This window comes from Sorex fumeus, unplaced genomic scaffold (genome assembly GCF_029834395.1).
Source record: "Sorex fumeus unplaced genomic scaffold, SorFum_2.1 ptg000098l, whole genome shotgun sequence".
In the NCBI taxonomy this organism is placed as follows: domain Eukaryota; kingdom Metazoa; phylum Chordata; class Mammalia; order Eulipotyphla; family Soricidae; genus Sorex; species Sorex fumeus.
The window spans coordinates 40,343,927-40,445,195 of record NW_026606155.1 but is presented as its reverse complement, the minus strand read 5'-3'; the positions used below and the strand labels follow the sequence as shown (position 1 = coordinate 40,445,195).

The 101,269-nt window shown below is 44.5% G+C and overlaps 2 protein-coding genes across 2 annotated transcripts; both read right to left on the bottom strand.

Moving 5' to 3' along the window:
* Positions 1–6,881: 6,881 nt before the first annotated feature.
* On the bottom strand, positions 6,882–48,912 carry ATG14 (autophagy related 14). The gene is made up of 10 exons (XM_056134228.1): positions 48,690–48,912; positions 32,806–32,868; positions 31,699–31,741; positions 27,791–27,872; positions 22,329–22,566; positions 18,205–18,434; positions 16,883–17,000; positions 15,294–15,384; positions 15,132–15,217; positions 6,882–9,832 (listed from the first exon to the last, which is right to left on the bottom strand). Exons 1-10 carry the CDS (start codon positions 48,908–48,910, stop codon positions 9,526–9,528), a joined length of 1,479 nt encoding a protein of 492 aa, XP_055990203.1. The 5' UTR covers positions 48,911–48,912; the 3' UTR covers positions 6,882–9,525.
* Positions 48,913–52,418: 3,506 nt separating this feature from the next.
* On the bottom strand, positions 52,419–78,466 carry TBPL2 (TATA-box binding protein like 2). The gene is made up of 7 exons (XM_056134355.1): positions 78,410–78,466; positions 74,230–74,684; positions 72,683–72,770; positions 69,881–69,972; positions 65,084–65,251; positions 57,852–57,946; positions 52,419–52,495 (listed from the first exon to the last, which is right to left on the bottom strand). The coding sequence occupies exons 1-7, from the start codon at positions 78,464–78,466 to the stop codon at positions 52,419–52,421; spliced, it is 1,032 nt and encodes a 343-aa protein (XP_055990330.1).
* Positions 78,467–101,269: the final 22,803 nt, after the last annotated feature.

Sequence of the window (101,269 nt, the reverse complement as noted above, 5' to 3'; positions counted from 1 at the left end):
TTTTTCCCTTTTTGGGTCACACTCGGCGATGCACAGGGGTTAGTCCTGGCTCTGCATTACCCCTGGCAGTGCTCGGGGATCATGGGATGCTGGGAATTGAACCCACGTCAGCCGCGTGCAAGGCAAACGCCCTACCCGCTGTGCTATTGCTCCAGCCCCCAACTGAGGTATTTAAAAGAGCTTTTTCAGCACTGAGTCCCTGGCTTAAGGGTGCATGCCCATTATTTGTGCCTTCCACTAGGCCACAACTCTCAATATATGTACCTTCCTGAATAGGTGTTCTTAGGATTCCTAATTAAGGCTTAAAGGAGAGAGGTAGCATCAAGGACTTTGTCCTTGGCATGTGGTAAATGCCTAGTACGTGGTAGCTAGCATTGTTTTCTGGCTCTGCGTCTACAGTGGCTCAGGATAAGCAGCTCCCCCTCCTAGTAGGTGTTCCCCATGCAGTCTGTTCAGATGTGGTTTTCAGGTGGGACCAGCTCTGAGGAAAAACATCCTAGTCCACTCTGCTCTTGGCATGCAGTTCATGGGGTCTTAGAAATCGCTGATGACTACTTTTGCATTCTGTGGTAGGATGCAGTTCCCAGAGCTGTCTGGGTGATGGGAGAGGATTTCAGCAGGTGGAACCCAAGGGCATTCTCCCTGATCTTCCTTGGTGTTAACCAAAACTTTTCCTTAGGAGAAAAGAGACTGTGCTTCAGAGCCCCCTAGTGACAAGCTGGGGAAACCAGCCTCCCATTCATTCCTGCAGTTAAGCAGCTCCTCCTGTTTTTCTGCTCTCCTGACAGGGGGACCAGGGTCCTAGGAGCTCTGGCACTCTTATCCACAGAAAGGAACCTCCTCCCCCACCTTAGCTTTTTCTCAGTGGCTGCTTACCTGACCCACTGTCAGCCATCTGTGAGCCACCTGTGCCTCACCTTACAGGAAAGAAAAGATGGGAGCAGAGGAATCTGAAGGTCAAAGAGTGCCCCTGTGTCTGACGCAGTTTGGCCTTGTTCCCTGCCCAGGGTCTGAGACAAAAAAACATGGACAGGACAGGATGAGGTAAAATGGACCGGTTCAGATTTCCTTTTCAGGCCATCATTGTGTCCGACTAAGTCGACTGTGTGGAAGGATAGTTCAACATTGGTCACATCCTACGGCCTAGAAGATACTGAAGCGTGATGCTCTGCTCTGGGAACATTCATAGTACTGTACGCCAATGGCAAATTAATGGTTTGTCAGAACAAAAAGGAACAGAAAAATGACCCCAGTCTGTGGGCACATTGATCACTGCTTGAAAGGCATCAGCTTTGGAACACCTATCCTGTGTGGATGTCTTTATCCCCCTGATGGGAGACAGGTTCTGACAGCCCTGGGCACTATCAAAATTTTCCATTAAAGCATGAGAAACCCGAAAGGGAGGTGGGGGGAGGATGTCTGACAATCTTTTCCTCTTGTCACAGCTGGTCCCGAGGGAGCGGTCTTGGTTAGGGACGCCCCCATAGCAGCTACAGGATTTGGCTGGCAGCTGTCTCAGCTGTGCATTTGGTATCATCAGGACTCAGTTGCTGCTTTGGGCTCACTGACAGCAGGCTTGTGGGTTGTGACTGGCCAAGATCTGGGAAGGCCGTGGCGAAAATACCAGTAGTTTTGGCCTGACCTTGAACATTTTTTTAAAATTACGTGGCTATTCCCAGGCGTACTCTATGGCTTTAACTGCCATCATTCCTCCCCCACTCGGCAGATTGGCTGTTCATCCTCCATCCCACAGCCTGCTTTCAGAAACAGAATACATCCAGCCTCCGCCAAAGCCCGTGCTGTAGCCTGCAGACTGCACCAGGGATGAGGTAACCTTCCTGCCTGAAATAGTCAATGCTGGCACTCAGGAAAGCTGATGGTCTCTGTGCCTGTTGTTTCCTTTGGGTTCAGAAAAGCCAGTGAGCAGGGACAGGTATATTCTCCCTGGTCGTTCTCCCTGGTCACTTTCCCTAACCTCAGGTGGCCATCATGGGTCTGCACCCACCTCATGGGAAGAATAGGCATTACTCTGGTGACAGGCAGTGACGTTGGACCTGACCTGCCAGAGCAAAGCCGTTGCCAGGCCACACCCCAGTCTGGTGGCCCGGCTCACTTGACCTTGATGTCCCCGAGGATTTAGTGGCTACCTTGGCTGCAGCTGCCCCTTGGGTGGTGGTGCTCCCAGCTGTTTAAAAAGCCTCCCCCTCTGCTCTGAATTTGGAGACAACAGGCCTCAGAACACATTTGTTTCAGACCTCATCTCAAATTCCTTTTGAATAAAGGTGAGTTATTAGGAAAAAAGTTCAAAAGGAAGTTCCTAGTGCAGTAGGGAGGACAGTTGCTCTGCACCCAGTTCAGTCCCCAGCACCACATACAGTCCCTTGAGCACAAAGTCTGGAGTAAGCCCCTAGCACAACCAGTTGTGTGGCCCAAAAGCAGGGGGTGGGGAGCTGCTCCTGCTGAAAGTTACCCAGTTTGGGGTGATCAAAGGAGATTGGGCTCTCTGAGCGGAGGAGCACACAGCTGAACTTGCTCTTGGAAATCACCCCCAAGCACGGTGGGAAATGCCAGTGCAGGACCTTAGACCTGGGGGCTGGTTAGATCCATCTCCCAGTCCACCGGGGCAGAACCACCTGTGCTGTATCTTATTTCCTTACATCTGGTATTGAAACCTCAATGATTATTATGTACTACACAGAGGCTGATGCAGTTCTGCAGTTACCAAATTCAAAATCAATCACTTTGCAAACAGTCAAACGTAAGCAGAGAGGCTGTGTTCAGTTGGGTGGACTCCTGAGGTCAGGGGCTCCCAAGCGGAACTGTGGGAGGGCGGAGGTGGAGCCAGGTCCGCCCCCAGCCCTCCATGTCCTGGCACAGCTCTAGGACTTGAATCTGACCTGCCTCAGCCACTGAGCCAACTCTGTGAACAGGCAGTTACGTGGAGCTGGGTGGCAAGGAGAGTTCCCGCTGAGAGACAGCTCCCACGCCTCCTAGGGCTCCCCCACCAGCCCTGCAGGACTTAGTACGCCAAATGGCAGCTCGGCTGCCCCAGCCTGCAGGAGGGGCCTCTCTCATGACTTTTTCCTTCTTCACCGCCGTTGTCTGGGCTGCAGGCTTCTCAGCCTGCACACGCCCTCCCATCCCCACCCTTGGGTACTCAGTAGAGGCTGTTTGCACGGGGTCTTAATTGGAAACTCCTGGCACACCCTAAATGAACACAGTCAAAGAGAGTTTATTAGTTTATTATAGGGCATTTATTAGTGTATTATAAAGCTGCTCCATTATTACTATGGTCCAAAGCCTGAATGCAAACAGGACCCTTTGGGAACCCCTCCCTCCTGCCTTGTCTCCCTCTTGCCTGTTTTCTTCCTCCCTCCCAGTTCCCTGTTTCGATACTGATGTAATGTGGAAGCAATGAAGTAAAACTTGGGCCAGGGATGCAACTCAATGGTGGAGCAAATGCTTCCCATGGATGAGACATTGGGTTTCTGGCTCCAAAAATAAGTACAAGTTAACCTATTTTCACCACTTTTTTTTTCTTTTTGTGGGAGGCCACTCTTGGCAACACAGCTTTGTGGGCCAGAGGGTTGGCTCAGTGCTGCATGGGTCCCAGTGGTGCTTGGAGGTTCCTAGGGCTATACCATGGGTGCTGGGCTGGGGACCTAACTCAGGGTCTGTACAAATCAGACATTTGTTCTTTTTTGAGTTCTCCAGCCCTTATTTAATATTTTGGCGGTTCTACGGGGCCCATACCCAGCTGTGCTCAGGGCTTACTCCTCGTGTTCAGGGGACCCTGTGTGGTGCCAGGGATCGAACCCATGTCTGCCATGTGCTAGGCTGCTGTACTATCTCTCTGGTCCTTTTACTTTTTAAATGTCATTGATGGAAAACCTTAAACTACACCTGCGGTGTTACTTTCTTTGTTCAGCACTGTTGTAGATCAAAGCTTTTTAAATATTAAAATGTACATATAGGTTGTCAGAATGAGGGTGGTGGTTCAGGGTGTGTGATAGAACCCAAAGTCCTGCTTTTCCTAACAAACACCCAGGTGATGCTGCTGTACCAGATCCAATGGATCAGACCACACATAGCTTTTGAAAGGTCTTCCTGGGAAAGTCTTTTAAATAAAGGAAACTGCAGAGAGCAGACAGACTCATCAAAACCCAGGCGTCTTCCACAGTCACAAAGTTGATGCTTAAAGGTCACACCCAAATAGGGCGGTAACAAGTAATTTAGATGAATAATTGGATACCATCCCGAGGCATTCATGCCTCCCCACTTACCTCTAATCACTCTGGCCTCTTTGCACTCAGCCAGCTCCCAGCCTGCTCTTTAGTACCTCCCTGGTGGTATCATTTGCCAGTTTATTCCCTGCTGGTGCTGCTGTTGAGATGATGATGCCAAACACAGCTGAAGGGGGGCTCTAGAGCACACTCTGCCGGCACTGAGGGTCCCCACAGCAGGGCTGGCGGGGCTGTGCTCAGGCAAGTAACACTAAGGATCAGTCTCCTGACCTCAAGCAAGACCCTGAGCCAATTTTTCTTTTTTCTTTAAAAGGACTCATTCAACTTGCCTATTCCACGCCCCTATTACCTCACTCCTTCCTATTAAAAAAATAAAGTACATCACTGATGGGTTCTTACCCTTCTGTTCTCTCTTTCCTTCTAGAAGATCATCCCATGGATGGTTTCTGCAACTTTATCAGTGAAATATTTAGGTTATAAATCCTACATGAGGCTAAATTCTCATCAGATCTTGGGATGGAGTGCTGGTGGTGGCTTTCACTCATTGAGGACACAGCTTATCCAAAGGACCAGTTTCAAAATTTCTGGTCCTTTATTATTATTGTTATTTTTGGTTTGTTTTCAGGCCACACTCAGCTGTGCTCAGGGATCATTCCTGGTGCTTGGGGGAGCATATGGGGTGCCAGACATCAAACCTGGATCAGCTGTGTGCAAGGCAAATGCTCTACCTGCTCTACACGGGCTGAGTGCATGCTGTGCTTGCAGGAGGCCTGGGTTTGAACCCTGGCCCTGCATACTCTCCGAAACTGCCAGGAACAATCCCAGCACCAAGAGCTGGGAGTAGCCCCTGAACACCATAAAGTATGCCCCCGGCCCCCCAACAAAACCTGAAACAGCAGCAACAACAAAAAACGGCGATGGAGGGATTCTTCAAAACCACTCAAATCTCTCAGACTCCCCTTGCCTCCGACATTCTGCAGCCTGAATCTGGGTACGTTTCACATGACTCCCCAACATGGATCTCTAAGGATTCCTGCAGAGCTACAAACCCCAGGTCACTAGAGGGCAGATGTCAGGTGTGTGTACTGGGAGCCCTGTCCTCCCCACCACCCTCTGTGCTTGTAGTAAGTGCTAGAGGAACTTCTTCCCTGCCAAACAGACGGGGCCCCAAATCAGCCCAGAATCTGTGTCATATACTCCATGGTTTGATCTTACTCTTGCCAATCTCAACACACCAGTATTAAATGATCTGTGCTTGAAAAAGACAGCCATCAATCTGTACCTGTGAGGCTAGTGCATCAGCAGCCTGATGACACCTTCAGACTTCCAGATACCCCAAAATTGCTGCTGTGCCTTTGGCCAGACCCCGAAAACTTGGGGCAAAGTTTACCAAGAAAGTAAATGGCCAAAAGTTAGGTATGTGGGAAACACACCCACAAGCCACCTCCGGCTCAGCTACATAATTGGAGGCATGGCCTCTCTGGTTCCTGATAGAACTGCTTAAAGGCCATGATCCCAGAGACTCAGAAACAAATCTCGAAACCCAGCGGGTTTTGGCTGAACTGCGTCCGGTCCCTGCAGTAGGTTACTGGTGCTGGGCCAACCCAGGTGGGAAGAGGTTTCATGCTTTGGCCTGTTCCCCCTGGCGGCCCGGTGGCCATCATCCTCCAGAGGCCACTGGACAGTCAGGCTTGGGTCTGCAGTGACGGAACTTGTTGGGCCTCACGGGATGGGGGTGGAGCCAGTCCTGTCCTCCCCGTCCCAATGAGACCCCAAGTCATCGCCCACGAACAGCCTCTCTGGCTCCTGATCAAGCTGCTTAATGGCCATGATCCCAGACTCAGAACCAAATCTCGAAACCCAGTGGCTTTTGGCATAAATGTGTCTGGACCCCGTAGTAGGTTACTGTCGCCGGGCCACCCCAGGGGGGAAAGGGTACTGTCCCTCCGCCTGCTTCCCCTTGGTGGCTCGGTGGCCACCATCCTCCAGAGGACATTGGACAGTCAAGCTTAGACCCACAGTGATGAGACATGTTGGGCCTCATGGGATGGGGGTGGAGCTGGTCCTTTCCTCCCCACCCCAATGAGACCCCAAGTCATCACTCACAAACGGCCTCTCTGGCTCCTGATCAAGCTGCTTAACAGCCATGATCCCAGAGACTCAGAAGCAAATCTGGGAACCCAGCAGGTTTTGGCAGAAATCCCTCCAGATTTAAGTGTTAAAATTTCGGAATTTCAAAATCGCACGGCCACTACTGCAGCCACATCCACGCAACATCATATGTTATTCATAACCAGCAATAGAAAACAAATTGTCTACTGTTGCCTTTCCAGCAGATTTGAGTGTTGGGGTAAAATCTCAAATACATAATGATGGGTCTGGTGTCAAAATACTGAATGCGATCAAAGTAGAGAGAGTAATGTAGAAATCATCTGCCCCAAAGGTAGGGGGAGGGTGTGGGATGGAGGTATACTGGGGTTGTTGGGGGTGGAGAATGGGTACTGGTGAAGGTACGGGTGTTTCATTGTATGACCGAGACTTGGACCTGAAGGCTTTGTAACTGCTCTCACGGTGATTGAATAAATAAAATTATAAAAAACGGGGGGAAAAAAAAAGATAGCCAAGTTCTCAAAGTATTGTTAAAAGATTTATTGCAATAGTACAATAAAAGTTTAGAAAACATTTGACTCAAACTGGCTTGGAAGTCACAGAGCAAGGGAAGTTCCTGCACGCGCCAGTGCCCCAGCTCCCGGACACCCGCAGTTCTCCGACCGCCCACGCACCCGCTTTCCCAGCTTCTTACAGGAGTCCTCGTGGCTATGCGCTGCCACTCCTGACAGTGGCACCAACTTCCCCCTTAACTCTTAGATGTGCAAAACGTTATTTTATCACAACCCCCACAACCACCCCCTACCTGCAGAAAAAAGAAAAAAAAAGTAAGTCTTTCAAAGACCGTTTCAAGCAGCCGATTTGGTGCCTGTGGGTTTTTTTTAAATTAGTATTACACCTTGTTTCAAATTATTTTGATATGGAAAACGACCAAATATTATGGCTTTTTTTTTGGAAAAAAAAAATACCAGCTTCAGTTTTAAAAAGCTGTTTACATATGGTTCTGGCACCTACATGAAAGATTTTAATGAGCAGCAAAAAGAGTAGAAAAAACAGTGGTTTGAAATGTATATTTAAGTATATTTACACAGTATCCAGTGCAAAATAATGAAAACCAAAATATCTCAGCAGTATAAGCCAGTATGTTGGTGTTCAAAACCTCTTAAGGGTTTCATCATTTAACCCTAAGTAAAGTGCCTATAGTTGATATCAACAACAACCTTATACTGATCCCTATACAAGTATACCAACCCCTATGTATCTCTAAATTTCCCATGTCCTTGGACATTTCTTAAACTAGCTTAGATAGGAGCCTGTAGTCTCTGAATTCTATTCATGAGCTTCATCGCACACTTGTGGTAACATAAAAGGCTTGAGGAAAACGGTGAAAACTGTGCAGTTTAGCTACGGTCCGTCTTCACCAAGCCTCCGACCCCAGCATCCCAACTGAAGTTGCCTGAAGTTGTCTGAAGTGCCTGGACAATGAATATCATGGGACGCTAGGGTTCACAGGTTCCTCCTGTTCAAGTCTTCCAAACTTGCTCTCCATCACCTGAATTCACAGATGGAACCATGAACCAAGCCCAGCACTCAGGAAGGCGAGCACTTAGAATAGGCTGCTGCACTGAGGCCCCCCTGGAAGCTCTGACAGGTTGTTTTGTTTTCTGGGGTTTTTCTGTTTTGTTTTTTTGATTTTTTTTTGTGGAAAATGGAGACAGTCAGGGCACCTGCAACTCTTGGACAGGAACACAATATCCTTCTGTGAGGCTACCCCAAAAGTCTACCAAGCACTAAATATACACAATGGCCAAAGCTATATAGCACCTCGGGTCTGGAGGCAAATATCAACTATGATCATTACAGTGAGGAACGCAGCAGAGTGGGGCAGGGTGGGCCTCCTGAGGATGTATTTGAGGTACTATCATGCTCATCACTCTAAACAAGATATGGGGAGAATTCCTGTCGGGAATTTTTCATAGGTTTGAGTTTTTGGAGTCATTACATAGGATTTGTGTGTGTGTGTGCAAGTATTAAAAATTAAAAAAAAAACTACTTACATATTTGTACATAATGCCTCTCTACAATTTTCCTGTAAGATTGTCACTAAGAGAATAACCAGGGCTCTGAGCTGAAAAGGAGCTTTTGGTGGGAAAAAAAACTTCCAGCTGCACTTTCCTAAGGGGGAGACAAGCTCTGCCTGTCTGAGCACAGGGTCCACAGGCCATACCAGCTCTGAGGAACAGGCAGGCAGACTGGCTTTGCTGGAGGAACCTGCCACTACTGTGTGCCAGGGAGAACTCAGATGTGAGAAATTAGCAGAGGCCCTGTGGTGAAGGGGTCCTTTAGCCAGCGTCCTGGCAGGCGCTGCATCTGCCTAAGGGAATCACCATAACGACTCATTTGCCACTTAGGAAAAGCAATTCAGTTCGAAAAACCATGTAGTGTGGAAGGCAGGATTCCAACAAGCTAGGTAAAAATACACGGAATTCACCTCAGAATAAAGATAATTTTAAAATCTCTAGGACATTATTGCAGCTAGGATCTTTCTGTTCATGGATGGGGGGGGGGGGGGGCGGGAACCTTAGTTTCTTTGGTGCATGGGGAAAAAGAAAAAAAAGGAATGTCTTGCAAGCTATGACAGCAGCACAAACGGAACAGTTTTTCAATGACTCCTAACCCCTCAAAACAACAACAAAAGACTACCCCTTCCAAGCCAAACCAAAATCCGTGGCCTAAAAAAACGAACCTGACCAAATCATAAAGAAATCAAGTATTGCAAACTGCTTGCTGGTTCTCTGTACCAAGAAGGGGGGGGGAGGGGTGAGGAATAGTGTAAAAGGAAACATTAGATGGTTTTCTAATCTTTCAAGTCCTCCTCCAGTAAGAACCACGCCTTGTGATTCAGCCTTTAAAGGCAACATGTTGACTCGGTGTCCGGTGTCCGAGGCCAGGCTGGGTCCCCGGGTCCTGCGGCCCGAGGGGGAGACTGCACGCATTTCTGCCTCCACAGGACCCGCCGGGCTGCCGCTCCATCGCAGGCGCCCTGCAGGGCGGTGGCGAGGCCCCGGGTGCCGCCTGACAGAAAGGGGCTGTCTCCCTCTCCGTTTCCTTTCGTTTCCAGGCACTGTTTCCACTGCGACCCCCGGGGCTCCCTCGGCCGCGCCCACCGGCGCTAGCGGTGCCCCGTGTACGCCTTGAACCACGATGTCACAGAGGCGGCGGCCGAGGAGATCATGCCGCCCGCGCTGCTGCTGGCGATGGGCGGGGACGCCTGCGGGCTCTGGCTCTGCGACACCTCCACGGGCTGCGACGGGATGTCGCAGAAGCGCGGGCTGGGCAGGTTCTCCCAGTCTGTGCCCAGGTCCGTCTCCTCGTCGCTCACGCGCTCGTCGCCGCTCTCGTCGGACTCTCCGGCCGCGCCGGGGTCCAGGAACTCCATGGACTCCTCCAGGTCGGCGCGCACTTCAAAGGGTCCCGACCTGCGTGCCGACAGTGGGTGGGGGGGCTCTCGTGAGACGCGACGCGATGCGACCGTCGCTCCCGGTCACGGTCCCGGAGAGCGGGGGCTGGCGGGCACCAGTGACCCCGGCATCGGCCCCGCACCTGCCCGTCACTGCACTGCCGTTTCGTACACAAGCGACTGCTCCTCAGGGAATGAGGGGCAAGGCCACCACACACACCACCACAGCACCCAGCACACAGCACACCAAACACACCACACCGCGTCCTCCTCTGTCCTGCCTGCCTCCGAAAGACCCCTGAGCTGCGGAAGCCCTGTGCCCAGGCTGATCTGTCCCAAGCCTCTGACCGGCCTCTGCTTTCCACCCGGACAACCTTGACACGCCCAACTCATGCCTGCAAACAGCGGCCCTTAAGGAAAACAACAGAGAGGGTCTCTCCCGTGGAAACCACCGGTGAGTCAGCTCTTTAAGCACACTGAAGGGTATGGCTGGATACAGATCGGCAAAGCTTCCTCAGACTGGGGCCCACGGCGGCCTACATTTAATGATTATTATTGTTTTGGTTTTGTCTGGGGGCCACACCCGGCTGTGCTCCCAGCCGTGCTCAGGAGTGATTCCTGACAGTGCTTGGGGACCGTATGTGATGCCAGAAATTCAAACTCTCGAACCCAATGACCACCGCAGCCTGTATCTTAGCTCTGAGGATGTTTCTTGAAGGTTCTCTCTGTACAGTTCATTTCTCTTCTCCCTTCTCTTCTGCTTTCCATACGCTAGCACCATCTTTTCAGACATGGCTGCCTCTGTTCCTCCCACCCCCAACATGGGAGCATTTTCCTCTCCAAGGGCCATGTCCCCTTCTGTCGCCAAACTAGCCGCTCCATTCTCAACACTGCCCAAGCGGGGTCCTCACCCCTCCCCAACGAGCTACCTGTCTGCGTGCCCCTCCGCCTCTTCCCTCCCCACCAGAGCATTTGCTGCTGAAATGTTCATGAGCAAGACAAGTCCCCACTCTCCTAGACTCCACCTCAGCTTCCTTCACTCAGTACTGCTGCCCTTCCCACCAGGCCACCTCCTTCTCCCTCTGGGAACCCCCAGGGCAGCTTCAATAGCACAGATCAGGTCACATGTAGGAACATCGGGTTGGAGAGAGCACCAGGAGCTGTGTGCAGGCCTTGCATGAGGGAGCTGGGTCTGATCCTTGGAATATATGCATGGTCCCCTGAGCACCTCTAAGAGTGACTTCTTCAAGCACAGAGCTAGGACTAGGCCCTGGGACCACCAAGTGTGGGCCCACAATCAAAATTATTGTCACTGTCACTGTCCTCCTTTGTTCATCAATTTGCTTGAGCGGGAACCAGTAACGTCTCCACTGTGAGACTTGTTGTTACTGTTTTTGGCATATTGATTATGTCACAGTAGCTTGCCAGGCTTTGTCGTGCAGCAAGATACTCTCGGTAGCTTGCCAGGCTCTCTGAGGGGGCGGAGGAATCGAATCTGAGTCGGCTGCATGCAAGGCAAACGCCCTACCTGTGCTACTGCTCTAGTCCACAATCAAAACAAATGAAACAAATTAAAAACATTTCAAATACAAGCCAGTAGTAGATGGCTCGCAGTGCAGCCAGTTGGAACAATCCTAGCTTCAGTGGGTGGCTTGTTTCTGAGAGCCACCAGGGACCCAAGAAGACACCACACACACAGATACACAGACACAGACACAGACACACACACAGCCCCATCAACAGGACTTCATCAACACTTCTGCCCTTACTCCCAGCTTTGGGAAAGAGTACCTGCTCACACTTCACAGAAACCGAGAATCTAATGAGTAAAATAATATTTTCAGCTCAACTTTTTTGGGGAGTAGAGATCATACAATCACTCTTCTAATATAGCTAGTGTCTGAAACCTTTTCATTCAAAACCCTGAAACCAGAATTTTTGAGATTGCAAGGCTTTTCTTAAAGACCCTTTTGCAAAACATCTTGTTTGGGAAATATTATCTAACAGCACAGAATCCAGAATGTCCCGGATGGAATCGCATGCTCAAGTAGGTACAATGGCAGTAAAGTTTGATCAGGGAAGAATCACAGATGCTCATTCTGGGGAAGTTCGGCTAAGAAGGAAAATTAACTGCACAGTTTGATTGCATCTCTAAGGCTATTCATTAGCTGCAAGAATGAGAAAGAGGAATGACATGGCAGAGCCAGAGAAAGAAGAACCTTGGTGATCAGCATCACCTTGCCAGCAAAGGATGAAGGTCCAGTTTAGCATGTGCCGATTGGATCTAATTTTAAGAAAATACCATATAAACTCAAATGGACACAGCAAAGAAGCAGTTGACGCTGCCCAAGACAAAGCAGGCTGCGGAAATGCTCTGACTTTAAAGGAGAGAGTAAAGACAGACAGGAATCTGATGCCTCACAGCACACAGATCTCAGACGGAGTAGGAAAGGCACAGAGCAGGTGGGAAAAGGTTACAGACTGCCACCAGGAAGGAAACTGACTCCTGCACTAAGAAAATGTGCCTGGCATGGGTAGTACATGACATAAAAAATACTGTGCCAATGTTAAATTTGCTTGTATGAGGACGTTATGGGTAAGAGGATTACATTCCCCCACCCCCACACTTTATTTTGGCTTTAGGCCACACCTAGCAGTGCTCAGGAGTTACTCCTGGCTCTGCACTCAGGAATCGCCCAGGTGGAACAGGGGATCATATGAGATGCTGTGGATCGAATGAACTTGTGTTGGCTGCGTGGAAGACAAGTGCCCTATCCATCATCTCTCTAGCCCTTATTTTTAGAAAGTAATTTTTACTAAGCATGTAAGAGTCAAGAGACACGATGCATCATAGATTTGGGGCTGGGGGTACTTTGTGATATTTATGGAGAAAGGAAAAGACGGCACAAATGACAGAGCAAACGGGGTAAAATATTAACAAAGGTGGTTGGGTAAAGAGTACTTTAAAAAGAGTATTTTTTTAAAAAAAAGTCTTTGTACTACTTAAATCTTTTCTGCAATATTCTTGTACATCTGAATTTACTCAAGAGAGAAACAGAGTTTTCTGTGCAAGGATGAGATTAGTAGAAAAGTACTTGCCTTACATGTGTGATGTGAGTGAGCTCCAAGCAGGAAAAAAAGAAAAGAATGGAAAAAAGAGAAAGTTCCTTTTGGATCTGGGAAGAAATTCTTAAAACAGTTGGTCTCCAAGGAATTAGGAAGTCCCACCCAGGTTTCAGGAACCAGCTCTGGGCCTGATTCTGCAAAGGGCACCACTGCAGTTCTGTTTCCTGCTTCCTGGTTCACAGCCTGATGGTGCCCAGGGACCTTGTGGGATGGACCCGTAGGATGGAGAGCTGACTCTGGCACAAGCCCAGAGAAACCAGAGGCAGAGGCTGTTTCCCTGTGTGCCGGCTCACACGGAAACCAGAAAGGCTTTCCATCTTACCAAATCGATGGCTGAAAATTAGAAACTAGTTCTGAATTCTGTTTTTTTTTTTTTCTGATGGACAGCGAAGGCTTTTTTTCCCCACTCTTGAACACTGACTAGAGTTTCTTTTTTTTTTTTTTTTGCTTTTTGGGTCACACCTGGTGATGCACAGGGGTTACTTCTGCACTCAGGAATTACTCCTGGCGGTGCTCAGGGGACCATATGGGATGCTGGGAATCGAACCCGGGTCAGCCATGTGCAAGGCAAACGCCCTACTCGCTGTGCTATTGCTCCAGCCCCATGACTAGAGTTTCTTTCATGTGAAATACCAGACTGAATCCGTTGTCTATTTTTTTTTTTATTAAGCCCTTGTATTTCTTTGATCTCAGATTTTCGTTGAGGCTTCTGTCTACTCTAAGGTCACAAAACATGCCCACGGCTTATGTTTTAACTTTCTTAATGGTAAAATGGGTAACTCCCTTATGGTGTTTATGTGGCCATTTCCCTCCCTAACCTTTAGTTATAAAACATTATATTTTATTCTAGATGTTTTATAATTTACATTTATATATTTATTTATTTATTGGAGGGGCATACCCAGCGATGCTCAGGGCTTACTCCTGGCTCTGGTCACCGATCACTCCCAGTGGTGCTCAGGGGACCATATGGTCAAACCCAGATTGGCCACTGCAAGGCAAGCACTTACCTTTCATACTACTGTTCTGGCCTTTAATCTTTAAAATTATTCTGCTGCAGTAGTCGGGATGGAGCTTAGGGGATGTCGTGTGCACTGGCAGACACCAGTGAGGGACACCTGCAGCTTCATGAGTCCATCTGTCCCAGCCACCAACACTGAGCTGCAGTGAGGATCTGATTCAACATGCTGCCCCTCTTACGTTTTATTCCTACTCCTAATATTAGATTTCTGGGGCTGTGAACCACTCGGTGGGATTGTAATTTCTATAAAACAGCACACAGTTTGGGGTATACCTGCAGTTTCCTGAGGAGAGGCCATGGTTGTGTTCAAGGTTTTCTGTCCCAGAAAAAAATACTCCTGGGAGGGCAGGAGGGCAGATGAAGCAGCAGAGGACAGGCAAGAGCAGGTGAGAACAGAAAATGCCCTGCCAGTGGGGGACCCCAGGCACTCAAGTCTGTGCAGGGGACTCCCCGCAGGCCCTTGAAGTCAGAGCAAATAGTAGTACACCACTGGGATTGGCCCCAACTGAAATACATGACCCAAATTACCTCTTCAGCAGAAGCATATGGAGAATTGGCTCAGAGCAAGCCTCGCAGCCAGAGAAGAGGTGCACGCATGGCTGGAGGATGCACCTCAGTCTGTCATGCCTCAGTGAGCTAGGGAGAGGTCCCCCAGGCCAGTACCGGCTGCTCTGATCTGTCACCAATGTATGCCTTAAGCGAACGGCCCTCACACCCTCAATGCCATCAATCCCCAACCCTGCTATCTCCAAAAAGTGGTGGCCAGACTTCTCATTAACAAGAAGAAAATTGTGATGAACAGTTCCAATGGGAAGGAAGAAATAGGCATGGGAGAGAATGCACAAGAAAAGAGGAGCCCCTCAGTAAGGCTAAATAAGGAACCAGCTCGAGAGAGCACACAGTCCCATTCCCCACTGCCCCCCCGCCCCCAACAGGTAGACTTGCCCACCCCATCTGAAGGATTTAAAAAAGTATCTGGTATTATGTAGTATTAATCTTCTCTGAGAAATTTCTACATAAAGATTGTATCAGTAATGTAAATGATGAGTCACTATTTCCTCTTTTATCCTGGATGAGTTAGTTCTGTACTTTTTGGAGCATCCACATACAAGTTTTATTTTAAGTCAGCAGAGCAAGGCCACATAGAGAAAAGCAACAAACACCCCCTTACCTGCCTAGGTGCTCAGAGTTTGGACTGACCAGGTACATTAGATTCCTGAGGGTATGTAGTGGTTGTAATTGATCTAAATTTACATGCTAGAAGAAACAAAGAATTCATTAATATTTCAGCCGTGTAAGAAATGAAAACTTAGTTCACAGCACATTTTCCTACCTGAGAAAAGCAAAGGTAAAGAATATTGGCATTCAGTTTCTTCACTGCTCGAGTAAATTTCTGTCTGCTGAGATTTTCCCCACAGAATTCACTGCAAAACAAACATACCATTTGTAATTTGTACGTTCCTTCAGAAAAAAAAATCCTCCAAAAAAAAAAATGTTCATTTTGAAAACTTAGCCAATGTCCCCTTTGTCCCCACCCCAGGAACCATGCCCGGCCGGTGACTGGCAACTGAGAGACCCAAGAAGCCCACTGCCTGACAATGTTTCAGCGGGAAATATACCCACATCCTTTGCCTCTGAACAGACTGCACGGAACAGACACTTCCTTTGAAAATCCACCATGCTGGTGCTACATCTGCCGAACTAACCAATACACACACACACTGACCAGGCCACATGACACTTAGTCCACAGAGATGCTGGAAGACCAGTCCTCATGCCTCTAGATCACTCCTTTGAGTACAGTGGAAAGGGTGCTCCGACTGGGAACATACACAGAGGAACCTTGGTCACTGTCTACCCAGTGCAGACACAAGAGGAAGGTCCCCAGAGACCCCCCATCCTGAAATCTCAGACCTCAGGGCCCTTGCACCACTGCCACTGTCCCTCTCCAAAGGCTGAAACTGCCTATCTGCCTGCAGGCCCTTGCCCCGCAGATCCACGCTGCAGTGTTCTGCTCCGCTGGGCACCTGCAAGATCTATCCAGTCCCCTCCAGCACAGCTAGCCTTTTCGTGCCTCCACACCCCTTCTCTCACCAGTCCCCTCGGTCCCCACACACTACCGCCCCCTGCTGGACTGCTGACTCATTGGTCATTTGTCCTGCCAAGAAAAGGCAAGCATGGAGAGGGCAGGGATTATGTTTTCACCTCTAAGCCTCCTCCTCCCTGGAACAGTGCCCAGCACACCACAGGCGCTCAACACAAATTATTACATAAAAACTGAAAACACATTGGTATAGAAGGATACTATCTGCAGAATGGGGTAGAAGGCACTCACATTTATATTTGTTTGAAATGTTGTAACCAGAGGGTGGGTAAGAAAATCTTGCAAAACTGAGTAGACTGTAAACTGCTGCAACTTCTTTATTTTTTTGGCTTTGGGGCCACACCTAGTAATGCTCAGGGGTTACTCCTGGCGGTGCTCATATGGGATGTAGGAATCAAACCCAGGCCGGCCACGTGCAAGGCAAATATCCTACGTGCTGTACTATCTCTCCAGCTCTAAACCACTGCAATTTAACAAAAAATTTATACCATATATATTCCAAAGAAAAAGCAGAATTTAAATGTTCTGAACATGCCTTCTGAATATCCTGTTTTCCTCCTACTGTTATATTTTTTCCTCAAGTGGAAGAAAATTTTCTGTGGGCTCCTCAAAGACTTCATGTACAATTGTAAGATAAGGAGACAAATTAGCATACAGGACTTTTGAAATGAATATCAACAAAGATTTTGAATGATCTCAGAATTTCACAATTAGACCTTTTCTGTCAGAGCAACATTTAAATTCGGGGTTTGGGTGTAATCAGAACAGGCAGGAACACAAGCTCTGAGCTTGGGGGCTTCACCACCATCGATACTTGCCTGTTACACAGCTTCTTGGGGAGATTTACATCGAGTATGTGAGACAAGATGTTGACGAGCTGAGTCGCGTAGCACAAAGCAGCGCTGATAGTGTAGGCGGGGTTACTGTGCTCCATGTCTAAGGCAGGAAAACAACAACTGAACAGAGAACCTTTATCCCAACAGAAGTACCAAGGAGCCTAAATCTATGATCACTACTTCTGTCACTTCTGATTTTACTGTTTACTTGTTAAATATCTGTGGCCAGTCAATAAAGCTGTATCTTTTTCTGTGGAATGGAATGTAACCAAGCAAATGGGTCAAAAATAAGGATGAACAACAGAGGGCAAATAAAATTGAAAGTCTCAACTGGTGGCGCCCCATAATCATCTATGAGGATGATTAAGTCCCAGTTTATTTCACAGTCACATCCTCCCAGAGGCTGCCCCGATTACTTTCTGGTAGGGCAGTTCTGTCCTGTCTCCCCACCCTGCAGATGCCCGGCAGGTCCCTGACACTGCACACGTGGTACCTGAGTGCCTGGGTTCATTTACTTGCTTCCTCCCTTCTCTGCAAAGAAAGGAAAAGGGCCAGACTACTCCTGGTGGTGCCACCATTGATGGGCAGCAGCGCCCGGGACTGTGTGTGACACAGAATGCTCAGGAAGTGTTTACTCAATGACTCAATCACTAATCCTCCTCCACCAAAGACAAACTACGAAGGTTTTTTAAAAATGATTTTGCTACTGGGACATTTCAACACCCCATTTTGGAATGCTAAAACAAGCTCTTTACAGAGTCATAAACTAGAAGTGGGATCCCTCAGCTCTTGTTCTGTGAACTGTGAGGTCTTGCATATAAATAAATGTCATCCCAAGGTGAACTATCTTAAAAATACACGTGTTTTAATCACAAGATGAGTGGGAAACTAACCATGAATGATTCAGGCAATGGACTACTATTTAGTCATAAAAAGGAATGAAACTTGGATACATAACAAAATGTAGGGGAAAACATTATGCTAAGTGAGAAAAGCCAGACATGAAAGTCACATGTTACATGATCCCATTTATAGGAAATATCCAGAACAGGCAAGTCTAGAGACTGAAAACAGATCTGTGGTTGCCAGGGCAGGGAGGAGGGGGAGGAACAGGGAGTATTGCTTCACGCACTAAAGTTTCCCATGGTGATGAAAATATTTTGGAACTAGATAGAGGTGATGGTTGCATAATGCTCTGAATGCACTAAATGATACCAAGCTCTTCACTCGGTTGCATAAATTTCACCTCAATTACAAAGCCCATGCAAGGGATAAATGTCTGCAAGGGCAGTTTTGCTCCTCACCAGGGCCCTGGGTGGTTTTCTTCTCCTCCATCCAGTTGTAATAGGCAGAGTAGTCTCCGTTGTTGGGCAGGCTGATCCACGGCCCCGTGATGCTGATACTGGTGTCCCCATTGTGATCGTCACAGACCCATCTCCCTGAGAGGTACGTGGTCCGGCGGGCTTCGGCGAGCTTGCTCACTGTGCTTGAGGTCATGGCACTGTCACTCTCCGAAGACACATCTGCAGGATCTCTGCAGAGTCAGAAGACACGGTTGATTTTTAAGAGAAGGGTATATTTTTTGTGGTTGCTGGTTCTTTTGTTTGGGGGGGGGGCACACCCACTGGGATTTGGCTCATGCTCCCTATGGTGTTCAGGGAACCATGTGGTTCCAGAGATTGAGTGAAGTCAGGAGCCTGCAAGGCAAACAGCACCCTGTACAACCTCTCGGGCACCAGAAATGGGAACATCATCGGTAGGCAGTACACAGCCAGCAAGACATAAGGCCCTTGACAGAGTACCCAGGAGATCAGGAACTTAATTGGAATAAAGACCGAGATCAAATTCAAACCAGCTGTAGTATAAAAGCCCACCCCATGTGAAAAAGATGACACTGGGGTTTGGCTTGGTCCCCAAGAAGTAGATTCTCAAACTAAAGAAGATTCTCTTAACTATTTGGCCTCAATCCCCCTTGGCATGCTAATTTTTTCTTCTTTTTTTTGAGAAGTTCAAAGAGCTTTTGTGTTGATGTGGTATAGCTAGTGATATTTATTGCACCTCCACTTAGCCATTTGCTTTGAAATTAAACTGAGAAAATTGGTAATTTGAAACAAAACAGTCCTTTCTTTACACGTCAGCATTATACTATTTTTATGGGAAGAAAAATATCTCCCCCCAACGTCCCCAAAAAGAGTATTGCTGAGTGGCGTTGTTTAACAGGTTCCAATCTTTCAGCTGTTCCTTCAGGAAAAAGTAGTGACCCATGAGAAAAGTAGCAAGTTCTACTTATAACGCAAGTGTTTTTCTTGAGACAATCATGATATTTTGGTATGCAGCAAGCATTTTATGCATTCTCCCCATTCCACTTATAGTTTGGAACAAAGAGAACTTAAAGGATGACTTCATAAAGCGTTTGCCTTGCACACAGTCGACCTGGGTTCGATTCCTCCGTCCCTCTCAGAGAGCCCTGCAAGCTACCGAGAGTACCCCACCGGCATGGCAGAGCCTGGCAAGCTCCCAGTGGCGTATTCAATATGCAGTAACAAGTCTCATTATGGAGACATTACTGGTGCCCGCTTGAGCAATGAACAATGGGAGGATGGTGCTATAGTGCTACAGTTTTGGGGCAACACCTGGTGATGCTCAGGGATTACTCCTGGTTTTGTACCTAGGAATCACTTTTTAAAGTGGACCATACAGTATGCTGGGGATCGAATTCAGGTCAACCACTTGAAAGGCAAGCACACTACCTGCTGTATTTGTCCAGCCTGTCATCAAGCACATTTTTAAAAAATGACTTATAATGTACTATTTTTACCTTAAGAGTGGCCACAGCCAGCAGTGCCTGAAGATCATGCAGTGCTGAGAATCAAACTCAGGTCCTCACACATGCTGGGCACATGCTCCAGCACTTGAGATTTTTCCTGGCTCCTCAAAAACACTTTGTGTGTGTGGGGGGGGGGGGGGGGCGGGGGGGGGGGAAGGGGGGATGGAGATTAGTGACTCACTCATGCCAGGCATCAATGAGTCGAGCATATTCTTGATTGAGACTGGCTTTTTTTGGTTTAAACTGCAAGCACAAAGAGAAATACACTGAGTATTCCTGGTGCTGATGGACCATGGCTTTTGAGCTACCCAGACAAGCTCAGCACAGTGAAAAGAGGAACCAAAGCATCAGTATTGTTCTGAGAATGGTTTGATTCCAGGAACCCCTGATAGGGCCTCAGGGACCCCAGAAGCCTACGAAGCAGACTCTGAGATCTGCTGCCAGAGGAGCAGAGCACTACAGAAAGCAGGTAGCACTACAGAAAGAACTGAATCTACTCAGTATGCTGCAAGGCTGCCCAAGGGGTACTGCCAGGACTGGGGCTGGGAGTGGGGGCAAGGTGGCAGGTGCGGAGGGCTGTTGTGCCCGACCTCTTTAGAGTTGGTTCTCTCAGCCAGTGACCCTCAATCTTTTTTTTTTTTCTTTTTGGGTCATGCTGGCAATGCTTGGGGGTTACTCCTGGCTCTGCACCAAGGTATGCTCCTGGTGGCGCTTGGGGAGACGATATAGGATGCTAAGGATTGAACCAGGTCAGATAAGTGCAAAGCAAATGCCCAAGCCACTGCACTATTGCTCTAGCCCTGCTCAATTCATTTCCTTCTGTGATATGTGCCTGCAGGTAACCCCCACTTACTGGCTGTGAGGGATGAGGCTGAACGTGAGGCTGCAACAGCCTGATGTAAGGCTACACCTTGACTTCCTTCTCTAGCTCAAGAAGGTTTAAGAGGGGCTGGAACAATAGCAAAGCGGTTAGGGCATTTTCCTTACACGGTAGCTGACCCAAGTTCAATCCCCGGTATTCCATATGGTCCCCTGAGCACTGCCAGGAGCAGTACCTGGGTGTAGTCAGTAATAACTCCTGAGCATACCAGGTATGGCCCAAAAACCAAAATGAGACTAAGAGTAAGGAAAAAGGAACAAACAAGGAATCTTATTACAGGGATGATGAAAACAGCTCTGGAGGCTGGGTAGATGGCTCAAAGGGCTTGGCCCTGGCAGTAAACAGTCTCTAAGCAATCCCAGGAGTGACCCCTGAGCACTCAGCCAGGAAGAGCAGCCCCTGGCACTACTGGGTGTGGTCCAGAAGCAAAACACGACCACAAAAGAAAAGATAAAACATAGAAAAGATAACACAACTGATATTTATGTAAAAGATTTAAACAGCACAGATACAAAAGGACTCTTTCTTCCTGTACAACTTTTACTAGATATGTTTTCTTTTTGAAATAAATTCAGCCCTTCAGAAAGTTGTAAGAATTTTTAAAGTATAGAGACTTTACCCACTTCTTAAGTTCTCTATGCAGGAAAATACAATTATTGTTTGCCAATTAGTACAAATGAGAAACAACCTGGTAAGAGTCAGAGGGCAGGCTTGCTTTCTTCTGTTTCTAGCATGCCAGAGACTGAACCCAGGGCCGCCAACACCTGCAAGGCAAGTGTTCTGCCACTGAGCCACAGCCCGGGGTTTTCAAGCTAGAAGCAACTTTTAGGCTTCTGGGGCATTAACTGTGACAACAGATGAAAGGACAGCTTGGAAAAGAAGCAGCTGAAGACACTGACACCACCAGCAACAGTGAGCTGATTGTCAAGCCTGAGGAAAGGTGCTGGCAAGTGAGGCAACCAGCAGGAAACAGGCATATCAGAAGAGAACACCTGGTGTCAGGGCAGAAAGGCAGTGAGACTTGCTTTCAGGGTGATTCCCAGCCCTGCCTGGCTTCAGCCTTGTCAAGGATGTTTATAACAGGCACAAGAGCCAGACTGGAAGCTAAGCAGGGGAGGTGGGAGGTTTTCTCCAGAATTGCCACTTTTTAGGAGCTCTCAGGAGTGTCTGAGCACCAGCCCCATGGGGAACTGCTGTCCTCACACCTCACTGTCACCCTAGGGTGCACTGTCCTCACACCCCACCGACTTCCTAGAGTGCATGGAGCTGGAAGGTCTCACTCCCAAGGCCCCGTTCCCAGGAACAGACAAGGCAAGTATGTGGACTCCTGTCTGAGTCACCCTAGGCACTTGGGACCTGCCTCCATTTCCAAGAAGACTCTCTCTAACTGAGGGGCGTTTCTCATCTCAACTAGCAGATAAGGAGAGGAGGATCAGAGTTCCAGAACCTGCCACACGGATACGCCCAGACCAGGACTGCAGCCAACGTTGGGCATCAGGTGGCTCAGAGGAGTGAGTCAGCCCAGCAGCTCCTGGGGCCTGGGTCCAGGGAAGGCCCCGCCCAGAGCTCTGGCTGCAGCAGATAAGACCTGGGGATTCATCTCCCAGGAAACTCGCAACCTGAGGGTGAGGCCCAGCAAATGATGTGTGGACACAGGTAAAAACTATTTGATTTTGGGAGAACCAGAGGATGCTGAGAGCCAAATACCTCGATTACCGTACCTCACAGCGGTCTTAACTTCCTCGATTGGAAAAATGACAGAGGTGAGCTCCAATATATGAGAGCGCCGGAGGCTGGCCAGACGCTCGTAATGACTCTGCAAGTCCAAGGTTTTCTTTTCTACCAGTTCCCCAAGCTTGCGAATGTGCCGCTGGATCTTCTCCTTTTTCTCCTGGTGCCGCTGTGCTCGGGTATAAAGCTTCTGATTCTTCTCCTTGGTTTTGAGGAGGCCTTCGGAATCTAAAATAGATCACAATCAACCGTTACCTCTCCAGCATTTCTGTGGGTGCTGCAAAACTGCACCCCACAAGCACAATCTTCCTGCAGGCCAAATGGACAAAACACCCCTCAGTAAAATGAACCCGGGAAGGTTCCATAACGGGCCCGAGAGTCTAGTTCAAGTGGCTGTCAGAGAGCAGGGATGCATCAGGACATGCAGTGATGTGTTCTTTTGCTTTACCAGTTGATTTCATCAGCCAAGATTCCAGTCTAAGCCCCTTGTTGCAATCAGAGCAACAAGCTCTCCATGAGAGGATCTTCCTAGCATAACAGCACCAACTTCCTATAGCTCTCTTCCTGAAGCAGAATTCCTTGTCTGTAGAGAGTGTATGTAGGGTCCCCTGACCCTGAGAGGTTAATAACTTCCCTTTGTCACCACTGGCTTATACTGTGACCTTGAAATCCTCCAGAAGAGCATCCTACTGATTTTTTCCCCATGTTCAATTTTTATCAGAGAGCAGGGAGGCCACGGCACAGCAAGCCTGCTCTTCCTCTGTTATCCCTCCAACTGCTCCATCCAGGGGCGTACCTGAGGTTTCTCAGAGTAAGCACCGAAGATGTGCAATGCTGGGCCAGGAAGACTTCTAGCTTGCCCTGAAAAAGTACCAGCTGTCTGATTTTCCTTAAAAGTCTCTCAGGTGAGGGGCTGGAGTGATAGTACAACGGGCAGGGCATTTGCCTTGCATGCGGCCCACCCAGGTTCGATTCCCAGCATCCCATATGGTCCCCTGAGCACCACCGGGAGCAATTCCTGAGTGCAGAGCCAGGAGTAACCCCTGTGCATTGCTAGGTGTGACCCAAAAAGCAAAAAAAAAAAAAAAAAAAGCCTCTCAGGTGAGCCCTAGGCCCTGCACATCTCAGGACTGGTGTTTACACAGCAGTGACCAGCGTGGTGGGGAAACTGTATGCTGTGCCCACGAGGAAGGAGACTGAGTGTCAGCCTGTTCAACAGACAGCCTTTGTGTGGCATCCCTTGGGTTTTTGTGTTCCAAGAATCCCAAAGAGACTGAGGGACAACTGAGGTGGCTCAAACAAATTAAAACTGAGAAAATGTCTCAAGGAAAATCAATCAATCTCTCTCTCTCTCTCCCCCCCCCCCCCTCCTCCTCCTCCTCTTGCCCCCCCCCCCGGCCTTTTTTTGCAGGGGTTGGGTGGGGATATTTGAGCCACAACTGGCAGTGCTCAGAGCTTATTCCTGGCTTGTGCTCAGGGATCACTCCCCCTCCTAGAGGGGCTCGGGACCATATGGGGTGCTGGGAATCAAACCCAGGTGAGTCACACGAGAGGCCTGCTGTACTATCTCCCCGACCCTGAAAACCTAAGCTTTCTTCCGTTCTGACCTGAAATCTCTGAGCTGCCCTACACATCTTCAACTGCATGGCTCGGGTCTTCATTCCAATCCTCATACTCGTAGTTAATGCCCGTAAGATTCCACCCACACTTCCTGGCCTGGCTGCACTGCACACTCTGGCTTCATCACCCAGTACAGCCACGGCCCTGGGGTGCTCTACTGCCCTGCAAACTCCTAACCCTCCCCAGCTGAACCATCCCACAGCTCCCTGCTGCCCACTCCCTCCCCCCTCCCAGAGCCTGACTCCATGGTTCTATCACGCAAATCTGTCCCACAAAGCCAAACAGGCCTCTTGGTCATTCAAGAAAGCATTTCCTTAGGAAAGATATTAGCTCCAGCACCCAAGTACCCACATTATTCTCATTCTTCAACAAGTGCCCCCACCTCAATCCCTGCTCCATCATCAGAACTCTCAGGGGAAGCTGTGTACCTCACCTATGGCACAGAGCTTAGTCCCTCAGGACAACCAAAGCCCAGCTGAGTTGTGACTAGAAAAAGAATCTATAAATGTCTAACAGGAGGTCCTCTCTGACTGAGGACCACACATAAGATTGCTTAGTTGTCCTTCCTTCCTTCCTTCCTTCCTTCCTTCCTTCCTCCCTCCCTCCCTCCCTCCCTCCCTCCCTCCCTCCCTCCCTCCCTCCCTCCCTCCCTCCCTCCCTCCCTCCCTCCCTCCCTCCCTTCTTTCTTTCTTTCTTTCTTTCTTTCTTTCTTTCTTGTGAGGGAGGCAGGGTGGCATGTCCAGTGTGGCTCTGGGGAGTATTCCTGTGGCAGTGCAAGGGGCCACTGTTGGTGGTGCTCAGGTCCCCGTACACACCATCCAGCAAGCCCAATCACCTTCACAGAGCTCTATAAGAATGTTCAAGTGAACCTGTCCAGCTGTGGTCCAATGTCCCGTGCTCTGCTCCCTCCTAATGTGGCAGGAAAGCCTCCCTCCCTTTGTCCGCATTTGTCTTAAACCAAATCACTCCATGTGCAGTCTGGCCTTCTCTCCCTGCCATCTCCCCTAAAAGCCAAGGGCTCTGTTGCTGTTTGGATAACCAGCTCCTGCTGACTTGGGTACCTGACTCCTTACAGCACAGATGGACTCAGTCCTGAATCTGCATAGAATCCAATGCTCTACGCCATATGCCAGTGTCATCATGACACCCGACATCAAAAGACTATGCAACAATATTAACCAGTTTCTACAGCAAACCATGTATGCCCTTTCTCAATGTACATGAAGGGTAAACAATAAGGTTACTTTAAAAACAAAAAACAGAGGCTAAGGGGCTGGAGCCATAGTACAGCAGGTTAAGGCACTTACTTGCCTTGCACATGGCCAGGCGAGGGGTTTGATGGCTAAATGCCATTTGGCCAGCCTCCCACGCCCTGCCACCAAGACTGATTCCTGAGTGCAGAGCCAGGAGACAGCCCTGAACACCACTGGATGTGGCCCCAAAACAAACAAACAGAAAGAAATAGGCTATTTATTGGGTTCCAAGCTCTTAATCCATGCTGACTGGCTTCTGGAATCATTAGCTTCTTTAAAATGGTCTGCAAGATACTGAATCTGGTTTTAGAGAGGAACAACTGAAGTGTCTCCATGTTTTAAAGAGCAGAAGTTCCAGCAGTCGCAGGTCACTGGAGCCCCAAAAAAGCTGATCTCTTTCTGTTCTCCCTACCCAAAATACAGCAAGGGGATCTGGGCCCACTGGCACCCTTTCACTACCTGGGCAACAGTGATTCTGGAGTCTTCTGCTCCTTGACAACGCAGGGTAACAGCTACAAGGTCTCAGCGTGCAGCTTTTTCTCATTACAGATTTTATTTTATAGAAGTATTCATTTGGCTTAAGACGAACAAGAGGGGCATAAAGTACAGTGAACAGAGCATCTGCCATGTACTAGTTTGATCCCTGACACCCCTGTGCCCCACCAGGAGTGATTCCTGAGCACAGTCAGGAGTAAGTTCTGAGCACCACTGGGTATGGCAGAAAATAGTAATACAGATGGGGAATAAAAGAGGGGGAAGACAAAACCATTTATGGAGCTCCCATGTATGGGATTTTATTTTCCAAAGTTCAGGAGAGTCTGAGGAGTCTTTCTCTGGGTTTTACAAAGGTCCCCAGATAACCGATGATTCACTAGAGATGGAAACCACTGTTATGGTGCCTAGTACTTTTGATCTTATTTCTGCGGTTGTCACTTTCAACTTGGGGAGTGGGGCAGTTTAAATGTTAAAGAAAGTGATCAAAGGGTGCCAGAGAGATAAGACAATGGATAGGAAACTTGCCTTATGTGCTGCTGACCTGGGTTCAATCCCAGAAACCCCATATTATGGTCCCCAGAGCTTGCCAGGGGTAATTCCTGAGCACAGAGCCAGGAGTAACCCCTGAACACCACTGACTATAGACCAAAAGATCAAAAGAAGAAAAAGAGAAAGTGACCAAAGAAACTGGGAAGGGGTTTGGACCACACCCAGTGGTGCTGGGAGACCACATGTTGTGGCAGGGATGGAACTAGGGTCAGCAGCATGCAAGGCAAGTGACTCATCTCCAACCCAAAATTTAAAACTTGCTCATCAGAGAACTATAAAAGCCCAGTACACTCAGCAGAGACAGTAGGTTCAAGACGTGTGACGTGAACATCATGGCTGGAACAGGAGGAGGATGGTCCTTACTCTGCTGGAGAAACTGGGCCTTTGTAGAAGGCATGCAGAACAAGGAGTAATCAGATGACTGGAGTACTGAGTGCTGAGTGCCTTCTTCCCTTGCTAATTGCCTTCTCTAGCTTCTGAGTGGTGAGACATGAGATGAGGACGCTACATTAGGACAGTTTCAAGGAGAGCGAGCAGGACATGACAGATACTATAAAACACTTGTTTCTGAAAGTGATGAGCAGACAAGTCAGAGATGCACAAGGTGCAGTGCTGACTCGCTCTGACCTTCGAAAATGAATGAAGTAAGTCCGTGGCTACGGGGTTTCGAAACGGACCCTAAAAAAATCTGACAACTACAAGAGAGCAGGAACCATACAAATATAATGTACAATTACTACAGATTAAAATATATATGAAAAAATTAAAAATTAGATTTACTGTAGGAGATATAAGAAATATTCTCTGGCTCTTCGTGAACTAATGCATAATAGCACTGCACTGTAGCACTGTCTCCCTGTTGTTCATCAATTTGCTCGAGCGGCCACCAGTAACATCTCCATTGTGAGACTTGTTATGGTTTTTGGCATATCTAATACGTGTCACAGGTAGCTTGCCGGGCTCTCTGAGAGGGGCGGAGAAATCGAACTCTGGTCGACCGCATGCAAGGCAGATGCCCTACCCGATATGCTATCGCTCTGGCCCAATGCAAAATATTACTAATAATTAATATGATCTTCCTGATAGCTACAGTAGCTGGGAACTTTCCTTAACTTCTTTTGGATCTCTCAGGAGGTGCTCAGTAGCCCAAGGCCCACTCCCAGCAATTCTTGATCAATGCAAAGGTCTGAAGGATTATTCAGGCCACCCCAGCGGGTTGGGGATCCATAAGGCTGCACTCTGCAACGCTCAGGGGCCTCCAAGGGATGCTCAAGGGACCCTGTGGTGCTGGGGATCAGACAGGGTCGTGCACATGCTTTCCTGTGCCTTAACCCCTGTACTAGCTCTCGGGTCTGAGAAAGGAGCAGATAATTCAAAGGTTTTGTGTGTATGTTTCTATATTTTTTCAGGTTGTTGTTTCCCCAAATCCTGCCCCTGTCCCACATCCTCTTCTCTCTTTCTCTGTCTTTCCAGTTGATTAACCTCACAAAATCCCACATGAGCCACTGCTAGAGTTGGAAGGGGAAACAACTTACTTTTCTTCATTTCTTCATTTCCTTTACATATTGTTTGCTTCAGTTGTTCAATCCTCATCTTGCAGGACATTATTTTCCATCTCTTAAAAAAAGCAATAAACTTATAATTAATGTTATCATCTACTTGGAGTCACTGCTAAGTTCAGTCTATCGAGGAAACATATGTAAGACCAATGTATTTATTAGAACTTTCAACCATGGTGGATTACAAAAGAGAAAAGTTATCCTGGTTGACTGCAGAAGCAGCTAGGAAAGGTTATGAGAGAAAGAAATTCGCACAGTTCTTTTGTATGTGTCAGTGAGCGCAGAAAGAAATGCTGAAAGGGGTCACAGACACAGTACAGGGTGAAAGATATTCTCAACATTCTCTGCCAAATTGATAGCTACCAATCACATTTGGTTATTTAAAAATCAAAACTGGGGCTAGAGAGAGAGTCTGGTGAGTAGGATGCTTGCCTTGCATATGGCCAACCGGTTTTGATCCCAGGCATCCCATATGGTTCCCCAAGCACCATCAGGAGTAACTCCCGAGCACAGAGCCAGGAAGAACACCTGAGCATCAGTGGGTGTGTCCCAAAAACCAAAAAATAAAGCCAAAACAAAAAGTCACTTAAAATGACGTGACATTTAAAGATTTAGTCACTTATCTGTAATACATCTCACATATAAAATATCGTGTGTGACTAAATTTGCGTTATCATAGAAATTCTTCTGATGTTCTAAACCAAAGATTCCCTCCTTTCAAAAAAAATATCTCTCAGTTCTCTTCTCAAAATCTACTTCATATTATTTTTTGGTTTTGGGGTCAAACTTGGCATCCCTTAGGGGCTAGCAGCAGCTCTATGTTCGGAGGACACGTGATAGCGGAACTCAATTTGCATCTCTTGAATGCAAATTACGTGCTCAGTCCAAGGAGCTCTCTCTCCAGCTCCAGAAATCTAGCTCATTTAAGTGATCAACAGTAAGCACCCCTTTCCCCCTACTATCTAAGAGGCCTCCTGCCCCTGAGGTCATATGGCTCATTTTGTGCAAGTCTGCTCTGAATTCTGCATTTGGTACTATATCACTGTATCATTTCCCTGACACAACAAAATTTCTTGTAAGATGATTAAAAAAAAGGCACAAAACGTATATAAAAATTTCCCAAAAGACAGAAAAATTATGACACAAAAAATTATCTCTGTACACTGATAACTTCCTCCAAAGTGAAAAGGGGATAAGTTAAAAATTCGACCTAGTAGTTAGGTTTAAAGTGCTATTATCTATTCTATAACGCCTCCATAAATGTGGATAATTAAAAGCTTAAAACAATGTTCAGATGTTTATAGTGTTTCACACCTGTCTGAGGAGTCTGATGGTACGAGATACAGGGCAGATTATAGGGATGTTCCAGTGGGCAAAACTCCAACCTCTCTGAGGAAGCCAGAGATATTTGAAAACAGATTCATGGAGATGGATGGATTTAAAACTGAACTGGCAGTGGGAGAACATCTTTCTATTCTCTCTCTCTCTCTCTCTCTCTTTCTTTCTCTCTCTCTTTCTCTCTTTTCTTTTTCTTTTCTTTTTTTGTGGGGAGAGTGGGTCACACCTGACGATGCTCGGGGTTAACTCTAGACTTTTGTGCTCAGTGGTCACTCCTGGTGGTGCTTGGGGAATCATAAGCAGTGCCAGGAATCAAACCAAAGATGATACTATGTCCTGGGCTTCCTGAGGTCTTCACTTTTGAGGGAACTTTAAGGGACTGAGAGACAGTACAGTGTGAGGTAAGGAGCTTACCATGCACGTGCTAGACCTTGGCACTCCACATGGTTGCCAGAGCATCACCAGGAGTGATCCCCGAGCACAAAGTCAGGAGTAAGCCTGAGAATAGCTGGGTGTGCCCACCCCACCCCTACCTCCAAAAAAAGGACTTTTTGAAAGTCTTTAAAACTCAGTACTGATTTTTTTTTATTGCAAATCTAGGAAATAGTACAGTGAATTTAGAAAAATGGGAATGGGGGCCAGAGGGACAGTATAGGATATAGGCATTTGCCTTGTACACAACCAAACTAGGTTCAATCCCAGCACCCCTATGGTTTCCTGAGCACTGCCAAGAGTTATCCCTGAGCACAGAGCTGGGAGTAATCCCTGAGCACCTCCAGGTGTGGTCCAAAAACAACACACACACAAAACAAGCAAACAAAAGTGGGCCAGAGAGATAGTACAGTAGGTAAGGTGCTCAGGTGCAGATCTGGGCTCGATCCCTGGCACCCCATATGGCACCCCAAGCACTGCCAGAAAGTGATTCCAGAGTACAGAGTCAGGAGTGACCCCTCATCTCCAAATATGGCCCCAAGACAGAGGTGAGGGGAAACGAAGGAGATGGGTCATCTCTGATTTTTTTCTTTGTAGTCATGTTTGGTCTTTTTCCCGTACAACATATTTTGTTATTATAGAGAGCACAAGCAAAATTCATTTATATCACAAATATTCTTTAATAAAATACATATGAACACCCAAATAAGGCAGAGCCCAGGAAAACTGGACCCTACACAATTAAAATAAGACCATAACTTACTGTTGGTCAGCTAATATGTGCTATGTGGCTTACATTCAGAAATTCAACAACTCTGTTGCTGGCAAAATCCTTGAATGGGGACATTTGCAGATGGGGTAGGGGGAGGCAGAAATCAGGTCCCCCTGCCCTTCCAAACAGCAAAAACCCAAATTGTCACCAGAAAACATGTCTCAATATACTCTCCCTTGCATCCCCCCACCCCCACCCCACAACATATCATCAAATTCCTTGTTTTCACACACTGTATACATTTCCCTCTTTATGTTTATTTGCTCAGAGTACCTTGTCTTTTCACAGTTAGAGTCTGTCAGAATGTCTCTCTCCAACTTGTAAGGGGTCTTTTCTGTCTCAAGTGACAGAGAGATTCATGCCTAAGTTCTTTTAACACTTTCCCATGCAATCAGCTCATCCATTTGCAGTATGTGTGCACACCTGGTAAGTTTACTATGTGCACATTTCCCTAAAAGTGAGCTGGCCCCAAATCCTTGCATTTCTTTTTTTTCTGGCTCCCTTACCCTTCCCTGGCTGTGGCTGTGCTGGAGCCCACATGGATCTGGATGTGGACCATGGACCCTGATGGCTGTGTCCACAGGACTCCATTCAGAAACATAGGCTAGAGCCAGGGAGTCTCCTTTGTGACTGATCAAATAAATTGCCAATGCCTGGTTTTTGATATTCAGATGAAACATGAGAAGACTGCACACAGTCAAGTGGAGGACTACCAAAAATGATTACAAATAAATTTAAACTCAAAGTGATTTTTAAAGGGCTACTGACTTAAAAAACATAATGGGAGTCATGCTCACGACCCAAGGCTGCCACCCAGTTAAAAATTCAACTCCAGCTGTGTCACCCCGTTAAAAATTTTGGTCTTCCTGGAATGACAACTCAAACTCTACAACACTGACAAACCAGGAATAGCACACCAGATTGGATGGGATGTAATGTAGAAGACAACCAATCTCGATTAACAAAATATAAACACAGAAGGCTTAACCTATAATGATATTTTAGTAATCTCTTATACAAGAACTTAATGGCTCCATGGTGAGATACAACCATCTTCATTAACTTTCTTCTAAGAAACATTTTTTAAATCATTCAGTTAGAAAATTATTGATAACAAGCAATATAAAATAAATTACTTAGGGCCTGCTATGAGGGCAGGCTTAAGGGGTTGCTGGGAAAATTGGCAACAAGAGAAGAGGGAAGGGGTAATGGTTGTAGGATTGGTGTTGGAATACTGAATACCTGTAACAAGTCATCATGAACAACTATGTAAACCACAAGTGTTTGTATAAAGTATAAACATAAAACAAGACAAAACAAGATGTAATTACTTTTAGCTTACCAACTGATCTGTTATCCACTTCCCTTCCATAGCTTTTAACACTCTGTATAGAGAAAAAGATACCAAAAAAAACCCAGTAAGTTCTGAACTAATAAAAATGTGTGAAACTCACAAATGTAAAACCAACAACTTTTAAAACAAAGTTCTTAGAAATGGCTAGAAACGCTGAAGTGAAAATGTGCTTTCAAAAGGGTATTCTAAATACTGTGTTCTCTGCCAATTATCTCACCTCCTTCCTTTGGTGCATCTAATAATGCTGAGCTTTTATATAAATGTTCACAATAAACTGCTCCAACAGTCTTTGTGTCCTATTCGATAATTTCCAATAGTTATAGTTAACAGTTACCACTACAAGGGAGTTCATGATATAAGATTCTCTGGTCAATTTCCAAAGATCAGTGAAAGCAGTATATAGGATGAAGTACTTGAATGAGGGAAAAAAAAAATTAAATTTCTGTGATTAAGTTTGAGAAATGACGGAGTTAAACAAATCCGAGCAGGTTTTTCTAATGCAGGTTTTCTCCCAAGATAAGTCTGTTCATGCACGTGTTTATCAGAATTGGGGTGTGTCAGGGAAACAGGCACTGGGTAAACTTGGGACAAAAGGTCCTATTAGACAATTCTTAAATCTAGAGGGCCAGCGACCATCAGGGCCTAGACTTCGGGGTCTCCCCCAAACTTCATGAATCAGAATACCTAAGGGCAGGATTTCAAGAACCTGTATTTTTAACCATTTGAATGCAAATGATGTGCAAACCACACTTGAGAAACAAATTCAGAAAACAAAGATAAACAACATGGTCATGGCCAGTAGAGCCAATTCATTCAAACTGAGCAAGACCACTTTCCTGGCCCTCCTGTTAATAATCCAAGTCAGGGATGGAGTTGCATCCATCTGATAGAGGAGTGCATACTGTCTTGGATCCTGGCGTTTTCTTGTGACTTGCTGACTCTGCTATTCTGCTTTGCCGAGAACCAATGATCTTCCACACTCTGAGGCTGGATCCTAACGGTAGATTAGCAGTCGATACATCTGCACAAAACGGCATAAAATCCAACCCTGTGTCGACTAGATAACTTTTACAAATAAGCAAAATGAAAACTCACTCTTTCTGAAATTCTTCTTGTTTGCTCTTAAGTTGACTTAGCCTTTCCTTCTTGTCTATAAACCTGTTTAAAAAAAAAAGGCTTATATGTAAATGTTCATTTTTACTCAGTTCAAAGAAATTTTGTGAATTTCCTGAGCTAATCATTTCCTCTGAAAATGTCATGGTTCTGAAAGTTAGTAAACACCACACCTCCTTGCAAAGGCATGTACACAGCTGCTGGACATTTGGTTAAGTGTTTCCCAAAGTGGGAGATAACACCCCCTCCAACCACTGCTAGGGGGTGGTGGTGCTGGTAGCCTTTGCTGCAATTGTGGGGGGTGCTTTCTGTTTGTTCACTTAAACAAGACCAAAAAAAGTAGATTTCCAGCACGGTGCTCACTAATGTGTGAAAAGGATGCACCAAGCAAAATAAATGTGGGAACCTCTGTCTTGAAACCAACTTCAAATTTTCAGGGGCAAAATTCTTTCAGAAAATGTACCCATAGGCTTCCTTCCCTGGGCTGGAGCGATAGCACAGCGGGTAGGGAGTTTGTCTTGCAAGGGGCCAACATGGCCGACCCGAGTTCGATTCCTCCACCCCTCTCGGAGAGCCCGGCAAGCTACCGAGAGTATCTCGCCCGCATGGCAGAGCCTGGCAAGCTCCCTGCAAGGTATTCGATATGCCAAACACAGTAACAATTGTCACAATGGAGACGTTACTGGGCCCACTCAAGCAAATCGATGAACAACGGGAGGACAGTGACAGGCTTCCTTCCCCATCACCAAACTGCTTCCCCTGCCCCAGTTCAATTATTTTCCAAAGCATGCACATCAGTTCATTAAAGAAAATTTGAATTCAAGGAAATGGAGGCTTCCATTCTAAAAATTTTTTGTTAAACTTACCACCGATCTTACCTATAAATTAGGCTTCATAGTGTATGGTTGTGTGGCTGTGTGTACTAAACCTAGGGCTCCACAGACACAAGGTAAGTGCTCTACTGTTAAGCAATCTTATATTTTTGAATTACATTTTTCTCACTGGTTTTATTACTAATCATTATCAACTAGCAAACTAGTTCTCAAAAGAAAGATCAACCACACAGTTCATTTTCTCTGTCAGTCTTTCACCCTATGCTTATCTAGTTTTGTTCCTGCTACTTTATTTGGAGTGAAGTCTGCTTTTTCTCTTTTCTTTTTTAACAGTTTAAGGTGGAGACTTGGGCTGGAGTGATAGCACAGCGGCAGGGCATTTGCCTTGCACGCAGCCAACATGGCCGACCCAAGTTCAATTCCTCTGCCCCTCTCGGGAGAGCCTGGCAAGCCACCAAGGGTATCTTGCCTGCATGGCAGAGCCTGGCAAGCCACCCGTGACGTATTCGATATGCCAAACACAGTAACAACAAAGTCTCCAGTGGAGACGTTACTGGGCCCGCTCGAGCAAGTTGATGAACAACGGGAGGACAGTGACAGTGACAGTGAAGGTGGAGACTTAGATCACAATTTTAGATATATCTTCTTTGAAAATAAAAATGTTAAAGTTATATTCCTCCCTAAATATTGCTTTACCTAATCCCTGAAATATTTGATAAAGTCTGTTTTCCTTATCCTTTTGTTTGGAATTTGTAACCCATAAGATTCCTTCTTTGAGCCAAAAAAGATTTACAAGAATTTTGTTCAGTTGAGGAGGGTAACAGTGGCCATCAACCACCTGAGTACCTGAAATGTGGTTTGTTGCTTAAAAAGAATTCAGGTTAATTACATAACCAGTATCATGAAACCAGTTTGAATTGGGGCTTACTAATATGTGTTTTCATGAAGTAACAGTAACACCACAGGCTAAATAACATGATTAGCACTCATCTAGGCCCATACAGCGTAAGGTTCCTCAGGATAGTCTAAGGGGGCCACAGGAAAAAAAATCGCATAAATGGGTGGGGGTGTCGGGGGAGGGGGTGGACATGGCATAAGACTAAGAAGCCAACCAGAAGCACAGGGAACTAGAGGAAGGAAACAAAGGCGGGAGGGGACCACAGTCAGAAAAAGGTTGAGAAACAACTAGAGTCAAACAGACTTTCTGTCTTCCCTTAAATTCCTAACCTAAGTGAAAACAATTAGAACCCAAAACAGCTCAAAAAATCTTTTCCTTAAAATAATCCAAACATAAGTTCTGTCCAAAAACCTATTTCTATAACCTCCAGTTTTAAATATAACCAGAGAGATGTACTTCTAAACGGAAGAGAGAAAATGGTCTACTTATGACCCTACCATTGAACAGCTGAGTCACTGAAAATACACAATATATAAAAGGCTAATCAGGCCATACTCACATGATGGAATTACATACTTGTGTTACTATACTGAAATGAAATAAAGAATTAAGTTCCTTGCCCTGGTGATGGGTGTGATATTGGAATGATGCAAAGTATAATCAACAGTAATATAAATCCCAGTACCTCAAAAAAAAAAACCCTAAAGTTCTACAGTTGTATTAGACACATTTCAACAGATACAGGGACAGAGGCTGCCTTACTGGGTAGTGCAGGCACAGAACACCACTGCAGACAGTTCTGCTGCTGCAAACACCACGAAATAGGACAAGAAACCCCCAAATCCATGTAGGATGCAGACAACCCCTGGATTTACCCATTAATCATCTAGATTTTTACTACATACTTGTAATTTACAACAAAGCATCTTTCAGAATATTGAGAAATCTATCGTATATTACTCTGCTGCTGACTTTGTATTCCTGGATGTATTAATTTGTAAAAATGAGAAGCTAATGTGTTATTTCCTTCTACCTCGCTGAGGCCATGTGGTAATTCTTGCTCGGTGAGAAGATGACCAACTCACCAGACCAATCATGAAAACAAAACACTGACACAGAGGAGAGTCTGGCTTCCCAAGGCTATAAAAGGTCTCCTTTTAGATCTGTTGTGAAAATGTCACTTTGCACTAATGCAGATTGGGATGACAATCTTGCCCAGCTTTCTACTGAACTGACCAATCCTTCTGCAATTCATTAGCAACCACCCTGACTAACGCCAACCCTAAATATATAGTCAAGAGAGGCAAGAATAAACAACAAAAGATAACAATCCCTACTGTGTCCAATCCGTCATGAGTAATGTTATCCTTTGTGAAGGAAATAAAAAGCCGGGGGGTGCTCACAAAGCTGATCAGCAGACGATACCACGGAATGCGACGGGTCAGCATTTCAACTGCTCATCTGTACACTCATCCACGCTGTCTCTGCAGTCTCCATCCCACACACAAAGGCACAGAGAAACACTGTGCCCACAATTCTGTTTTTTCTCATTTTGGGTTTCAAGAGGTGAAAAGATTAGTAGTCACCATATTCAAGCCACAGCTAATAATAGGGATGATATGCTCAAAAATGGGAGAAAAAGAATTCTATTTTTTGTAATGTCTCTCAATTTCAGATTATCCCTAATAATGCAAAACTCTACCTTTTTTCTATGTAAAAACATAAAGACTTGTATCTTCAGTAAATACACAAAGTTTTGTTGAAATTGTTTATGTACTCTGCACTTGTTTGTTCATTACAGCACTCTTTACAATAGCCAGAATCTGGAAAAAAAAACCTGAGTGCCCGAGAACAGATGACTGGTAAAGAAACTTTGGTACATCTACACAATGGAGTACTATGTAGCTGTTAGAAAAGACGAAGTCATGAAATTTACATACAAGTGGTCCTACATGGAAAGTATCATGCTAAGTGAAATGAGTCAGAAAGGGAAGGATAGACATAGAAAGATTGCATTCATCTGGGGAACATAAAGTAACAAAATAGGAGACTAACACCCAAGAATAGCCGAGATAAGTACCAGGAGGTTTACTCCATGGCTTGGAGGCCAGCCACACATGCTAAGGAAAAAGGCAGCTCAGATAGAGAAGGGAGAACCAAATAGAGGGTGTTGGGAGGATCCTCCCAGGATGGGAGAAGCAGGCTGAAAGTAGAATCTAGACCGAACATGACTGCCACTCAATGCCTCTTTTGCAAACCACAGCACCCAAAAGGAGAGAGAGAGAACAAAAGGGACTATCCTGCCACAGAGGCAGGGTAGGATCGGGGGGATGAGGGGTGGGAGGGATACTGGGACCCATGGTGGTGGAAAATGGGCACTGGAGGAGGGATGAGTACTTAATCACTGTATAATTGAAACCCAAGCACAAAAATTTGTAAATCTACAACTGTACCTCATGGTTTGTCACTAATAAAAATTAAATTAAAAAAAGAAAAGAAATTGTTTATGTATACTCGTATTCACTGCTATGGGGTCCAAATTTTCCCTATCACCAGTGATGTTCTAGAACAATCTCCGGGCTGACAAATCTTTACAAAGTTTTAAGTTTCTCCATGAGAAATTCCTATAAATAAAATAGAACAAATATTTACATAAAATATTCTGGTACTGACCTTTGAAACTTCCTCTGAATCATTTCCTATAATTTACAACCCCAGCAACGGTGAGTGAAAGAACCTGCTTTCTCATTCTCCCCAAATGTTATCTATACATTTTGTACAGACCTGATTGGTCTCCAACTCTCCTTTCTCCCAAAGAAAATTCATACTTTATTTCTCTGCCTTGCAGGATTTCACAGTTTGAAATGATGAACTCCGGGGGGGGGGGGGGGGGGGTAGAAGAGAGAGTATAGAGATTACGGCACCTACCTTGCTACCTTGCATGCTACCCACCTTGGTTTGATCCCCAACCCCACATATCCTTCCAGAGCAAACCCAGACCCAGTCCCTCACCAGGAAAGGGGGAGGGTTCAACTGCAGGTTGGAAAATCAACTCACAGGTTGGAGGACCCAGACTTGTATGCTGAAGGCCCAGATGTGACACCCAGTCCCTGAGCACTGCCAAGGAGTGACCCTAGAACTGGGATCAGCCTCTAAGTACCACTGGATGTATCCCAGAAAATGAAACTTTAAAGAACAAAGTGCTAGCTCTTCAAGCCCATATTCTCTCCTGAACATGGAACTCACTTGTCTTCTTTGCCTACTTCCACTCTACAGAAAACTATGCTTTCTCTCTCTCTCTCTCTCTCCCCCCTTTCTCTCCCCGCCCTCACCCTCTCACATCTCCTATATAATTTTCAACAAAAATTTTCTTGCTTAAAAAAAATCTTGTGGGGGTTTTGGGGGCCACACCCAGCAGTGCTGGGAGTGGGCAGGTGGGGGATGTGGGGGATGTGGGTCAGGTGGTCCATTTCAGATTGGACCCAAGAAATGTTGAATTCCTTTTCCTGTCTTACTGGCTACTTTCCTGTTGTTCCCATCAAAGCCCTTTGTCCATTTTCTATAATTATTTTCTTTTTCTTAGAATTTATTATTAGGGAAATGAGCCATTTTCCCTTTTTCATCTATCTTGAAATTATTTCTCTATCTACTTTCTGATTACTTAATGTTTCTGTTCTACCGGATTTCCCATGCCGTTATGCAAATATTCCAGCTGTGTTTTCTGAAAGTAATCAGTCAGCAACCTGCTTGCAGGCCCTGGGCCTGTGCACAACACTTTCATATCTGCTACCCACTTAATTCCTTCTGGGGGCTGGAGGTCCAGAATCTCCTAGCATCAAGCTAGGTGTAGCCTCCAAACACCACCGAGTCAGTCCCCAAATGAAAAGCAGATCTGAAATTTAAAAACAAAAAACAAAAAAAAGCCCATTTCTTTTATTTACCACATTCTTCTCTACTCTCTATATGTAGGGGCCAGACTGGCAGGGCCCTGGTGCAGCAGAGCAGTGGGGGTGCTGAGCTTGGGGACCTCTCAAAACACAGGTCCAAGCTTGCCACTGAGCTGCCTCATAACCCCACACAGCTCCATTTTAAAAAATGGAGAGGGGCCGGAGAGACAGTACAGCAGGTAGGACATTTGCCTTGCATCAGACAGTATCGAGTTTGATCCCCAGCACCCTATATGGTCCCTCAGCCCCACCAGAAGTGATCCCTGAGCGCAGTCAGAAATAAGTCCCAAATAACACTGGGTATGGCCCCAAACAAAACAAAACATCTACATACCTTCACACACCACCTTTATTCTTGTATTTAACTCCCTACAACAGGCTGGGGACATCGCTCAAAGCAATAAAGTACGAACTTATGTGTACAAAGCCCTGAGTTTGATCCTGCCCACATGGGTACCACATGCCACTCAAACATCACTTGGCTGGCTCCCTATTCTAATACAAAAGAAAAACACTCCCTTAAAGTGGCTTTCAACAGTCCTCCTCTGACAGCCAGGTGAGAACCAGGAGAGGCTCATTCCACTGTACCCAGGTGGGATGAGAGGTGGCTCACACCCAGTTTAGGCTTCTGGGGCACCTGGTGGACACAGCCTGGAGGATGAGCAGGAACCGGCCCTGAGAAAGGCAAGAAGGCACTGGAGGCAGAGAAAATTCTGCTTTTCCACAGGCCAGAAAGTGAATTTGCCTCACACCAAAGCATTTCAACACACTAAGGTGATTATCAGCATTCCTAATAAGATAACAATTAAGGGAGTGAGCCCTCACTATTCCACACCAGCTCAGGGTCACAGACAATTGAATGCATCCATCCACAGGTTGGACCAGTCACATAAACTCATTCCCAATCACCAGAAAAACAGCACCAAAGCAGGTGCTCTCTCCCATCATATTAATTTTAAGTGATAACCAGCATTATCATGCAGACAACTTATTCCACCCCGAGAATAGCTCCTTCGTGGACTAAAGCTGTCCCCTGCCCACTCAGTCTCTGCCTTATCTCAGAGGTGATTGTTCACTCTATGCCTGGGACTATAGCAACAGAGAAGTTTGAGAAACACTACTCATGTGTTTTAAAACAAAAAACAAAACAAAACAAAACAAAACAAAACCAAAAACCCTTTCAAATATGCACACAGGCGTCAAAAAAAAAAAAAAATACCCAGATCCTTTGAATCAACTGTTGAAGTTCAAGGAAATAAATCAGAGAACAAAAGGAAATTTTTTGTCTGATGACACCAATTATGAAATACTGGAAATTTTAATGAAATATTGGGTTAAAGAAAAAGCAGGGATGAGGAGTAGAAAAAGCTAGACAGTGGTAGAACACATACCTAGCATACTGGAGGCCCCAGGTTTGACCCCCACCACCATATGCACCAAGTACTGCAGAGTATGGCCACCATAACCCTCCCACTGTTACTACCAGGGCTGAGAATTGTCAGAAGTGTCTCCTTGCCCCTTCTCTGCTGGGTGTGGCCTCTATTTAAAAAGAGAAGCTGGGGTGGAGATATTACAGGTGTCCAGGCACCTGCCTTGCACACAGTCAACCTTCCCAGTTCAACCCCTAGCACCACATGTGTTCCCCTAAGAACTGCCAATGGTCAGCTCTGGGACAGCTGCCAAGCATCTCTGGGGTGTGACCTAAAAACCCACCCCCAACACCACTCCCCAAAAGTAGAATTATATTACATGGTATAATACCAAATAAAACCATAAGTTTACAAGAACACACATGTGCACAGGAACTAGGCTGGAAGGAAATAAAAAACACAGTTGTGGGGAAAAAAAGGGTATAATCTGTTTCTATCTTGGGCAGGGGTGATAATTCAAAATGCTGGGGTGCATGCTTCACACACAGGATGCTCGGGTTCAATACCAGGCACTACAGCCCCTCAGCACCTCTGTTTTTTTTTTTTAAACTTAAAACAAAACTTTTTTTCTTTTTAAACAAACCAAAAAAGTTGGATTTTCTTTAAGGTGTTACTGCACTTCACAAGTTTTCAGCAACAACCACATATCATTCTATAGTCTGACAACTGAACCGCCAGTTTGTTTGGCAAGTATTGTCACCAAAGACCCCCAGGCCTCCTGCACACGGCCTGGGATAACTCTCCCCCAAAACACATATACATTCATAATATTCTAAAAGTATCCAAGGTTACTTCATGCCTTCAGACAAATATTATTTGGGTTCAGGAAGCCGGTGGGAGTGAGAGGAACAGTTTAGGTTAATGACAGAGAATGTCTCCCCTCTGATTTGGGCCCACAAGTGGTGGTGGGGGGGGGAATTTCAGACATTCCTGGCTCAAGAAGGAAGGTAATGAGGCTCTGCAGGGAAGTGTGTGGAAGCGCAGACAGACTGGGAGAGACATTAACCTCTCTTACCATCGGAGAGATGGTTAAAATCTAAGTCATTCCTGAATCCAGATGCTAACACAGTTAAATTTTTTTTTTTTTATTAATGAAACACCATGCGTAGACTTACAAATTTTTGTGCTTGGGTTTCCACTGTACAATGATCGAGTACCCATCCCTCCACCAGTGCCCATTCTCCCCCTCCACTAATCCCAGTATCCCTCCCACCCCAACACAGTTAAATTTTTCAGATAATACTCCCTTTAGCTTTTTAAGCATTCAGAGTATGATGCGCATAAATAAATATAATATAAAAAAAATCATATGATTCTTACCAGGCTGGTTCTTTTATTTTAGACTATTTATGGTTTGAGACATGGCATATTCCATGTCAGGAATGAAGGTTAAGTCAAGAGCAGAAATTCAAAGCATAGTGCTGTTTAGTTTCCTCACTTATAAAATGGGGACTCAGGTGTATGGTACTTGACTACATGGACTACATTAAAAAAAAAAAAGCCAAAGCATTTGGGACATGTATTCAGTACATAATATACCTCAGTATATTTCCTATTTAATCTTAGCAATGTAAGAAACTGAACTATGTTTACAAGATATATAGATATATTTGGACGTGAATTTAAGAACTGCATAGCCCAGGAGTAAATAACTAAGTAAACACAACTAATGTGAATTTCATTTAATAATAGTTAAATAACTCATGGGTTTGTGCTAGGGAATGAATGAGATAATGTGAAATTCTTTTATAAATTATAAAATGTGTAAGGTCAAGCCAGTGGGTGCAGACTGAAAACAACTTATATTTTCTTAGCAGATCCACATTTTATGCTGTATATATAATAGGCTGCAAAAAAAAAAAAAAAAGGCCTAAGTACACTAAAAAACCCAAAGAGCAGTAAGGCTGATTCGACTCTTTGTCTCAAGTAAGGAGTCCAGCAACCTGTAGCTCTTTTGTTCTGGGAAATGGAGTTCAAAAAACAATGTGAATTCATAAGAGATTCTCAAGACAATAAATCTTTAAGGTCATAATGGATGACAATAAAAAAAAAAAAACAGAGGAGAGAGCGCATAAATGTCGGTTGTGTCTTTCCCTTTCTCTCATTAATGTTTAAATTAGTAAAGTGTACCCACATAATTTTTAAAAATTCAGTGAAAGCAAAGCTGCACCACTGTCTTAAATGTACTATAAAAACATTATCTATAAAAGTTCGTGTGTTTTTCTTTTAATCCACACTTTAAAATAACTGCTTCAGGCCGGAGTGATAGGACTGTTTGTCCTATCAAACGGTAGGGTGTTTGTCCTTTTGTTGTTGTTGCTGGAGAGTGTCTTTATTTTTTTCCTTGTTTATACATACTTTTTTTTTTTTTTTAGTTTTTATTAGTGAGACACCATGAGGTACAGTTGTAGACTTACAAATTTTGTGCTTGGGTTTCAATGATACAATGATCAAATACCCATCCCTCTACCAGTGCCCATTTCCCACCACCAAGGATCCCAGTATCCCTCCCACCCCCCATCCCCCCCATCCCCCCCCCCCCCCCCCCCCCCCCCCCGCCTCTGTGGCAGGGCATTCCCCTCTGTTCTCTCTCTCCTTTTGGGTGTTGTGGTTTGCAAAAGAGGCATTGAGTGGCAATCATGTTTGGTCTAAAGTCTACTTTCAGCATGCTTCTCCCATCCTGGGAGGATCCTCCCAACACCCTTTATTTGGTGCTCCCTTCTCTATCTGAGCAGCCTTTTCCCCTAGCATGTGTGGCTGGCCTCCAAGTCATGGAGCAAAATTCCTGGTACTAATCTCGGCCATTCTTGGGTGTTAGTCTCCTATTTTGTTACTTTTTGTTTCCCAGATGAATGCAATCTTTCTATGTCTATCCCTCTCTTTGTGACTCATTTCGCTTAACATGATACTTTCCATGTAGTACCACTTGTATGTAAATTTTACTTGACTGACATATGCACTTGTTTGTTTACTGCAGCACTCTTTACAATCGCCAGAATCTGGAGGGTGTTTGTCTTTCAGGCTGCTGGCCTGGGTTTGATCCCCAGCACCCGTAAGGACTCCCAAGTCTGCCAGGAGTCTCCCTAAACACACAGCCAGGAGCAAGCACTGAGCAAAGCTGGGTGTGGTCCCCAAAACAAAATAATTAACAAATAACTGGTTCCTTAAATAGAAGACAGACTTTACCAGGCGATACTGAATCTGGGGATCCAATTTACTTCAAGTTTTGAGTGAAGAGTGATTTCAATTTATTAACTATCTCTTGGGTAGCTGCTCTTTTTGATATTAGATAAATGTATAATCCAAAATATCACGTTCCTATTTAAAGATAAGTATTTTTCAATGTTTGCCTGTATGATCCATAGAAGTTTGTGTCAACAGCACTACTTATTATTCTTTCTCGTCTTCTCAAAGAGGTACACAAAGCTAAAAGGCAAACGAAAAGCAGAGGAAAGAGCACTATTATAGGATGAGAGCCAGGACAAAAGATGAGGAAAGAATAGCACCGATAAGGATACCAACGTTACAAGGAAGTCTTCCTACTAAACAATTAAAAAGGTAATAAACTTAGATATTTTTCAACCAAGCTAGCTGCCAAATTCATATAGTCCACAAAATAATATATGGAGGCATGTTCCCTTTTTAGGAATCAAGGAAGTGATTATTTTGAGACGGTTAAGATTTATTCATTAATATCAGATTTTTCTTGAACCACTAAGCAATTAGAACCTATCTATTCAGTTACACTGTTCATGAAATGTGAAACAGTACATTTACATTTATGAGAACTGGTACGCATGATCAGATACTAGAAACATATGGGCAAAGAGAATTCGGTTAGATTATTTGAAAAGAATCGGAGGTCAAGCAGAGTTCTTTTAAAAACTGCTATATAAAGCTCCATGTTTTATTTCCAAGCAATTTCCCATAATAAGCGACATCTCATGTTGTTCATAGTGAGGGGGTTTTCATTCTGAAATCAAAGGACAGAATACTGAAAACAGTACTTTAATAAAACTTTTATAAATACTGATGATAGATATTCCATAATCAACCTTTGACACGTACAATATAAGGCTCATAATGAGTCAGTAAATCCCCAAGAACAGAGCTGCCCTCTGCAACTTGCCAGACTCTTTTATGCAGTTGTTTTTGTTTTGGGGCCATACCTAGTGGTGCTTAGGGATTATTCTTGGTAGGTTTAGGGGACCACATGGGGCACCAGGGATCAAACCCAAGGCTGGTCATATGCAAGACAAAGAGTATTATCTTTGATAATACCAGCTGAATTATCTCTCTGGCTGGAGCGATAGCACAGCGGGTAGAGCGTTTGCCTTGCACAGGGTTGACCTGGGTTCGATTCCTCCATTCCTCTCAGAGAGCCCAGCAAGCTACCGAGAGTATCCTGCCCTCAAGGGCAGAGCTTGGCAAGCTCCCGTGGGGTATTCCATATGCCAAAAACAGTAATAAGTCTCACAATGAAGACATTACTGGTGCCTGCTGGCGCAAATCAATGAACAATGGGAGGACAGTGCTACAGTGTTGCCTTACCCTCACCTATTATGCACCCAATAGAAGTTCACTAAAAATGATTTGCCTTTTAGGAAAGTGGTCTAGTGTCTCAAGAGATTTCATCCTTGAGAGATTCACAAGTAACTCACTACAGAGATTCTTCCAGACCCTAATTATTTAAAATTTAGAATACCAGGAGCACACAGCTACTTTCAAGGCCGCGCAACATCTCATGCTGTTCATAATAAGCAATACCAAACCAACCAAACAGGACTGTCACGGTCACTGTCACTATCCTCTCATTGTTCATCAATTTACTCAGGCGAGCCCAGTAAAGTCTCCATTGTGACACTTGTTACTGTGTTTGGCATATCGAATACGTCACGGGTAGCTTGCGAGGCTTTGCCGTTCGGGTGACCTTTAAAGGATATTCTCAAATGAGGAAAAACAAACTACTCTTCTTAAGGAACACGTCGTTCAGAAACCCACTATAACACATTGCTCTTGTTTAAATCCACTTTAGCTAAGCATTAGTGAAGAATTTTTATCTTGATTGGAGAGATAGTACAGCAAGTAAGGATCTTGCATTGTACAGGGTTAACTTACCCAGCTTCGACCCTCTGCATTACATATGATCCCCAGGAGTGATCCCTGAGCCCACCAGGGATGATCCCTAAGCACAGAACAAGGAGTAAGCCCTGAGTACCGCTGGATGTGGCCACAAAATAAACCAAAAAGAAAACAGAAACTTCAGATTAGAAGTTGTACTGCTTTTGCTGATCATTCATCAGTATTCCTATTCTGTGCTACCCAAAATCACTGCAGTAAGCCCTAGTGTGCTGAGGAATAAATCCTGAAAGTTTATCTTCACAGAAGGCGGATGCTATACTCAAATAAATAAGGTGTCATTTCAGTGCACTGAGCCACCAAATAGTACACAAAAAGAGACATGCTCGTGGGAACCTCCCTTCTGGAAGGTCAGAGAAGACATCATCTAGGACATGACAGTACAAGATACCAATCAGGAGGAAACGGGTTCTGAAAAGAGGGAACAAGGCAAAAAAGACAAGTGGTGACAAAGTGAAAATCTGAGATAAGGTTGTAGGACGGTGGAAATGAGAGTGCGGGGAATGAGCTTTATTTTTAATAAACGGTAAGCAACATACTAATACAAAACACCTATTAAGTTTGATATTCCTGCCGTTTTAAAATGAAATAAGCACAAGAGATTAAGAAAGCTGTTTAAAATCAGGTAGCAATGGGGTGGAGCTTCTATTCAATTCAATGCAGCATGAATTCAAACTTTGCATTTATAATATGCTAATAGTTAAAAGTTAGAACAAAGTGGTAGCCAAACCACAAGGAGCTTCTTATGCCAAGAAATGGAGCTTGACTTTTATTTTAAATATAATGAATAGCTATTTAAGCAAAACCGTTAGACAGTATCAGATTTACCTTTCTGCTGTGGCAGAGGGGGAGTGTTGCTATATGGATAAAAGACCACTTAGTACCAGAAAAGAAATGACGGTGGACTGGAATAGAAATAGAAAAACTCAAGATAACACTCTGGAAATCAGGTTAGCCTTGTCAATGATTTAGATAAACAGAGAAAGAAAAAAAGAAAAGTGAAACCTCTCCCAAAGTTTCTGGTTGCAGTAACAAATAGACCATGATAGTAGGGAAATGGTTTGGGATACTAATGAAATGGAACTTGGGGAGGATGGGCATTTACTCATGCAATACATCTTTACTGAAAAATGTGAGGACACACTAGAACCGATAAAGTCTGGCCTTCATAGAGTTTACATCTATGGCAATTACAATTTGTTATTACAACTTAATACATAAATCTTAATATGCTGTAAGAGCTATGAAAAACAATGCAAAGGTTACGTTAAGAGGGTCTATGTTTTAATTGAATGCTCAGGATGAGTCCTCCCAGTGTGTGAGCAGAGGTCAAAAGAAATAAAGAAGACAGCCTTTGAAGACTTCTAGGAGAGAAGAATTCTGGGTGTCTAAATAAAACTGCAAAGTTCGGAAGCAGGATTGTTCTTGGTATGTTTAAAGGGCAAAGAGGCTAAGCTAATACAGCTGGGATTCCACTCTGGGAAAACAGGAAACCACTGGAAATTTCAAACAATGGAATTAAAGATAGTGGTTTTATTTTGGCTAGGTACAAACAATGCTTAACAAGCAATAATCCAGGGCCTGAGTAATAGTAAGGTTGCCTTGGCTTGCCTTGCACAAGGCCAACCTCAGTGCAATCCCAGCACCACATGTGGTTCTCAGAGCCCTGTTAGGAGTGATCCCTGAGCATGGCCGGGTGTGACCCCAAAACAAAATTTTTAAAAAAAAGCAGCAATAATCCTCTGGTGGATCTGGCCAGATGGTGGTGAAAGGTTATATTTAGAAGGTTTTGAAGAGCAAATACAATTCGTTTACAGGATTGTCTTAGACATGGTGGAATCAAAAGAAAAGAACTGGAAAGTGTTTAGGGCATGTACTAAGAGAACAATGAGGTCACCTTTTGCTGGGCAGGGATAAAATAGGAAAAACAGGTTTATGCCAGAAAACTGAGTTTAGCTTACCATTTAAGACGGACAGACTTAGAAATGTACTGATTTATTTGGAGGGGGGCACACCCGACAGTGTTCAGGGATTACTCCTGGCTCTATGCTCAGATATCACTCCTGGAAGACTTGGGGGAACCATATAAGGTGCCAGGGCTTGAGCATATCAAAGGGTCTGCCATATCAAAGGCAAGCGCCTTATCTGCTTACTACATCTCCAGGCCACTACTTATTAGAAAATTAATCAAAGATGTAAGTATAGACAGCTGTCTTATCCACTTCAGAGAGGTTTGGGTTGGGGAGAGGAGTATGACAGTCCTCCAACATGTTTAAGTCAGAGGAATGCAACTAGAAAAATACAGAGGGCCTAGAACGGAGCTCATAATAAACTCCATTAAAATAAACATTTCCATCTTTCTCTGTTTTTGTTTTCAGGTCACACCCAGCCATGCTCAGGGGATCATATGGTATGCTGAGGATGGAACCCAGTTTGCCCCCACACAGGGCAAGGCCCAACCCGCTGCACTATTGCTCTGGCCCTGACATTTCCATCTCTTACCTAGTGTTCTTACAAGAAAACTGGTTTGATTTTTAAAACTACATTTATTGCATAAGTAGATGATAAAGTCAGGGAGGATATCAATGCGACACAAGACAACGAATTACTATTATATCACACAAATTTCAAAAGGAAAGAAAGGAACTCTATTATCAGAATAATACCAGGATCTCAAAATATTTCCAAATGCAGAGTCTAGTGCAAGACAAATGAGCTCTGGCAGGATTTTCATTCGGTCCATATACTGATCTGTGTGCCCTAGGGCAAGGCAGTTCCCTCAGCAAGCAGGAAGTTGAAAACCCTAATAACTTTTTGAGTTGCTGTAAGTTACTACCTGAACTATTGAGCTCAAAAAGCTTCCTTACATTTCCTGACACTAAACTGTTGAAACAAAAGTTGGAAGAAATCCTCCAGCTAATCACACTAATTTTCGATTTCACCAGGGTTTGTAGTGTTTAGATTTCAAAACCAGACCACAACAAGCTCCTAAATCCAAATTTAACTAAAAGCTGGCAGCTCCCAGTCTGGGTTTAGAACAAAGCCAAAACACCTCCCCTAACTCTTTAGTTTCCAAAACAATCTTCAGAGGCAGAGCGGAAAGTAGGGAGCAAGTAGCTTGTTTTAGTTCACACACTGGAGTCAGCGTGTCTGGTAACAAGTTTCACACCTGTGACACAGCTCCCGGACCTGAATGCCGCAACCAGTTAGGATATTTTAACCTCCTCCGGTGTCTCCTCTAGAGAATCAGTGTGCTTTCGAAGATAAAGGTGAAACCAATCTTTTGAATTGGGAGAGCTACAAAGAGTCGAAAATCCAAGTCCGCGGCAACAAAAGAGGAAGAATTTTCCTGAGCGTCACTATCTATCCCGGTCCCTCTAATACCCAGGAGCACTACAGGGTCCTACTCCTTTGGGAGGACAGGGAACCAGAGATGTTCCCGCATCTTCCCCTCACCCACCACCTACTCCCCCAGGGGCCGAGCGCCGGCGCAAAACAGACACCGTCCCAGGTCTCCCTCCCCTCGCGCTGAACCCGGATCCCAGGCACCAGCCGGCACCCGGGCAGCGGCAGCAGACACCTAGGGAAGAAAACAATAGGGCCGTGGCGGCCGCCGTACCTCTCACGGTCGCGACCGTCGAAGTAAACGAAATCGCCGTTCTGGACGCACTTGGCGCAGGTCAGCCGGCGGCGGGTCGTGTTACAGAGCGGACACCGCTCGACCGCCACATACAGCCCCTCCGCATCGTCTACAGAGTCCACCAGTTCCCGGACGAGCGGCCGGGGCCCGAGGCCAGGAGCCTCCAGCGCCCGGGCTCCCTTCCCACAGGGAGACGCCATGATGGCCTGAGAGCACTGCCAGTCACGTGGGATTTTGTTTTCAACCTGGTGCATCCTGGGCGAGGAGGCGGGGCTGAGGGCGGGTCGGGGGCGGGGTCATCGGTGGTGGGCGTGGACATCGGGCCGGGGCGTGGCCTGCGAGGGGCGGGCCGGGCGTGCTGGGTCCCGCGAGCTCCCCCGCCCAGTCTCCCCGCACGCTCTGTCCGCGCTGTCGCGGTTCTCTCCACTCAGGGGTCGGCGGGGCCCGCAGCAGCTGCTTAGGTTACAGGACTGAGGGCTCGTGGCGACGTCTGGGTGGCGCCGAAGCTGCGAGTGAATGCCCCAGACTTGCTAGAAACGGTGTTAACGCCCCAAACTTGTGCTAGGAGTGAAGAAAAACGAATTAGGACTCTCCCTCCCCCCACACCACCACCACCACCAAAAAAGGGGCAATTTCTTGAATTCGTTTCTGAATGCATTTAAATTCGGCTAAAATTTAGAAGCAGAGCTCGAGGAAGAGACTGGGCCTTGGGAGAGGTTGAGTTCTTTCCCTCCTGTTCCTAAAATTGCTGTGATTTGGGGCACATTCCTCACCTCTCTGTGACTGTTTTCTCCTGTATTCAGCGTTAAATGGAGATAATTACAGTATTTAATGTCGTGAGGATTAAGAAGACAGTAATCTATGAAAACTTTAACCGTTACCAGAAAAGGGGTGGAAACAAACCTTGATTGGACTTGTAAATTGTATTTTGGGGAAGAGAATTTTGAAGTAATGGACAACATTCCTCCTCTATTCCATGTTTCAAAGAAGTTAAACCAGATAAGGTTTAACCTGGACAGGACAACTTGGGGAGGGCTGTGTCATACTTAGCTTTGGATAATCCTCTAAACTACTGCAGAAGAGTAGGTTTATAGTTAAAATTATGGACATCAGAGATTCTACAAGGTTAATTTGGTGACTGCCAGTGAGGACTCCTTAATTATGTCCCCTCTGGATCTTCTCAGCCAATCCGGTGCCCAGTTCACAGCTGTCTACTAGGCATCACAAGCTAGAGAGACCCTGCGGAACTCAGACTCTGGAAAATCAAACTCTTCTTGCACACACCAGTCCCCTGATCCTGAATATCATTGACCGCTTCAGGGAAGCACCTTCAGTAGTATTAGACCCATTAACCTTCACATTTCCATCAAATGTTGATGATTCCACAACTTAATTTGGTCTTGTACGGCACCCTTTCTCCTACCATTTAGTCCTACCTGGTGAAATTGAATACAGACACAGGATTATGAAAAGTATGCCCAAAAGCAAAAATTCCCGTACTTTCAAGATAGCTATAATAAACCTAAAGGGTTTTGTTGATTTTTTTGCTTTTCTTTTTGAAAGTCACACTCGGTGATGTTTGGAACACAGGAGATCAGACCTGGAACTCAGTATGCAAAGCATCACCTCCAGTCTTTAAGCCATCTCCCAGCCCTTAAGATTTTTCTTTTTGGATCTTTCATCACACTCAGTGGTTTTCAGGGATCACTCCTGGAGGGATTTGGGGGACCATGTGGGCTGCTGGGGATTGAACCTAGGCCGGCTGCATGCAAAACAAGTGATTTATCTGCTGTATTGTCTCTCCGACTCTTATAATTTTTCATTTCATTTCATTTTATCATCCTGTTATTCGTCGATTGCCTCGAGCAGGCCCCAGTAACGTCTCTTTCATCCTAGCCCTGAGATTGTATTCAAGGCTCTTTAGGAGAATGAGACCCATCATTGTTACTGGTATTTGGCATATTTGGTATGCCACGGGGAGTTTGCCAGACTCTGCCCTGTGGGCAGGCTACATTCGATAGCCTGCAAGTTTGTCCAAAGTAGGATGTCCTGATAAGACGTCGCGCGGACGCCTTCGCGGCCGCGCGGTTCCGGGAGCTGGATTTTATAGTCTCTGAGTCTTGGCCACTGATGGGATTACACGGCGCCAGGGGGCCAGGTGGTGGGTGTGACCCCCGCCTACTGGGATTTGGAGGATCTGGGTGGAAGATGCTCGACTCCAGTCCGAGTAGGCTTGGAGATCTCGGCCCCGGAACCCGCGTGGCTTTGTCCCTCTGCCAGTACCTTCATGTGTGCGGAGAGTGGTCTCAGCATGGTGGTGGCTGGTCCTGGAGGTCTTCGGCTGCCGGAGCCCTGGTCGGGGCAGGGAGGAAAGCTCAACCCGCTCCCCTCCAAGGGGCCTCGGCAAGGAACAGCCAGGCGCGGGGGCAGAAGACTGCCCTTATAATTTAAAGTGACAAAAAATTTTCTCTGATCACATCAAACTAAACAATTTTCTTTAAAGATGACAGACCTTCATATTTGATTTGTACTCTGACAGAATCCTCCACAGTGCCTGCACCTAACAGTCAGTGTCGTCTACTCAGTAATTTTTATATCAGGGAGGTCAAAACTGAAGAGCTGTTTCCTGTGCCACACTCATTGCTGGGGCTGACCAGATAGTGCCTGAATCCAGCCTAGGGCCTCACATGTGCAAGTCGTGTGCTCTACTACTTCCCCTCATTAGCCCTCTACTCAATATTTTAGGGGTCAAAATTAGACACAGTAATTTCTTTCGCCCAGGTGATATTATAGCTATCAATATGACACAATTGTGTGAAACCCTCTATATTATGCTTTCAGATATCTTTAATAAGAGCAGCACATTCAGTATTAATAGTACTACAGTATTCTCGCTCAGTCTTAAATACCTCAAATTCTGAAATCATTTTACTTGTACCATTTTCACAATAACAGACAGGAGGCAGTATTTTTAGGATAAAAAGGCATGTTTATTTTCTTCTTCAGAATTAGCATTGATCTCACTGTAAATCTAAAATGACAGTGATCTTTTTCAACTCTGGCAGGTTGACACAAGCAATTCCATGTGTGACAAGAGGCATTTTTAAAAGGAAATCTCCTCACTTCTCAGGCTCAAAACACGCATGAACAAATACCGTTTTTAACTTGTTCAAGTACATATTGATTTTAAAAAGAAAGATCCTCTAAATACACATTACTATTGAAAATTTAAATATCACATCAAAAATTTATCACAACTCAAATGTCTTTAAACTAGAAATTCTAGTAAAGCACCCTGCCCTAATTCTGCTTTAGCCAAACTACAATGTTCATTTTCCACATTTCTCCTGCAAAAATTAATTTCTTCAGGTTCCTGTGTTAGGTTTCATCTCACTGATTTCAGGCTTCTAGAATACAAAGGTAATATTTGAGAACTCTTAGTGTGTCTCTGGGTCAATTTTTTTTAAAGAAGAAAGATTTATGTGATCTGAAGAGAAACCAGAGTATGGGTCAAAATTTTTTTGAAAGCTAACTGAAGTATACCAAAGTCCTTCAAATGCAAGATCTTGCATTTATCATTTATAATCCTTGTAAGTTATTGAAATCAAAGTAGAAAAAAATCTAAAATTAAAGATAGGGAAAAAATTTGTTTCTATGCTCTTTTTTTTAGGCACAAACCATTATACTGCAAGGTGTTGCATACTAGGTTCAGGACTTCTTAAAACATTTTAGAATAGGATAGATGTTTTCAAATGCTTCATAGATGTCAGAACGTTCTTTGGCACCTATAAAGAAATCCAAGTTTACGTCACATTCAATGCTAAAACAAGACCAAAAACATTTTAAGCCCAAAATATCATGACTCCCAATTACTCTTTTTGATCTGGGGACCACACTGAGCAGTTCATGGAGGACTGCATGTGCCAGGGATGGAACCGGGGCCTCCAGCATACAAAGCATGTGCTCCAGCCCTTGAAGCCAGTTTCTCATTCTCGTTCCCTATTACTTTAAACATGATGATGTCTCTTGTGAACTTTATTCCTGGAATGAAACTTATTCAGCTGCTATGGAAAACAATTTGGTGGTTTGTCAGAGAAGTTAAAGAAATGGCACATGACCTAACAATTCTACTGCTGGGTGTGTGCCCACACAGAGCCCCTCAAACCCCAAACAAACAACAGGTTGTTGAAGGTTGAAGTTCAAACAGCAGGTTGAAGTCTGTCATGGCAGGCCCCAGGAAACAACCCAAGAATCTCAACAATGAGAGGATCAATAGTGGTATACTTGCAATAGAATATTTTGTTTTTTTAATAAATGGAATTATATATCCATACAACTCTGATGAAGCCCAGAAACATATTAAGTGAAAGAAGTCAGACACATGAGCCAGAAATATGTGTCAGAGGGCCTGAGCACTGAACTTGGAGTAACCTGTGAGTTCCACCCAGTACAGACCTGGGTGTGTGTGGGGGACAGACACAAAATGTCATGTATAGTATCACATTTATATGAAATATCACAAATAGTTACATTCATAAAGATTGAATGCAGATTGGAGTTGCCTAGGAGAAACAGCAAGGGATCTTATTTTGTAATGGAAATGTTTGGAACTAATAGAGGGAGTGGTTGCACAATATTGCTTAATATATTAAATATTACCAAATTGTTCACTCTGAGTTGATTTACAGGCAGGGATATGGCTGACTGATAGAGCACTGGCCTTTCATGCATGTGAGAAACCCTGAGTTTGATTCCCAGCACCACAAAAATTTTTTGATGGTTAGTATATAAATTTCACTATAGATACATTTTTAAAAATCTTATTTGCTTTTGGTTTGGGGACCACAGTTGGCAATACTCAGGGTTTAGTCCTGGCTCTACACTCAGGAATGACTCAGGGGACCATATGGGATGCCAGGGATTGAACCTCAGTCATTTGCTGCAAGGCAAGCACCCTCCCCACTATACTATCTCTCTGGTCCAAATTTTAAATAATTTAAAGAACCAAATGAAGTCTGCTTAACTTTACCTTCTTTATTGTTCTGTTTTGAAGATGGTGGGATTTTTTGTTTTGTTCTGGGTTTGGGCTTTCTTTGTTGTTGTTTTTGTTTTTTGAGCCACACCTGATGGTGCTCAGGGGTTATTCCTGGCTCTACACTCAGTAATTAATTTTGCCAGTGTTTGGTTTCTCCAGAGATCATATGGGGTGCTGGGAATCGAACCTGGGTCAACTACCCCAAAGCAAGATAATTTTTTTTAATTTTATTAGAGAATTACTGTGAGGTACAGTTACAGGCTTACAAACTTTCATGCTTGCATTTCAGTCATACAATGATCAAGTACCCATCCCTCCACCAGTGCCCATTTCCCACCACCAATGGTCCCACCATCCCTCCCACCACCCCCACCCTGTCCCCCCACCCTGCCCCACCTCTGTGGCAGGGCATTCCCTTTCTCTCTCTCTCTCTCTCTCTCTCTCTCTCTCTCTCTCTCTCTCTCTCTCTCTCTCTCTCATATTGTGGTTAAAGCAAGATATTTTTTATTGAGTGAAACTAATTAAAAGAAGATGTGAGAACGTGCCTAAAATGGAGAGGCGGGGGGAAGAGAGAGACGGAGAGTGGAGAGAGAAAGAGGGAAAAAGAGAAAGACAGACAGAGAGGAGAGAAAGACCGGGAGAGATTGAAGAGACATGGAGGGGTGGGGGCGGGAAAGTATCTGCCATAGAGCCTAGAAGTAGGCTGGGGATAGTGAGAGGAAAACAACTGGAGACATGGGGTGGGAGGAAAATAAACATGCTTTTTTAACGGCTATTGGATTAACATTGGTAAAGGGATGAGTGTTGAAATATTATGACTGAAACCCAATCATGAACAACTCTTGTAAATCTTGATGATTCAATAAAAATGGAAAAAAAAATTTTTTGAAAAGATGTGAGGTAAGAGGTAAAAGGAAGTAAAAGAGGTAAAAGTTCTCTTGAACATCAAAGACACACAGAGATAAGAAAGCAAGTTACATGTTTAAGGAAGATTCTAGGCTTGAAGAGCAAGCCTGTTTTGTTTTTGTTTGTTTTTGGGCTGCACCTGGTGGTGCTCAGGGGTTAATCTTGGTTCTGTGCTCAGGGGTCACTCCTGGCGGGTCTTGGGGAACCATCTGGGGTGCCAGGGATGAAACGTGGGATGGCCACTTGCAGTCAACACTCTACCCGCTGTGTTACTGCTCTAGCTCCAGTTTTTTTTGTGGTTTTTTTTTTGGGGGGGGGGGGAGTGGGGCACACCCAGTGATGCTCAGGAGTTATTCCTGATTCTGCACTCAAGACTTACTCCTGGTGGTGCTCAGGGTATCATATGGAATGCCAAGGATGGAACCTGGGTCAGGTGACCAAGCCCCAAGATGAGAAGGAAAGTTGAATTTCTGCCCCAGACCCAAACTCTGTAGCATCTCTGAAATAGGGAAAGAATCCTTAAGTCTCAGTAGATTTTAGCTATAACATTAAATCTATTAACTTAAATAGTGAATGGGGGAAGCAATAAGGAAAAGAAAACAGTTTTATAAAACTCGTATTTACACCTGGGCTGGGAAGTGGTATAGTACAGTGGTTCGGGCACATGCAAGCCCACCCAGATTCTGTCCCAGCATTACAGGACTCAAACAGGCCTTAGCACTTAGTCACCAGCCTGGTTGGCTATGTTTCAGTGGAAGGGGCTCCGTACTCCCTAAGCACCTCTTAGGAGCTCCCCAATAAAATGAACCACACTTAAAAGCATTCCATACCATTCCAATCTGAAAGAGTATACAATAGGTCCTCTGTATTTAAGATTCAACCAGCAAAATTACTGTTGTTTTGGGGGGTTGTTGTTACTAAGTTAGGTTCAAAACAGTTACATTAATGTGTGTCTGAGAAACACATTATCAAACTTTTTGTCACCAGACCCTGAACAACATAGTGCTAATTATTTACATAGATTACATTGTACTTGGTTTTACCAAATCTAGAGGTGATTTCGAGTATATGAAAGGATATCCTGGGCCATATGCAGATACGAGGCCACTTTTTGTAAGGGACCTGAACACTTGAGGTTGGAATCAGTGGCTTGAGGGTACTAAGAGAAGCTGGAATAGCAGCACCCTGGCATCCTCTGGGGAGCAGAAAATACTCGTCAGTCAAAAGGAAAAAATCTTGAGATTAATCGTTTTATATAATAGAAAAACAAAGGGGCCAGAGCTATAGTATGGTGAGTTGGGCGCTTGCCTTGCATGCAGCTGACCCAGGTTCAATCTCTGGCATCCCTTATGGTACCTCGAGTCCACAAGGAGTAATTTCTGAGAACAGAGCCAGGAGTAAGCCTTGAGTATTGCTGGGTGTGGCTCAAAGTTCAAAAAAGAAAAAAAAATAGGTTTTTTTAAAAAGTATTATCAAGCACATGTTTTTCACTTACAGCAGAGCCTGGCAAGCTAGCTGTGGCATATTCGATAGGCCAAAAACAGTAACAATAACGGGTCTCATTGCCCTGACTTGAAAGAGCCTCTAATACTTTGGGAAAGACGAGTAAGGAGAAGCTGCTAAAATCTCAGATCTGGGACGAATGGAGACGTTACTGGCACCCGCTCAAGTAAATCAATGAACAGGATGACAGTGATACAGTAATCCAGTGATGTTTTTCATTTCACCCGTGGGAAAATGGAGGTTCAAAAAGGTGATGTTCTCTCTGGTCATAATTGGCAGCTTTGGGAGAAGATGTATATTTTTGTTTCCGGGAGGCATGTGCTCGACAACTGAAGCTGCATTCCTCAGCCCTCAGCATTCCTTTCTTTACACCAACAGGATAAACATCACCAGGATTGTAACCTGATGCTAAAATGAAGGTATAGGGCAAATCATTTCTTCGGGGCTTGGGCCACACCCAGCAGCACTAGGTTCTTATTGGCTCTGTGCTCAGGAGTGACCCCTGGTGGTGCCATGGAGCCACATGCAGTACTGGAGATCAAATTGGAATCACTCTAGCCTACTTTTGTAAATTTAGTCAAATGTTTTTTTCTCTCTGAAACACTGCCATCAAAATTTTAAGGGAGCTTAAATGGACCCCATAGGGGCTGGAGCAATAGCACAGCAGGTAGGGTGTTTGCCTTGCACACGGGCGACCCAGGTTCGATTCCCAGCATCCCATATGGTCCCCTGAGAACCACCAGGAGTAATTCCTGAGTGAATGAGCCAGAGCAATCCTTGTGCATTGCCGGGTGTGACCCCCCCAAAAAATTGACCCTATAGTCATGGTCCAATTAATAGTCAGTAATTAAGTCTCAGTGTTTTGCACCAGGCTCAGATGATCACAGTCTTTGAGGCCAAATCTGCCAATTCTTCCTTCAGTTTATAATGGTACACCTGCTGCCCTATGGGTCTTATTCATTATAGGGCAACTGGAGTTGCCCCACCTGAGGGGGCTGGGGGAAGCAGGATAAGCCTCACTCCTTATCTTGGTGTCTAGGAGTAGAAATTTTATGGCTGGTCACCTGGAGAAAGGACTGGCTCTGAGATTAAACCAACAGGCTCAATGCCAGGTCTGCCACCAACTAGGTTTGAAATCACAGAGCCAGAGAGAGCACAATAGGCTGAGCACATGCTTTGCATGCAGGAGGCCAAGCTTCAAACGTGGCACATAATAATGACATTAAAAATAATAACATGACATGACACATGTCCGTACATGTGTTTCAAAGTCCTAGCTTTCATTTCATGTCTACAGGTGCTTTTATAAGCCAGCAATGATGACAGAAGCCCCCAAAGCATAAAATATTTAGTGTCTGGCCCTTTCCAGGAAAAGTCTTGTTGACCCATTTTAGAACACTACAGCCATTAAAAGCATTTGTACAGTCTGTACTAGCAAGTGAAGCTATAGTGGCTAATAAAAAAGGCAGAGTTTATAAATGAATATCCACATCAAATGAACAAAAATATGAAAAAATATTGTTTTGAATATGCGAACTGAGATCCACTGTTAAGATGTTTTTTTCTCCTTTCATGTTTTTCAGGTATTCTATAATGACACACATTGTTTTTGGAATGCTAGACGAAGCTATTTAAAAAGCAAAGCACAGTCACAGTTACTAAATTTTACCAGAGTCAGAACTAATGTTAGAACTTACCTGTCAGCACAATTTTTCCAGATACAAAGATAAGCAGTACAATTCGTGGTTTTACCATTCTATAAATAAGACCAGGAAACAGTTCTGGTTCATAACTGTTAAGATATAAAGGGAAAAAGATTTTTAAAAAAATAGCTCTTTTTTGCTTCTTTCTTGTTATATTTGAAACTCATTATATTTAAAGCTGCCCTATTAGGGGCCAGAGAGACAGTACTGTGAATAGGGCATTTGCCTTGGTCACCGGCAGGCACCACGGAGTGATCCTTCAGCAAGGGACCAGGAGTCAGCCCTGAGCACTGCTGGGAGTGGACCAAAAAGTAAACAAACAAACAAAAAAACCCCAAAATAATCCTGATACATTGGAAATTCAGGTAGTTTAGGGCATCAGATTTAATGTATTAAGATTATATTAAACAGTATTAAATAAACTCTCTTTCTCATAAAAATAGAGCCTATAAGTCAAAATGTAGGAACAGGGTAGGGAGATCGCTCACAGGGCTGGAACCCAGACTTTATGTGCTATAGTTCAATCCCTGAGTTCAGTCCCTGGAACACTCCCCTCCCCCCATTCCCTGACCACTGAGACATTTTCTGTACACTGCCAAGTGTGATGCCTCCCAAAAGTCTATATACATGTTTTTGAAATTTTACAGTCTCCCCAGTATTGACCATATTTTACATGTACCTATAAACTGTTAACCGTTTTTAGCAGATAAAACCTAAAAAATGTTCTAGACCACTGTTTGTCTTTGGGCCAGTTCTGTATGAACAAAGAAAACTCAGCTAGTCGAAGTTTAAGTCCAGGATTTGCTCATAAGTAGTAACTCACTTGTGTTTACTACTAAAATGTTGCAGGCTTTTCCCTGAAGCCAACCAGGTTCCTATCATTCTGTGGCTAGGAACTACTTCTACACAGAGCAGCCTAGAAGAGAGGTTTCTAGAAAGTCATCAAGAACCTGCAAGAGTGTCAGGAATGGGGGCCAGAGAGATAGTATGGCATTAGGGTGCTTATCTTGCATGTGCCTCACCAGGGTTTAATCCTCAGCACCCCATATGATCTGTTCCAAGTCTGTGAGGAGTGATTCCTGAGAGCAGAGCTGGGGGGTAAGCCCTGAGCACTGCCAGGTGTACATCTTTTACTCCCTGCCCTCTAAAAGAGTTCCAGGAATTAAGCCAGCTTATAAAACTACTCTCAAATTAATGCCTAATGGAGAATTGATACAAGAAAAATAAACCCAAGACTGGAACACAGAGAAAACTCCAGTTGCCCTATAATGAATAAGACCTATAGGGCAGAGAGTGTAAGACTTTGTGTGGGATCCAGAGAGAGAGAGAGAGAGAGAGAGAGAGAGAGAGAGAGAGAGAGAGACAGCTGCATCAGAGTGACCAGACCACCTTGCCACCTTGCTGACTTTATGAAAGACACTGCATATGGACTTGATGGACTTGTATTCCCAGGACATTACTCGACCTGGTTTCAGAAAACTTTGTCTAGACGTCTACCCACTAACCCACCAAAGCCTCACAGATGCTCTGAGAACTAGGACCTTGGAGCCAGGAAAGTGAAGCTAGATGTACAGGAAAGAAAGGCTACTACTTGGTCATGCAGCTGAATCACAGGACTGTTAGGAGGAAACAAAGGTCTTTGACAAATGACCCTTGACCTTCAACAAAAACCAAGGTCTAAGGAGCCAGCATACCGATCCCCTAACTGGAGTTTAAAATTTTTTATTGTCTGCCTCATTTTCAAAAGAAGATAGAGGCAGGAAAGAAGAGGATTTGGGGATCATGGAGTTGGTGCACAAGGCTGGATAAATTCTGTGTGTAGAGGAGCCCCAGATTCTATCCTTAATACCCCTCGTCCTCCCATCACTGCTGGGATGTTTCTCTACCACCTTCCACAGCACTGATGGGCATAGCCATCCCCCTCCCCCAAAAAGCAAAGGGTTGGAGCTGGAGCGATTGCACAGGGCATTTGCCTTGCACGCAGCTGACCCGGGTTCAATTCCCAGCATCCCATATGGTCCCCTGAGCACCGCCACAAGTAATTTCTAAGTGCAGACCCAGAAAAAACCCCTGTGCATTGCTGGGTGTGACCAAAAAAAGCGGAAAAAAAAGACTTATTTTTTTTTGCTTTTGGGGTCACACTTGGCGATGCACACAGGTTACGCCTGGCTCATGCACTCAGGAACTACTCCTGGCAGTGCTCGGGGGGTCATATGGGATGCTGGGAATAGAACCTTGGGTTGGCTGTGTGCAAGGTATCGCTGTGCTCCAGCCCCAGCAAAGGGCTTTTGGTACATTATTTCATGAGGGCCAACAATACCTACTAATCTCTTATACGTTTATTGTTGAACTCCCGACTTCAACTCATTCTTCCTGACTCAGCTTAATTGCCACTTTCCTTAAGAAGTCTGCACTGAGGGCCAGAGCAATAGCACGGTGGGAAGGACACTTGCCTTGCACACAGCTTACCTGGCTTTGATTCCCTGCACCCTGAAGCACCATAAGGAGTGATCTCTGAGCACAGAGTCAGGAGTAAGCCCTGAGCACTTTCAGGTTTTGTGGCCCTGTGTTGCTGAGTTTGTGTTGCTGAACACAGAGCCGGGGGTGGCACAAGAAGTATGGACCCTCTGGAGTACCCCACAAAACAAGTGAGTGAATAAACCTCCACTATTTTCCAACTATATCAGCTCTTCTCTTGTTGGTAGTGTGGCCCTCAAGGAGTGCTCAACTTCTCAGTTAGCAGAATCCACTATTGTCCTTAGCTTCTGTTTTTTTTTTTTTTCAGTCATTCCTATTCAATCCAAAAATCTATCTTGAGTGTACGGCCGCAAAAGCACAAAAGCGGCTGCGTGATATCTCACACTTTATGCCACTGATATACTAAAAGTAAGTAGCACACCACACTTGATGGGGTGTAAAGTAGAAGGCAACTGATTATATATATATGTATGTATATGTATGTATATATGTATATACATATATATACATTTCTCTCTCTATATATAGATAGCTTTATTAGCACACAAAGGATCTAATACAGCTTAATGGCTCCAAGGTGAGATACAACAATTTTCACACACTTTCCTCTAAGGAAAACTTTTTGATCATTTTTAGTGAATTATTTATAACAAGCAATACAAAATAAATTATTTAGCATCTGCCTTTGGGGCAGCCTTAGGTGGTGGGAAGGTGTAATGGTCATGGGATAGGTGTTGAAATATTGAATGTAATAAATTATTGTAAACAATTTTCTAAAAATCTATAAAAAGGAAACTGTACATATTTAATCTAAAAAGTATGGAAACTTATAAAGCCCTCCTTTAAATAAAAAAAAAAATCCAGCTTGCCCAACAAAAGTCTGACCAAAGGCTGGGGCCACTTGTTTTTGCATGTGTGGGATCCTGTTTTGATTCCTTGTAGCACATGATCCCCAAAGCATTTTGAGGGATGCCCCTGGAGGCCCCCAAGCACAAGCAGTGGCCCTGGTGGGTCTAAGCATCCTATGACCTAATTAGCAGTGCACTCTGTGTTAACCATCCAGGTCCAGTAGACTGAGTATTGCTGGGAGTGTCTCTCAGACTCCCTGAGAGTTCCCCTACATCCCCCAACCCCCAAAAAAGTTCTGGGCCAAGACACAGTACAGCAGGTAGGGTTTTTGCCTTGCACATGGTCAACCCAGGTTAGATCCCCAGCATCTCATATGATTTCTGAGCACTGCCAAGAGTGGTTCCTGAGTGCAGAAATAGTAGTAATTCCTGAGCAATGCCAGGTGTGCCCCCAGCCAGAAAAAAAAAAAAAAAACAGAAAACAAACAAAAATAGTCCAGCCAAAATACCAGTTGGATTTTACCTGGAAGCATCCATGCACATGAACAGGGAATCTTATTGTTTTAAGACTACTGAAAGGACTTGAGTCATACATATCAAATGGGACAAGTATTGTAAGAGTAGACAAAGAGAAAAAGAACACAACGGAAAATCAACGAGTCTTTTTAGACAATAAGCTCCATGGGCAAGATCCTGACTGTACTGACCACGGGGACATCTGCTCCAGAGTAGATACCTGGATTGTACTCAGGATGAATTCGACTTCAGGCTCTATGATTTCAAAATTGGAAGTGAGAAAAATATCCAGAAAATTGAAAATAACTACAGCCCAGAAGTATTGGGGAAGGAGTCTGGGAAGGGAGATATTTGTATTCTCTGATGCTAATACACAAATTTGTAGGACCCAGGAAACTCCATTGTTGACTGAATTACTGCTATAAAGTTAATTAAAATTTTAGCAAAAGAGAAAATTTATTAAAGAGGATATTCAGAGCCAAACCAAATATCTGAACCCAAGGAACAGATTTCTCTGAGTGACATCTCTAGGTTTGGTCTCAGCTTATCTAGGCAAGTTCCATGACCATAAAGAAAATAATTCTTCTTTTGGAAATAAGAAAAGTCACCTCTAGTTAATTTGTAACATTTTTAGTTTACTGATTTTTTTTGGACTTTGAGCCACTCCTGGTTCTGAGCTCAGTGAATTCGTCATGGGGTACTGGGGATCAAACTCAGGTCGCTTGCATCTAAACAGGTGTTTCAGCCCATTGAGCGATGTTTCCTGCCCCAACAGGTTGATTTCTAATGTCCTTAGCTCACTGGTAAAGAAGCATTGTTACTACCCTCATCTTACAGAATTAATTTAGTCAGAGGTCTGTGTGCCTGGGAATAGGTAAGGGCCAGAAATATTTGAATCTCTTATCCTGAGAATCCCTGGAGATGCAGGGCATGGTCGGGTCATGATCTCTCATTTTGTTTTGTTTTGTTTTGTTTTTTACCAGAAATTCTGTAAAGATGACAGGGACAGGCTTAGCCTGAACTTTTGGATGTTCTCTTTTACCTTTGTCTCTGTGACAGTGTTCTTTATAACAAGACAAAAGCCACCATCTTTTTGGTCTCAAGCAGTCTCTGAAGTCGCCCTGGGAAGGTGCAGGAGACAGTATCCAGTAAAGCTCAGGGGAGACTTACCCTTTTCTCAGTTGGCACAATGAGCTTAAGGTTTTAACATATCGGCTTGATAATGATAACTGATAACTAAGGTGTCAGGGTTCCCCCCCAGGGTCTCCCAGACACATCAAGAGAGGCCTCATTTTAAAGATACAAAAGCCTGCCAAGGACAAGGTATTTTAATACCCTGACATCAAAGAATGATACATCCACTGGTGCTGTGAGCCTTGAGCCAAGGATGGAGGCTGGGTGGAGAGCATTTAGGAGGAGGAAAGGCGGAAACCGAAAGGAAATCACTGTGAGAATACAACATCAACTTCCTGATCAAACGGAAACACATGAGATCATAAAGCTGGCTTGGCTGCAAGATAGAGTAATGGCCCCACTCCAGTAACTAAAAGTAATGCATCTGGTGAATTTTCATTTTTCCTTATTGGCAAGGATTTTTGGTGGGTCATAGCCACTTGGTGCTTAGGGGACCATGAAGTGCAAGAGATCTCACCTGGGAGATCATGTGAAACAGGTGCTGACATGTGAAACAGGTGCTCCAGTCCTTTGAACTATCTCTCTGCCCCCTTTTGCAGTTTTATTTTTCAGAGGGTGGTGTGGTAACAGGTGGGCACTTTTAATGCAGAATCATCTCTGATCTAAAGATAATGTTGGTAGGAAAGAAACAACAGCACCGACAACTTGGGAGTAGCTACACACATTGTTCTCAAGCCCCGATGAGTCAGAAAGAGGAAGATGAAGTCTGGTTGGCACATAACTTAGAATTCAGGTTGAGATCTTTTGTATGTTTAGAAAAAGTCGATTTAGAGGAAGGTGGACTAGAAGCCCATAACTTAAGCTTCTAGGTAACAAGATGGTACATATATTGAAGATCTTAAAAATAAAGATTTGAGAGCAAAAATGAGCAAGAGCGAGTGACAAAGTGAGTGCAAGTGAGTGAGCGAGTGAGCGAGAGAAATGGGGGAGAGGGCAGGGAGGGAGAGAGAGATCAGTGGGCTGAGCACATGCTCTACATGTGGGAGGTCTGAGTTTGATCTTTGGTACCAGTTGGTACCCTGAGATGCATCAGAGGTGATCCCCTGACAAAAAGAGTTTTAAATTTAAAAAATAAGTTTTAAATTTAGACGTTATCCCAAGACTGAAGAAAAAAGTGATACCTAAAGACTAAAGAGACACTGTCTTGCATGAGGCGGCTATGAGATTGGCATTAGTGGGTTCACCATAGATTTTTAAACAGCTTATATTAAGGAAGAATTGATGCAGGGGTTAAACAATGTAATCAAGGGGGAAATAAACTTGTTTGAAGGACATATAAAAGCTAGTTCTCAGAATGCCCTAAACATTTTTTTTTTTAACTAGAGAAAACAAAAGCAATGGCAACCTTCTCTTCTGGTCTTGTCTCAGGGAACATTAAGGTTGTGCTCTCTCTGCTCCATAGGTCAGAACTGGTTTCTCAACAGCCAAGGGAAAGTGTGGGAGCGAACGACTAAAGTTCAAGATCCAGAGAAGTAAAGAGAATCACCAGTGACTCTCAGCCAGCTGCAGGGCCTTGGCTGGAGGGATTTGGCACTAGGAATTTGGCACGAGGGCAAGGAATTTGGCCTTGATGATGAACCAGCCCCTCTGTGGCCTGAGCTGGATGGGAGAGGCACCAAAGCTGTGAAGGGGGGGTGTAATCTCTGTGGAGGCCATACCCAGTGGTTCTCAGGGTTCGCTCTTGCAGTGCTTAGTTTTAATGAATATGTCTTCTGGCCTATCGGATGTGCTAGGGATCCAGTTGGAGTCAGCTACATGTAAGGTGAGCACTTTAACACTGTACTGCCATTCTTTTTCCATCTTTTCTCCCATTCTGTCTCCCCTTCTGAGTTGCCAAATCTAAAACCCCTCTTTTCCTACCACCATCACCAGCTGTTCCACACTGGTTTGCCTATTGTAGGAATGGACACATCGACCAGTCTAACCTGTGTGCCTCTCTCTGGCAGTGGCATCACCTGTGGACTTGTGATGTAGCCCAGGTGGTAATGTTTTAATAAGGAGTCCAGGGGACTGTAAGTAATGTAACTTTGAGAACCACTACTACTTCAGAAGATGGAACAGATGAAGGGCTCAACCCTTTCACCTACTGGGGCTTAAAAAAAAAAAGCAATAATAATAACCACCTTTTGCTGAAAGGTTCACAATACAACCACCACACCTTGGTAAACTCAGTTGATGTAACAATCCTACCTACTAAACTGCCGATGAGTTAACACCAAGCCTTCCAGCCTGATGGAGAATCTCATATCACAGCTCGCAACCATGTTCTGAATTTTAAAATCCACGAATCTGGCAGGGAAGCCGAGCTTCTGCACTACGCGGGCGTACTTCCTCGCTGCGAGTCGAGACTCCTCTTCACTGGACAGGAGCAAATGTGTTCAAAAAAATTTAGTTTCTTTGTTAGTTGTGGGGGTCATAGGACTATACCCAGAGGTGCTGGAGGGCAGGGGAAACAGCAATTCTTGGGACCAAATCCAGGGTCTCACACATGCAAGGCTTGTGCTCTACCACCTGCACCCACTCCCAGCTCCTAAAGTTTTAATCAGTGTGTCCTCTAGCCCAGTGCTTCTCCACCTTTCACCCACTGTGGTCACCTTCTGATCCTGTCCCCTTCCTCTGATCCCACCCTACTGGTTTGATCCCTGAGCCTCATGCCATGCCCAACCCCCCTTTATGCAATTTTTCACCTGAGTCCCTCTTGGTATCTCCTTGGGGTCCACAGGAGCCATACTACAGACTTGCACTTACACACTTCTGACTGTGATTTTACCATTTGTACTGAGTTTATCTATGTACATTATGAATATGTAGAACCTACCTCTCCTAACTTTTGGTTCATGACTCAGTTAAAAAAAATATATTGTTGGCGCATATGCTGCCCAAGCCCAGGTGCTGCTTGTGCCCATATGGCCAAAGCACATGTGGCGCCTGTGTCTCCTCTTGAGATGTGTATTTTCCTAATTCTGGGGTGTATGTAGGGGTTCTCTTTGCCCTTGGAGAAACCCAGATTCTCTCTTGAGCCCGTTACTCTCTCCCACTTTCTCTACCTCCTCCCCTTCAAAAACCTCAAAAAAAATATGTTTTACTTCAAAACAACCCCCCACCCCATTTTTATGGGTTTTTTTTTGAGCCTATTTGGCAGTACTCAGGGCTTAGTCCTGCTCAGTGCTCAGAGATCATTCCTGGCGGTGCTTGGAGGACCATATGGGATGCCAGGGATCGAACACAAGTTCACCACATGTAAGGTAAATGCCCTATCTGCTGTACTATCGCTTGTCCCCTGAATCATATGGATTTTTGTCTTAATTTGTTTTGATGCCACACCCAGTGGTGCTCAGTGCTTACTCCTGGCTCTGTGCTCAGACATGACCCCTGGAAGAGCTTAGAGGACCAAATGTGGTGTTGGAGATTCAAACTAGGGTCAACAGCTGCAAAATAGGTGCTTTACCCCAGTACTGTATATTCCACCCCTTAATTTGTTACCTTTTACATAAGTTTTTGAAAGTCTTGCTTTAAATTCAGTGAGAGCCAATCTGGAACTCTTTTTCAACAAACCCTCCAGTGATTGTGATACTTGCCATAATGCTGAAGCATCCATATGATCTAAAAGTGTGTGTTATTTAAATGAGACCAACACCCACACAAACAAGGATAACAAACAAATGAAGATGAGGAAGCTACATGCCAACTGAGTGGGAGATAAGCTGTCATGACTTGGGTCTTTGTAAATGAATCATCAAAGAAAAACCCATGAGTGGGGAAGGGTGAATAGGCAAGATCCTTGTGACACTGAGGGAGAAAAGTGGGCATTCAAATTGAATGTGATATTGGATAGATGTATGCATGAAATGATCATCGACAGTACTGTAAATCGTCATACCTCAACAAAACCTCAATGGGGGATGAGGGCAAGAGAGATACACAGCAAGTAGGGAATTTGCCTTACATGCTGCAAACCCAGGTTCAATCCCTGGCATCCAATATGGTTTCCTGAGCACTGCTTGGAGGAATTCCTGAGTGCAGAGCCAGGAGTAACCCTAGAGTACAACTTTTTTTTTAACTTCATACCCTGACACAAGTTATACCATTTATTCTTTACCAATAATGTTTTAAGGAAGGAATTACCTGCACTGTACAGATGAGAGAATACTCACAAAGAGGTTTATTAATTCACTCAAGTGTATCACACACTCACACACACAACACTCTTAGCTGCAGCCTCTCTTGTTGGTTGTTTATCTTAGAACACTGTCTTCTCTACTACTTTGGGAGAAATTGCTCCTTCTCTACAAGCCCCCTTCTTTTTGCTTTCTCTACTAGCTCATGTGGGTTTTGCTCTTTAAAAAATATTCCATTTAATATCACAAAAATCACAGACACAAAGAAACAAAGGTATGACTCAAAAAACAAAAAAGAAAAGAAAAAACCCAGAAAAATGGGGACTAGAATAACCAACCATGGGACAAGAGAATTAAAGTTCAAGGATTAAGGCACTTGGCTTGCACATGTACAACCCAGATTCAAATCCCCGGAACCACTTATCGTTCCCCAAGGAGCCCTAACAATGATCCCTGAGCACAGAGTGAGAACTAAGCCCTGAGCACTGGGTGTGGCCCAAAACACAAAGGGGAAAAAATAAGAAAAATCAATTATGTAAATACCTCCAAAATTGCCCAATTTGGGGCCAGAGAAAGAGTGGACTGGAGTGTATGCTTTGCTTGCAGGAGACCTGGGTTCTGTCTCGGACACCACATGGACCTGAGGTCTACCAGTAGTCCTTGAGCATTGGCCAGGTGTCCCACTCACCCAACCAAAACCTAAACCAAAGACCTTCTCAGTTTTGCTCCAACTTTCACACACAACTGTCATTTCAAATTCCAAATCTGTGTCAGAGAACACAAAGTCCTGAGATGGGAGGCTTTATTTTCACGAGATGCTTATCCATTGAAACAGCAGCATGGAAGAAGGAGTTTTCCAAACAGGGCACGGTCTGGTGTGTAAACCATGTGAACTCCAGCCTCCTCCTGATTGTCAGAGCTTTAAACAGAAAGCCAGAGTCCCTGGAAGCAAAGTCAGGTGGCACTGCTTTCACTTAGGCCCAAAGACAGCATCCTTCCTTTCCTCCTTTCACAACACAGCCCTTCTGTGAGTTTCTTCCCTTTCTCCCCTGCCCTTCTCCCGAATTAACTCCAGAAATGGCTGCAGCAAGGCCAGATCCCCCAAAGAGCAATGAAAGAAACTGCTTCCATTTTGAAAGACCATTTGCCCAGCTGACCCATTCCGTTTCTCATAATGTTCCCTCTCATGTTTATTTGCTCAGATTTTGAGAGCCTACATAGCTGTGTGTTTTCTTGGGACATTAGCTGTGAATATCACACATTAACTCTCATTGTAACAACTCACAGAGAAAGCCTCTATACATGCTCTTCTGCAAACATTAAAAGGAGATTAAGAACCCTGAGATGTCACCACCAGCAGCAATAACCATTGATAAATTCCACCCTTCAGCACTTTTCCTATGCAAATGAAGGTATTCTGCAATATGTAAAGTCTAGCTATTACAACTAAAAAGAAAGGGTAAGGGCCAGGGATGCAGCTCAGTGGCAAAGTGCATGCCTTGCATGCATGAGATCTGGGTTCCATCCTCAGCACTACAAAACAAAACTACCCAGAAACTGAAATAAATTTGATACATTTTTATATTCTTATATTTCTTATGCCATAAATTATTATATTTCTTAAACTAACCAAACTTTCTCAACTCTTTAGCTAAAACACAAGAACCAAGTTGATTCGATATGTTCTGACATGATCTGAATCCTGACCTATGGAATTCACTATGGAATTTTAGGAACCCAATAAATTCAGGTAGGGAAAGATACTCATGAATATTTGTGTAACATGAGCGCATTTTTGAGGTGAAAATTAAATTCAAAATTTAGTTGCTTTCTCTCACAACTTTTAACACAATGTGACTATTTTCCCAACTCGATAAACATGTCCATTTGCATGACTAAATACAATTCCGTTTTGAAACTCCATTACTGGAGTAACTTGTTTTCCCTTCATGGTGAACCTGCAGAAAGGAGTTTCCTTGCAGAGACCTTGTGAAGTTATCCAGTGACTTAAAAATAGGGGTTTAGAGGTTAAGAAGATGTCACCAGCAGTAGAAAGCAGGCAGAGCATGTGCAAAATCCCCTTTGCATCCCCAGCACTTCATACCCTCCATCCCCAGCTCTACTGGGCTGTGGCACTAAACTGTCAGCCAAGCACTACTGAACAAGCATCCCTGGGAGTTGTCCCAGCACCCTCTGAACGCTACTGGGTTTAGGCCCTGTTTTAAAAAAGAAAGCAAAAGGCAGATTTCCTGGGCAACAAATACATAAATCAACAAGAGAGGAGACCAGAAACTTACTCAAACATAAATGAAAAACTTCAGAATGAAAGGATACTTGAAGAGGAAAAATAGAGTAAGAACAGTGTTCAATTAATGTGAGGGGCCCAGGGAGATGGCACAAAGAGCTGGACTGCATCCCTGGCACACAGAGGACCTGGCTTCATTCCCCCATGCTACATAGTCCCCAGGTACCACCAGGGTGGCACCTCCAAAGACAGATGGGGCACTTAATGGCACAACTGACATTTATTGTAAATTGAAACAAAATTCTAAACCTACTCTAACTTGGGCCTGCTGTATGCAAAAACGTACATTCAGTTTATTGAGTCATTTCTCCAACCCTGCATAAATTTAATTCCTGTGAAATTTGAGGTAGGGGGCAGGGGAAACCACGTTGCCCTTTGAGTTTGGGAGGGGTGGGGGTGAGGGTCACATCCATCAGTGCTGAGCAGCTATTCCTGATGGTCATAAATTTAATTCTTGCAAAGTGCTTTTCTCCAAAGTATGTTTCAGAACACGCATGTTCCAGTTTTAGTATGAACATATTGGTCGGGGGAAGTGGGGTGGGTGGGAAAGACTGTTCATCCTACCTTTTGGCTCCTGTGCAGACCATTTTCCCAGAACCAAATATAAGGGCTGTTGTCCTGGGCTCTCGGATCCTCATTATGACAGCAGCAAACCGCTACATACAAACACCAAAAGGAAAATTAGCCTCTGCCCGAAATTATCTTTATTCCAATGGAAAAGCTGAACTGATATTAATAATTTTATAATTTTTATTTATTTTGGAGAGTGTTACACCTGGAAGTGCTCAGGGCTTACTCCTGGCTCTGTGCTTAAGGATCACTTTTGGCAATATTCAGCAGACCATATGTGGTCCTGGGGATCAAACCCAGATCAGTTGCATGCGAAGCAAATACCTTACCTATTGTACTATTTCTCTGGGCCAGGAAAACATTCTTACCTGAAATTGGCTATGAAAAATAAAAATGTACTTGTTTGTTTGTTTGTTTTTGGGCTGCATCTAGCAGAGTTCATGGCTTACTCCTGGTTCTGACTTCACGGATAATTCCTGGCACTGCTCAGTGACTGTATTTGGTGCTGGAGATCTAATGGGTTAGTTGCATGCAAGGCAAATGACCTACTCACTGTACTTTCTCTCTAGCACTCTTATGTTTTTTAATTAAAATTTTTTTCAAATTATTTTTTATTTTTTTAATTTTTAAAATTTTTTAAAAAAAATAATGTAGGAGTACTGCTATTTGTTCAGTCATTGATTAAGCTGTTTGAATTGGGCATGAACTCCACAGCACTCTTATGTTTTGGGGCCATGCCCAGCTGTGTTCAGGGCTTACTCCTGGCATGTGCTCAGGGAGCATTCCTGGTGGGTATATATGGTGCTGGGGCCAAACCTGGATTGGCCATGTGGAAGGCAAGTGACTTACTCACAGTACTATCACTCTACCTCATCTGGTTAACATTCTTAAGAAAGTTTAGTCCACAGCCAGAATTCCTTTGGCTATCAAGTCCAGGTTTGGACAGATCTTGTACCATGAAGTAAAATGAGAGAGCATATGATATTGTGGAATAAAAAGACTTTATATACTAGGCTAGAGTGATAGTATAGTTGGTAGAGTGTTTGCCTTGCACACAGCCAACCCGGGTTCGATCCTCAGCATTCTACATGGTCCTCCAAGTAACTCAGGAGTAATTCCTGAGTGCAGAACCAGGAGTAACCCCTGAGCATCACTGGATGTGACCAAAAAAGCCAAAACAAACAGAAAATCATAATAAAATAAAAGACAATATATTGATTGCTCAGTTGTGTGCAAGCATTGCTACAGCATTAGACTCTTCATTCAAGCCTGTGTTTCTGCCTTTATCAGACTCAGCTACATAAAAGAGATGCTACCTTGCAGGTAACACAAAAATTTAGATGCCAGGGACCAGCTCAAAGGAATGGAGGGAGGCCTTGCATGTGCAAGACCCCAATTTAGATCCTTGACTCTACATGTTCCCCATGTAAAGCACTGCTGGTGGCCTCCAGCACTTACGGCCTGAGAAGCTCAAGAATGGGACCATTTGGCCTGGTTGGCCCAATTTCACCAAGAGTGGCCTCCAGAGCACTGCTTGGGAGAAGAGAACACCTCCCTCCCTTCCACCCCAAATCCAAAACAAAAATAAGTTCAGATGTCAGAGCCACTACCAAAACACAAAAACAAGTCCTCAGTACAAAAATAGTTGATGCTGGTAAGAACTTTAGGACACCTACTATTATGGACATTTTTGAACTCCCTGAGTGGTCTACCTCTCAGGACATTGACCTTTTCCTTAGGGACCAGGTCTTACTCATCTTTCACTTCTGTACTCAACTCTCCAAACTGTTAAATGTTCATTGGATGAACAAATCTACTTCCTAGGTAAATGGGCCAGGACGCAAGCAAGAATGAACTTTATTGGACTTCAAGGGGGAAAATAAATCCCTGGATATTGCAATGATAAGTAAAAGCTTGAACATTACATGTTAAACAGTCTTGCTATCTCAAACTGTAAATTGAAAATCTAATGTCAGGTAGGTGGGACATTTAGAAAAAATTTTTTGAGAGATCAGATTTTATTTTCAGGAATCTAGCACCCCCCCCACTGTCAGACCGAAAGTAGTTGGATTGAAAAATCTTCTTTTGAATGACATGGTCTTAACTTTAGAGACTGCTAAATCACTATTTTATTCAGGTTGATGAGAATATTTTTTTGTTGCTTTGGGGCCATACCTGGCTGTTCTTATAGGGCTTACTCCTGGCTCTGTGCTCAGGGACCACTTCTGGTGGGCTTGGGGAACCATATGAGGTGCAGGGATCAAACCCAGGTCTGCTACATGCAAGGCAGGTGCCTGTTGTACTGTTGCTTCAGCCCCAATAATGAGACTATTTTTTAAATTCAAAACAGAACAGGACAATTAACATTTTGAGTTGCCAAAATTTTTAATTTTAAGTCAGGGGCCATAGACATGTATGGCAGGTAAGGCATTTACCTTGCACTTGGCTGACCCTGGTTTGATCCCTGGTACCACATATCATCTCCTAAGCACTGCCTGGAGTTATCCCAGAACCAGTCAGGAGAAAGACCTGAGCAAAGCTATGTGACCCCCCTACCAAAATATAAAAATATCAAGGGCTGGAATTATAGTCCAAGTTGTAGAGCTCAGGCTTTGTATATATGAGGCCCTGAATTCAGTTTCTGCCCCAAATTTGCACACACATACTCTCCATCCAGCACCCCCAAATGTGGCCACCACAGTAAAGCCAAATAAAGAAGTCATTATCATGATCATATGAAGCAAGAGTAAAACTTAAATAGATTTAATTGCTGAAAGGAGGACTGAGAAACCTTACCTTTGGGTTATATTCTGCATTTTTTGCATGCAAGGCTATTTTCTTCAGATCCAACATGCAGGCTAGGTTTACAGTGGAAACTATATTCCTGAAGAAGTAAATCAACTTAGAAAATTTTATCAGACATTAAAAAATACAAAGGAATTAAAACTTACTAATTTAATGTCATACATTGTATATTAGAAATTATTCTAAATGTTTGTGAGATGCCTGGTAACATGATCTCTAGTAAAATGTAAAATCTCAAATGTAAAATAATCAAGTGCTATAATGTCCTAGTTTAAAATTAAAATTTAAAAGATTTTAATTTCAGGGTCACACCCAGCTCTGCCCAAGGTTTACTCCTGGCTCTTGCTCAGGGATCACACCTGGGGTGTTCAGGGGACTATATGGGGGTTCTGGGTATTGAACCTTGTTGGCCATGTGCCAGGCAAGCACCTTACCTGCTGTACTATCACTCTGTCCCCCAAATTTAAAAATTTTAAGGCACTGTGATTTATAGTTACTCATAGTTGAGTTTCAGGTAAACAGTGTTCCAATGTTCCAATCCCACCACCAGTAGGCTATTAAAATTTGAATTAATTTTAAAATGATGCCTCAAAATAGCACAATTCCAAAGCTCCAAATTGAATCTGCAATTTTACATCTTTTCCTCTTTTTTTCCTTCCATTTAGGGCCACATCCATCAGTGCTTAGGACTTACTCCTGGCTATGGACTCAGGGATCACTCTTGACAGGGCTTGGGGGACCATATGGGTTGCTGGGAGTTGAACCCAGTTTAGCTGTGTACAAGGCAAATGCCCTATCTGCTGTACTATTGCTCCAGCCCCTCAAGTTTACATCTTCATATACTGTCTGCTTGTCCAGTTCTAACTACAATTTTCAACAACTAGAGTGCTTTATTATCAACAATAGACTCTCTCACAAATGTATAAACGTATACATTCTTCTTTTATTTGGAGGTTGTGTGTGTGTGTGCGATTGGTCCATGCCTGGTTTTGTTCAAGGATCACTCCTAGCAGTATTTAGGGAAGACTATGTGGTGTCATGGATTGAACCAGGGTTAGTCATATGCAAGACACACACCTTAATCTTTGTACTATCTCTCTGGATTCAGGAATGTTTAAACTCTTAGTCCCTCTCTTTAGAGGATTAAGAATTAGTGTTTCATTGTACAGAGAACCGAATTGTCAAACTCAAAACCAGTTAAGAACTGATAAATGAAGTCTTATATTCTCTTCCCTACACTTTTTTTTTGGCTTTTTGGGTCACACCTGGCGATGCACAGGGGTTACTCCTGGCTCTGCACTCAGGATATACCCGTGGTGGTGCTCAGGGGACCATATGGGATGCTGGGAATCGAACCTGGGTTGGCCGCATGCAAGGCAAATGCCCTACCTGCTGTGCTATTGCTCTAGCCCCTCTTCCCTACACTGTTATCCTGAAATTTGTTTGCCACATTCAGTAAACAAATTTTGGAACTCAAACAAAAACCAGTACTTGTAAGTGCCACCCATTAAAACAAACACCCTAAAGCCTCCACTTACTGCAATTGAGGCACCATTCCAGAGCATTCTGAAACAGCATTCATAGGTGTCATGGGAGTTATGGATGTCAGAGGCAAGAAGCTTGGTTTATCGGGAGACAGAGGAACTGAATCTGCATCACCTGGATTTTCATGGCACTGGGAATCTGGTACATTGCTGCTGGTTAAGCCCAAGCCAACAGGAAGCTGGTCAGGTAATAGTGATCCCTTTGGCTGACTGTAAATTTTGTCACTTTCTTCAGCTTCATGCTTGCTTCTAATGTCATTCTGGTCTCTATTTTTTTGGGTAAGTTCATCTGGGAGGAAGCTAAGATCCATAGCTGAGAAATCGCCAGATGCCTCTTGGACTTCAAGATGTGAATTAAATGCAGTCTCTGGATTGGATGGGTGAGGTATGTGAACATCACATGGCACAAGTGGATGGAGCAGGGGTGGCCCAGCAGGGGTGAGGTCATCCTAGGTCATTTGAAAGACAAAGCACAACAAAGAGAACAGTAAGTCACATCAAAGGAATACCTACCAGGCAGTTCACAATAGCTGATATTTCTGCCTCTTTCCATGAAATAGCTTTAAAGGTTTATTTGAGGGTCACAACACACTTAACAGAAATAGTAGAATGATTCTTAAAATACAGGAAAAAATTTTATAAAATGGATTTCCCACTTTAGTTTCCTCCATTGTAAGTTGACACTTTAAATACAATTTTGCAAGGCTGGGGACACAGTACAGGGGTTAAGGTGTTTGACTTTGCATGAGTAAGTTTGATCCCAGCACCGCATATAGTTCCATAAGCATTATCAGGAGTGATCCCTAGGCACAGAGCCAGGAGTAAACCCTGAGAAACACTAGGTGTGGTCCCCAAACACCCACATCCAAATTTAAAAATAAATCCAGCTTTGCAATAGAAGCAATTATACAATACTGCAATTCTGAGCACTTTGAAGAGAGTAAAATTTCTGTCCTAAGTAAAATTATGTACTTTTGTTAACTTAAAGATTATTTGGAAAAAAAAGATTCTTTGGGAGTTTAATATGATTTAAATTCATATAGAAGCACTAAAGGAAATTTAAGATATAGACCTGAGTACTAATAAAGACTCTACTGAAGACCTCCCACTATTCCTTCAAGTCAAAGGATCGAGGGGCCAGAGAGATAGAACTGCAGGTAGAGCACTTGCCTTGCTTGTGCTTGATTGAATTTGGGTTCAATCCCCAGCCTATATAGTTCCGCAAGCACTGCCAGGATTGTTCCCTGAGTGCAGAGCAGGGAGGAATCCCTGAGCGCTGCCAGGTGTGGCACAAAGTCAAAAGCCAAAAAAGAAAAAAGAAAAGTCAGAGGAAAAAAAAATCTATTTAAAGGTGTTTACCAAACGTTGACATTTCAATGGTAACAGTTGGAATCAGTGTCTTGTATTTCCAGTCCTGGGAAGGCTGTTCAACTTTTATTGCCATAAAAGCAGTGGAGGTCTGTTTCATGGGCTTGTTATGGAAAAAATTGATTCTTTTGGCATAGCTCTTCCCACTTGCTTCACAAGAGTTGCAGGCCTACAGTCTAGATTCTGAACACTGCTTGCAGAATAATCTCATCCCTCCCAAGACCGTATGATAACTGTCATCCGTGTCTGGGGTTTCATCTTCTGGGTGTCAACCTTCCTCACTTAGGGAATGTCTACAGCCTCCACGACTGTTCTGTTACAAGGCCAGCAGATGGCAGGGGTGAGCAATGATTCAAAGACAAACCTTTCAGAATGCAGTAATGGTCCTGAGATTTCAACTTTATTTTGCAGTAGGGGGCATACACCCAGTGATGCTGTGTGGATGGGGGTACCTGAGGTGCCAGTTGAAGCTCTGCATAAAAAATTCTGCATTCCAACTTTTGGGGGGTTTGTTTTGGGATCACCCTTATTGGTGCTCTGGGATCACTCCTGGCGATGCTCAAGGGACCATATGGAGTGCTGGGAATTGAACCTGGGGCAGCCACATGCAAGGCAAGCTTCCTACTCGCTGTGTTATCTCTCTTGCTCTCCCATTCCAATCCTTTTTAAAAAGTCAATGAATTTTTGTTTAATTTTGAGTTGCATTTCCTTCTTTTGTCCATTCTACACTAAACTGAAGTCAGTATTATCATTTTCACCATGTTCTGCTAAACAAATATGCCTAATCCAGTTATGTTTGCCAATTCATGCAATTCCCTTATGTCATCTACCCCATTCCTTCTGTCATCTTGACTTGTGCAGTTAGCCATTTCCTCTCATCATTCCACCCCACAGCTTGGACCTAAGAAAAGTGGGGACCAAAGGTGTTGATCCCTCTTTGTGGCCTGCCAGCCTCTCAGCTCCAGTTTATTCTAAGGCACTAACCGCTGCAACAGCATCTTCCCTCCTCTGTGCACCCTGGCATAGAACAGGGTAAAAGCACTCACATAAGGACTTTAAGTTTCAACAAAGAAATAAAGGCAAAGGCAACCAAAATAGCTGATGGCCGTACAGCCTGGCCTGCCTCCTTAGCTTACCCACAGGGACACACTTTCGGGTGTGGACTTACCCTGGGCATGTCACTGATCCCTTGGCCTCACAACTGAAGGTGGTCAGGCCTTCCTTCCTTGCTTGCGTGCTTCCTTCCTTCCTTCCTTCATTCCTTCCTTCCTTCTTTCCTTCCTTCCTTCCTTCCTCCCTCCCTCCCTCCCTCCCCTCTTTCCTTTTCTCTTTTTTTCATTTTTGGGCCACACCTGGCAGTGCTCAGCAGTTGCTCTTGGCTCTGCACTCAGAAATTACTCCTGGTGGTGCTCGGGGGTACCATATGGGATGCAGGGAATCAAACCCTGCTCAGCTGCATACAAGGCAAGCACCCTACCCTGTACTATCACTCCAGCCCCTGAAGATAGTTTCTGTTCAAGTACTTTTGCTGTGCCTTCAACTCTTCTGTCCCAGAATTTTCCCACATTGACAAGTTCTTCTTTGTTCTATCAAATACTTCCTGATTTCTACCCCAGCACTAATCATTGTCCGTTTGATATGTACCTTCTGCCCTCCCCCTGTTACTTTCTCTTTTCTACCATACTTTAATGTAAAAAAAATTTTTTTTTTCAAATGAAAATACCATCACAAACTGGGCTGGAGGGATCACTTAAGGGCTAGTTTCTGTTCAAGGGAAACTCCGGTTCCATCCACCTTACCACATGGTCTCCTGAGGATCAGTGGGAGCAACCCCTGAGCAATGAAGAGGTAGTTCTCAAAAACTACTTGTGTGACCCCCCAAAAACCAAAATGATCACATTGAAAGTCACAGGTGCCTGTAGTTCATGCTTTGCCTCCACCCCTAATCCCTGACAACCTTCCCCTGCCCATTACACTTGTAGCCACCAGAGATCCTTTTTTAGGGGAGCTAACCTGGCTGTGCTCAGAGTTTACTCCCCATGGGCTCATGGGGCTATATGGGGTGCTAGGGAACCAAGCCAGGTCAGGCACATGCAACGTTCTTTACCCACTTTACTATCTCTCTCTCTTTCTCTCTCTCTCTCTCCAGTTCTGAGGTCCTTTTTTTCCCTTTTTGGGTGGTTGCAAGGGGGGTACACATGGCAGTGTTCAGGGCTTATTCCTGACTCTGCACTTAGGGATCACTCCTGGTAGGCTCAGGGGACCATATGTGGTTCCAGGAATCAAACTTGGATTGACCCACATGCAAAGCAAGCGCCTTACCCATCTATGGATCTCTAGCCCACTCCTACATTTCCTGAGGTCTCCCTGTTGGCATCAAAGGCTGCCACCCCTTAGAAAGTGCAAAATCCATGCCCACTAATGGCCAATGTGCAGCATCCTAGCAAGACAGCTGCACAGGCTGGGGCCGCCGCATCTAAGTTCCATCTGAGCACCGGGCTCGGGAGCCGCACTCGACCAGGCTCAAGTTCTGGCTGGTAGCTTTAGGCACCACTTATGCACCTCGGGTGCATCTGTTGGGATCACTTCCAGCGAGACTCAGAGGCTGGGGTGCGCTGGGTTGGTGGTGGTGGTCTGATCTTCTGCAGGCACTCAGAGCACCGAACTTTCTGTTTTCACCTGGTCAGGCCTACCTCTGAAAGTTGCTAGCTGTCTTATGAGAATGAAGACAAAGCACTTAGGACCTGGAGTTTCGAAAGAGGAGGGGGACATGGGGCCAGGATCCGGTAGCAGTTTCCAGGCTCACCTGGCTGGCGCACTGGTCCAGGTAGAGCTCCAGGTACGTCTCATCCTCACCCTCCATGGGCCAGGTCCACTGCCTGTGTGGAGGCAGGCTGACCTGCCGCAAAGCCAGGCTGGGTGCGCTGGGCGCGTGGGAACCATTTATCTGCTCCAGCAGCACGTGGCGAGGTGGGAGTGGGGGTGGGGGGATGGGCGCAGGGTAAGTGCCAGGTGCATATGTGGGAGCTGGCCAGGGTGGAGAGTGGGTCCCGCCCCGCACACCTGCAGGTGGTGAAAATGAGCGAATGAGTTGGGGATGTGTGCGCATGTGTCAGGTCCCTCTCAGCCCACCCACCATTAGAAACAGAAGGAAACCAGAGGAAGGGAACAGAGCCTCGGAGTAGGCGGGAGGGATGGCCCACCTCTCTTGGGTGCAGTCAACCGCGCCCCACAGCTGAGAAGCAACTCCATAAATCTGAAGAATTCCTTCAAGGTCTGCCAAAGGTCGTGGGTGGGGGAGGGTTAGCTGCATAAAAATAGAACCAGTGGATAGTGAGAAAATAAAAGATTTCTATAAAGGGGGTCCCTCGGTGACTCCCCGCAATATCCCCTAAGTGGAGTGGAATTTAGGGCCCCCTATCTAAGTCAGGGGTGGTCCAAATTTTGGGTTAGGATTACTTCTTACTCTCAAATTCCAAGTTCTTTTTCTTCCAGCCAAGAGAACTCAACCTGAAGCCACATTAAAAATGGCTTCTGGAAGAGAGAGAGAGAGAGAGAGAGAGAGAGAGAGAAAAAGAGAGAGAGAGATCCGTTATCTGCTGTTTTAGAGGCAGGCTGGGGTTGGGGGTGGCTTGAAGAGGTGGGAGGGAAACTGGGGACACTGGTGCTGGGAAATTACACTGGTGGAGGGATGGGTATTGGAATATTGTATGAATAAAACACAATCATGAGCAATGTTGTGATGCTCTATCCCATGGTGATTCAATTAAAAAAAAAAACAGTTTCTGGGGCCAGAGAGATAGTACAGAGGTAAGGCGCTTGCCTTGTACTCTGCTGACCTTAGTTCGATCCCCAGCACCCTGTATGGTCTAAGCAGTGCCAAAAGTGAGTCCCTCAATATAGCTGAGTGTGTCCCCAAAACAAAATGTCTTGCTACGGTCAAGGTAGAGGCACCTCAAGGAGATGATGCAGAACCAGATACTCTGAGAATTTTCTCTTTTGTGAAATTGTTATTCTGATTGTAAATGCCCCTGCCTTCCTAAGAACATAAACATGCAGGATGATTCTGTTACTGTCATCAACATTGATTATGCAGGAGATTGCATGATGTCCATTGAGGCACACACACAAGAACATGTTTTTCAGATGGCACTCTCTGAAAACAGAAATTTTTACCCGTCTTTGTGTTCTGTAGCATGCTCACAGGTATCAGTGTGACTGGATTGGTGAAACTGAGATAGCTGAGGCCATCTCAGGATGGAGTGCAAGAAGCATGTGATGTGGAGTGACCACTCATAGCAGTGGAGCACAGTGGAGATCCTAGAGAATCTGTTCTTGTAGCAGTGCCTGCAGATGGCAGGCATCCAGGCAGCTGGAGATCTGTGCTCTGTGGTGCCACCAGTGTCCGGGAACTAAGTCAGGGTCTCATGTGCAAGGCACATGCTTCATTGTACAAGTCACATATTCTCCAGCCCTCCAGCCCCCAATTTTTTAAATAAAGGGGCCACAACATGGCAGAACCTGGCAAGCTCTCTGTGGCGTATTCGATATGCCAAAAACAGTAAATAAACAGTAACAATAACGGATCTCGTTTCCCTGACCCTGAAAGAGCCTCCATTATGGCAGTGTTGGGAAAGACGAGTAAGGAGAGGCTGCTAAAATCTCAGGGCTGGAACAAATGGAGACATTACTGGCGCCCACTCGAGTAAATTGATGATCAACGGGATGACAGTGATACAGTGAAAGGGGCCACAACTATTGGTGGTGGTAGTGGGTATAGGGCAATGTGGAGTTGGCATTTATTGTTCAGGAAGGCAATGAAATGCCCCATCTTGGCAGTAGCTTAAGCCTCTGGGTTTGCACCCTGCAGTGCTGGAGGTATATGGTGCCAGGTATCAAGTGTAGGGTCTCGAATATGCAGACAAATGTCCTACCAATTTAGCTATCTTCCTTACCGCTCTGATATTCTTAAGACTATAGTAAATGGGCCAGATCACTCCTGGCAGAGTTTGGAGGACTTTTCACATAGCCGGACTGCATTTATTCCTCAGCATCCTATATGGTCCTCCAAACTCTGCCAGGATTGATCCCTGAGCACAGAGCAGGGATCTGTGAGCATCAGGAGGTATGCCACCCACAAAATCTCCCACAAATAATTAAATACTAATTTAGATGCAGATCTAATCAAGTTCCCAAATCAGTACACTTAAACTATGAAAGTCTAATCCAGAGTAAACCTGACTAAATCGATTGATCCCATGAAGGACCTGGGCTCTTGGGAAGAAGATTTAAAGCAGGAAAAAGATTTTCCAAGGGAGTCTCCAGTGCTGCCTTCTATAGATAAGACTGATGTCAGAGCGAAAAGAAGATAGGTGATTTACAAGGAGCAGTAAGTGTCATGAGCGGAGGGGAGAAGGCCGCTGGAATAGAGAAGGAGTCACTAAGAAAATGATGGCTGGAGGAATCGGTCGGGATGGGAGATGTGTGCTGAAAGTAGATAATGGGCCAAACATGGTAACCTCTCAGTATTTGTATTGCAAATCATAATGCCCAAAAATAGAAAGTATGGTGAATATTGTCTGCCATGGAGGCAGGGGGAGGGTGAGAAAGGGGGGGTATACCGTAGATATTGGTGGTGGGGAATGTGCACTGGTGGAGGGATGGGTGTTTGATCGTTGTGTGATCGTAACCCAAACATGAAAGCTTGTAACTATCTCACGGTGATTCAGTAAATTAAAAAAAAAAAGCAGTAAGTGGCCCATTGACAAAATGCAAGAAATGGAGATAATTGCAGGTCCTATAATTGCAAGGAACTGAACTTGGCCACACCACGGGTAAGCGTTGAAGGTGCTTCTTCCCAGAACCCTAAGGAAGAAGTTTAGCCCAGTAAGTCCTGAGAATGCAATTCTGCAATGCTGTCCCCAACTTCTAACAGAATTGGGCATTTATAAATGGCTTAAAAAAAAAAGTTCAGAAGCTGCTGAACTTCTGATTTGCTACTTTGAAATAGAAAAGGGCATATAGATCTGCTTAGCACTGAGATGTATGTACTGGCGCTTTTAAGGTCCTTTGACCTTAGACACGGAGCCTCTCCTTGTTGCTCTTTGGCCATCAAATGCTCAAGAAAAAAAATGAAGCTTCAATGTTAGAAAAAAAATACTAGGAGTGCTATGTCACTAGGGGGCGCCTGTTCCCCTTTCTGAAGGGAGCTTTTTTTTTTTTGGTTTGAGGAGAAAAATAGTTTTGGGGACCAAAGCTTAGGAGTCCATGCATCCTTTAACTGTTAAAATAAAAGGTGACTTAACACATTTTATTTTCTACGTATGCCAGTAGGTACTTCTAAAAAGTCAGTTGATACAAATATATTTATACATATTTATGTAAACAGTCTCAAATTTACAGTGGCTAAACCAACAGAAAGTGTTTGTAGAGTGATCCACAGAGATACAAATTTGATGGGTTCTTGGTGCCAGGGGCAATTTTGCTGCCTAGAAAAAAGTTGAAAAGCAAGGTTATGCATTCATGATTAGGTAGACTTCTTAAAGCTGTTAAGGGAGAATATTTCTTTTTCAGGTGGTGGCTCTGCTGGATACCACCAGCTCTCTCTTAAGGACATGGGCCATTTATTATGAGTAATATCGGTATTGAGTTGCTGGAGTCCTATGTACACAAAAATATAAACACAAGAATACGGATGTGGTCTAGATCAAAATGCAGTGATCCTTGAGGCTGGAATGCTAGTACAATTGTTAGGGTATTTGCCTTGCACGTGACCAACTTGGGCTAGATTCCTGGTATAAAATATCATATCTGGCATACCTCCACACACCACCAGGAGTAATTCCTGAGAAATCTCTGAGCATCAGTGGATATGACCTCAAATAAAAACAAAACAAAACAGAACAAAACAAAAAAAAATCACTCTATCACTGTATCACTGTCATCCCGTTGTTCATCAGTTTGTTCGAGTGGGTGCCTGTAACGTCTCCATTCGTCCCAGCCCTGAGATTTTAGCAGCCTCTCCTTACTTGTCCTTCTCAACACTGCCGTACTGGAGGCTCTTTCAGGGTCAGGGGAATGAGACCCGTTATTGTTACTGTTTTGGCATATCAAATATGCCATGGGGAGCTTGCCAGGCTCTGCCGTGTAGGCAGGATACTCTCGGAAGCTTCTCGGGCTCTCTGAGAGGAACAGAGAATGTATATAAGAGAATACAAGCAAGTATGTTAAAACCAAACACGTGTGTGCTGCTTTAGGTATTTCAGTGGGCTAGACTATAAGAGTTCGCGTCACTAAATACGACCTCAAATAAAAACAAAACAACTCCCCCCCCCCCAAAAAAAAAAACGCAAAATGCAATGATCCAGGAAGGAGCTTGTATAAGCGCTTACTCCTGGAAGTGCTGGAGCACTATTACTAAATAAATCCCTTCTTTACTGCCTGAGTCAGGACTCCCCAACTCCGCTGGTGATCTTTAATTTTTTGGCACAGAAGATTTATCTTTTTATGTCACTTCCCTTCCCCCCACCCCCCACACTGTTCTCTTCTCTCTATACTCGTGATTATTGGCACACCACAACACACAACGTGCCACACAATGACCACACACTCAGGGTGGTGCTTGCCATGGCAGCTTTCCTTTAGAGGTGGCGCTTTCACTTCCTGACTGCGGTGCTTTCGGGAATTTACCCTAAAGCTCACACACGTGCTGGCCAGGGGAGTCACCCCTGGCTACAGGGATTGCACCTCTTTTTAGTTGGAGTGCCCATGGGGAACTGTACCTCTAAGTAGTGGTGCGAGCACACAACTGGCTGTGGTGTGGCTAGAAATTGCTTTTGGCCCAGTCAGCAATTCCAGTCAACAAGAACTGCTGGTTGCAAACAGTAGAGTCACCAGGATTGTGGCTGATGCAGACAGAGGATGGAACTGGATGGAACTCAACTCAAGGCCCTCACACTTGCACGGCAGTTGTGTCAGTCCCTGAGCTTTCACCTGACTCCCTCCTGGAGGAAATTCTGAATGGGAATCAGAGTGGGCCATAATTCCTCCTGCCCAGTTCTGGACAGTTCTTTTTAGGTGGTTCTGGATATGGGAATAAGAATTCCAGGCTTATATGCTGCCCGAGCCCATATATTGCTTGTGCCCATGGACAAACATGTGTGTCACCCACGTACATATGTTGCCACCAGTAATGTCTCACAACAAATTGTGAGTCTTGTTGTTACTGTTTTTGGCATATCCAATACATCATGGGTAACTTGCCAGGCTTTGCCGTGCGAGCGAGATACTCCCAGTAGCTTGTTGGGCTCTCCGAGAGGGGCAGAGGAATTGGACCCGTGTGCAAGGCAAATGCCTTACCCACTGTGCTATCACTGCAACCCTTGAGATGTGTATTTTCTTTTTTCTTTCTTTCTTTTTTTTTTTTTTTTTTTTTTCTTTTTGGGTCACACTCAGCGATGCACAGGGGTTACTCCTGGCTCTGCACTCAGGAACTACCCCTGGCGGTGCTCAGGGAACCATATGGGATGCTGGAAATTGAACCAGGGTTGGCCGCAAAGCAAACGTCTTACCCGCTGTGCTATTGCTCCAGCCCCGAGATGTGTACTTTCAAGCTTTCATATCTGATACTGGAGAGTGTGTAGGGGTTCTTTCCTCTTTGGAGAAGCCTGTCCTCTCTCTTGAGTGTATTACTCTCTCTAACTTTCTCTCCCTCCTTCCCCTTCCTAAAAAATTTCAAATAAAATCTTTTTTTACTTAGGAAGGAGGGAGGGAAGGAAGGAAGGAAGAAAGGAAGGAAGAAAGGAAGGAAGAATCGGTTCCAGCTCTTGGGACTGGAGAGATAGCACAGCCGGTAAGCTGCTTGCCTTGTATGCAGCTGAGTTCTGTCCCTGGCATTCCATATGGTTCCCCTAAGCCTCACCAGGAGTAATTACTGAGTGCAAAGGCAAGAGTAGGCCCGGAGCACCACTAGATATGAGCACCACCCAAAACAAACAAACAAGCAAACAAACAAAAACCCCAGAAGAATTCCAGATAGTAGAAGAGAATTCCAGATAGTAGAAGAGAATTCCAGATAGTAGGAGAGATAGTAGAGCAGGTAGGGCACTTGCCTTGCACACAGCTGACCCAGGTTTGATCCCTTGCACTCCATAAGGTCCCACCACTAGGAATCATCACAGATTCCTAGCCAAGAGTAAGTTCAGAGCCAAGAGTAAGTTCTGAGCAAAGCCAGATGTGGTGCAAGAACAACAACAACAACAACAACAAAAACTCTAGTTCTATTTTAATTTGCTTTGAAATATGGAAAATGTAAGATAAATTTAAATTCCACAAGTTCATCTTTCACTTTTTGACTAATCCCTGTTATTTTCTCTCTGTAGGAACTCTTCCATCAGAGCTCCTACTGTCAAAAACACATTGTTCTTTACAGTCCTGACCCTGCGGAAGGCAGTTTATCTGTAGGAAATATGTCCAATGAACATAGGCTTGGCACCTGTGAGCTGGAGGCTAAAGTGAATCCACTAGTGCGGATTCTAGACAGGAGAGAGTTCGGTTTCCTGAACACATCCGGGGACATCTGCTCCCAGATGACAGTTCCCTACCACACAGAAATTGGGGTTTACTTGGGAAAGTATGCGTCAGGCGCCATCTCTGCCTTCTCACTGAACAGTTGGTTCACACCTTGCTAAAATATGCATCTTTGTACTTGCCTGCACTTGTGTGCTATCTAATTAGAGTCAGGCTGGGAATTACTCTCCAACACCATCTTCCCTGCCCCTTACCCCCACCCCAGGAATTAACATTGAGGAATGTGATTCTGGTAGACCTTCTTCTGGAAACTCAAAACGCATTTGTACTTAGTATGCAGTACCCACTGAACTGCCCTGCATTTCCTGGGAAAATACAAAAAGAGAATTCCTCCTTACTGTCTGTTTGACGCCAAGTGGATCTTTTTTCTGCAGCTGCTGGAGGAGAGGAGCAGCTTGTCCTTTTGCAGGGCTGCATTGGGGAAGGGGTCAAAGGACACTGTGCTTAAGGGTTCCCATTTGCGAATTAGAAGATTAGAAGTTATTTTGATTTTTGCCTAATTTCTCAAAAGGATATGATTTCACATGCTAATTTATTTGGTTCTGGACAACACTTGCTGGTGCTCAGCGCTTGCTCGAGGCTCTGCACTCAGGGATCACTCCTGACAGGGCTCAGGGGACCTAGGGGATGCCATGAATTGAACTCTGGTCTACCTGATGCAAGGCAAGTGCTTTACCTGCTGTCCTATTTCCCCAGCTCTGAAAGTGACCATCTTTTTAACAAGTTCAGGGTTCACTAAATGAAAAAGCAGAATCATGTCGAGAGCCCTGAGTCTGCAGAAAACAGTTTCCAGAGTAGCTGTGGGATTATGTATGTGTGTGGAGAGGCAACAGCAGCACCACGGAAGTCTGCGACGGCTCCCGCTGAGAGTCCTGGAGAGGCGTTGCTTTGGGTGCTGGCCAGAGGCTGAGGTGAGTCAGAACACCTACCCATTCCGGAGAAAGCATCCTGAGAGCCACTGAGTCACTCTTCCCTTAAAACCAGGCCGTCCCCTCCCAACTCCTTTCCCCCTTTCTATTTCAGAGTAAAGAGCTAAGAGGTACAATGGGAATAATCACTATGATGACAAACCAGTGCACAATGTTCTTTATGAAAACAGGTTCTTTATTGACCTTGCTTTCCTTTCTCAAAGGGGCTGCTGCTTCTGCTTTAAATGTCCAATTTCTGGCTTCCTGGAAGCCACAGGAAGGAGCTGATGGCAGGAGTGTTTTAGTCTGAGTAAGAAATGGGGTTCAACCTTTAGAGGAGCATTCTCTGCTGCTGGAGGTTGGGGCAGAGGACCCCTTCTCTGAGCCCCTTCTTTGCTGCTGGAGGGTGGAGTAGAGGGTCCACTTGCTTCCTGGCACTTCCAGGCACGTCCCTTCGCTAATGAGTTTTTGTTTGTTTGTTTTGGGGCTACATTGGTTGGTTCTTAAAACTGACTCCAGTCTCTGCATTCCTGGCAGTGCTTGGGGACCATATGGGGTGCCGGGGATCAAACCTAGATCGGCCATGTGCAAGGTAAGCACCCTGCCTGCTGTACTATCTTTCCACTCCTCTGCTGATGATTTTATTTCAGGACACCCCTTTGGTACCACAGAGAATATAGAGATGCCTGAATTTTAACACCAGCTCTAGAGAAGGAAAGACAAAGGACATTGTGGCAATGAAGATAATGATCAACTGAGCACCTATTGATGATTTTCTTTGTCTAGGTTCTGCTTCACATCCCTGAAATTCTCTTCTTAAAAAAAATGAAAAAACAAAACAATTCTCTATGTAGCTGTAATGACCACCTCTGTTTCAAAGGGGAAGAAATCAAGGTGAAGACCTGCACACAAACACAAAATGCTATGTCGGTGTCATGTAACAGAAGTAATGATGACTGGCTGTGGAGAGAGGCATCAGGGCACCTGTCACAGAGGGATCAGCCATTGAAGGGAGTATTGAAGGGAAGGATGATATGTGCCAGCTCCTCCACCCCCCAAAAATTCCCCAGAACCTGTTACTGTGACCTTATTTGGTAGCATTGTCCTCCCGCTGTTCATGGGTTTGCTTGAGCGGGCGCATTAATGTCTCCATTGTGAGTCTTGTTACTGTGTTTGGCATTTCCTATACATCATGGATAGCTTGCCAGGCTTTGCTGTGTGGATGAAATACTCTCGGTAGCTTGCCGGGCTCTTCGAGAGGGGGCGGAGGAATCGAACCTGGCTTGGCTGTGCCAGTAGCTTGCAAGGCAAATGCCCTACCACTGTGCTATCACTCCAAAAGAGAGTCATACCTGTGATGAGTTAAGGTTCTGAAAAGAGGATTCACGTTGGATTTCAGGTGGATTTTAAGCCCAAAGGGAGGTGAGCTTCCAAGAGATGAGAGAGATCAGAGATCTAGACCCACTAAGAGAGAGGGAGACAGCACTGGCTGACCTCACCCGAGGACAGCCAAGAGTGGGGGCCCCTTAGGAGCTGGGAAAGAAGCTTCATTAGAGTCTCTGGAAAGTTAACACCTTGACTTTGGCCTTGTGGCTTCCAGGACTGTGAGAGGAACTTTCTGCGGCTTTAAACCACCCTGGTCATGGTCCTTTTCTCTGGCAGCCTGAGAAAGGACACAAACGGTCTGTATGGATTTCTGGGAAAGAGCAGCTCATGTCAAGAACTGAAAGAGGTAAGTAGAGAAGTTTGGGGGTGTCTCTCTGGATCTGAGTGAAATTCAAGGGTAGTGAAATGGGGTGGAGTGTTTGAAGGTGGGTGCAAGAGATTGTCAGGCTTTGAATATCAGGGTGATAAATCTAGATTTTTGTTGGTGAGCATTGAGAAGCTGAATTGATATTAAGAAACTGAAGGTGTCTCTGAGCTGCAGAGGGTCATTCAGAAAACTGGGCCTGCGGGTCCAGGGAGTGGGGTGAAAAAAAAGGGCAAAATGAAGGAGCCTTGTCATCCATAATCTGCCTGGAGGTGTAGCTTCACTGTTTTACCTGCGACTGTATCACGCATCTTGGGTTTCTGAGTTTCAGAACTACTACTTTTTAATGAGTTATCGCAGTTTTTTTTGTCTGCCTGTCAAGTTAGATTATTGATTTCTTCAGCTTTCTGCCACTGCGGTGTTGTACATTAGACTTTCCCTGAACTGTGGAGAGTTGCTTTTGTCTTCTTTGTTTGTTTCTTTTGCCCTTGTATTGCCTACATGAACTCCCTTAGAGATACTGTTTGCATTGTCCACTTTTGGGGCCTCCCATTCTGTCCAAACTGGGGGTAGAAGGCAGAGCACAGGCCTCAGTGTAGCATTCTGTTCAAGCCCATGTCTTCCCTTTAGATTCTGAGCATGATGCTGAGGCATTATTGACAGCTGTGAAGGGGAAATCAGACTCACCTTGTAGAGCTATGTCAGAAGCAGGGCATGGCACATGCCCTGGAGACCTTTAATGCAGGGTGAGGCTTTAGTTAGATCCTCTGGAGCACTAATCCTTTTGATCTGGCTTTACAAAATTAGCCTTGTCAGAGGAAAAGCTGAGAACCCAGTACGCACTCAGGACTTACTCCAGTAATCATGCAGGATATGCTATCTCATTTCATCTTCCTGTCAGAACTACGAATGCAGGTGTGGTTTCTCAGTTTCCAGAGAAGGAAATGGTAGCACGGAGCAATGAGGTCACACAGTATGTGGTACTGCTAGGATTCCAGCCTGAGACTTCCCCAGATGCTGCAATATGCTCTGCAATCCACACAAGAAGCTCTATTTCAGCAGTGCTGCAAATTCGAGTTCAGCTTTAGGCAGAATTTGCTTGGTGCGTGCTGGCTTTTAAATTTGTGCCATGCTTTTTGGGTCATCATTTCTCCCATTTCACCTTGAGCTCTGTCAATTGATTGTAGTCTCTAGAAACTCTTAGATATTTAGTTTTAAGAATGTTTGGTAGGGCGTTCGCCTTACACGCGGCCAACATGGCCGACCCGAGTTCGATTCCTCCGCCCCTCTCGGAGAGCCCGGCAAGCTACCGAGAGTATTCGATATGCCAGACACAGTAACAACAAAGTCTCCAATGGAGACATTACTGGGCCCACTCGAGCAAATCGACGATCAACGGGAGGGCCTTTACCTTTACCTTTAATGTTTGGGAAATTTCCAAGTTTATGAACTTGTGCTATTTCCCAGAGGACAGAGGTGTGTATTAGCCTCAGCTTTCTGTTTTTCTGTAGTCTCAGGATCAGTTGTATTGAAAAGAATAAATACATTGAATCTTTTGAGGAAATGCTGACTGTCCATTTAGGGAAAGGAAGTGGCTGATAGGATGTTATAGGTGGGTTTGTCTGCAGCATTAGGGCCTTTGTCCATACCCTTTAATTTCCAAACACTGACTCAGTACTCCAGGATCGAAGCCTACTGCCCTACCAACCTTAGTTCCTGCTGCTTCTGTCCCTCCCTCCTTCCTCCAGCTCCAACCCACAATGTCCATTTCCCTTCAAGCTCTAACTCTAATCCTAAACTATATTTGGGGCTTTCCCCCAGTTCACTTTCTCCAATCAGCCTCTCCTAATTGGCCTTCTTTTCTTGACTTTCTGCAGACAGTTTGCTTATGTTATTCTCTTCCCAAGTGCTCTCTATGATTCTGCGCCTGTGCATTATCTATTAAATTGAGTGTAGTGTCTTGGAATAAGGAGTGTGGGCTTCCCTTTTGCCCTGTGGTGCTTGGCAGGGTGTCTTGGGCACAAGAAGAGCTTCAATAATTGATTGAGCCTGTAACTTGCAGATCCATTTCTACAACATAGACCATCTTGCAAAATCTGCCATCCTTTTCCCACTGGGTACAGAATAAAATACAAATCTCTGAGCCTCAATGAAATTAAAAAAAGTCATATAAAACAACAATAATTAAAATCTTTCTTAGGTTTCAAGGGGCAGGAGAGATAATACAGTGGGTAGGGTACTTGCCTTGCCCTTAGCCCCACCAAGAATGATTCCGTGGTGCAAAGTAGGAATTAGTTTACCCTTAAGCAATGCCAGGTGTGCCCCTAACTCCCCCAGAAAAAAATTCCCACAAAAAAACCTCCCTTTTTATGTTTCTAAATCATGCTCTTAGGCTCTGAAAGAACACTAACTTCTTATTGCTCTTAGAGTTATGCCAAGTGGGGACATTCTCCCCTAGTAGCCTAGATGGATATTTTCTCTGAGCTTCAGATATCATCTTTGTGGGGAGCCCTTCTTGATCTTGCAAGACACAGCTATTTGCCTTCAGAATATCCTTCCATGACACTTTATTCATTATAGGCTGTGTTATATTTAACCTCATCCTCTATTGCATTGCTGAACCTCCTTTAGGAATTGCCTATCCCTTGCAAAGTGGAAGGCTGTGGATTCACTTGGCATCCAGAGACTGCCTTTCAGTCACAATAATTGTGTTCAGTATAATTCCTGCCTGATGGGAATCAGCAGCAGCACTAAAGTCTCAGGAGCAGTTGGCTTATAGAACAGCTCAAAGGGGAAAGACAGGAGGGACTGCACTAGCTCGCTCTCCCTACCTGCCTCCTTGGTGGCAGGCTGCATTCTTAGGTCTCTGTCTCTGGATACTCAGCTGGCCTTCCTTAGCAACCTGTCTCTACTTGATTGGAAATGGAAATTGTCCCTGATTCAAGTGCACATGTTAGAGGCAGGTCAGTGCCCCTCTGTCTTATGACTCAGCAGGGCCTCAAAGCACACTTTTCCCTTCCGCATCCCTCTAAAGCCCTCAAGCAGCAGACTCATTATCATTGCACAGCAGATAATGAGCAGGAGGCCAAAGTCAGAGCTTCCTGCATTATTGTGGGGGTGACATTTTTTCAGGCATGGTGCCAATGAACCATTTTTGCACAGTCACTTGTGACTTATAGACCACTCACCGACAGTGAACCAAGACACCCACCTGACATCACTAGGCATTTGAGCCAGATGTCTGGCACTAGAAGTTTCCAACTTGCCTAGCTTGTTTAGTTCATCTGTTTCCTTATGATGAAATAAAAATCACCACAAATCCTCACCCCTTATACAGTAAGTAGCTCAGTCATAAATCAATGAGATTTTGTAACTGGCAGTTCATTTGGAAGGGGGCTGTATTCCATTCCCTCTGCCACTGTTGTTCTCTGCTCTGTGTTTGGCCTTCTGCATTCCTTGTTTCTTTATTATACTGTGACAGGGGCCAGAGCAGTAGTACAGTGGAGGAGGATGTTTGCCTTGCATGCAGTCCATCTGGGTTTGATCCCCGGCATCCCATATGTTCCCTGAGCGCCACAAGCAGTAATTCCTAAGTGCAAAGCCTGGAGTAAACCCTGAGCACTGTCAATTGGAGCCCCAAACCCAAAATAAATAAATAAATAAATAAATAAAAATTTAAAACTATACTAGCCTGGCAGGTTACCAAGAGTATCTCGCCGGCACAGCAAAGCCTGGCAAGCTACCCGTGATGTATTCGATATGCCAAACACAGTAACAATAAAGTCTCACAATGGAGACCTTACTGGGCTGCTCCAGCAAATGGATGAACAATGGGAGGACACTGCTACAGTGTTACTGTGTTTACTTTGTGGAGTCCTTATGAGGAGTTTTTAGAGCGCCTTGTTCATGACTCTCTGCTGCAGACTTTACTGAAGATTTGGGCAATGTAGAAAGTGTGTGTGTTTGTCTGTGTGTGTGTATGTCTGTGTGTGTGTGTGTCTGTGTGTCTGTTTGTATGTGTGTGTGCGTGTGTTTTAGGAGCACCACATTGCGAAACAGTGAGGCAAAACACTTGCAACTGCATATTTAATGATCTCACTTTTTAGAGCTTTTTTGATAGTTTCTCTGTTTTGATAGTCCTAGGGATCAAATTAGGACTTCAGATATATAAGTATACACTCTATAGCCAGGCTGAATCCCTGACTTCATCTCACTTTGCAAAGGTCCACCCTCCAGGGAACTTACTGTGTTACCTCTTCTAAGCTTCCTCAACCAGCCTTTTGCCTGGATCCCCATGAGCATCTTTTTAGGCCCTTCCCTGCTTCCTCTGGATTATTCTGCTTCAATTCCAAGCAGTCTTATGCCTTTTTGATGCAAAATCCTCTATTTTATTTGCTCTAAAAACCATCCCCAAAGGGCAATTCTCATAACTAAAAGATGCTCATCTTTCACTAAAGATTTTTCTGACAGTTCTCTGAGGAGAGCTTCACTGAGAGAAACATTTTCTTCTCTTCTTCTTATCAGTAAATAAGATAGAATAAAGTAATTACTTACATATTTTGGTGAGCTCATTTGTTCATTCCAGGGTATATTAACTATGAATGCCTACTTGGGGCCACAGAGATAGTATAGTGCTTAAGGTGCTTACCCTACATGTGACCTACCTTGATTCGATCCTTGACATTGCCTATATGATCCTTTGAGCACCAGGAATAACTCCTGAGCGCAGTCAGATGTGGTCTGCCCCCTTATTCCATACCTATCCATGTGTCTGTTTTATTTTTCTTTGAGGGCCACACCCATCTGTGCTCAGGGCTTACTCCTGACTCTATTCAGAGATCATTCCTGATAGACTCAGGGACCACATGTGGTCAGTTGCCCGCAAGACAAGTGACTTACCTGCTATACTATTTCTCTTTATGCAAACGCCTATTTATTTGATGAGGGCCATAAATCATTAAAAAAAGTAATGTATGAAAAGTGAGTATGGGATTATATAGGACAAAATTTAGAAATAAAGTAGTGCTTACATTGTTCTTCAATTTAAGCATCCATTTGAAGTTTGAACTGAGAAAAAAAGACATAAATGGAATATTTTGTAGGAAACATGTACCTGCATGGTCACGGTCACGGTCCTCCCATTGTTCATTGATTTGCTCAAGCGGGTCCAGTAACGTCTCCATCGTGAGACTTCTTGTTACTGTGTTTGGCATATTGAATACATCACAGGTAGCTTGCCAGACTTTGCCATGCGGGCAGAATACTCTCGGTAGTTTGCCGGGCTCTCCGAGAGGGGCGGAGGAATCGAACTCGGGTCGGCCATGTTGGCTGCGTGCAAGGCAAACACCCTACCGCTGTGCTATCGCTCCAGCCCATGTGCCTGATAATTACTAATTTCTAAAAAGAATCTAACAAAGTGCCCACAAAAGTCAGATGATTTTCCAAAATGAAAAAAAAAATTATACATGTACAGTAATCCCCTCTATACCTACAGGAGAGGGTTCAAGAAATGCCATGGTATGAATCAACAAGACTCATTTTAAAAAAGGAATTTGAAAGGGGGGGGGGAAAGTAATGCCTACTATATAGAATGAGAAAAAAGCCAAAAATGGTAATGCAGGTTGTATTACACCAATAAATATGGTACCTGTATTTCTGGGTAAGAACACAGCTTCAGAAACAACTGAGATATGACTAAAGACACTCTCCAAAGTCCGTTAGACTTGCAGAAGAGATGTTGCCAATTTGTCATTATTGTTGGATATATTCAAAAGAGGAAGTTGTATGAGTCTGGTGATAACTTCTACTTCTGTTCATTAACAGTTCTCAGTTTTGGGAAATGAGTCTAGTGTGGAGAACAGGATTTCTGTAGCAGTCAGCACCATCTGCGTTAAGTTGCGGTAATAAGGACCCTTCCAAAATCATGGAATTTCTGGCTCATGCCTTGTGTGCTCTCTCAGGATTAGCTGGGACTCCTCTCTGAATCATTTCATTTATGGATTAAGGCTGACAAAGCCACTCCTATCTGGAATGCAGCCAATTTGGGGGCAGAAGGAAATAGGTCATAGTGAACCAGGCAATGGATTAAGGTTTCTGCCTCTGAGTAAGTATAAGTAAATATACATAGACATATTTAACATGTCACCTCCATTTACATTTACATTATATTGGCTGGGCTGGAGCGATAGCACAGCGATAGGGCCACGCGGCCAGCCTGGCCGAGCCGGGTTCGATTCCTCATCCCCTCTCGAAGAGCCTGGCAAGCTACTGAGAGTATCTCACCCACCGGGCAAAGCCTGGCAAGCTCCTCGTGATGTATTCGATATGCCAAAAACAGTAACAAAAGTCTCAAAATGGAGATGTTATTGGACCCGCTCGAGCAAATCCATGAACAATGGGAGAACAGTGTGCTATATTGTCTAAGCCTAATGCCAATGAGGTGGGTGTGAATAGTCCTTTAGAGATGCACAGCAAAATCATGAATTCTGCTTATATCAGATAGTTATTTTTGGAGGGGGGCCATGCCTGGTTTTGCTCAGGGAACTCTGTAGTACCAGGGATTACACTCAGGGATCCTGAAGCAAAGAATGTGCTTCAGCCCTCTGAACAATCTTCCCAAGTCTTCAGACAGCTACTTAAAAAAATTATCATTGAATGTATAAAAAACAAAGTGAAAGAAACCATAGAACTTTTCTATTTACCAAAATTTAAGGTGTTTAATTTTTTTCTTGTATCTGATAGATAGGAGGTTTACTGATTTAAGAACAGAAATACGCAATGTGATAAACATCAGAACTTGTCTTATTCATTGTCTTTTGTGTAGCTGGGGTATAATTAGCAATAATAGAAGACTGTATAACGACCAAAATTGGTATAGTAATACAAATTAAGATTGTAACCTTAGAGGTTAAGTTTGGACTTTAATTACTCAACACAACAGTGTTGTCCTTTATTTACTTTCTGAGAAGAACAAAATAAACCTCGCAGCATTAACCTCCTGAGCCACACCCTCTTTGACCTTTTAATCGTATGTCAAACATTTATACATATTTAACAGAAAAAGAATCCATTGCTATTGAAACATATTAAACCAGATATAAAAATTAATATCCTATGATGATAATTTCTTGCTTAATTCCAGTAGTTTGAGAGCTTCAGCACATGACATGCAGAGTTACTAAAAGATATTTGGCAAAACACTGGTTTAGAAAAATGTTAACTGCTGTTATGCAAAATAAAAAGGGGTGGTGGGTTAGTAATTCAACGATTCAGCACAGTAACATAGTTCATATAATGCAAGATATCTTCTGAATGACATATTCTCAGTGCAAGAGCCATTTACCTGGCAATATTCTTCAAAAAACTCTTTGAGAAATGCTGATACAGCTTTTGACCAGTCCCATTACAACCACTTTCCAACTTTACTGGAATTCCAGTCCTTGGTGCCTTCTGTTTATTTCTAATCTATCGGGCTTTTGCTGCTTTTAGTTCCCTTTATCCATCTTAGACAGAATGATTCATTGTTTTAGTTACAAGCTTGGGCAATTATATAACCCCTCATCTATTCATTGTTCCTACTTGGTAAAACCGAATTGTAGTTGAGCACAAGTTTCTGTTTCCTCCGAGATCCACCAGAAAAACTCAGATGATTATTGACTTCAAATAGGTCCTTCATATCTGACAATCTGATGATATAGTTTCTGCTAATATCACTACTAATTCTGACTCTGTCTGAGGACTATTTCAGTCCTTTCCTGTTTTCTGGATTCTACAGCCACCACCCTCACTCCTTCAGCATGCCCTCCCACCCAGTGCCTCTACCAAGCAAAGTGGTGTCTTACAAACCTCCAGTGGCTGCCCCCATTCCTGCCACCTTTTCCTTACCGGGATGATAGCAGTGTTTCTCCTCCAGCTGCGGATGATTATTCTGCTTGGATTTTGACTTCCATATCCCCCAACATTCCAAGAAGCTTGCACAATTGATTATACTTCCATTTTCTTTTGAGTCTATCTTATTTTTCTTTCTCATAAGTCATCAAACTTTACATGTGCTTAATATTTTTCATTATGAGAAGGAGGAGGAAGGAAGGAAGGTGGGAGGGGGTAAGGAAGGAGGGAAAGAAGGATGGGAAAATAGAAAGCAAGCAAGCAAGGCAGCCAGGGAAGGAGGGAAAGAAAAGGAAAAGAGAGATGGAAAGAAGGAAAGGAGGGTGGGATGGAAGGAACAAAGATAGGAGGAAAATGATCATCAAAAAAGAGAAGAAGAGGGGCTGGAGCAATAGCACAGTGGGTAGGGCATTTGCCTTGCACGCAGCCGACCCGGGTTCAATTCCCAGCACCCCATATGGTCCCCAAGCACCACCAGGAGTGATTCCTGAGTGCAGAGCCAGGAGTATTCCCTGAGCATCGGCTGGGTGTGACTCAAAAAGCAAAGAGAGAGAGAGAGAGAGAGAGAGAGAGAGAGAGAGCGCGGAAGAGGGCAAGAGTGATAGGACAGCATGTAGGGTGCTTGCCTTGCATGCAGTCAAGCCGGTTTCAATCCCTGACATCCCATATGGTCCCTTGAGCTTACCAGGAGTAAGCCCTGAACACCACCATGTATGGCCTAAACATCAAAAAGAAGGGGTGGGGGAAGAGAGGAAGATCAATTATCACGTGCCAAAGCATTCCTTATGTATAATCTTTTTATTGTAACTGAAAGTGAAAAATAGTGAAGTTGATCTATCTAAAGTGATGTGAGTAGTCCAATGTGTAGGGCAGAGAATGTGGTGGAGATGGAGGAAAGTGAAGTCCCATGTCCTCAGAAGGACCATGAAAACAGAAAGATCAAGAAGGAGTGATAAGAATTGCTTGGCATGTTCTCAAGCAGTTCTACCTAGCTCTGCGTCTTGGCTTAAGAGGCATGCCTTTTTCCTGACTGCCTCTGGGGACCTCCTTCAGGCCACCTGTGTGGCTCTTTACAGGAGCATTGTTCAAGCTTTTTATTTACTTTTCTTTACTTTTATTTACTGTGGGTTTGCAAACTCCTTATGGGGGAGACAATATTTTATAGTATCTTGGTTTGACATATAGAAAGTGTTGAGTTTCTGAACAGTGCTCTAATGCAAATGGAAAATAGAAGTTTTGGTAAATTCAAAAAAGATTTAAGGAGTCTGTTAAAAATTGCAGTAAGTTGCTGCTGGAGAGACAGTACAGTGGGTAAGGCATTTGCCTTGCGCCCCTAGCAAGGCAATCCCTGGCACTCCATATGGTCCCCTGAGCATCACCAGGGGTTATTTCTGAGTGAAGAATCAGGAGTAACCCCTGAGCAATACCATTTTGGGGGGTGCGACCCAAAAGCAAACAGAAAAAAATTTGCAGTAGTTAGGGGTCAGAGAAATAGTTTAGGGGTTAACATACTTGCCTTGCATTTAGTGAACCCAGGTTCAATCCCCACACCACATACCACATACAGTCCCTGAGCTCAGACAGTAGTGTTCCCTGAGCACAGCTGGATGTGGCCCAGTGGAAAAACAAAAAACTGCAGTAAGTAAAATTACAATTATTTTATTTATTATTAAAGTTTTTGTCTCCCACTCTATCCTCCCTCCTCCCCCCCCCCCCCCCCATGTTGATGCTGTGGTTACAGTGACACATTTGGTTCACATTTGATTGTGGTGTTCACCAGGGCTCACACATCAGTTTCGGTACCTCCACACTCCTACTCTGAGCCGCAGTTCTCATACATACCCCACTGTGGAGTAGCCAGAGCCTGCCTGTTCATGGAGTCAGCAGGTGGCAGAGAGGCAGGATTGCTTTCTCCATGTGACCAGAGCTCATGGCCACATGGTTGCATGGCAGGTGCTTTAACCACTGAGGCATCTCCTGCCCCCTTATTTTGTTTTGAAAGAGGACATACCTTGTGGTGTTTGAGGGCCACTAGACCTACACCTGGTAATGTTTTGGGGTGAAGGTGGGCAGCATGTTGTCAGGGCTGGAATTAAGGGTGTTATACATACTAAGCATGTGCAGGATCACTCGAACTCTCTCTGGGGCCCTATTTATTCATTTTAATCCTACAGACCTCAGAATTGTTCATCTTCCATGGCACAGAACTCTATCCACCCGTGTATTATGGCTTAACTCTTTAGGCTATTGTGAATTTTTCTTAATGAGACTAAGAGCTCAGGGCCCTTGATGGGCACATTTATTTAACTTTCCTTATTCATTAATGAAAAGGTTTCATATTCATATCTCTATTGCCTCCTCCTGGGATAATTTCATAACCTCTAGTTATCTCATTAGAAAACCAGTATTTCTAGGGAACATTATGTGATATTAACTTGAGGTTAATAGTGCAGGTGTGTATTACTTTGTAAAATTCAATACCAAGCTTGTGGATTGATAAAATACATAATTTTTGCTGGCAGTGGAAAGTAAGGTGGGAAAAAGAAGTTAGCACTGGGAGGAGTGGGGGGGGGAGAAATTGATCATTTTATGAGTAAAATAAATTTTCTTTTTTGCAGAACATTTTCATTTACATTTGCCTGAATGTTCTTAATGTACAGTTTTTTTTCGATGTGACTTACCTACAGACTGCTTTCCTGAGCATCACATCTATTACATACACATGTTCATGTTTTCCCCGAAACCTACAGTGCTTTGAGCTCTGTGCTCCAAATGATACAGGAGGTGGACAAGGCACCTCTGAGCCTCATACTATGATCCACCCTGCCACGTCTTCGTTGCCCAGTATCAGAGTTCTGGGCTTTGCATAATGTCTGGGCCAGAGATGCTCTGCCAGGGGGTGCAACCCTGGTTCTACTGAACAGAAGGTGGGGTTTCCTTCTACTGATGGGTGAATACACAAAAAATGCATGGTGTTGATGGGTAGTAGTGCCTGGTTCTGAAGGGTCACTGGGATTGTGAAAAACGAGAGTAACCACACAGAGAACCCTCTGGAGAAAGGATTTAATGCCCAGCTCTGTGCTGTGTGGCCAGCAGACAGTTGCCAGGTCCTCTGAGTTTCTGAGTTTCTCTAGCTGGGATAGTTAGAGTTGGTGGTACTGTGGCAGGCAGTGCCCACCCAGATCCCCCACATGACTGCCTGAGGCACTGCAGTTCAATTCCTCTGCTCAGTTCTCCTCCTGCTGTTCCCTTTGTCTCTCAGACACACCTTGCACCTCAAACTTCATCTCAGGATCTGTTTTCAGAGAATCCAATCTGCACCATGTCTTGCAGTGAGAGGGGAGGAGGAATCTTCATGGGACTCAAAAAAAACTCTGGACTGTCTTCACCACAGTTGCTGACAGAGGTCAAGTAAGAGGAATCCTGCAGCCTCTTCATAGTAGCAGGACCACACAAGACTCAGAACTCACAGAAATGTCTCATCTCATCAGTTAAAACATTTCCATCAACTGAGATGCTGGTGGAAAGCCAAGGGAACATGGAGTAGGTGGTAGAAAAATAAGTCATAACTACCAACTGTGGTATTTATACAACATAGCAGAAAGAACAATTTCAGCAACACATGTTTTTCTTCTCTACTGTGCCATTGGTATGCTTGTATATTCAGATTTCCCGCTTTCCTCTTCTATCCACCGGGCTCAGTTTTGTATGTAGGTCCTGTGTTAGGACTTGACTTAACATTTCAGCTTGCGCTATACAGATGGTCGGTAAGAACTGTGTTACCACAAAGTGGACACTCACCAGCTCTCTGGGATGTAAAGCTGTAGGTAGTCATTGTTCATAGGCTTTGAGACTTTAAAGAGGCACTATATTTATTTTTATCTACATAAGGATACTTTAATTATGTTAGGTGAGACTACTTTAAGGATTCTAAATATGTGAAGAAAGGTCTGTGTTGATTTGGGGCAGTGAAAAAGTGGAGAGGAAGAAGAAGGAAAAGAAGAATTACTTTTTTAATATCTAAGGTTTACCGAGCACTTGAAAGAACTCATTTAATGAATTAAACTCATTTAATCCTCATGACAGTACTCGGAGAGCAGTGCAACACTATCTCCATTTGCAGATGAAATGCAGGCTCCTAAAGCTTAATTAACTTGCTTACTGCAAAGCACTTGCTCTTAAGCCGTCTGTGCTCTGCACCAGGTTTGCGCTTTTAATTTCTCTAAATGATGTTGAGTTTTACTTCTCTGTAGAGAGTTGTGCCATTCTTTGAGTCCATCTAGCTTCTGAATCCTCCCATTGTGCTTCAGAAAGTCTCCCCACAAATTCTGGAAGGTGGCAGAGCCATGTCCCAGACTCCGGACTTCAAAAGAGTTAGTACAGCACAACTGCTCATTACCCAGTGGCCCTTGTGCTTGGGGATGGACACGTGACCTCGGCTCACCAATCAGGCATATTCTCCGGCAGAGTAGGGATGGTCCCCAGTGCTCTGTGTGAGGAGGTTGCTCCCAGTGCTGACAGTGGTGATTCTTCTTTCCTCTTTAGAACACGTTTGTGGCATTACTTGGGATGGTCTTGGTTATCATTAAGGCTCTTTTTCTAGCTTTCCCAACAGTTCTGTGAGGTACCCCTATTCCAATTTGTAGTAACAGATGTTTAACCTTATTTCAAAAAAGGAAATATTAACTTGCTCATATATAGCTTGCAATTAAGAAAGTAAGAGAAAAAATTATGGCAGTAAATTATTTTCAATAAATAAAAAGGAAGGAATGCCTAAGAAGAAATATAATTTGCCAAATACATCTTAAAAAACCCTGTACTCCAAGGATAGCTTTAAATGTTTTTGATGCAATTGATCGTTTTAAATGAAATTCTCATTTTAAAAAAATGGCAGATCCAGATAATTTTGAAAACAAGTTCTAAGAAACATTCAGTGCAAACTCCTTTAGATAATTAAGTCAACTAGAACATTCCTGAGAGATTTAATAAATTATTAATTTCAGAAGGTGAAAATAACTTTTAGTTATAAATCAACAAAAGATTTTTGATTGTTTGTTTTATGGGGCCATACCTAGCAGTGCTCAGGACTTTCTTCTGGCTCTGTGCTCAGGAATTACTCCTGGCAGTGCTCATGAGATGCTGGCGATCAAACTTGGGTCAGCCATGTGTAAAGCAAGCGCCCTACCTGCTGTACTATTGCTCTGAGCCCTCTAATAAGTATCCAATTCACAGGCACTGTTAGATTTTTCTCTGAGTCAGCTGATATAACTGAACTTATATAGCTCCTGTATAAGATGTCTAATGGAATCCCATTTTAAATTCTCTTATTCATTTATTTTTATAGAAGTGGTCATTCTTGATGCTAGATTTTAAACTTTCTAGCATTCTACGATAGTTTGTAGAAGAACTTGGTGTCAGTAAAATCCTTAAATTCTTCCCTAGAAGAGTTTGTGGGAGCTCAGGGGGCACCTCTCTTTTGGAGGGGTGGGGGCAACATTCTGTAGTACTGTGAGGCTATTCTCAGCATAGTGCT

Coding starts and splice junctions, on each gene's coding strand:
- ATG14 (XM_056134228.1), bottom strand. CDS start 48,910: ATGGCGTCTCCCTGTGGGAAGGGAGCCCGGGCGCTGGAGGCTCCTGGC. Junction 15,385..16,882: donor CCCAAGAAGCTGTGTAACAG/GCAAGTATCGAT, acceptor TTTGTTTTGCAG/TGAATTCTGTGGGGAAAATC. Junction 9,833..15,131: donor AACTCTGAGCACCTAGGCAG/GTAAGGGGGTGT, acceptor GTCGGCACGCAG/GTCGGGACCCTTTGAAGTGC.
- TBPL2 (XM_056134355.1), bottom strand. CDS start 78,466: ATGGAGGGTGAGGATGAGACGTACCTGGAGCTCTACCTGGACCAGTGC. Junction 74,685..78,409: donor TGGACCAGTGCGCCAGCCAG/GTGAGCCTGGAA, acceptor CAAATGACCTAG/GATGACCTCACCCCTGCTGG. Junction 57,947..65,083: donor ACTCATCGGCAGTTTAGTAG/GTAGGATTGTTA, acceptor ATATCTTAACAG/TTATGAACCAGAACTGTTTC.